Here is a 106,601-nt window from a genome sequence, read left to right as displayed (position 1 = left end):
AACTACGGTTTCTTCTGAACCAAATTATTCACCTTTCGGCTAATTATCAATACAACAAAAATAAACATTGTATCAATTGATGCTTTAGTGAAAAAATGAAAAAATAAAATGAAATCCAAGTGGGCGGCCACATGAGCTGAGAAATGTACTGACCTGTAAGGGCAGCTGCTGTCAGCACTGAAAGTAAAAAGAAAGAGGTACACCAGGCTATTCAAACGGAGGCTGGGACCTGCAACACTGGAGGGTTTAAGCAGACGGCACTAGAAATAAAAGGACTGTGTCCACTCAGATGAGGAAGAAGAAAAAATTCTTTAATCCCTGACGGGAAATTCAACTTTTTCACTTTGTTGTCACATACACAGACCTGAAATACAAACACATGCACTAACAGGACCATACATGCATTGAACAGAGATGTCAGAGGGGTTCCGGGCCTTGCTCCACCTGTATTTGGTCTGTACAGGGACTTGAGCCCACGACCCTCTGGTTCCTAAGCCAAATCCTCATGAACTGAGCTGCTGACACTCTTGTTTGCACTCGGCCCGACAGAACTTTGGGTACCCTCAGTTAGGTGGTCGGTATACAATAGAATGTTTGCATATCGAGAACATCTGTGTGTGGTCTTCCATCACAGACTTTTTCAGTAAATACAGAATTGTATTTCTCACACATTATTTTTTCGTACAAAAATATTCTGTCCCAAGGACGACTGTAGGCACCTCAGTGGAACAAATCAGTCATCTCCTGTATTCCATGACAGTGCAGCAGCAACTGGGCCTTTCAGCAAGTGATTACACAGATTTCTCCGTGCATGTGTTGTATGCTAATGGTTTTACATTATCTGACGCTGTGAGCTCTCCTCTTTTCAGCCTTCAGTGAGTAGATGTGTGGGGCAGTCAGATGACCATGAAAGGAGGGAAAGTCAGAAGCCGTCTGGTTGATAGACGAAAAAGGCAATGAATGGTCTCAAGGAAGTTGTAATGTGACTGAAGAGGAGGACAGAGTGTGAAGGTTGCTTTGTATCTGCTGGATGTGTGAATAAACACCTGTTTGAGAACAAGTTCCCAACATCAACCTCAAATATGTCCATACTGTGTTCACAGCTTGTTTCTGCTGCCCCCAAGTGGTGAAAAGAATAATCAGTTATTGTTGGTTAAAGCGGGTAAAAGCTTACGTGTTAGCATGCTAACATTTAGTAATGAGCACGAAAACACAAAAGCCAAGAGGAATGTCATGCCTGATTTATGGTGGGGCACTCAACACTTTAGAGTGTCGCACAATAAGAATTAAAGAGCAGAGTAAAACTGTAGCTATCAGTGTCTGGCACCTTTAGTGAAGCGTAGTCTGCACAAACAGCTGTTTGAATCATACAGCTATCCAGCTGTATTTGTGTTTTTAACTTGAACTGAATCTACATTTCTAGATCAGCTTCCAGTTTGTTTGTGAGCAGCAGATTCCTCTCACCTGCCATGGTGGGCTGGTAAATAACATCAATGAATCAATAAATGTGAACACTGATTTCCTCCTGTGGCAGGAGCTGCTACTGACAGACGAGTGCTTCTGTGGACAGAGACGCTGAATGCAGGTTGGAGTCGGTGTGGATTAAAAACTGCTGTCTCCATGGTGATGATAGTAACACTACCAATCCTTTTGCGCAACAAAATATGATGTTGTTTGTAACATAAAATTGTCCAGATGTGCAACGTGTTGAGGAGGGCTGCAGTGGTTTACCGGTTTTAAGGTTTACCATGATATGAAATTTGACAGTTATCATATCGTGTATCGTGTACAATATTGGGAAAAAATGCAGCGTTTAAATTGATTTTCAAAAGGAATACTTTTAACACATAAAATGTGTAAATGGTTCCAAGTTTCAATTATAATAAAACATTTGTTTCAACAAAAATAACCCTTCAGTTTCAACACGTTCTCACTCCGACCTCCTCTCATGATGTTAACATTTGGTCATGGACTTTTTACGTCCACATATGACGTGCAAGGCACCCCAGTGCATTGGTGACATTCTGGGACACTGTGTCAAGTCATGCCTGTCACATGCATTGTGTTTTTTCAAAATACACTTCTGTTTTCACAGGAAATTTAACATTTTCATACAGTCTCTTTCAAAATAAAAGCACTACGTCAGTACAACACTAGCCTCGCTCACCAGACCTTTCTCAAGAAAAGAAAGGTCTGGCTGGGCCGACTCTCACTGTGAGATTGGAGACTTCAGCGGGTGGCTCGTTCTGCCCAATGAGAGGCTGATCTCTGCAGCGAACTTCCGCCCACTCAGACTAGTACAACACTGCAAATTGAATTTTTTTTTTTCCTTCAACAACAAATGCAGATGGTTGGGTTTGGCTTTGGAATCTTACAGGATGCGAACACTGCTTTCTTGGGTGAAAGTTGGCGTTTGTTGGACGCATCTGCGCCAGTCGAAGTTTCACCACCTTAACTTTTGTCCTTGTCCCGCCACGTTTCCCCCTGATGCCACTGGGCGCCGATAAACTATAACTGCAACTGGCTATGTATCATAGCAACGTTAAAGGATGCCTTTTTTCGTTGGTTTCTGACGCAGCAAGTCACTGCCCAAGCACCAGACTTCGATGACTTTGGAGTGAGACCAGGCTCGCCATTTTTATTCTTTAAGGGTCTTAAGGACTGATAATAATATTTCTGTAATACTGTGAAACTGTGATATTTTCTGAGACGGTTATCATACTGTAAAAATCTCACTGTTTCACCCCCTGTGTTGAGCTACACTTCTTTTTGCTTTGTTCAGTAACACTCATCAAAAGTGTTGAGCGCCCAACCATAAATCAGGCTTTAGTTTTTCAGATATTGATATAGTCATAAACCAAAAAAGATTAAGAAGAATGGCCAAAAGATATGTTTGTGAGCCAGAGCAAATGGCATTTTCTGACCTTCAGTCATGACAATTGATGCAGATTGATTGTTGCCGCTTAAACTACACAAGATGTTACTTAAATATTTCCTGTAAAATGACCTTTCCTGGATTCCCGCATTTGTTGTACTGCTGTCTGTGGCAGGGAAAAAAACCTATCTGACTTGAAAAGTCAAATTTTGGCATTAAAGCATGGAGGCTTTCTCACACAACCTTTGGACAAGAGAGGAGCACGAGATGTTCCTGGCACAAAACCTTTAATGAATCAGTGTTACTTGTTTGTTATGCCAACTACTGTTCCAAATAAAGGATGAGAGGCACTGAAATAAAAGGCATAAGGAGCTGGGATAAGCACAAATACCTGAGTACTTTAAGTACTTTTTATATTTGTCCCCAAAGTGTCTTGCTCTCCTAGTAGTTTCATACCTGTCGGAGTTTGGTGGCTGAAACACAGAAAGCTTCAAATTACTTCAACCACTACGGTGCCTTTCAAATGGGTTTTCTATGGGGTTAAAGGGCAATGAAACTAAATTCCCTGTTATTAAGCTGTACCTCAAGACAATACGATCTCCACTAACATCATTACCTGGTGCCTGGAAAATGAGTTTTTCCACCTCTGTTATCTCCATCAGAGTTTGGAACACCTGGGGATTTTGCACTTCATTGAAAGTCATCTTTCCAGTCAGGAGACAATTTACAGGGGATAAGGTTCAATGGGTAATTTTGATTTGAGAGCTCAAGCAAGCCGATCCTCTAATGTGATGCTCCTAATGCTCTCTGTTTTGTTTCAGAGAGATCCTATTCCCAAATTTAGACCGCACCGTCCGGGGCCACAGATACATGAATAATAAAATAATGAGTATGATCAGGTTGCCAGGCAGTGGGCTTGACAAACAAAGCTTGACACTATAATAATCCTGCTCATGTCTGTGGCTTTAATATTGTATTTTCTCCCACTTTGCCTGTTCAAGACCAAAGATAAAAAAACATAAGACTCTACAGAGGGAGTACACACTAAGCTCCTCTATTTATTCATTTAGCAAAAATTCAATCAAAAATAATAATAATGAAGTTTGACAACCTGTTTTTCTAATGGTGCAGATCGAGTGTTTGGGGTTTACAGTTGGCCATCCGTTCCACTTGATCATTTGACATAATAGGAAAGTAAATTAAAAAAAATAAGAGAATTAACATAAAAGATAAACAAATATAGATTTATGTCACATTTTATTAATTAATTAAATGTATGAATAAATAAATATGAAATAAAAGAAATGCAAAAAATAAATGTGAAAATTTATTAGAAATAAAAAACATTAAAAAAGCAAAGTAAAACAATATTAATTTATGTCACATTTTATCAATTAATTAAATGTATAAATAAATAAATAAATAAATAAATAAATATGAAATAAAAGAAATGCAAAAAAAGTGAAAATTTATTAAAAATAAAGTGATTAAAAAAGCAAATTAAAACAATATCAATTTATGTCATATTCTATCAACTGATTAATGTCTACATTTTTTTTTATTATTATTATTGTTACATTTAATGGCATATTGATTTATTTATTGAGACATTTGTTGATTAATTTTGATTTTAGCAGCCTCTGTCCTTTATAGAATTTGACATCTTTGGACAACTCGACAAAAAAGTTTCTGAGCCATTGTCTACAATGCCTAAAAATAAAATTTAAAATAATTAATTGATTTAAAAAAAAAAACCCTAAAGAGCAGAGTAAGTAAATAGGGGAATTAATGCAAAAGGTAAATACATGAAGAAGCAAATTAAAACAGAAATATAAATTTATGTCTATATTTATTGCCTATAGTTATTATTTGAAATATTATTTTTGGTACATTTAGTGGCATATAAAATGTATTTATCAAGTCATTTATTTTTTTTGGCGGCTTCTGTCTTCCCAAGGGTTTGACATACGGTTAACAACCTGGTGCACCAAGAACATAAATAAACCAGTTAAATAAGTTAAATTAATTAAAATGAAAAAAAAAAAGATATAGGTTTGCAATAAGTAAAAAATGCATAAATGATTAAATAAATATTAAAACTGATTAGAAAATAAGGAAATAAAAGGTAAAACTAAATAGAAATGTAGGGAATTAACACAAAGCAAAATAAATAAAGAAACAAGTTAATATATCAATTAATACATTTTCTTTTAACGTGGCATAATAATTTAACATTCGAGTCATTTATTTATTTTGGCAGCTTCTGTCCTCCATACAGTTTGACAATCTGTTATTTATCTGATGGTGCAGATCTAGTGTTTTACTGGTCAGCCTTCTGTTTCACTGGATTACTCTCTGAGCTGATGTCCACAGTGCCTCACAAACAATAGACGTTCTTATCTATTCATTTTTAAGGTTATTTTGTAAGACAGATCATTTGTGGGTAGCTTCAGAGTGAGTCAGCAGGATATGAAGATCAGTGGTGGTGAAATGCCAGGCACAAATAGATTTTATTGTCTTAAATTGTTGCTTATGTAATTACTTCGTGTGCTTATCTTCCATCTGCTAACCTTTGTCCTCCAATTTAGTCACTCTGATGTGATTCCACTTTAAATGCTTTGAAAAGTGCCTCATAAATTATTATGACAGTCATGCCGGATTAAAGTGAAGTTAGATCAACCTGAAGCCTAGCAAGCATCAACCATGTGGAACATTTACAAACTTTTATACACAGCAGGCGTGCAGTAATCAAAGCATGGCTGCAGCCGGAGCTCATAAACATTGTGCTTGTGATAAATAATAGTCAAGTGATCAATTTTGATGACAAGAGGATCAAACAGGGCACACTTAAATTATCTATCACAAACTTGGGGAACTAATTAAATTATAAGAAAGATGATGAAGTGTCGTGCCAGTGACTGGCTCCACATTTTAAAAAGCCCATTTTTTCTGCCTCTGCCAGTTTCTCCTGTACAGAAATGAGAAAATGAGGAAATCCAACCTGATGTTTTTGTGCCCTACATTAACTTGTCACTTGTGTCACTCAGCTGTCACTTGTCACTCACTGGTGCTGTCATGAGACCATTTTCCATTTGTTGGCTGATTACGTTTGACCTCGTTTTGTATGTTAATTCAGCACACAGAGAGGTGAGCAGCGAGAAAAACAGCCCAAACAAACAGCTCATCCAGATGAGTATACAGAAAAGTAATTTGCCTGGCATGAATACGCAGATGCCATTTAGGACAGTGACGCACCTAATCCCCCCCCCCAGCCCTCCTCTTGGCATCTGTCCTGAAAAGTCGAACATCAGAGTGGCAGGACGCTGCTCCAGCTGTGGGACGTAACCTGGTCATACTGATCAGGACTGCTGCTGTCCTCTGATTGACAGGCATCATAAATTAAAATTTTATGCTCATATGAACATCAGTTTTTGTTTTGTATTTTATTTCATTACCAGTCTGCTCTCACCAAAAACATTCATAAAGGTCAACTGTCCATCCATCCATTTTCTGTAACCTCCTCCTCCATCCTCTTAAGGGTCGCAGGTGGCTGTAACCTATCCCAGCTGACCTTGGGCGAGAGGCGGCATACACCCTGGACAGGTTGCCAGACTGTCACACTGTGAAAGACAACGCTCACATTCACACCTACGGGGAATTTAGAGTTACTGATTAACTGAACCTGCTTGTCTTTGGACTGTGGGAGGAGGCTGGAGAAAACCCATGCTGACACAACCTGAACCAAGAGCCCTCTTTCTGTGAGGCGACAGTGCCAACCACTGCACCACCATGCTGCCCTGGGCATGGGTGTATTAAGAGAATGTAGGAGGCAGGACTCCTGTTCATGCCTCCATGTATAAAATAACCCAGATAATCAGAGCTGCTTCTGCATTATTGGGCCGATAGTGCGGGTGCATTAGAGACTTCCACTGGCTGAGCCAGCTATTGGCTCACTGGTCTGCTAATTTGAACGGGGATAAAATGATTTGCGACTCCTCTAGACTTTCCAGATGTTACTGGACTGACTGGATCAAACTCCAATAGTGAAAGGGGGTTGTAACGCTCAAAAAAAAAGTATCCACTGATTTACAGACATCTCTTTCCCAAGGAGAAAGTCTATTCTGGCCACATGACATCACTAGGTGAGCTGTAAGTCCACTGTTTTGCAGCTATGAAAACTGGCTTCAAAGTTCAAGGCACTTCCTGAGGGCCTGCATGGCTCTGGGTCAGCAACTAATTACAACCCATACTTACATTTATTGTAAGTCTAGTGGCTGTAGTAATTATTACAGGAGCAGGGGAGGAAGTGAGGTGACGTAGTCTAAAAAGTGACTAAGTCTGCCCAGTGTTGTTTAAAAGTCAAGGGTGGGTGGGAGACGATGGGTCAAACAAGTACAGGACTTTGACCGAGGAGAGAAGTGTTCATGCTCTGAAGTTAGCATTGACTTCTTTCATCAACAGCAACATCAACATCAACAACAACAACAACATCAACAACAACATCAACAACAAGTCATATGCTAGTACATGTAGCATAATGCAACATATTGTACGCTGTAATTACGTTAGTAACAAAACTACTTATTTAGCCTCTCTAACTCTGCCAGGACACCAATGTCCTCTCCCCCCTCCTCCTCTGTTAAATGGTATCTCCCAGGCGCACTACGTCATCAAACCATGTGATATTTGGTATTGCCAGATTCAGGAAGCTCTCGACTTTTCAAAAATAACATTGTTTTTCTTTTATTTCTTATGGATTTCACACCAGAGCAGCCTAAACACACAAAGTCCAAAATCACGATGAGTGGTGACAAGTCATGTCATGCCGTTTTTTGACAGGAAAAGTTAAAGGATTACTCGCAACCTTATGTGGAGCTGTTAGCGGGGACTTAGCTGGTTTATAAAAAGGTAAGAGTCTCACTCCTACCACTATTGTTGGCTGAGATATACCGTCTAGAAAGTGGGATCATAACTTTCACGTTTCATATGGCTTTATTTGGTGATATTTTATGGTGTTTCTGTGTCATAAACAACATCAGCTATCATAATCACACCTGATTTCAATAAGGTACAATGTTAGAAGCTGGCTGAGTGTTGTTTGATCACTGATAGTACTGCTTTGAAGCCGAGTGACCGACTTGTCATTTGGAGCTCCGCCTGGATCTTTTCATGGAAAAAACACTGTAGAATGGTCATACTTACTATTTGAAACAAATGTTCATTGATAGTGTGCCTACAGCCCCACAGTGTCATTTACCTGCTCAGATGAAGCCACAGACAGTTATTCATCCTGAAATTTTTTTTTATTTTATTTTAGGCAAAATCTTCAATTTTTTACTGACTTCAGAGGCCCATTACTCTGTCTCTGTGTCACCTAGAGTGTTTCTGACACTTTCACAAGAAACCTCAGGGAGGCTATCTGGCAAGACCTCATGCATGTATGTAGTCAGAGTGGTTCAGAAGCTACAGTCATTTTAATTTGGGTATGTCATTTTAGGCTTTTTCGCTACAAAATGGGGGTGGAGTACAGCCAAAGCATGATGTTTTGCTACTATCCTAACCCAACCAGGGGCCTGTATCACGAAGCGAGATCAACCTTTCCTGAGTTACCTAGACCTATCCTGGGTTGACTAATCCTAACAATGTCAATCAGGATAATTGGTATCACGACGCTGGATCAACTCGGTAACTCAACCCAGGGTTGCTTCATCAAGAACCGTGAACGCGCACGCAGTGAACCAATCACAATCATGAGAGAAGCACAGCATCACTGAGCGTCACTGAGCATCCTCACAGAGCGCCGTATGTGAGGAAAAAAAAAAGTATTTCTCGTGAGGATCAGAGATTAATTCTACTAAAATATGAGGAGGAGAAAAGCAACATTAGAGAAAAGGCCAACACCGTGGCAGCTGCAGGAGGAGGAAACATGCGTGGCAACGCATAACGGGATGAATAATGTTTAGTTTTAGTTTAGATTAGTTTATTTGCACATAATGTTAAAAACAGACAGTATAAAATTTACAAGATTAAAAAAAGAAAAGTGCTGGAGAGGTTAGAAGCCACTAAAAGCTTATCAAAGAAATTCCCCTGTCAAAATATCAATGAAATCACATAATAGAGAAGAAAAAAAAAACGAGTCAGGAAAGAAGAAATAGAGGAGGAGAGAGGGAAAAATCAAGACAAAACAAGGCAGCAAATAAAATGTGTAGGTTAAATTACTCATCACTGGTTCAAGTAGCTACAGTACCTGCACCTGTACATCTGACACTGATCACACCCTTGAATCCCATGAAATCAATGCTGCGCAGATGAATTGCGTGTATTACAATTACCGTCCAACATCACTGCGTCTGATAAATTGGTCTTCTTTGTCATAACGTTATATATGCTACAATAAAGCTTAAAGCTGACGCCACAGTTAAATCATATCAACACCAAACTGATAGTCTGAATAAAATCATCCTGATATTGAGCTGTGTTAGAAATTAACAGCTGCGCAGAAATATACCTAGTCTCCCTCTTCAAAAAACAAAAAGGAAAATCCCTCAAACACCATGAAGTGTAGACATGATAGGCTACTTTCCACATTTCCAGCAGCAAAGCTGTCAGTTAGGCCCATTATCTTTAACAGGGATCATTTCCTCCAACAAAACAAAATGTTGGCACTAATTAATGGTGCTATTAAGTGTCCGCAAATGATCAGTTTCTTTCTTATGAAGGGGTGGGATGAAATTTCAACTTCTTTCACTCCTTTTTGAACAATCTTTTCATTGTCTGTTGTTGTTGCTTTTCTTTTTTAATGTTCAAAATAAACTTTCAAATCAAAATCAATCAAATGAATTAAACTTCCCGTCATGACTGGGCTGCATTTCTGTCAGCGGAGTCATTTTTTTCCAAACAGCTGATTGGCCAGTGGGTGGTGCTTTTTATAGGATCAGATTCAACCCTGAACTTACCCTGCTCCGGAGCAGGATAGCCGTTCAGAGTAAGTTACCATGGTGATCTACCCCGATAAGAACTGAGCCGGCTTTGTGAGACCGAAAACCCAGGGTTAACCCTGAAGTTACCTCGCTAAGACATTAATCCTGCTTTGTGATACAGGCCCCTGGTCTCACTCCAAAGTCTTGGGCAGTGAATTCCGCATCAGACACCAAAGATGAAAGCCCTCCTTTCATGTTGGCATGATACGTGGCTGGCTACCTGATGGTGTCAGGGGGAAACGCGGCTGGACAACAGCGTAAGTTAAGGGAGTGAGGAGTCTCAGTAGGGTTGTTGTTTGCTTCCTGTATGAATGTTAAGCCAAACCCTGTTATTTGTTTCTAAATCTAACCATCTGCTTTGTTCCCTAAACCAAACAACGTGCATGTCTTGGCTAAATGTAACCATGTGCGTTTGGACAAAATTGTCAATTACGGTGTTGTACCAACATAGTACATTTATTTTGAAAGACACTGTATGTAAACTGTAAATTTTCTGTGAAAATGGAAGTCTATGTTGAAAGAACACAATGCAGGTAACAGGCTGAAGTCGGCACAGCATCCCAGAATGTCAACAGACACACCTATGCTACCATGCATGGTATATGTTGACGTGGAGAGTCCACGACCAAACGTCGACCCACCTAGTTTTGTTGCCTAAACCTAACTATGATGTTTTATAGTGTAACTGCAACCACAGGCTTTGGGAATCAATGGAAATGGAGCTATTCTGTTGTTTAGGCGTGCGATAGTGTTGTTTATTACCTTGTTATTTAATAAGCAAGTAGTGTCCAGTCTACTCAGATCAAAAGGACACTATGAGAGCTGTGAGAGTGAATCAAAACAGTGAAGCTGTGGTTGGACGGCAAAACATTGGGCTTAAACTCACTGTAAGACGAGAGGAGCTGCAGATCCAGGTGATAAATCTCTGTCAGTTAATTAAACCCTTATTTCTTTCTTCTAAAAACATATGTTACGACAGCTTTATGTAACTATTCTGTAATTTAATAGGGTGAAGGGTTAACATTTCATTTCACAGTGGCTTTGAAAAATAAAACCACCCTCAATGTTTGTTGCCTTTCAGTCAGCTGAGAGACTCTCAGCCTGAAGTGCTGCTTTACAGCTTGTTTTGATTCATTACAAACTGAGAACTGGACTCAGACCTTATTTACTGCTGTGGGAGCATCTGCCACTAACAAACAAAACCTTATTAGTGACACTGGTTCGGACACGATGAGGCTGCAGTCTCTGTCTTTACTGAACATACGCCAGGAATCGACAATATTTGGATTTTTCCAAACACAGTTATGCTGACCTTCTCGGGTACAGCGACGTTTTTTTTTGTTTGTTTTTTTTTTAAATGGGCAAACACAGTGGAAACATATTGTTTTAACCCTTCTCCTGTCCTCTGTGAAATACTGATAGACTTACAGTGTGTGGTTACATGTAGGCCTATTAGATGCAACACTGCAGCAGTGTTTACATCAGCCTGCAGAGATCACATCTCCCGGAGACACAATGCTACTTGTATTTTCACACATGTGCCGACTGAATCCACACGTTATCTGCAGGGACTTCGTATCAGGTAGAATTTAATAATGTATCACATAACCAACAGTGGCTTGTGCGGCTGCTTAGTGTTCCTGCAATGTGTACCGACAGCCCCCAAAAAACATACCCTGTGCTCCCTGAGTGCAGCCGAAAAAGGGAAAGTTAAAGCACCTGAGAGAGAGAGAGAGAGACACACACACACACACACACACACACCATTCAAATAATACAAACACCCCTTGAGTTTTCATGCTTTCCCACACACACACACACACACACACACACAGAACCCACTGTGACAATCTTTCGTTAGTTGTCTCCGAGTATGAGGTGACACAGCGAGCGCAGCACCTTTAACACACAGTAAATCTCTCCTCCGAGTTGTGCGTTATAATTGAAACGAAGGAGCCGACTGAGCGAGAGGATGCTGCTCGCTGATATAACATCTGCCACAAGCTGGAACGTGGGAGTCCCATTGCAGGTAGTCTTCAAAGGAGGAAAAATGTCAACACAAAAAAGCAGCCATTTAGAATAGCGTGAAGAAGAAAACCACAATCCCCCAAGGGCCTGCAGGCTATTGATTCAGGAGCCAGCCAGCGGAGGCATAAATGTTTCTGTTTGGCTGTGTGCAAACATTTTTTTTATCAGTAAAGAGCATATTGCAATATCGATGGCTGTTTATCCCCCACATTCTGGCACAAACAACATCAAGCCAAGGATTTCAAAACAACTTCATGTCTCCCAAAGATTCATGTTGGTTTCAAAAAACTGGATCAAATCACTCGTCTTGTCTGAGCTTGGTAGACTATTACAATATCAGTGTGACCTTTTCTATTTTCAGAATATTCTGTTGTGATAACGTCACCATCCTCCAGCTCGCAGAGAAGCCGATTTTTCACAGTTTGATTTTGAAGGTTTGTATCTCAGTTCTCCATCCCCGACTGCTAGCCTGGGGCGTCTGTAGTGTAACATGATTAGCACAGTATCACTGGGGATAACCATCTCTAGGAGCTGTAGAACTATAGCACAAAATTAGGCTATATGAGATATAATCAAACTGTTCAGTGAGCGTTGTGCACAATTTTCACAGTGAAATTCTGCTATAATTAACTTTCACACAACTCTTGTTTTTATTTCTCTGTCTTACTGGTCTAAAGAATCTGAGGTTCAGCACGGTAGCGATGGGCAGATCAGATTGTTTCACAGTAGGGCATTAACAGAAAAGTTGATTTGTTGATGTGTCGACGTCAGTGGCACAAGTCGACACCCCCTGGGAGGAGTCGACAAGTCGTGTGTTTTTTCCTCCTCTCTCTCTCTGTGTGTGCTTGTGTACGGAATGCAATCGTTGCCTCTGATTACGCTGATACTTTATCCTTGACGGCGTACTGTAAGTGGAGCAGACTCCGCGAGGAGTGTCTGCAGTCATTCGGGCTTTCGTAGTCGAGCACACTTCCGCGTTGTAGTTTCCTGTAAAAATGTCCGTGAAAAAACCCCAGGATGTGAAAAATACATGCTGAGCAGTCACTGGTGCACGAAGTGGAGTCCGCATGGTTGTAAAATCTGAGCTTTGCGCGCACAGGGCTTGCAGACGTCCGCTTTGAGTCCGCACGGACCTCAGCAGAGTCCGTTCCGCCTGAGTATGTTCAGGCCTTCAGACACACATCACGTGTGGAGATACTTCACTTTCCTCCGCTGTGTCAATGTGATGATGTCATCAAATGACTTGTCGACTCAACTTTATTGACAGATAAGTCGACCTGAAAAAAATCAAAGTCGTTAATGCCCTATTTCACAGTAATGGTTCCCTCAAGCTGATACGTGAGACTATTTCGAACTTTTCAAGTTTGACACTTTTGGTGTCACATTCTCTGTGACACTTTTAACAGCCCATTGTCTTTCCCAACTCATTAAATATCAGTGATGCTGGCGTTAAACACAGACGCAAACGGGTACCTTTTGCAGCGTAGGGGAGGCAGATGGATCCAGAAAAGCCCTGGACTTTCACCTGGGAGGCTGCTGTTTGCTTCCTGTGTGAATGTTAAACCATACCAGGATGTTTTTTTTCCAAACATAACCACGTGCTTTTGTTGCACAAGGAAATAAATGTAAATACAAGGTGTTTTACCAACATCGTAAGTTTATTTTGAAAAGCACTGATTACATCTAGGGCGGCACAGTGGATGCAGTGGTTAGCACTGTCGCCTCACAGTAAAAGGGTTCCTGGTTCGATCCCAGGTGAGGGAGCCCTTCTGTGCGGAGTTTGTACAGTGAACAAAAATATAAACGCAACACTTTTGTTTTTGCTCCCATTTTTCATGAGCTGAACTCAAAGATTTAAAACATTTTCTATACACACAAAAGACCATTTCTCACAAATATTGTTCACAAATCTGTCTAAATCTGTGTTAGTGAGCACTTCTCCTTTGCTGAGATAATCCATCCCACCTCACAGGTGTGGCATATCAAGATGCTGATTAGACAGCATGATTATTGCACAGGTGTGCCTTAGGCTGGCCACAATAAAAGGCCACTCTGAAATGTGCAGTTTTATCACACAGCACAATGCCACAGATGTCGCAAGTTTTGAGGGAGCGTGCAATTGGCATGCTGATTGCAGGAATGTCCACCAGAGCTGTTGCCCGTGAATTGAATGTTCATTTCTCTACCATAAGCCATCTCCAAAGGCGTTTCAGACAATTTGGCAGTACATCCAACCGGCCTCACAACCTCACACCAGCCCAGGACCTCCACATCTAGCATGTTCACCTCCAAGATCGTCTGAGACCAGCCACCCGGACAGCTGCTGCAACAATCGGTTTGCATAACCAACGAATTTCCGCACAAACTGTCAGAAACCGTCGTCGTAACCGACTTGAGTGGGCAAATGCTCACATTCGATGGTGTCTGGCACGTTGGAGAGGTGTTCTCTTCATGGATGAATCCCAGTTTTCATTGTTCAGGGCAGATGGCAGACAGCGTGTGTGGCGTCGTGTGGGTGAGCGGTTTGCTGATGTCAACGTTGTGGATCGAGTGGCCCATGGTGGCGGTGGGGTTATGGTATGGGCAGGCGTATGTTATGGACAGCGAACACAGGTGCATTTTATTGATGGCATTTTGAATGCACAGAGATACCGTGATGAGATCCTGAGGCCCATTGTTGTGCCATTCATCCACGACCATCACCTCATGTTGCAGCATGATAATGCACGGCCCCATGTTGCAAGGATCTGTACACAGTTCCTGGAAGCTGAAAACATCCCAGTTCTTGCATGGCCAGCATGCTCACCGGACATGTCACCCATTGAGCATGTTTGGGATGCTCTGGATCGCGTATATACGACAGCGTGTTCCAGTTCCTGCCAATATCCAGCAACTTCGCACAGCCATTGAAGAGGAGTGGACCAACATTCCACAGGCCACAATCAACAACCTGATCAATGCGAAGGAGATGTGTTGCACTGCATGAGGCAAATGGTGGTCACACCAGATACTGACTGGTTTTCTGACACCCCCCCCCAATAAAGCAAAACTGCACATTTCAGAGTGGCCTTTTATTGTGGCCAGCCTAAGGCACACCTGTGCAATATTCATGCTGTCTAATCAGCATCTTGATATGCCACACCTGTGAGGTGGGATGGATTATCTCGGCAAAGGAGAAGTGCTCACTAACACAGATTTAGACAGATTTGTGAACAATATTTGAGGGAAATGGTCTTTTGTGTGGATAGAAAATGTTTTAGATCTTTGAGTTCAGCTCATGAAAAATGGGAGCAAAAACAAAAGTGTTGCGTTTATATTTTTGTTCAGTATATGTTGTCATTGTGGGTTTCCTCCAGGTGCTCCAGCTTCCTCCCACAGTCCAAAGACATGCAGGTTAACTGGTGACTCTAAATTGTCCGTAGGTGTGAATGTGAGCGTGAATGGTTGTCTGTCTCTATGTGTCAGCCCTGTGATGTTATGGAAAATGAATGAATGAACAATCTATGTAACAACACAGCGTGCTGGAACATCAACAGCAGACACAGGAGGTTACCTACAGTAATGCGTCATATCTAGATGTGAAAGTCTACTGACAAAATGATGATATTCAAGTTTGGATGACAACGTGTTGGTCATATTACATGTACTCATCATGTGTAGTTTACATTAATAAAAATAATATGAATTTTATTGCATTGATTCAGGATCCAACTTTTTTGGAAGGAGGCAAAGGTAGCTCAATACAATGTTACAGACGAATGATCTGTCACTCTGAGGGGCAAGTAGATGTCCCGGTCACCTCCACAGTCCCATGCTGCATTCACGTGGTGTCGGAATAATCTGAAATGAGGTCCTGATTATTTCATGGCTCATCTGATCTGTTTTCTTTGCTCTCCCTTATCAACATGTTGTGATGAAATACTACAATGTGCAGCATCCATGTTGTTTTCACATAACGTAAAGCTCCTAAACACAACAAAGGCAGAAGAATGACCATCAGAGAAGGACATGAATGCACCATTGGCCTTTAAGTCTTACTTAAAGCTGCTACAAGGAACTTTTAACTGGATATGCAAAAGTCTCTTGTTTCTGCTGATGTCTGTGCGTGACCTTCAACAGCAAATGAGACCATCGGTGTGAAGATAAGCTATTTCTATATAGTGTATATCCATACCTTTAGGAAACTGTGTCCGGGTCCGCACCAGGTCACTTCCAGGACGAAGCGATTTACAGCACTCAGACGGCACGTCATCTTACTTAGCTGCTTACATTTATAGTGACTCTTATAAATAGTCGCTATTCCTCCTCCTAACGACCCGACGTCCGCGGGGAGTTAGCAGTCATCAGGTAAAAGTTCTGTGAAAGCACTGGACTCACCAACAGTCAGCCATGTCTCAGTCACACAGAGAAAATCCAATCCTCGGGAAGTCAGGAAATCCTTCAGGATAAATGCTTTGTTCGCTAGCGATCTAGCATTTACCAGCCCAATCCTGGCAGGAGCCAGCGGGTCCACAGCGTTAGCTGTCCGGGGAGCCACACGCAGAGGCTGCAGGTTGCGCAGATTCATGAGGGGATGAGGAGAGCAGGGGCCGCGGGGCTGGAACACCTCATCCGGGCCGACGACAGGTACCAGCCAGGCGTCGACAGGGTCCAGCGAGTGCCGAGAAATAAAGAGGCGAGGCACCGCTCCATACTCAGTCCAAGAAGCCATGGAAGTGCTCGCCAAACAGGCCTTCAGCCTTACCAGCCGACCGCTGTGTTTACCCCGGCGGCAGTGGCACTTACGCCGGAGAGGTGGAACTGGGGCGCGGCAGAGGTGAGCTGGGATCCCCAATAGGAGCGGGGACAAAGTTTTCCCGTCTTGTTTCATTCATCCCCAAAACAAACACATGCACGAGCCAGGTAAGCATTCATTCATCTTCTAACCGCTTCGTCCTCTTGAGGGTTGCGGGGGGGGCTGGAGCCTATCCCAGCTACATCGGGCGAGAGGCGGGGTACACCCTGCACAGGTCGCCAGACTATCGCAGGGCTGACACATAGAGACAAACAACCATTCGGACCTACGGACACCTAGTCCCCAATCTGCATGTCTTTGGACTGTGGGAGGAAGCCGGAGTGCCCGGAGAGAACCCACGCTGACACGGGGAGAACATGCAAACTCCGCACAGAAGGGCTCCCACACCCGGGATCGAACCGGGCTCCCACACCCGGGATCGAACCGAACCTCTTGCTGTGAGGCGAGAGTGCTAACCACCACACCACTGTGCCGCCCTCCAGGTAAGCACCTTTAGGACAATACACGCTAGAGCTCATGGGAAATGTAGGCTTCATTCCGGCAAAACACTACCGCTTTTGTCCACAAGGTCGCCAAAATCAACTCAAAATGAAAGTTCCTTGTAGGGGCTTTAAAGTTGGTCCATGCTTATTCATTTAGAGACGTTGCTGCACTATGTTACAAAACATTACAGATCCATGAGCACTCGGACATTTGACAGGCTGACCTGCTACATATCAGACGCTAAAACTAGTTGTTCAGAAAGTTGTGGCATTGCAGCTTCTTTAACAAACACAAACCTCTCTCCATTTTGTTTAAGGATAAATCTTTCAATGTCTTCACCTGAAGCAGAAGGGGAACATATTTTCTTTTACCTGATTTAATAAAGGCAACATAACATTTTTATTTTATTTGATAAAGAAAACAAACAACAACACAAAGTTATAGTTCCTGTTGTTTCCTTTTTTATTGAACACCCCCCAAAAAATACAGTGGTTGAAGTGAATTTGCTGAACAAAGTGCTACTGTTACACACAGAACAAATAACTTCCAAATTGGTTCCTTACTCTGGAGGAACATCAGACATAAAGATTAGCTTGGTGGCTATGATAAAAATCAGACCTGATCAAAGTGCAAGCAATCTGCCTTTTCATATCCTCCTGCAGTCTGTGGCTTCCTGTCACACAAGATCTGCACACGGTCTATCAACACATGAAAAAAAAGATGCGTACAACAAATGACTGCTGTGAGAATTACCAAAGGTCCAGAGCAGAGAGTGAACCAAAGAGATTAATTTAGCTTATCTATTCTGACAGAGCAGGCTCAGCGTGCAGACTTTAAATTAAATAAAGGGAACAATTATGAAACAGAATGCTTTTAATTTAGTCACCACAACATGTCGCTCACTTGTTGCTTCAGTGTAAGTGGGAATTTACTGGTAAAGCATATGTGAGTGTGTCACATCACCATATGGGGTCACGTCATACACAGGTGGGGTCACTGAAGATTTCCAAGGCTGTCTACATATGAGCAGTGGCAGAATGACTTTGTGACAACTTAAATCAGCGTTTCCCAATAGAGTTAACACTGATGCTGAATGTCTTGGCAACTTAATGTGACAATTTAAACTATACATTTTCTGTTTGTTCTCTTTTTGTTTCTCTCTAAAGTCATTACACGCCCCCTGTGGGGTTGTGTTGTCGTAGTTTTTGTGTCTTAAATTGTTTTGGGCCTTTGTGAGGTCATTTTGAGTCTCTCTGTAGTCATTTTTAATCTTTATTTGTAGTTGCTTTGTGTCTTTGTACTTATTTGGTGTCTCATGATTGGTTTGCCTCTTTTCACGTGTGTCTTTTTGCAGCTGTTTTGCATCTTATGTAGTTGTCTTGTTTCCCTTTGTGGTCATTTTGAGTGTCTTCCTGGTTGGTACGTGTTAATTTGAGTAAGGTTTTGCAGTCGAAGGCCACGAGGAACCCTGACACTTGGGCCACGGGTCTGTGCCCATAGGCCTGCTGAGTAATGATCCATTTTTAAAGGTGCTGAAAGAGCAGAGTTTCTGGCTGATTATATGGGTTAACATGAGGTCAGCATTAGGCCGAGGAAGAATCAGAGTGCCCTGAGTGTGTGTTTCCCCAACTCTCTTAAGCCCAAAGACAGGGCTGATCTGATTGGCCCAGAGGAGAAATGCACCAAGCTGCTCTCAATTCTTACTCAGGAGTCAGTCCCCACACCTTGTGCAACAGGTGATCTGAATCACCCTCCAATCAACTCAGGGAACTGTGAGGCCGTTTACACGTACACGGTGATTTTGATAAACGGAGACATCTTCCTTCGTTTGTGCCCTTCGTTTACACGCAAACGGAGATTTCTCCTCTGAAAACGAGTCTTTCTAAAAACTCCGGCCAGAGTGGAGATTTTGGAAAACTCCAGTTGCGCGTTTGCATGTAAACTGAGATAAACGGAGATAAACGGAGTTATAGGCAGCCGACGTCACAGTATGCGCCGTAACTTGTGCCTGTGTCAAAAGTGCGACCTATGTTGCTATGGTGACAATGTATACATGGAAGGCTTGAGCTTCTCGTTACACTGCCACCTACAGGTTTGGCGTGCTCTTGTGTATATATACACGGGTAAGTGTAAACGAAGATCTTTTTGAAAACGGAGACGGTGAAACGTCCGTTCATGAAAATAGCCGGCAACGTGTAAACGGCCTCTGTGGAATTGAGCTGAAATAAATTTGGAAAAAGGGAAATGACAGCAAGTGTCAAAGAATAATGAAATACTACTATAGTTTTTTGTGACAAATTAAATCTTAATTTTTCATGATTAACAAATTTAAAAAAAAAAATACTCAAAAGTGATTAAAATACATTTGATTGTTCACGGACAGAAAATGTATCTTTTTAAACCATTTAGCTTCATCTTAATATTCAGTTAATATTTTCAGTAATTTATAAGAACTTAATTAGGGTTAGGGTTAACTGATTTGTAAATCATTTACTTATTATTTATATATAAACATTTTCTAGTCACAGCTTCTGAAATGTTAGAATTCTTGTAACACTGTTAATTCACTATCGTTGGTTTGTGGTCTGATAGCTGGACAAAGCAAGTAATTTAAAGATGTCACTTCAGGCTGTGGAAACCTGATGGACATTTTCCTTATTTTCTGACAGAGTCAGAAAGTCAGCTCAGTAATAAAAGAAACATGCATCTAAAATACAATTTAAAAATAATAATAATAATGATGATAATTAGTTGCAGCCATAGATCCTTGATACCTCCGCCAGTACTTTCAGTTTGGTTTGTCCATTTCGCAGCAGTATTACAGAAAAAACTCCTTACCTGATTTTTGAACAAATCATTTTTTACTTAAATTAACATTGCTGCGCCCTCCTCGTTTGATGTATTTTTACACACAAAAAAAAGTTTAACGTTACTTCATGCTCCTGAAAACAAAATACAAAAGGCACGTTAATACTCACATTTACGCATAAATTTTGTTATGTATGAAACAAGATTCAAACAGGCCACTTGATTATTTACAAAAACATATACTACTACTATAGCAGAAGCCATTTATCGTCTACTTTTTTGTATCACGCATCACATGGGAAACTAGGCTGCTTTAAGTTTCAGAAACAGCAGTTCTAAATTGTCATTCATTATGTAAAACACCAAACTCAGACCAAGGGAAGCCACTCACATTAATCAGCACAGCTATGCCCGTCAGACATAAGAGCTTAATTACCTCTGCTCAGGAGAGGCGTCTGACAAAAAAAACTACTCAACAGATTTCAGTGAAATTTCCTGGGAGCTCAGGAGGCTGTGGCCCAAAATAGAATTTAAAGATATACTATGCAGGATTGTCAGATACTGATTGTAGACACATTTGCCAGCAAAAGTGAAAGTAAAAGCCAACCTCAGAGTGACTCTTGTTTGGCATTTCGCCTCACTATATTTGTTTTTTTTTTTTTTGTTTTTTTTTTGGCGCTGTGTCTCCTGGATGCCTGCAGCTTACAGTCTAGTACACGGTTATTGTTGATGATAGAGAGGGAATACTTTTGTTTGAGTTAATACATTATTTTTTAAGAAAATATCCTGTACAGTGTCTTTAATAGTTGTTGGTGTGAATAGTGCAGCCATGTGGCCATTTATGAAGCACAGCAGAAACTAAAATCTTTCCTTCCTTGGTCCAAAACACATTTTTCTGTCTCTTTTTAATATTTTAGAGCTCTTTACATTTTTATCCAAACCTTCTCAAATTTAGTACATAAAATATTTGGATATGTTTTTGGTCCTCTATACAGTTTTCCTGTAACTGTCAGATTCGTGTGGGCTGTGAGTGCTTATTCATCAATGCAACCAAATTTAGTGTAGTGTACAAGGAAACTGTAATGTGAGTAAAAGGTAATGTCCTACAAGGTGTCCATTATCAGGAATTATGTAGGACAGGGAAGCCACGGTTGCCTTCACACAGTCCATTAACTCCTGATTATGAACAAAAAGAACACTTTGTACATCTATTTCTAAACAGGTGCAAAGGGGAGGGATGAGTAGGACACAGTTTGCAGACAAACTGCCGTACAGTGTCTAACTTGCAAAAGAAATAGATTTATTGCAACTTTTCAGTTGAAGACCTTTATCGGGCAAACAGAGCAACAACTGACTGGCTGCTGAAGGTACGTTTCCAAAATTGTGCAACAAATTTAACACTTTTTCCAATCAAAAAATGACTTGGCTAACACCTGCAATAATCATCGCTTTCCCATAAGGTTTCTGATAAACTACTCCAGTAAATAAGATGAACCTTAGATACAGCTTGGCAACGGGAGACATTTCTATTTCGCTCAGCTCGTAAAACCCTTTGGCTCAGCTGCTAGCGACAAAGCTAACGTTTTGCTAGCAAGATTCAAACTCAATAACACTGCATATGGTTGACAAACAATATAAATTGTCAACAAGACTCGTAGTTTGATGATGGATTAATGTATAGCAATGAATTGTAAATGGAGGCTATGACCGCATTCCTGTTGCTATGGTTACTCATTTGAGGGTGCTTTCAGACCTAGAGTCGTATCCTTTGGTCTGAATCAGGGACTCATGTTGTTCCAAAGTTGTATAATTGCCTAGAGTTTGTTCGTGTTCTCACGGCAGCATTTACAAGAGGACCAGATCAAATGCCTTGTGTGAGAAAGCTGCTCTTGATTGGTCAGAATTTCCATGTGGGAAAAATCCAGGAAGTAAAGCAAACGTTGAAGAAGAGTACACTTGCAAGATAAATGTGACACTTTCTAATGTCACAATGGAGGGACAACTACGCAGGTTGATTTTAGCGCTGCTCATTGTGGACTATATTGCTGTCATTGTTCATTTTAGTCAAACCATACAGTTTGAAAACGAGGCGCGGCTCCAACTAGAAAACAATGTTTTGATGCATTGGATGTGCTGAATGTGCATATTAAGGCAGTACAGGAGGAGGTGCACATTAATAATCCTCCAGGACTGTAACATGCTCATGTTTAACCCAAACAATGTGTCATGTGACTGCAGTTGCTTCACATCCAGGTCGGAACACCTTCTCACCACAAACCAACCGCACCAGAGTTCCTTTGGAACCGGACTGAGACCACCTCTTCAAGAAGGTCTCGGTCTGGTTGTTTTGGTGCACACCCGAGTACAACTGCTGTGTTCACACCTGCCCAAATGAACCGCACTGAGGGGGCAAACAAACTTGAGTTTGACCGAACCGAACCAAACAGGGCAGGTGTGAAAGCAGCCTTAGATATGAGCTGATACTTATTATGTAGCTACTGCATTAATTTAGAACGGTGAATATGGTTTCAGTGGAACTACTCAGTGAACTATAGTGTTTTCCTTGTCCATTATCAGGAATTCATGGTCATCCTGCAGCCAATCAGAATCAAGTATACACCCACGCCATCATGTCATCATGTATATCTAGTAAGTGGCAGTGCAGCAAGATAACTTTAAACGTGCAATATGTAATTTTCTGCTGCTAGGGGTCTCAAACCAAAACGATAACAGAAGACGGAGTTGGATGACGTCACGAAGTAGCGTGGGTTCATGGGAGTTGTAGTCATAACAGATACAGATCTGACGTTCCTCACTCCGTGAAACCGAAACCGACCGTGGCAGTTTTTTTGGCAGAGTGAGCTACTTACTTTAGCTGAGCGGTTAGCAATCTGCTAGTTATTTGAGCAAACTGCTAGTTACTTAGCTTTACAGTTAGCGATGGCTTCTCCCTCTCTGCTGCTCTGTCTTGCTCAGTGCGTCTTATGTTTAGCTATTCCTCTGCCTCTTTTATAAATGCAGTTCATTTACCGGCATCAGCTCAGCATTATAGAAACCTATTGTTAGATGTTGTGGTTAGCCAGCCTCCACTCCACACCGCTCCGCAGCGGAAGCCACTGGCCGCAGTGTTTGCACTACACTTGTGGAAATGATTAATATTTCGATAACATCAGCCAGATGTTTGCTTACCTGTCTAGCAGAACACACACAAGGTCGGCGTCGAATTGTAGACCTAGATTTTCATGAAGCTCTCTCCATCTCGGACAGGCCACACCAATATTTATCGGGACAGGTTCGGTGTCAGAAGGTGCAGCAACCGTCAATGCATAATCATGATCCATGACGAGTTAGCTTAGCCTAGCAACAGTAATGTTCATTCTCTGATGTCTCATCTGGTCTGCTGCTTCTTCTTCTCCTTCATTTAATGGCTATGGTAACTGGAGTTACGTCGCCATTGACATGCAACCTAATGACACGGTCCGTAACTTTTATTAATAATTTCATATTTATCTGGGTTTGAAAAATTGTTGGAAACATTTCTGATAATCAAAGTACACAACTAAACAAAATATATAATATTGGCTTTTTTTATGTGGAAAAACTACATATTATAACTTTAAATAGCTATAACTCAGTGGTCATGAGTCAGAAATCCTTCTCTGTACAAAGCCAGGGTTAAGGTGTTTAAAAAAATCATCTGCAGTATTGTCTTTATTTATGTGTGTTTAACAGAGATCTACACGTTCTCCTAATTTAAATAACAAATTTCGAGGATTCTGCAGCCTCATTGAAGGCATTCATTCTCAGAGTGCTTTTAGTTTAATGATATGCAGCACATTTGCTTTTGGCTTTGAAGCTTCTATATTCTAATTTCTTCTTTTGTGTTGTCCACATACTGTCTGGCTATCAGAGGTGAAATCCTGGTGATCGGTATTAACGGAGGGAATCCTGTCAGGATTTTGGACATCATATCAAGTGGCAGGAACATCTGAAAAATAAAATACATCAGGGGAACAAAAAGTGTTTTCCTCTCTCCAGTGAGGACTCGAGAAAGACTCCGCATGGCTGTTAGCCAGCTTCAGTGTTGTATGCGTCTATAAGGCTTCATGCCTATACATGTTTCTGATCTATGCATGCTGCTATCACCAAAAAAAAAAGAAGAAAAAATCCAAAATGCCACTGGCACATTTAGACCTTTTACTGTACAGTATGTGCCCTATTAAGCTGCACTGAGCGAGCAGATAAATGGAAACATGTACAAGGTAATACAATCCAATCAGTATGAATAATACCCAAGAAATGTATACAACAATCACGTTGAATGTTGTTATTTGCTCCTCTAATATCTACGTAAATGATTTATGCCCTTCAGGATCGCTGGTTTTGTGCATGCATGGCTCACAGACACAGTTTACTGGGGCATCTAAATGCAACAGTCATCATTAACATTATTGATTACACCTGTTCTTTTCCACCACATGGATATCCACACTTAGCACGGCCTATTTTTCTTATTTTGACATCACATGTAGGTGTGCTGTCAAAGTCTTGTTTACCCATGCAGATGCCCATTTATCTTGGCCCAGCAAACTATCAAGCAGAAAAGATGAATGTAACCTTCTACGTGCAACACAATTATACATGCAGTGATTCTGGTTTTGTTCCAATTTATCACGAGTTAAAATAAAAGACCTCAGACTTTTTTTATGGATGATTTCTCTCCGATTTTGTGCACAAATCTGTGTTAGTCCGCACTTTTTTTTTTTTTTTTTTACAAAATAATCCATCCACCTGACACGTGCGGCCTATCGAGATGCTGATTAAACAACATCATTACTGCACAGGTGTGCCTTGTGCGGGTCACAGTAACAGACAGCTCTACGTGCAGTTTGATCACATAACACGACTAATTTGATACAGCAAATACATTTGGAAGGAAACGTTATGCCAAGCACGCCATGTCAAGTTCTGCCTGTTACATCCACTGTCTTCATTCAGAATACAAAATACACGGGGCGTTGGTGGCTTAGTGGTAGAGCAGGCGCCCCATGTACAAGGCTGTTGCCGCAGCAACCCGGGCTCGAATCCAGCCTGTGGCCCTTTGCTGCATGTCATCCCCCCTTCTCTCTTTCCCCCTTTCACACTTACCTGTCCTGTCCATTAAAGGCAAAATGCCCAAAAAAATATTTAAAAAAAAGAATACAAAATACACTTCCATTTTCACAGGAAATTTAACCTTTACAGACAGTCTCTTTCAAAATAAATGCACTACTTTGGTACAACACCTCGAATTAACGTTTCTTTTTCCTTCAACAACTAACGCACGAGGTTGGGTTTAGGAAAAAAAGAACAGGCTTACTGTATGTTCACACCAACAGCACCAGAGCTTCCAAAATGGCGGAAGTCATTCATTTACAATGAGAGCCCGGGGACTTAGGCGACCTGGTCGTCAGCCGCACATCTTGGGCGACCAAAGCGACCGGACTGGGTCCAGAGGGGAGTTAAAACTCGTTTAACTTTATGGTAATGAGCTCTGACGCGGTTCGGCGACAACCAATCGGAACACTGACGTGCTTCGATGAAGCAGGTCCCAGAGAACAAGCCATGCAACTTTGGTTCCTACAGCACACTTACTTGCATTCGCGCCCACTCAGTCCTTTTATAATGTGCCGCTGTTCGGTTACAGAGACCACAATAAAAAGAATGAGGCTTGGGACCGCGTCACGGAGGTAGTTGGTTGGTCTGGTGAGTGTTAAAGTGTGTAATGTTTGTAATAGAGGAGAGAATTGCAGGCTAATGTTGCAACGTAGCATGCAAGTCTTCCTTGCTTGGTTTGAATGGAATGACATACGTTTTCTGTTTTCATTGACCAAACATAACTTTGTGTTGGCCAACTATGAGCTTTTTGACTGGACAACAGCAAGCAGCAACTACGCTGCTTTCAAGCCAGTAGTCTGCTTTGCAGCTCCTTTAAATTGAAGAGCACGATCGAACGTTCAAAGCTGCCACAAATTTTTTTTGACAGTCGTGCTTCTTGGGTGTCTGCAAGAGACTTTGCCTCTTTCAAAGCTTCTGGTTTGAACGTACAGTTAGGGTTTGTAATCTTACGGGATGTGAAAACCGCTCTCTGGGGTGAAAGTCGGTGTTTGTTGGCCGGTTGCCATTAAACTATAATGGTGATTGGCTGCGCATCATACCAGTGATAAAAGACGGGGGTTTTTGTTGGTGTCTGATGCCGGCAGTCGCTCCCCAAGCACTGGATTTTGATGACTTCAGAGTGACACCGGGTTGAAGCAAATTCCAATTTCTATTTACATATTGAGGAAATGTTGCTATTTTATTCAGCAAAATGTTCACTGACAATGTATTTCAGTCGATTTGAACAAAAATAGGCAACTTGTAATACATTATCTACCCAAAGTGAAAACACAATATTTTTTATTACCTTTTTTAAAAACAGCTGATCAAAATCTCAATCTTTCCCGAACCTTAACCAAGTGCACTTGTTGCCTAACCTATGACAGCAGTCTGGATGCTAACCCAAAGTTGTGGTGTCAAGGTCCGGCACTTTGCACACCTGCCATCCTCCCAAACCACCTCATTCCAAAGCCTACACATACATAGATGTAGTGTTTTGTTATCTGAATGAAATATTGTCTTTACACAAAATCAATGGTTACAGTGGTTATGTTCTGGCAATGTAATTAAGAAAGCAGTTTAGTACCATACAGACGTAATTTTTACAAGACAGGGTTAGGCATGCTGACTGCAGCAACGTCCACTGGAGCTGAGCCCTCGAAGACGATGTTTATTTCACACCCATAAACTGTCACCGATGTTGTTTCCAGATTTGGCTGTACATCCAACCAGCCACACGACCATAGACCACGTATAATGACACCAGCTCAGGACATCCAGCATCCTCCCCTGAAAGATTCTCTAAGAACAGCAACCTGCACAGCTGATGCAACAGCTGGTTTGCGCAACCAAGAAATTCTGCACAAACCATCTAAAGGAAGTTCATCTGCGTGCTTGTGGTTCTCAGCAGGGTTTGACCTCACTGCAGTTTGTCACCATAAAAGACTTAAGTGTGCAAATGCTCACCTGCGATCACGTCTGACGATTTCTAGAAGCCTTCTCTTCACTGATGAATCCTATGTGACAATTAAAAAATGTCCTGTAGCTCTATATGTGAAAACCACAGTGTAGAATAAATATATTTTTTCAACATACAACTGCACTTTTTAGAGTCTCCTTTTTAATGTGGCCAGCACAAGTCACACCTGTGTGGTAATGAAGCTGTTTAATCAGCGTCTTGCTATGCAGCACCTGTCAGCTGGATGGATTATCTTGGCAAAGGAGAAGTGCTCACTAACATGGATTTTAATACATTTGTGCACAATGTTGAGAGAAATAAGTCGTCTGTGTGCACAGAATAAATACATAAAAAACCTTAGTGGACTGAAGGCTTTCTTGGAAAGTGGGCAGAGTTTTGGAAATTTTCTGTACTCCATCTTGACTCTCCAGTGCAAATAATAAATGCACCGGCATACAAACCAAACCGGAGTGGCTGCTAGCTGGAGTGATTAAATTGGCTTGTACCATCTCTGTTTGGCATTATGATGTGTTTGCGGAAAGAGGGAACATAATGTTTCCCACTGCAGAGTAGGAGAAACAAATTGAACACCACTCAAACATCATTTGTCAAAAAATCCAACAGTGTGAATATCTGTAAACAAAAATATTTTTTCTTGGGCTCATTTGCTCTTCTGCAGTCAGAATTCGCAACAGCCTGTTCACTGTTTTTGGGAGGAAAGGGGGTAAACAGAATAAAAAAGACACAGAAATCTGGATGCTTTGTGAAAATATTTTGACCTGTCAGGAACTCAAATTTCTGTCTGTTTTGTTTCTTCGTTAGTGAGGAACTGTAAAACCTTTTTCATAATGTTGGAGTGTTCTTTGTAGGCACTGTATGCACCTGTACGATGAAACACTGCAGCTCTGTAGCCCTGCCACTATCAGGTAATCATCAAAAGCAGTCAGACAAATTCAATCATTTTTGGGTGCTGAGTTCCTTCCCATCTTAATCACATTTCAGGTGAGTACAGAATAGGGAAAATCTGAGAAGAGCTCTCCCAGATTCCACTTCATGAATGCAGCATGAGATTGTGGAAACCCTCCATTGTCTGTCTGCCATGTGTCTTAATAGTAAAGGTCATGTAATCTTAATGTTATTAAATCACTTTACAGCTTTGTACTCATCTTTCTGACAAGACCAAAGAGCCAAAACAAAACCTGTCTTTTGACAGTATATAGCACGTGTGACAGCTGTGATGTCAGTTAATTGACCTTCACATAATAAATCGTAGGGTAGCACACAGAATATAACTGATGCTGGAGCAGCTACGTGTCCCGCCCTCCATATTTACATGTCAGTCTACGATCAGCCCCCTTAGCTCCTTGACCCAGACGCATAAGTCCCGACAAAATTGCTAAGTTAGCGATTAGCTAGCTATGAAGTATTTTGTTAAAAGAAAGGTGGTTAAGGTTAGGGTACAGGTAATGGGATGCCTACATCTTGTTACTTATGCTAATGTTAACTTAGCAATTTATTTTGACAAAATTAGAAACATTTAAACCCCCATGTATTGATGCAGAAAATGCACAACTAAAAATTCACCAGATTTCAGGATATTTGCCCTCCCAAACAACCTTTTCTTGTGTTTTTCCAGCACACTTCTGCATGACAAATGTGGCCTGCCAGATGTCAGTGCCCAGTGATTGGCTGTCAGCCCACTGCTATGGAACGCAGGACTTTGGGTGCTTGCTCAAAGAGGCACCTTATAGCTGAGCACCCTATAAAACGACACAGCTTGAGTTTATCAGCAGCTCTGAACATCAGCCTTGCCACAAAACACTGAGGAACTCTACCCCTTCTCATCCCTCTCCTTAAGGGCAGGGTGTTGGGTTTCGATGCCCGTCTTTCTCTTTTATTTATCCATGTGTCTTGTTCGCCAGTTTCAACCAGCTCTGTCATTGCAGTGCAGTGTGAGCAGATAGACAATGTTTGGCTTCCCCCTGTGCTGCCAGCATTCATCTGCACACACTGCACTGACCCAGAGCTGGTTGAAAATAAGCAACGTTTCGCCACCTATATCGTTATTTTCCAAACTTCTGTAGCTATTATATTTCACGAGGAGAGACCTTAAAGGGAAATTTCAGTTTATTTCAACCTGTCTCCTATCGTCCTAAATTTGTTTCAAGTGACTTGTGACATAGAAATAATAGTTAGCATGTTAGCCGTTAGCCTAGATACAGCCGGGGCGCATAGTAGCGTCAGACCTGTTAAAACGTAAGTGAACGGGCAACCTTCAAGTGCAAAGTTAGTCCACTAAACAAGCTTTTTCTCCACAAAGACTGCCTCATATCGTTAGGATAAATGTCAGAGAACATATAGAAAACGACATGTAAACGTGTTGTCTTACCTTACCGGTGTGCTGCCATGTTTGTTTACCCCTTTAGCTCTGCTTTCCAAAGCGCTGCCGAAATATCGCGAGAATAAGCAGCGATCTCATACCGTGCCTGAAATCTCGTGAGAACAAGCAGCAGCAGCTGGAAGGCAGAACCGGACAGTAGCCTGAAAAGTTCATTCATTTATTTTATGAAAGATTTATAGAATAATGGCTGACTTTTTGCCAGACTTCGACTCTGTGGAGGAGGAATTTGATTTTGCAGAGTTTGATGGCCGCCCTTATTTATTTGAGCCAGAATACATTGACGAAGAGCTTCGTGAAATTGAAGAATGGAGGAGGAGAGAGAGAGGCGCAACAGGTAGAGGACGAGAGAGGAGGAATGGCTGCTGCAAGGCTGCGTAGCTCTGGAGATTGGTGGTGTACCTGTGGATGCTGTGCCCCAGTGCCCACAGAAGAGGAATGCCTCTGTTGCAAGGAATGGGACCGGTTGCAGCCTTATTTTCAAGGTCTGGATGTGACCGAGGACGAGACACCTCCACCTGGAGTAGTATCCAGCTGGGCTTTATCTAGAGCTCGCCAGATATATTTTGGCTGCGCTTTGGAAAGCAGAGCTAGATGGTAAACAAACATGGCAACACACCGGTAAGGTAAGACAACACGTTTACATGTGGTTTTCTATATGTTCTCTGACATTTATCCTAACGATATGAGGCAGTCTTTGTGGAAAAAAAGCTTGTTTAGTGGACTAACTTTGCACTTGAAGGTTGCCCGTTCACTTACGTTTTAACGCTACTATACTATATTGCATATATAAACACAGAACATTATCTCAATGCACAGCCTGTTTTGCAAAAGTACACATCTTTCATTCAAGCTGCCACACTGTCCAACCTGTGGGATTACATTAAATGTAATCAGCTTGGTGTAAGTTATGATAATACTGGTTTTCATAGAATATAAAAAGCTCCGTCCCACAAACACCCCATTTTTCTTATCTCTTTCATAGTTAGTTATCTCTCTTTGGCCACTGATCATTTTGAAATTCTCTTGCAGAATAAAGCAGCTCTGTAGTGTCACACTTTTGTCAATGTATACTGTAGTTTTCCATATAGATTACATGACAAAGACCTAGGAAAGATTTAGTGTCAAAGTGTCTCCATTTTCAGTGGTTATAGAGCACCATTGCTTTTCTCCTCCACAATGATGTCGGTAACACCGTGAACCTGTGTGAGCTGCCTGCAGTCCAGTGAAGCCAGTAATTTCCTTGGACCAGGCAGGGTGGGGACGAGGTGCTCAGTCAGAGACACCGAGGCACGACTGCCAATATCTCTGAGGGTAGGACAGGAAATGACAGTGGCAATCATAAAAGAGAAAGATAGACAAGGTAGTTTTAAAAAAACTGAGCACAATATAAAATATATTTTCCCTCCTTACCCATAATGAATCTTTCGAGCAGTTAGGAGGCCCAGTCCTTCCACGTGGAATATCACAGCTTTTAGCACCTGTGGTAGTGGGTTGGTAAATAAAATCTCTACTGCCATCTTCTCTCCTACCACAGCCTTCCCGATCGGCTGTGAGACAGGACAACAAGGCAAGAAATCAGATTAGAATTCATGTTTTAATCTTCTGGCCAGTTTTATATCCTGATGATTTGTTTGGCTTACCTTTATGTCTAGTTGTGGTGTCCTGAGCCGGAAACTGAACTGAGTGGCCACGACCTGCTGTGTTTCTTTGACCCTGCCTGACAGTGTCAGCATCAGAGCGGCCTGGTCGACCAGTTGGTCCTTGTAGTCTTGGTACTCCAGAGTCCACTCCAAATTCTTTTCTGTAGATGGGAGATGTGGGTTAAGTATGTTAAAAGTTCATTTCCATCATTGTTACCTACCTCACTGCTTTTTAAACTTAATAGATTCGTATGAAGTAAAACTTTTTGATTAAACTGTTTGACAAAGTTTGATTTTTTCACTTTCTTGTGAAAAGAAGAAAGCAAATAATCATATCTCCAAAAATGCCGAACTGTTTCTCTGAGCAGGATAGAAACATTTTCTTTGTAACTAAGACACAAAGGATTCCGCAAGAAACTCAAATAGCTCGATAACTGAAAATCCTTGATGCAAATTACTTGCACTGAAGATTTGTTTGATCCATATAACCACATACAGCACAGTGTTTTGCATGGGTAATTATGGACTATGGACAGGAGATGTTAAGAAGACATCAGAGTTTAACATAACAGCATTGGCATATCCAAGGTCTGGCCCTGGGGCCAGTTGTGGCCTGTGGACTTCTTTTAAACAGCCCCTGGCTTGTCTTTAAATATATTCTATGTGGCCCACCACATAATATTGGTTAATCAATTAAGATAATTTGACATTTTTTCCGTTCATCTCACTGTGGACCTCAGGACTATCACACTGCTTGTAGATATGCACCCAATGGAACCTATGTAGGCTGAATAAATGTGTTTTCATAAACAGACGATGAACAAACAAACAAAGGGTTAACTAACAGCAGACATTTCCTGCTCGGTCAACACATTCTCACTCCGACATCGTCACATATCTACGTTGGGTCATGGACTTTCCACCTCCAGATACGACGTGCAAGGTACCCTGGGCGTGTTGGTTGTTGACGTTCGTGGACGCCATGTTAAGTTATGCCTGTCACATGCATTGTCTTCTTTCAAAATACACTTCCATTTTCACAGGAAATTTACTGTTTACATACAGTCTCTTTCAGAGAAATGCACCACGTCTGTACAACTCCGTGAATTGACATTTTTTTTCTAACGCCCCATCCACCCCACTAAGACTTTCGCGCCCTAACTTTCGTTCTTGTCCCGTTGCAATTCCCCTTACACTGCCAAACACTGTTAAGCTATAACAGAACAGGACGGCTTTGTTCGTCGGTGTCTGATTGGATTTTGACAACTTTGAATGAGGCTGGGTTGGCTTGGTAGCAGACATGACCACAGCAAAGAAATGTGAAGTTGAAAGCGAGGGACAGCGCTTTAAGAGGTGGTAGGAAGTTGAATACTTTTTCACTGAGAGACGAAAACAGTTGTGTATGTCTCATTTTTATGTAACTTTTTCCCCAAGTAATCCATATGATGCAAGAGGCAGGTGGCCCTCTGGTATTTTCACATTATCTAAGCAGGCCACCGTTAAAAAAAAGTGTGGTTCCCAACTGGTGGGTTGTGGGTCCATTCTTAATGGGCCGCAAGTGACTCTCAAACTTGTCAAGTTTGTAAAAAACACACTTTATTGTAAAGTAGAGTACATTTCTGGCACGGAGCTTTTATTTTGAAGTGGTTTTCTGCTGTAGAGTGAGTGAATAACAGACACTTACTTTACAGAGACAGCAAACTAGTGGACAACATGGCCAAACAAAAGTATAATGTTGAATATATTAAACTGTTGAATTAGTGACTAAGGAGAAATCTGGACCCTGTGGCTGGACCACTTTGGAACCACTGCTCTATAGTATCAGTGCTTGAGCATCTCAACAGCATTGTGTCTGTGTATCCAGTCCATGTATTGGAACCGACAAAAGGTAACATTAACATTAGCATTTAACGTAAATCAGTATGATCGCTAGTCGAGATGAAGACATTAAAAAATATATGTTAATCATGGCTAATTATGCTGTTTTCAACCAGCTCTCTGTCTTTGCAAAGTGGACAATAACTTTAAATGCAAATATACAACACCCAGCCTCCCTCCGGGCTGCCAGCGCCTGGAGCTTCCCACTTATCCACCTGTAAAAGTCTGCCATACCTCTGCTAGCAGATGAGCAGGAAGCTCCGGGCAGTACGAAGGGAAGCAAAACACTGTTCATCTGCAAAAACTGAGTTTCCCTTTAAAGAACGTAAATCAACACGCTAGCTGGTCAGGATTTCACAAACTGACAGCAGCATGTTATTTTCTGTGTTTATTTTCTTGAGCAAAATTTAGCCAACTTAGGGACATAACCACAGAATATAATATGCTGTAGTCACTTTATGAAAGCCTGAACTTCATTCATATTATTATAATGATAGTCACATACACACAGAAACACACACAGACCTACTCCCCTCACAGTGATGCATAAAATACCACCGAGAGCAAAATATCAGGTAGTGTAAGTAGCAATTAAAGCCTAATTATTGTATGCAAGATAAGCAATGAAAATGGTTATTTTCCTAAAAAGGAATCCAGTTAATTGTTTATTTAAAAGATCCGTCTTAGTTTCTCTGCCTTTTTCTTGTATGTGTACTACTGCTCTTTAACAAAGCAAAAGCATTTCTTAACTGATTACTCAATTTATTAATGGATTAATTGGTAGAATACTTGATTACTAGAATACTTGCTAGGTGCAGCCCTAGTTGTTAATATTCCTCTCAGTTTCCAGATATTTCCACCAAGGAAATACAATCACGGATGCACTTTTATCTTTTTTTTATTATGAGAAAACCCCTCTGTTGACACCTCCATTTTCCTTCTGCAGCCCACCCTGTCCAAGCAGCTCCACTCACCCTCGTTGGGCAGCAGGTCCAGGTCCGTCTTGTCCTTTCTGACAGTGGCTTTGTGGACACCGGTGTAGTACATGACTGCCACCTGGCTGTGCAGGACGAGCTTGCGTTCCTCTGAGCTGCTATTTCGCAAAATGATGGTCAGCTCTGCATCTTTCCCCATTGTAGGACCTTCACCTTCCATGGTCACTTCTATAGAGACATCCTCTGCTGTGGGAGAGGAGTAGGCCTCTGCTTTGGAGCCATAGCTACATGCTGTTTCCACAGCAATGCGCTCCTCCTCTGAGCCTGAGAATGACCAGAAGTGTTAATTTAATAGATAACGCAGCACAACTACCTTTTGCTTTGTGTCCCATATTCTGAATTCTTGCTGTCTCGAGCATTTCTGCATGTGCCTTTTGTTTGATGATACCTTCAGGGTGTTTGTAAAGGTGTGTGATATCGTTGCGTTCGTCAGAGCCGACAGCCTTCGTGCTGATGTAGTGGCCCACCGTCTTTTTCTCGCTGTAGATTTGACTGAAGGTCCCATCTATGTTCCTCTGCCAGTATATTTTATCACTGTTCACCTGAAAGTGTGCAGATGGGGAGCAAGAGAGGGAGTTAGAAAATAAATCCCTAACAGATGGGAAATGTCATGCATCGTTTGACGTATGGCATATGGCTCAGGATTAGTGCACCGTGCATGCATAATATGTCAAAACAACAACTGGAAAATCAGTTGTTCACTCTTATAGGTCAAGTATGCAAGGAAAAAATTGAATTTTAGAGTATTTTCCTACCACATCATCAATTTTAATCATTTTTTGCAAGTTCTGCAACTTTATGGAAGTGCAGTAAAGAATATTAAGAGTGCTCTTAAAGGGGCAGTTCACCCTAAAATAAAAAAAACCCCATACTTTTCTTCTTACCTGTAGTGCTATACGTCAATGTGGATTGTTTTGGTGTGAGTTGCTGAGAGATATCGGCCATAGAGATGTCTGCATTGAATATAATGGAACTAGATGGCACTCGGCTTGTGGTGCACAAATTGCCAAAATAAATACGTTTTAAAAACTCAACAGCAGTGTCTCTTTTCCAGAAAGATGGTGACTCAACATAATCCACAGACCTGTGATTGTAGGAACTATTTTCTTTCTTCTGAAAGACGCGTCAACGGAAGCATGCATTTACTCATGGACAAGTGGTTCGTGTTAGTGAGATGTAAGAGATGGCGTGAGCTGTAATGTTAGCTAGCTCAGTAGCTAGTAGTGAGTAGCTAGTAGTAGTGAGCTAACAGTAGATGCACACTTCCCTGCTCTGTGGTGTGGTGGGTGAGTGTAGTTTATGAGAAGGAAAACACTTCTTGCGTGAAACTGCTCACAACAAGGTCTGTGGATTATCTTGAGTAACCAGGTCATGATTTTTGGAGAGAGACATTGCTGTTGAGTTCTTCTAGACTGATAAATAGCGATACAGAAGGAGCAAAAATGACTTCTTTTAATTTAGGGTAAACTATTCCACATACCTCTGCGAACACAAACGGGGTGTCATGTTTGAGGTAGACCTGGCCATTTCGAACAGCAGCCAGGGAAGCAGGGCCACAGCGGAAGGTGCCCTGACTGGTCTCTTGAGGTGTGGCGTCGACAGCTTGCCAGCCTCCGTTGCCTGGGGGCAAGTCAGGACGAGCCATCCAGCAGTCGTTCCACACATGGAAATTCCTTCAGGGGAAGACTCGAAGGTCAGACTTAATAAACTAGAGCGGAGAACATGTCATGATCTGGCAGCATCACAACGATGGTGACAGGGCGTACCAGATAGAGTCAGAATTGAGGTGTTCTATAGGTTCCAGGTTCTCATCCAGGTAAACATCTGTCGTCAAGGAGACGTCTGTGTCATGAGCTGAGCTGTAATTGGTCACAGTTCGACTGGGAATGCCTAAACACCGTAAAACTGAAAAGAACAGAGCGATAAGGCGTCAGTGGTCACTATCTATGTGACATTTACCTGTCACACACCTATCAAAGCACACGTCTGAATGGAGAGGAACCAAACAATCAGCTGACCTGTGGTAAATACGCCAGCAAAGACCCAGCACTGGCCGTACTTAACGGGGTGTCCTGTGTTTTTATGGTATTCCTTCAGGATTTCCACACTTCCGCTCCAAACGTGTGGACTAGTTCCAGCTGAATAGTCTCCTGACCAGTCTCCCTGAACTACACCACGGTCATCAGGGGAGTTGATCTGAAGAAATAAGAAGTGTTGTTGTTGTGTCTTTTCCAATACAAATATAGGTAATCTCTCAATATATAACATGCTAACATGCTGATGTTAAAGATATAGGATCTTCCTAAACAACAACGTACAGACTCTGACAGAATAATCCCTTCCAGTCATCATGTATGACCCACTGTCAGTGTGTGACTGGAAGTGTGTATTTTCCTGCAGAGTCCTCTGCCATCAGCCTGTATTTTCTTATTTTCTGTGTGTGTGTGTGTGTGTGTGTGTGTGTGTGTGTGTACCGCCACAGCTCTCAGGCGAAGTTGAGGCTCTATAAAAAGGTAGTGACCAGGTGCCAGACTGTAAGCAGCAGGCATCCAAGAGACACAATATCAAAATTACACAAATACAGTGAGGCAAATCGCCAAACTTTCACTCAGTAATTGTTTGCACCAAAGTCATGTTTCATTACAAAGAAACAAACGCTCTGTGTATTAATTGACATGCAATCAAATGTTGTGATCTAGTTGATTATGAAACTACAAAGACAATGTACAAAGAAAAAATAATTTGCTTCTTAACTGCGTTCAGAGGCTGTTTGAAATTAGGGAGATCAAGTATGAATTTAGGGAAATTGGTGCGTTTGAAAAAACAAGGGCGAGGACAAACAAAAAGAAAAGATGTGTATCTGTCAAAGTGGTTAACGTCTGTAATGGTTGTGATAAGAGATCTGACATTCACTCTGCAGATTAAAAAATGTTTAAAAAAAAAGGTGGTAAAAAAAATATAAAAGTTATGATTATTGTTTTGGAATTTTGTTGTTGTTGTTATTTATTGTCTTTCTGCTGCTAATTCTGTTCTTGTTCTTTTTGTTTGTTTGTTTTTTGGTCTTAAACTTAGTAGGTAGGTAAAATAAGCTTAAGCTCGCACCTTTTCGGTCTATATTCTTTGTTTTCCTGTTGTTGTTTTTCTATTATTCTTTTTAATTTAATGCCTTGACGTTATTTATTCTTTATTATGTGCATTTCCTCTTGGAAAATTATTAACAAGGACAGAAATAAATTACCACCACTACCACCAAATTATTTGGTCTAATTCCAGTTTTAAAGGGACAGTGCACCCAAAAATGAAAATTCAGCCATTATCCACTCACCCATGTGTCGAGGGAGGCTCAGGTGAAGTTTTAGAGTCCTCACAACACTTGCGGCGATCCAAGGGGAGAGGAGGTAGCAACACAACTCCACCTAATGGAGGCTGACGGCGCCCCAGATTCAAACGTCCAAAAACACATAATTGAAACCACAGAATATCTCCATACTGCACCTGAGCCTCCCTCAGCGTGAGTGTGAGTAGATAATGGCTGAATTTTCATTTTTAGGTGCACTGTCCCTTTAAGTATTTCAATTACATGTAGAATGTCCATCAAACTGAGCCAAGTATTTCTAACATAAACAAAAAAACAGTAGAATTTATGTAGTTTAATCAAGTAAAACTGAGATGAATTGAATATGAGAATTTATGTGACCATAGCTCATCGAATTTACTCAATATATTTGAAGTATGTAGACTTAAACAGTAAGTACATATATTTTATTAAAGTAAAATGTTACATAAATGTTATTAAAGTAAAAAAAGTCAATTCTATGAGCTACAGTTACACACATCCTCACTCTATTCATCTCATGTTTATCTGAATTAACAGATAAATGATATTTTGGTTTATGTTAGAATTACTTAACTCAATTGGATGATTTTTATGTAATCAAAACACATAAACCTGACAAAACAGACCAAATGATTTCTTTGAGTGTACAAATCATGGCAATACTTCCTGTACTTGTCGAGACACCTTCTAGCTAAAAAACGCAAAGGTCAATTTCATGTTGTAACTACAGAGAGGATGAGGATTCATCCTCTGGTGAATGTCTGTGCAAAGTTTCTCTGCAGTATTTTATACAAGCATTGCAAAGGCCTTTCTGTCTAAATGTACCATTTTGCACTGGTTCTCAAAAAGGGCTGAAAATCCATCAGCTCTGGGCCCTGTGATGTTACTGGTGTCCTGCTGAACCACTGCTGTGCTGAGTGAAAGCTGTCACCACGGCCACAGCACTGGGCTGGGTTCATATTGTACTGGTCACTGCAGCACATTGAGAAGAGAAATACAGAGGTTGTAGAAAAATACTCAGTGCAGTCTCACCATGGCTGAGATGACTCGCACCACATTAACCGGGTCTCCCCAACCAGACGGAAGAGTTCCACTCTTTTCCAGGACGAACACACAGACAGCAAGGATCCCGTCATCAAACTGAAACCAGAACAGAGAAAACACAGGGAGGGTTGAGAGAGCCAGTCAGATTTTACAGCTAAGTCTATTCACCAAACACCGAAGCATCACTCACCTGTCCATAGTTCCATGTCCGCACTCCAATTTGATCCTGTGTGCCGTAGTAGATTCGTCCGATATCATTCATGACATATTCCTGCCTCTCATCTTCAGAATCCATGAACACTGAGTCATCTGACAGAGAACAACTTTTTATTTTATTTCACCACAATTTTATGAGATTTTTATAGGCAAATATCAGATTGTCGATGGTAAATGGACTCGCCCTCATATAGCGCCTTTCTGGTCGACCACTTTCACATTTACCTGTTCATACACTGGTGGCTGAAGCTAAGATACAAGGTGCCACCTGCTACTCACTTTTATAACCATTCAACACACTCACATATTGATGGAGCAATATGGGATTCTGTATCTTGCCCGAGGATACTTTAACATGCGGAGGAAAGGAAGGAGCAAAGACTTGAACTGCCGCCCATTTGATTAGTTATTACCTCCTGAGCCACAGCCGCCTGCAGTATATAATTAGCCTCACAGTGCTTACATCAGAACCAGTAAAACAAGACTCGACACAATACAAAGTCCTGCATTAAAGGGACCTAATGTCAGGTGGTAGAAAGTTAATACCTGAGGCTTCAGATCGGTCTAAATGTGTTCTGAATACTGTTTGTGTTGAAAAATGTTTCTACTTTTGAGACAAGCTCATGATTAATGTCTTTAAATATGGTCAACTGCTACAGGCATGCTATTGCAAGTGTTTACATAACATACACTGCTACATGTAGCTACATGCTAACATCAGGGAAACATGTAATCTTAGTCTTAGTTTTTTAGAATAATGAAAGTAGAAAGTGCTGCTGTGTTCTGTTACTGTCATCCTCGGGTTGCAAGTACACGGCTACATGTAGCTACATGCTAAAGTCAGGGAAACATGTTATATGTTAATATCTCCCTGATTTCGGATCATATTCCTGCTGGAGCATATCTGATTGTGTGCAGGAGCTTTTATTGGTGATCTTCACTTTAGAAAGTGTCACTATTCTTTGGTACAAACATTTCCCCGACTGCAATGATGGTGCAGAGATGCCGAGATATGGAAGACACAGAAACGCTGTACAGTCAAGGCAGACTAAGCCTCTTCAGGATGGGGCAAGCAGGAGCAAGCATTAAAACAGAGGGTGTCAGACAGAGGGTGTTCAAGCACAGACAGTTTGAGGAAAATCAATTTGTTTTTTTAGCACTAAAGCATGTAAACATGTTCTGATAAAAACATTCAGTTGAATGTTTGTCAGGCAAAACAAAGTGCCGTTTAAGCACGTCTCTGCCTCAAGCACACTTTCTCAGAAATGATGGTGAACGCTGCTGGGGCCTCGTCAAGAGGAAAACCTCATAAGATTGATAAGGGACTTATTAGTGATGCCGTCCTGATAGGTTGATTTTTTCTCAAAGGAGTAGTTAGACATTTTTGGAACACACACTGACGTGCCTCTCATGGGAGAGATGAGAAGATTACTGGGCCTCAGTCACCAACTATATTTTATCAAAACCCACTCATGCAGTTTCACAAAGTCTCTGACACACATCAGTGTTTTCTTAATTGATTTTTTTCTTAGGTAAGAACAGAATCTGTGCACACTCAACATCACATCTGAGCGTTGACATGCTTGTGCAAAATAAGTCTTCAATTCTACAGTTGTATAGTGTTATATGATTTAAATTTAAATAATATTTTCATCATTTATAATATTCTTTTTTAATTATGTTCATTATTTCACAAAGCATTCTGGTCTTTTAAAATAAATAAACACAACGCTTATACTTTAGCTCAGGTGGTTTATGTTAATTGGGAACTATGCCTAGTAATCAGTAACTGATCACGCTATTTGTAGGCCCACAATAAAAAAAAAATTGACTCAGACTTTTTATATTCATCACTTTGTTCACTGAACAAGTGATAGCATCCAATGCATATTTTTTTGTACGTTTTTTATGTCCACCACTGACGCTACTAAATATGACAGCTGGTTTGGTGTTCTGTTTGGGTTTCAGCTTTGCCTCTCTCTTGTGTTGCCTGTTTCCACTCCCTAGTGTCTGATGTTTGCTTTCAGTCTCTGGGCATTCTAGTACCCATACTACCTTACTATAGAGTATGCCAGAAAAATATTTAGTATGTCCCAATACATAGTATGTCAAATGCAGGATGCCAAAAATACCAGGCTGTTCTACTACATCCTGTCTTCGGCCTGCTCTGCTCTGCCATTCCCAGCCTACTTCAGACATCGTTTCGCTCCAGCCTTCAGCCCTGTCTTCAAACTAAAATAAACCGCCATTAACCATTTCGCAGTTTACTGGTTGTGTTTGCATTTGGGTCTGAAGCTGAACTGCCACAATATATTCACTCTCTGCAGAATTACGTGCAGAAGTGCTCATACCAGGCCCAAACAAAGCTATTGAACGTTTTATTTATGTTTGGAGTCCGGTGCTTCACCCTCTTCACACTTCTGTTCTTGACTTCATTCTCTCAGACCTTTATTTTCAGTTTTAGTATGTGCGCATGGCGCTGCAGTCTCACGCCCTGTTATGGTGACTGGCGGCGGGGCATTTACCTATGCTAATTAGGATCAACTGGCATGTGCTTTCAATTTACAAAGACAATGGAATTCATCAATATAAGAGCACAGGTGCAAACACTTCTGCGGTTTAAGGACATGGCGGGAATATGACAGACTTTTTTGAGGAGCTCTCTCAAGCACAAGTTTAAGAAAAAACGTAGGAAGACAGTGGTGAATGAGGCCCAGTGTCTGTCTCATGTCTTTCTGAATGTGACTGGTTAGCTTAGCTTAGCATAAAGACTGAAAACAGAAAACAGGGCTATGTAACTGTATTGTAGGACTTTTGTTATTTTAAGTCTCGTATTATATGAATCACAATGTGTTAACGAAGTTTTTTTCAATCCCGTGTTTACCTTCACACCAGGGGTTGAACAACATGTAGATGTCATTAGCAGGATCATGTGTGGAGACAGCCTGGCCGTGTGCAGTGTTTGTTTCCACTATGAGCTGATATCGGCCAATGACCGCCGTCGGGGCAGAACGCACTGACAGCTTAATCCTTTTGTCATCCTGTTTCACAACAGCAGCCTCCCAACCTTCATCCATTAAGTCCTCCACCAGTGGGATGATGACATGGGTTCCCTTTGACACTGTTGGCAGCGGCCCTGAGAAAATGAGAGGAGACACGTGAAGGAGCATGTGGAAACTGTGTTTGTACATCATGCCCACACAGAGGCACCAGACAATTCAGTCACACAGTCCTACACAACTGGCATACCTCAGTCTAAGCCACACCTGAATTCCTACCTGCTGGAGTATGTTTATAAAAACAGAGACCAAATAGAAAGAATACAGATTGTGCTGTCCTGAGAAGATATGCACACACACACACACACACACATTCAAACATGTCACGACAGCATTTGATCTCAGCGTGGCTGCACTATAAAAGGAATCTGGCAGCAGGTTGCTGTTCAGCCAGTAACTGCACTGCCTGTCAGGGACATACTGCTGTCTAATGTGACTGCAGGGCAACTGTATCCCGTATAAAAAGGACACCAAAATATTTAATGCCCAGTGTTTTCTGTGATAAAGTAACTTATAATTTCCAACATTACAGCTGTTGGGAAATGCTTTATTTGTAGCCACATTCGAGAGCTTTCACCCCGAAGTGTGTGTTTAAAACTACAGCCCTCCCTGCTTTTCATCCTCCATCCTCAGTAGGTGTGACCTTGTCTTTTTTTTGCAGTTTCACGTCCCAACAGAACTGAGTCACTAGGCTGCGATTACACCATGACACGTTTATTTGGACAGACTAACTGCAGGTTGTGCGTGACGATAACAAAGTGTACATGCACACTAATATTCCACTACTATTCTGAATATGACGATAATCTGACAATGATCAGTGTCATGTACACAGCATGTTCTGGATGTTTCATATAATTTCTTTTTCCGATGAAGATGTGGGACATGCCGACAGTATTCAGGTTTTAAAGAAGCTCAGCATGAGATCAATCAGAAGACCTTGCCTCATTCATTCACACTTTGCTCTCTATCTCACTCCCCCACTTCTTCCTATCAGCTGTTTATGGGAGTTCGCTCTGCCAGTTAACCAATCAATCAATGGTTTGTTTTGTTGTTGATTGCTACATATGATGTGCTGTTAAAAGGGTAGGTGTTAAAAGCTGTAGCCTCAGCCTACACCTTTTTTCAGACTGCAGAAGTTATGTTGAATACTTTATTGTAATGTTTTAATTATCTGCCATTTTCTCAGAAGCTGTGACTTTCTTTACCTGAATCTGCAGATTAATACATGATGTTCTTATTTCTATTCGCAGACCGATATAAATGCTAAATGTAAGCAAATGTTGCCATGATTTCTATCAGCCAATCTTGGTGCCACTGTGAAACTTAAAATCTGTTCTCCTTTCTCCTGCTGTCAGCTGTCATTTTAGGCAGAATCCTTGCCCCCTCCTCCACCCCACACACCTTCGGTCATCGTACCTAGAGTCCCAGTCCAGCTCTACAAAAGCCCACCCCTCTTCACATCCAGATCCCCAGCACCCTCTTCACCTCATCACCACCAGTATCTATGGAGGGCGCCCTATTCCACGGCTTCGCCACCCTTCTTAAATATGTGACACCATGATGGGGTCTAATCGGACAAAAACTATTCACATTTCTCATACTTATGTACACATGTAAGTAAATATTATGTTCACTCAGAATGAGTCTCTCCTGACTGACATAACATTCTCTGGACATGTATACAGCACATATGGAATATGCGTCTCAGTCAGGGTTTTTACTGCAGTTTGCAGCACACGGCCTCTCGCCTGTTCACAGTTTGCTCTGTGCATTGTCACCAAAAGTTTGCAGTGCTAGGGTGGAAAAGAAAAGTCTACATTTCTGCTCGGTAGGAGAAACTCACCTACTTTTAAACAGTTAGAAAGACTTGAATGTCAACAGGTTGTTGGATATACACAAATATCTCATCTCTTTCATCTGCTTATCTGAAGCCGGGTCACAGGAGCAGCAGGCCAAGCAAAGCACCCCAGATGTACCTCTCCCCAGCAATGCTTTCCACCTCCTCCTTGGGGATCCCAAGGTGTTGTCAGGCCAGATGAGATATGTAATCCCTCCACCGGTCCTGGTTCTACCCCCGCCTACAAGTGGGACATCACCGGAACACCTCTAACAGGAGGCGCCCAGGAGGATCCTGATCAGATACCCCAAACCACTACAACTGACCCCTTTCGACACAAAGGAGCAGCGGCTCTACTCCAAGCTCCCCCCGGATGTCCGAGCTCCTCACCCTATCTCCAAGGCTGAGCCCAGGCACCCCACAGAGGAAACTCATTTCAGCTACTTGTATCTGCAATCTCATTCTTTCAGTCTCTACCCAGAGCTCATGACCACAGGTGAGGGTCGGGACGTAGATGGACCCGTAACTCGAAAGGTTTGGCTACAGGCTCAGCTCCCTCTTCGCCATGATGCGTGGTGAAGAGGGAGCGCCCACATCACTGCAGATGCCGCACCAAACCAAGAACCCTACTTGATACTTGAACTCCCTTGGTTGAGGTAGTAACTCTCTCCTACCCCAGAGGGTACAATCCACCGGAGCACCATGGCCTCAGATTTGGAGGTGCTGACTCTCATCCTGACCCCTTCACACTCGGCTGCACACCACCCCAGTGCATGCTGGAGGTCACTGTGTGATGAAGCCAGCAGTTTGGGAACCTCAGAATTGCATCCAACGGCTCTACTTTTCCATATTTTGATGTGATAACGACATGTTAGGGCAGGTTAATCAGAGTATGCTCGGCTGCATGGAAACAGGAATATTAGTGGAATACTCGTTTTCATAGTGATGAAAACATAATAGTAAGAATATTGTCTTTTTCAGAATAAGGGCAAACTTAGAATATATTTGTACATATACTGTTGTCAATAGGAACCTGAAGCTGCTTCCAAAGAAACGAATGAAATAATTTCACCAGTCACTGCATCACACCAACCAAGCAGTTGAAGCCCACTTTTGTTGATGACTTTCTGTCCTTTCCTGTTGTGTCACATTCATGCTGAAATTCTACATGTGCACAAGCAAATATAAATAATAAGAGCCAGATCTCCATTAAATCTACACTGCATTTTCACTCTCCCCAGAGGGTGAACCCTTAGGCCTGCGTGGAACATTTCAGAATTTAGCTGGAGCCGGTCTGTTGACATGGCAGGGGTGCCAATGCAAGGGTGCCGAGGCAGGGGGCGCCAGCAAAACAGCGCAACATCATGCGGCAGCCCCCTGCGTTGTGTTCAGTCTGAATCCGTGCTTAAAGCAACAGTTTGACATTTTAGGAAATAAGCTTTTTCTGCTTGCTGTTTGTGCTAAATACATGACACAGCCAGGAAGTTTCTGCTCCTGGCGATGATCAGGCACATAACCCCCTGTAAAATGTCAACTTTCCACACAACATATCTCATAATCTATGAGGCAATACATCCATGCTCCAGAGGGGGATATATCCTTTAGTTTCTACCGTCATCAAGGTCCGTACCCCCTCGGGTACAACTTTACATTCTCAGTCTTGCAACAGGTAAGACTCAAAGAACAGCAAAATTGTCAGTGTTCAGTCTGTCCTACAATTTGCCTCTGTGAGGTGTTATGAAAATTGCAGCCCCTCTGAAACCACAAAATTAGAGCATTCACTTGTCTTTTACTTTCACTTGAATGTTAGAAACAACACTTGTATCGTTTCAGATTGGGCTGTGATTTGTTTCATGCCGTGAGGCTCATGTCTCAGAATACAGCGTTTGGCGTGAGTGGAGGGTACCACTGGCACGGTTAAAAAAACAGTTTGAACTGAGAAATGGTACTTTGCTGTTTTAAAATGGAATAGCCACCATTTGGAGAGTGATGGCATGATTTCTTTTTACACTAAAAACTGGCTCTATCTGCAGCTGGTATTGTCCTCCTGCTTACTGCGGCTGTGGCAGATGGCTTTTTTTAAATAACTGGATGATTATTCACGATTAATGCTGAATTTTTTGTTATTACGTCACATTGTGGACTTCATAGGTTGCAACGACATATTTTTTCTCTCTCAAGGAGTATAATTGGAAAAAAAACCCAAACAATTACTGCTATTATTAACTGCTCAATAAACCCTGCATGTTTCCTCAGTGTTAAGCTAAGCACTGGGTAAAATTTTCATTCCTGATATGGATGCGTAGCCTTTTCACAAAAGAGACATAGTAATTATTCTCTTCAAGCTTCACTTGTTATCACACACAGCTATAATTGTAGGATCTATACTGGTCTGTGTCCCCTCTGCCTTACAGTGCTCAACACAGTGAGAGGGAGCAGTGGCAGCGTCGATGGCGAATTGTCGGCAGTCTGGATTTTTAGTTACAGTGGGACTGAGGGCTCGGCATCCGTAAAACGCTCTCCCTGGAGCATAGCAACCAGAACTGTTTCCATAGCAATAGTAACCCAAAATCTCTCCCCCTCCCTCCTCCCCCCTCTCTCTCCTTCTCCCACCCTATCTATCTATAAATCTATTTATCTCACACACAAATGCAACAAAATCTATATCCCCCACACGCAAACAGCAACATTAACAGTTTAAAAACAGACATACAAAGCAAAGTTCTTGTTGGTACATCTTGTTTCCTCCCACAGCCCTCAACCCATCACCTTCCTCTCTTTCCTGTGTCTGCCTAGAAAGAGGGAAGTCTTAATTATCATGTGCAGCTTTGCACAGGGTTTCAGAGGGTCAGGCTGGATTGTGTCCATCCAGTTTCACACTTGGCCTCTTAAGATCAGAGGCCAGTCATGTGGGAAATTCATATAAATTGAATTAGTATTCATAAGCATGACTGTTGCCTTGGCTGTTGTTGGAGTCTGTTTTGTTGTCGTGAAAGTCTTCATAGTGTTACGTTTGTGTCTGATTAGAATCATAAAACATGATAACACTGTTTCTGTGAAGGACTCTGACGAACCTGTTTTCAGCTCAAGGTGAAGTTTGTCAGTTTCGGGGTTAAAAGGTCGAGAGAGTGTAATCCACATCTGGAAATTCTGCCCTCTGCGTATAATCAAGTCATCACTTTGGTAGAGGTCTGTGTGGTGCTCTGTGCGGTTCTCCCCTGATTTGCTTTTCATCAGGTCTATTGATCGCACTTTCAGGAGGAGCTCTGCGAAAAACAAAAACAAATATATGAGGGTAAAGTCTATCACATCTGCTGGCGCCTTCTCACTTTGATAAATCACAAAATTGTAAGCTCTCTGAGATGACATTACCATCGAGCTCGCTGGCACCGGTCTCAGGCTTTTCGCCATTTATCCCTTCGTCTTTATCCAGCTCATCAAGCCCTGTCATCAAAGTGTCTGTTACATCATCGTTACTTGGCTTGGGACTGCAGCACGGGCAGACCTTACGCAGCCACCTCCGACATGCATTTTCATTCTCATCATAGATGACCTCCGGCTCTTCCTTCTCTTCCTCTGCGTCATCCCCAAATCCCAGAGTGACAGCTGGAAACCGACCCACTGCAGATCTGTCTCTGATTGATGGTGTCTCTACAGGCATCCTGGAAAAAAAGGCAAAAACGATGAAGAAGTCAATGGCTTTTTTATTGATTGAGCACCAGTTTCCTAAAAGATAAGACTTCTTTAATAGGGTTTAACACCCCTGTCTTTACACTTAAGACTGCTGTGCACCTTTTCCATTGGCTCAGAAACCTGATTAAACTACTGCAGTAGAATAAAATTAAAGTTAATTCATTGTCCAATTACTTTGAAAAAGAGGAAATGGGCTTTTTTTATATGGTAGACCTGAGCTGAATTAATCTGAGATTGAAAGTGAGGCATCTCTCTCCATGTGTCCACTGAAATGAACATCACAAACCAAGCACATGTAATGTTAAAATGATAGTCTACACTTAATTAAGATCCCTGAGTGCCACATCGAGAGTGAGAAATGATTAGCTTGTGTATAATGTTTAAATCTTAAGTTATGGATTTATTACAGTGGCTCCTAACCTTGTAAGACGGCAGCCCTGTCATATGAACTCATGAAATAAAAAAATAAACAGCCTGCTCACTGCAGGGCTCCAATGTTCACTTATTTTTTACACCTAGGTGACGTTTCGAGCACCACTGCTCTTCATCAAACTGAAGCTGACAGCACCAGAACCCACTTGAAAAGGCTTTTTTCTATTTTTCTGTCTCTGCCAAGCTTTTTTTTTTGTCACTTCAGACACTCAGTTCATGTGATTGCATCATGCGTCTGTATGTGTATCTAGGACTGTCAACTTCAGTCTGAATGGGAGCAGTCATGCCCGGAACAGCACAAAAAGTCAATACTGTTAGTTTTTCTTTTCTTTTTTAAGATTTTTTTTGAAGGGATTCTTGCCTTTGTTTGGTCGGACAGCTGGAGTGTGAAGGGGGAGAGGGGGGTGGGGGTGATGACATACAGCAAAGCGCTGGGGGTTGGATTTAGGCGACCAAACGTTAGTCGACCAGAAAGGTCATTAGTTGGCAAGATTTCATTGGGGAAAAAAACAGACATGGAAACTCTATCTCGACCAATATGACTGAACTGATGTGGGACTTTAATTTGAAATGACAGACACAGGAAGTGTCCACGCTCAGCAGTCAGAGAGGATTCACGTCACAAACCAACCACAGCCGACAGATATCTTTCCCTTCTTCTGCAAATATTCAGTCTGATAAACACGGAAAAGTTGATCATGTTAGTGCAGGGCTACCCAGAGCTTTACATCTGTCCCACAGACGACGGGCCTACACACTTATAAACAGCTCCTGGAAGAAGATCAGCTCTGCACTCAGGATTTCAGGTTAATTGGCTATGATTTGATGCTTGTTAAGGTTGCTTAGCAACCTCGGACACAACCTGCTGCTGTGCTCTTGAAAGCTGGCACAACGCCTAGCGCCTGACCCCGTGTTTTCCAGGTGGTTGAAGATGCGGCATGTGTACCGCCCCTAATTTCCAGGGCTGGTACCTGTGGTTATTCCACAGGCTAGTTAATAACATGTCGGGCAGGAAATCCAAAGTGTGGGATCATTTTGAGAAGGTGAAGGACGAACCCAAGGTGATATGTAAACTCATCTTCATTGGTCGACTACAAACATGACGTATCATGTGAAACATGGAAGTAGCTACATGCCCATTAGCCCACAGCATCATTAACAGGCGGCTCGCTCAGTGTGTGACGTGCACTTGGAGATAAAATATAGGCCTATATTAATGAAGGTTCATTAGTACGGTTTGTATTTCTCTGTAATGTAGCACAGTGTTAACAATGTTACTGGTACTATTCTTTCTCACACCTTCAACTCAAACCAGAGCATGTGAGCAGAGCGTACCAGGTGAAAATTTCCACTCCTCGTTTGCAGACCTGTCACTTTGCGCCGCTCGTCCGCTCCGCTTGGTTCTGCGCATTCTTCACTCTGCTCCGGTCCACTCCATTGTAAATTTTATCCCACTCCACTCGCTCACCACCCCGCTCAAAAAAACTGCGTCGTACTACCCTAACCTGTAATCTTCTATTCACAAATAAAACATGAGCTTGGTAGATTCGATTCTGTCTTTCCCCATGCTACGTAATTTCTTTTCATTTAAAAAATACCACAACCCAACTCAACTAAGACATAAAGGTAATATTTTGTTTTAAAGCCGACAAAAACAGTGAGACCATAGGTTATTGATTTAAAATGTTTTATTTTTAAACCAAGAGAGACAAAACTGAGAAAACTGAGCAGAACTAGAGCTCCCAAAATTGTCATCAATCTTCTAAAAGACCTGAGCAGCCAGAATCACAGTTTACTCTATAGTTTTGAAAGAAAATAGCGTGGGTGTGCGCAGGTGCAAAGATGCATTCTGGGTGAGGCATGAGCGACCGGAGCAAAATTGGAGTGAGAGATAAGGCTTCGCTCCATCTTTAAAAAAATAGCCGCTCCTCGCTCAACACAAAATCCTTCCGCTCTGCTCCAGGTCCGCTCCGCTCACATGCTCTGACTCAAACCACCAAAATATATAATTTAATAATTAAATCAAGATCGTAAACACACGGGCGACCAGTCGACTAATTCTTAGTCAGGGGCAGCCCTAGTTGGAATTGAGCCTGTGGCCACTGCGGCAAGGACGCAGCCTTCATATACGGTAAGTTTGCATTAGAGAAGCTCGAAGTTTCAGCCACATACATCACCCAACTTTTAGTCATCAATTTTAATCATTTATTCAGTATTTGTAGCTGTACCTTAGCCATTATGTGGGATAAAAATCCATTCTCAGGCCAGTTGCATCAGCTCTTTACCCACACTGGTTACTTTTCCAATAAAGACAAGGCCATCCATTACTGTTTAATGTTTAAGGTTTACTGTGAGTCTTCAAAGATCACACACACAAGCCGAACTGGTCCTGGCAGCAGACTGACCTGTCATTCATTATATTCACTTTTATGCTGTTCACATTTCTCTCCTGTTGCAGGTCTTGTTGGTGGAGCCCTCCGGTCGTTACGCCTTCTGATCAATACTCCCTACTTCTGCCACCATTATTTCTCATTTTCTGAGCATGATGACATCACCTGAGTGCAGATGAAAATACAAACACCAATTGGAGCACAGACTGCAAAGGCATCCTACACCATTATTATTTTTTAGCTCGATTTATGGTCACAGAAAATATATATGATTAAAAATGTTTATTGATGCATTCAACCATTTATCTTCTACTTTTAGCTGTTTTAAATTCATTACTTTTAGCTATTTCACCATGTATTCATTTAGTCTTGGCAGCAAGTGGGTTTGAATCTGCCATTCTGTGTGGAGTCTGCGTGTATGTGTGTATCAGTGTAGGTTATCTCCGGCTTCCTCCCACAGTCCAAAGACATGCAGGTTAATTGGTGACTCTAAATTGCTCGTAGGTGTGAATGTGAGTGTGAATGGTTTCTGTCTGTGTGTGTCAGCCCTGTGATAGTCTGGCAGCCTCTCCAGGGTGAACCCTGCCTCTCGCTCAGTGACAGCTGAGATAGAAGTTATTTATTTATTAGTTTTAGATATCTATTTTAACCATGCATCCATTCAGCAGGCGTCTTTTGGGACCTGATTCAACCATCGACCCATTACCTTTCTCTAAATGAAGCTCAGCGTAAGTTCAGGAAGACTGTCTCGCAATTCTCTCCCTCTCACTCCCACCATTCAGCTGACTTTGGGCGTCCCCTCTCCCAGTTAACCAATCAATCTTTGCCACAATCTCCTTCAGCTATTCATGTTGCTGCTGCCAAACTTTAAATCTGTTCCTCTCTCTGCTCCTGTCAGCTGTCGTTTTAAGCAGCATCGTTGCACCCTCCTCCACCCCATTCACCTCCAGTCACCTTATCTCGAGCCCATGACTCATGAAAAGCCCACTCCTCTTCACATCCAGATCCTCAGCTCCTTCTCCATCTCGCTCCATCAGCGCTAGACTCAATAGGGGGGGATCCCTAACCTATGTTTTTACCACCCTCCTGGAATAGATGATATCACAATAGGAACAAAGGAACTGATCGTGTCTCATTACATAAAAAGCTTCTTCATGCATGAAGAATAACACACAATTTGATCCGCCAATATTGGTCCTAAACAGAGAGTAAATCATACAACTATCTTGACTTGTTCATTTTAGCTCTTCACATGCAGTTAATTATCCCTTGTGACATCGAGCAGGAAGCCTGCCTTCACTCTGTGATACCATCAGGACATATCTGGAGCTGATTCACTGATGCTGAATTAGAATCTGGTTTATTGAGTCAGTGAAAGCATCCAGGAGGTTTTCTGTGGAGGTGAGCACGTGCTCTGATTAACAACTGTGCTATGAAACAAATTTCTTGAAAGGATCAAAACCAAGATTAGAGTCACATCCCTCTGAGAATCAAAGTAAAAAATGCACATGAACTCTGGAAAACTCAAGCGGGACAGATGTTTCAAATCCATCTTATTTCCCTCTCATTTTCTCTCTCTGCTCACTTCGCCTCACCTTTGCTCAGCTCACTCTGAATCTAAGATGTTTCTAGGCAGGTCCAGCTTTCAAGAAATGCTCCACAACCACTGAAAAATGTTCCCACACACACACACGTAAGCTACGTTACTCGGCAACAGTGACTATAAGGTGACCAAACAGGCTCAGATGAAGCAATAGCGACACTGATGGCGAGTTCACTCCTTATTCATATTCTAAAGAAGTTGAGACAGTGAATACAGCAAATTACAGACGGACTTCAGCAAGTGAGGGAACACCTCCTCCTCCTCCTCCTCCTCCTCCCAGTTCAGGGTTGTGCGTCATATTAACTGCTGACAGATGAGGCTGAAAGCAGCTTAATGAGACTATACGCATAAAACAATCCATCATGACCTGATAACCAGGCTGTGTGCACTGGATGGGCGGTTCTTAACCTTTTTTGTAGAAAGGATCCCTAAATGAATACACAGTGAGCCTCATGTCGCAACATTCTCTTAAATTTGTCTTATATTTTCTTAACTCTCTCTTAAAACAATGTTTTTACTAATCACCGAGTCCATTTGTTTTGGAAAGGAAGAGACCTCTGTGGATAATTTGTCTCCAGGTAAAAACATCCTGAACATCAGGATGTAAAGTCATCAGAGAAAAAGGTGAGCACACACTTTTTATTGGCTTAAATCAGCAGGTCTAATGGTTTTGGAGAGGAAGAGACTTTCCTTCATCTGTAATCCTCACTGCTAGATGCCCCTACACCTAAAGCAAGGTTTATGCTTCTGCCCACCTATGACGCAGAGGGCTTTGTGGAGGTGTTGCGTCCCTCTGCAACCAACGCAGAGATGCGACATGCACCTCCAAAAAATTGTAACCACGCGTCGAGACAATGCAGACCTGACGCAGACCAGAAGAGCTATGATTGGTTCTTCAAACTACATCATTTCCGGCATTTCTCAAGGTTTCACTTCCTGCTGCAGGAGCACCACACCGCCATTTTCAAAAGTCTCCATTGTGATTTGAGTGTTTGAGCATTTGTTGTTCAATGTCGATCATTCCCAGCTCCAGCAACAGTCTTTCTCTCTTGGTCGCCATCTTCACTGTGACTAGAGCAAAGCTGGAAGATAAACAAACAATGAACGAGCAACGACCATAGACGTCACCGAGTCTAGGTAGGTATGTAAAAAAACACCGCGCCCCCAAGCACTTTGGCGGGGAATTGCATAGCGACATAGACCAACAGGACGCAGAACTATGATAGGCACACAGCAACTGCGTGCACGTTGCGTCGAGTGTACGCAGAAGCATAAAGAAACTTTTACACACTGTTCCTTTAAATTCTGACCTGATGATAGGGCTAGCTGAAATGTTGAAGGACTACCAAAGTGATCTCAGTTCTTCATGAGGTGGACATGAATATCTGTACATGTGAAAATATAGATGTGAACCTTGTGGTGCTGCTAGAGATAACATTAATTGATCACCAAAGTCAGTGAGTTTCATCCTCTGAGAATCACGTCTGTTCAAAATTTCCAGGCATTCCATCAAATAGTTTTTAAGATATGTCAATCTGGACCAAAACAGTGGAGCAATCAACCAACATTTCCATCCCATGCTGCCAGCCTGCACGTTCAACTAAACACAGCTCTGTTTTAGTATTCCTAACATATTTTCATTTGCAAATCCCCACAGTGATTACAACTTGGAAGACTCAGTAGGTTGTGAAAGTTCGCCGCAGGGTGGGCCCTCACAAACTGTTTATAAGTGAAAATGAAATCCACCACAGCACCTCCATCGCTGCCAAAACAATATAAGGACGGTAGTAGACGAGAAAGGCTGCGTGATCTGTCCTCCATATGGTTGAGATTACAGTCTGCTTGCAGGGTATATCTCAGATCCAAAACAGGTACACACCCACACAGAGCAACAAAACACTTTCACTGCATTCAGTTATCTGTTAATAAAATATACAGTAAAATGTTTGTGCTGCTCTGTACACTCTAACAGTGAGACGAGGAGGCAGAGGGCTCACCAAGCTGCACAGCAGTGACAGCGACATGTTGTGGGTAATAGGAAGCCTGATAGCTGAACCTGCCATGATATGAGATTCCCATCACTTCATCATCCGCTGTGTTACATTCCAACTACTCAGAGCTGACTCTCCCTCTGGACCGTGGCACAAATGTGCAACTGAATCATGCATACAGATCGAGAATATTTGGTCACATGTCCAATGCAGTGGGTCTAAGTTCATTCCCATGATGTCAGCAGATACAGCCAACCTGTTCATCATATCCATGTGCTATTCATCCAAGTTGCATATTTTCCTCCAGGAAGGTGCTGATCCAGTAAGCATCCTTTCAGCTACACTCATGACTCGTTGCCTCGGGGCCTCGGGGACGCTCATTTGGAGTTACAACGAGGGAAACAAAGAGACCTTCACTGATGACATCAGAATTCAAGCATTGCAGGATTCAATTTCACACACAAACGCTGACTGTATATCTGACCCTGAGCCAAGTAATGGAAATGTTTTCTCCCTTTCACATCAGTCTGATGATGTTGCCTTCATATACTGGTTTGCTACACTTGATTAGACATGAGATGTGGCTGCTGTTGGACAAGTCTGTGTTGCTGGGAGTCAATATATCACTTATTATTATGAGGGAGTGATACCTTTCAGTCAGATAGCGGCATGTAAAACAAATAAATAATACATTTCATAGCTGTCTTGTGCAGCTCTGAGCGAAGAATGTGAATCCACTCAGGCAACAGATTGCCATTAAAAACACACTCTTGTTAATCATGCATGAAATGGCACTCATTGAACTTTTAGACTATTATTTGCATAATCCTGGCATGACAGCAAAGCGGCAACACATCAATACTTTGTTAGGAACTGTATCCTTTTCCGAGAAATCAAGTGAATTACTTGAGCGTGAAATCCCAGAATAATCTGCTCAGGAGAAAAGTTTTAATGAGAGTATAGTTAACAGCATAAAGTCATGAAACAAAAGCCTGACTGTGTGAAACAGCTGGTTCAAACTCACTCAGTTCAACGGCAGAAGAAATGACACAACGCAGACTGGAGGAAGAAATCTTCTTTCTTCACTGTGTCTTTGTGTTTCACAGACTGCGAGTTCAGACCTCCGTTAAATACTTGTGAGCTGAGACAGTGAAGACACGCCTTTGTGCTGCACAGACAGCAGTCAAGTGTCTCCAAACACAACAAGTGAAACAATTTCGGCAGGGAGCCAAGCAACCTAATGAACACGCAATATGAGCAGTAATAGTAGTGGCATGATCATGCCTCGTCCTGAATTCATTCACTCATTCATTAAACTGTAGGCTTTATCACACTCCATTCAGAGAGAACAGCTCTTAAGGTAGCTCTCACAGGGAATCGGGGTCAGTAAATCTGTGGGTTTCTTTTGTCAATAGAGAGAGAACGAATAAAGGTGAGTCATAGTTAAAAATACAATCAGCTACATGTAAAGTAGAAGACTGCTAGTAAATATCTGTACACAGAAGGTAGGAAACACAACAGCTAACATTTTGAAACAAAAAACAAAAATCAGGGTTTTCAAAGTTTTGATGATCATGTTTTATGAAGCCAGCATATGGCTGAGGGCTTCACAGGAACACGTTCACACAATATGACTGTTCATGGCTCAAAATTAAATATGAATCACTTCAATGAAATCCCCCAAGCTGTGCCGGGGTGAGGCTACCCAGGCAGCTCACCATCAACAGGTCATTGATGTTGGCATTGAGCATGTTTTCAAAGTCCGCAGCTGAGATAATGGGAACCTGGTTAACCAGCTCCATCAGGAAGCGGCCCACACTGTTATCTGCTGTCACTTTGCCAGACAGCACATCATCGATATATGTTAGCATATCCTGAACCCTGGCTGCAGAGCCAGCCACCTGGGACAGATCAGAGGTTAGCCCCTTGGTGCGACTGAAAAGGACACATGTCCTCTGCAGATGGTCCACACCTTTCCTCTACTATGACATTTTTATGACATATTACACTATGACGTTTTTATGTCATGTTTTATGACATATGATGGACTCGAGGCTCATCCTACTCTCCAGTGTGCTATGTGTGAGCTCAGTCCTGCGTGTTCTTTAATGAAGCAATAGGAGAAGATATTCGGTCTCAGTTAATGTAGTTTATTAAGCAGTAAAGGAATAAAATTACAGAGCTCTGGGTCTCAACTTCACGTCCCTGACGAACAACAAAAGTGTGTCAGTTCACGAAGTCTGACCTCCTGTCCTTCCCCTGACCCAGTATATTTGAGCGTAACAGAGTGTCATTGCGCACGCGAGGCGTTGTCCTCTTCTCATTGGCAGTTCCACTTCCTCCTTCACCACACCACGCCCCTGCCTCATGTTAATCTGACTCCTTCCCGCTGGCGGTGGGGGCATGGCTCCTGTTTTGAAAGAAAAGAGAACAACACAACTCCCTACACGTGCTGTACCTTACTACCTGTACATCACTTTCTATTCTTTTTACCATGTATGAAACTAATTATCTAAGCATTGCGGTATGTGCTCCTCAGACTTCATGTCTCTTCATCTCCTGTACTTCTCCACTTCTGCAAAGCAAACACATTCAGATCAGCTGAAATCATCTCAGTATTCTCAATGTTCACACATCTAAAACTTATATAATGAAACACAACTTACAGTAAAACACATAAAATCATTCTATTCCCAACACATACTATACTATACTCTATTTGTCATAAAACACATTGTATATAGTATATATGTCATTATATATTATGTATTTCTCCTCCAAGAATCGCCATCTCAACGTGGTGGAGGGGTTTGCGTGTCCCTGTGATCCATGGAGCTGTGTTGTCCGGGATAATAGCCCCTGGTAGGGTCTCCGAAAGCAAAGTGGTCCTAGGAGAGGGGCCAAACTAAGAGCAGTTCAAGAAGACCACAATGATGACCACAATAAACAATGAATTTCCGTGAGCATCTGGTGGCCAGGCTCAGCCCGAATGAATAACATGGAGCTGCCACCCTGTGGGCCCACCACCATTAGAGGTGTCTGGGCTGGTCCAACTGGTACGAGGCCCCGGGGCAGACCCAGGAGGGATTATAAATCTCATCTGGCCTGGGAACACCTCGGGGTCAGCCAGGAGGAGCTGGAAACCGTGGCTGGGGAGAGGGACATCTGGAATGCTTTGTTCAGTCTGCTGCCCCCTCAACCCAGCTTCAAATAATTGGTTGAAAATGGATGGATGGATGGATGGATGGATGGATATTATATATTTTGTATGGTAACCTTTGTATTGTTTTTTCTTTTCTAAATTTTTCTACCTTATTTCTATTTTTTCTACTATGTTTTGATCTCTTATTATGACAATATTTATGTATTTTGTACTTTTATTGTGTCCTAATGGAAATGTATGCTGTCTGGATCTCATCCTCTGTCAAACATTAATTGCATCTCATTATCTTATGTATATCTATATTGAAATCAATTTTGTACAGCAGAATTATAGCTGCTATTGCCTTCATTGTTGACATTTTGTAGTGCACCTGTTGGATTCTTTACTAAACGCACACCTGACCACAGCTGTGAACAGAGCGAATCTGAGTATCCTGGTGTGCGTTGAAACTCTGATTTACTTTTTTGCTACTCTATAAATTTTCATGACATTTTTTTTGACCTATTGTACTATGAAATGTTTTAAACATTTCTTTGGCATACTATATGAGACCTTCGCAGCCTTGACAAAACTAGTATCCGGTGTAGCCGTGACCCGAACAAGATTCTCCCTCATTTAAACCCAGATTTGGAACCTCAGCGCGTTCCCATTAAATGCATTCAAGTATCACCGTTGTGCTTGGAAATAACATTTATTTTGTGCCAAGTCAGAGCACAAGGCCCCGCTCAGTGATCAGAAAAGCCACCGCTCTCACCAGCTCCACCACTCCTTCCAGTTACCGCCATTAGGCAGACACTACAGAGTCCCACTGGCCCGGAAAAAACATCTACAAATAATCCTTTATTCCCTCTGTAATAACCACCCTGAACAATCTAAAATAGACACTGAACTTTAATCTGCTTTTATCAGTTGCTCTTTTAACAGTCCTTTTAATATTGGTTTTAAATGTGTTTTGTATGTGAATCATGTGCATTGTTGAGCCTTGTCAAAGGAGAACTGGGGACAATTTAATACTCTATGAATAAAGAGCGGGGCAGGGGTGACGGTTTTTTGTAGACCAATAGAGGTTAACATCACCCTGGTCTCTCATCCTCAACGGAAAGCCAATTGTGTATTTTCATTGGATTTAGGCGATCACAGAAAATACTCTTTGTGGCAAATGTTTGATACTTCCACGTTTTGCAATCGCCAGAGGTAAAAAGTTAACCTTAAGCTATAAATGAACAACACCAGTGGTTCTCATCTGGTGGGTCGCAGTGCAAAAACACATCAAGTCTGTAAAAAACACACTTTATTTCTAAGCAAAGTGAATTTCCAGCAGCTGTAGAATGAGTGACTAATGGACAACTACTTGACAGAGACAGCAAACTGGCTTGATGACAAACACAAGTATGACGCTGGATATTTTAAACTTTGTGGACCTTCAGCTTATGTTAAGGAAAAATCCGGACGCCATGGCTGGACCATTTGGGAACCACCGAACTACACTACGGTCGCATGGTTTTAATGTCATTGCTACAACAAGGCTGTAAAGCCGTGTCCGGTGTGATGACGTTCTGTAGCCTCATTTAGCCACTTGGTAGCGAAGATCTTTTTTAAGACACTTAAAAACTTCACAGTTCACAAGAGGGATATTTATGATGTATTTTATGTTGTAGAATAAAACATGAAAGTCTTTTGAGCTTGTGTTAACCACAGATCCTAAAACCATTTAAAAATCCCACTGACTTTCAGACGAGGGACCACGAGTGCTAACATGTGAAACTCATCTCCTGGTTTTAGGACTTATTCCTGCAGAACTCTGTATGTGTATGTGTGCTTCAGTTTTATTCTATTCAGATGTTTCAGAGTCGTGGCATTGACCCAGCACGCACACAAACACACACACACACACACACTGCCAGTGCTGAAATAAACTACAAGGAATTCAGCCATGACTGATTTCATCACTAACACCTGTTTTCTCTTGCCGTGACAAGACAAAATGTCTTATCTACATGCATCAAAGTAACAGGTTGCACGTAGCAGGTTACTCACCCACTGAGTGGGAGGGTGCATTCCTTGTTCACGGCATTCTGTAATAGAGTGGGTTTCATCTACTTTAATGACATAAGTTGGATGTTATTCACACTAACTGGTTCAGTCAGTTTTCACTGAGTTTCTCAGTCATGTGTAACTCTGAACAAAAGCAGCCTTACTCTATTGCATAATCCACAGGAATAGTGAACAAGTGTAAAGTTGAGTATTACACAGGTACATTTCTGTGATGCCATCGGAAGCGGAAAAATCAGCAAGACAGGTGCGTCACCTTCTACCAGAGAGTTCACTGTGTTCACCTGTAAAATAATTTACTGTGATTATTTGGACTGATTGGTCTGTTTCAAGCCACAATACCAATGCGGCTCTAGGGATGGCAATTTTGGCGTGTTTGCTGGTTGGTCCATGACATTTTCTGCAGAGGTTCATAATGTCCAGAGGATGAAGCCTAATGACTCTGGTGATCTCTTGACTTTGCCTCTAACCAGCAGGTTAACATGTGTGTTTTTGGATTGTCATCAAATGGCATCGGACGCTATCAGGGTGTCGTTGCATTTTTACCAACTTGTAAACTCTTTTATTGACCAGTCTATTTACTGTACATTTTATTTCTTCTTCCTTAATAGATTCCTTTATTCCACTGAACTCTTTGGCATATTTTTATCTTTGATTTATATTTATTACACATCAGTATGAATGCAAGGCATGCTACAGACAGTGACCTTTCTGTCAGGGCGAATTGTAATAACATTGGTGACCCAGACTCTTTGCTTTAGTGCGATCATGAGGTTGCCATGAGACTTGATCCACATTTCAGTTTCCCCCTCAAGATGAACTGTGATCACTTTTCCTGATTTTTTTTTCTTTAACACTTTGGCATATGACTAAATACCTGCTAAACAAATTACATTCCCATCAGCCTCAGCTACACTTTGTGTTTGGTGCTAATCAACAAATGTTAACATGCTAAAACTGAAAACTAAGATGGTGAACAAGGAAAGTATCAGCTGTTACGCATGACTCCGCTCACAACTGGTTCACTTCATACCTCACCTGCAGAAATGAGCATGCTGCAATCGGAAAGGTAAGATGTCTCACCCATAATGTCACATGTGGTGTCCCCCAAGGTTCGGTGTTGGGTCCCACCCTGTTCACTTTCAACATGTCAGCCATATCATCAGTAGGCATGGTATCTCCTTCCACTGCTATGCCAATGACACACAGCTGTATCTCTGCACAAAACCCACTCCCTCTACACCCCTGCCACTATCTACACTGACTTCCTGCCTGGAGGAGATAGAGGTATGGATGAAGCTATATTTCTTACAGCTAAATAGTTCAAAGACAGAAGTTATCCAATTTGGCACACCGCACCAGGTCCAGTCATCCACCATCACCAGCATCACTTTCTCTGGCCAAAACACCCCTCTCTCCACATCCGTTATTAACCTGGGCGTTAAAATGGACCCTCACCTCACCTTTGAGACTCATATCAAACACCTGTGCAAGACACCTTTCTTTCACCTTCGGAACATCGCCAAACTCCGTCCCATGCTCACCCTTGCAGATGCAGAAAAGCTCATCCTACCCTTGTCTCCTCCAGGTTGGATTACTGTAATGCACTCCTCATCGGGATCCCTAGCTACAGCCTTCAGCGGCTCCAGTACATTCAGAACAGTGCTGCTAGGATCCTGATGAGGGTGCGCAAACATGACCACATCACCCCTATCCTTAAGTCACTTCACTGGCTCCCCATCTCACTCAGTGTCGAGTTCAAGGTTTCCCTCCTCACCCACTAGTGCATATACGGACATATTAGCATGCTGATGTCAGCATTTAGTTCAAAGTACTGCTGTGCCTGAGTGGCTTCAACCTCACAGGGCTGCTAGTGTGGTCATACACTCATGGAGCCATATTTTTACACCTGGCATACAGCACATTGCAGCTGTCACTGGTGGTTTCAGTATGATGCAATTGTAACTTTCCATTGCAGCTGTTTATTTCAGGAGCTAAAAGTTTAGTTCTGTTTCTTCTGTCAAGTTTAGAACTACAGTTTTTAGTTTTGGTGCTTAAATGTCCTTTAAATGCTGCAGTGACACAACTGCTCTCTCTGTGTTACCGCTCGCTTCTCCTGTTTGCTGAATCTGCCATGTAAGCTGCACCTGGCTTTTAAAGAGAGTGGGAGATGACAATCTGATTGGTTGAAATCATGTGGTGCCCAAAACACACCTGTGATTAATTAAGGGACTAATTACAACCCCTTTGCCCCTTGTGCCTTACTTTGTGCACAGATCATGAGCAGTTTGACTAGTTTAAGTGGAGCTGGATGTGTCCCAAATGCACCTGTGCCATGCACTTTAGACCTGCATTATGCTGTTCAAATAGGGTCGTTTAATTTGTTTTTTCTACAGGTGGCAAATCTGAATTTCCTACTCCATTAAATTAGTTGGAGTTGACTGAAGATGGAACTATTTTAATGATGTTTTTTCTTTTGTGTTCAAAAGGTGTGATATTTTTCAAATTCAGTTTCAGTTCACTTGTTTTGGCTTGTTTTGACACTCCCAAAAAACATTTCTCAGCTCGCCGAAGGGCTTCCTTAGCACCATGACATCAGAGGAAAAACAAACATCAACTTGATATGTCACAAAGTCACATCTGTCACTTTAAAAAGGGCAAACAAACGAACAAAGACAGCAACTGAAAACTGAATAGGGTGAGACACTCCTGGTGACCCAACCCTGACACACCTTTAACCACCTCATCAATAGGTTGGGGGGGGATTAAAGTGCATTCAGGAAAGCTTGATCATCAGATGTATATTTTTTTTAGACAACAAAAAAGAAAAGCAGAACTACCACATCCCAGTTGTATGCCTTCGCATACCGGTCAAGTTGCAGTTAAAGTTCACGTCTTTCCAGTATCATATGTAGCTATGACGTCTGACAATGCTTCAAATATGGATGCTGCTACTAAAAAGCCACATATTCTAAAATATAGATTCTTCTTATGCATCTACAGCCGGCAGCACAGATCCATACAATCAGCACAGTTTCAAGGAGGGCGCCCAAGATTAGTGTCAACAATTCAGTATCCGACCGAATGTCTCCCCTTTTGTTCCTGAGTTAGTGTTGAGTAATGACCAGAAAGGTGAGTTTGAATGCTAATATTTTTTGTTGACTCACTTCGTACGCACGAACAACTCCCGTCATACGCGCCTCAATCACTGATTTGATAAATGAACGTCCGCTGGTATGTCCTCGGCGTCATACCTGCCCACAGGAGCTCAATGCTGATTGGCTATTGGGGCATGAATTGGTCGCTTAAGTTCAGTTTCTTCAACACGAATAAGCTTAGGACATGATATCAGACTTCTTGCTTCATTCCTGCTGCTTAATTCGCGTATTTTACATAAATCGTGTCGTGTTCATCGCACCACCTGGCAGGAATTTGTCTCTAATTGCATCTTTACATTGTAATTCACTCATGTTAATTGTTTTATTCGTTCCCAGGATGACCACAACATCAAACATTTGATTCTCTGAGACATTTGTGTGAAATTTTGTCATAATTAGCATATAAATTTGAGTGATTTGAGTGTTTTGTGGGGTCAGAGTGACCTTTAACCACCAAAATCTAATCAGTTTCTCGTTGAGTCCAAATGGACATTTGTGCTAAATGTGAATAAATTCCCTCAAGGTGTTCTTGAGACATTGTGCTTACGATAATGAGACGAACAAGGTCACAGTTACCTTTGATCACAAAAATCAAACTGGTTCATTGTTGAGTCCAAGAGGATGTTTGTGCAAAATATGAAGAAATTCACTGAAGTATTGTTTTTAACAGAATGAGATGGATGTGAGGTCACAGTGACCTTGACCTTTGACCACCACTGTCTAATCAGTTTCTCATTGAGTTCAAGCGGACGTTTGTGCAAAATATTAAGAAATTCCTTCAAGGTGTTCTTGAGATATTGTGCATACGAGAATGAGACGAACAAGCTAACAGTGACCTTTGATCACAAAAACTGAATCAGTTCATTGTCGAGTCCAAGAGAAGGTTTGTACAACATTTAAAAAAAAACATCCTTGAAGGCATTCTTGAGATTTCACACTCATGAGAATAGGACAGACGGACAGACAGACAATCTGTTAACATGATGCCTCCGACCACGTCTGTCCACGATGTGGAGGCTTAAGAAAAACACACAAGAATTTTTTTGGAAGGCAGTGACACAATGTGTGCTGTTTTATTACTTGATCTGTGACTTACTGTGCAACAGTATAGTGTCATATATTAAATGCTTTACATAACCTTTTAAAAAAATGTGTATGAGAACTATGAGATGCTCTGATCATTAGTTATAAGCTCATTTTTCAAATTCAACCGTTTTAAGCAATAAGCCAGCATTGCTGCACGCCAATCCATAAACCGTCAGTCACTTAGTTCATTACCAGGGTTTCCGCATGCATTTGGGTGTGTTGTATTAAGGACATCCGTAAACACACACACACACACACACATGAAATGCAACATTGGTTATTACGCACTCACTCACTCACTCACTCACTCACAAATCTAGACATTTTGCTGAAGGTGTTAGAGGTTTCTGACATATGCTCTGAGGCATCAGGCCTTCGGGCCCTCAGGGACAGTGTGATTGACAGTTTCCCAAACAAGTGGAACAAACAGAGTCACGAGACGCTTGAAAAACACCCACTTGCTCTTTCACAAACAAACACGCCAGAGAATGAGACGGACAATTGAACGACGGGACGATGATGGCAGTGATTCCTGCCCTCCGTCACATCAGAGCAGCAGGTCTGTGACTGAGGGCAGCAGCTCGGCCAGCTCCGACTCGATGTTGGCCGTCTGAGTGACAGGGTTGCCACGGAGATCGAGGCGCTTCAGATTGGGGCAGGAGGCCAGCGGCTGAAGATCTGCCAATTTAGAGATTTCTGTGCATTTGGGTTAATGAAAAGCCTTCCTGTGTGCTCTAGTAACATTAGTAGTGATGAACAGATTTTCCAAGCACGGGTGTAAACGTAAGATCCATGTGTCAAATGTGACACTGTGATATGAATTAATTCTTCTATATAAAACACCTAGAGGCCTAAATTTACATCAGAAGGTATGCACTCAAAATGTAATTCAGCTGTCCTTACAAGAAAACAAAACTTGAAGGTGGCCTCAGTGTCACTTCCTGCGCACCACGTTAATTCTTCTCCAGTGTACCGGGGGAAGTGAAGCGTGAAAGAGAAAGAGCCTGCAGCGATGATGTGTTGTTAAGTGTCTCTTCCCTACTTAATGATGTTGTTTGCTCTGTGAAATTGCAGCACTGATTTTATTTACTCAACCGCTAAACAAAGTTTCAGGTGAAAACAAATTATTCATGCATTGAAGCTGAAGACTCGATATCGCTGCAATTTTCTGAACTCTGTAAACACCATCCGGGTGTGTAGTGCGTTTTTAACATCGCACTCTTCACACACCATCAGCTGCTCGCGCTCTTTAGCGGGGCTGTTTTGCAGCGTTGAGCAGTGCGCTGATTCACACATGTTTTGAGTCACTTGTACAGTGTGAGAGGAGTGTACAGATATAATATAAATTGATCTCTATGACACTGATGTTACAGGATTAACACGGATTTAGAACAGCATGTTCTCCGGGAGACGAATAAATGAATATGAATGATAGATTTAAGGATACTGTTATTCTTCAAGAGGACTTCTTCCAGTTTGGGAAGGTGATACACTCCTTCCAGATTTTCTATGGCGTTGTTATCAGCCTCCAAGACCTGCAAGCATGAAAAAGTTAAATCAAACATGTTGCAGAGAAAGAAGTAAACAATAAAAAAGGAACACTGCCCGTGTAGGACATATAATTGGATTTGAATTGGAGCTTTATCACCTCCAGGCACTGCAACATGGCGAACTGAGGAGGCAGCCGCTGAAGCTGATTGGAGGACAAATTGATATGGGTAACCAATAACAGCTGGTCCAGGTGGCATAAAGTGGTCAGGTTCTGTAAGAAAGAAATGGGAGATATTATTTTTCAAAGCTCCCCTGTGTGGCAGGCAGGCACACTCTTAGAAGTGAAGAGAACTAGAACTAGGTTTCTGTGGCTTGTACCCACAGGAAAACCCTTTTGGTTTCTGATAGAGCCTTTCCACCTCAAACCCTTTCAGAGGGTTCTACCTAGAGGCCAACTTAAAGGTGATACCTTGAACCATCAATCAAAACCCCTCATGGAGAGCTCTAAAGAGAACCCTTCTATGGCGCAATGGTTCCACCCAGAACCCTCTCTGGGGGTCCCATCTGGAACCCTTTCACCTTTTGAGGGTGCTAAAAAGAACCCAACCAGGGGGTTTATCGAGAATCCTTTTCTATTCCGAGGGTTTCATCTAGAATCCACCCACCCACCAACATCACCCAAAGATCTCCCTCAGGAGGTTAGCCTAGGGCCTAGGGAACCTCGTCCAACAGTGTTGGGCTTTATGAGGCTCCTAAAGGGCCGGGGCAGATGTGGTCCAGCCCAATCCAGAACAATCACGGTTCACAAAGTTTTTAGGGGTTAGAGAGCTCATTAAATCAGCTGTGCAGCCTTCACTATTTCAATGGTGTAGTAGGGCTGGGAACCAAAACTTGTTTCAAAATTAGAGCCGAAGACAAAATGCCAAGTACCAGGTACCCAAAAACAAAAAGAAAAATTCAGCAGACCATGTGGTATTATATGGCAGGAAATGAAGGTGAAATCATCATTGACTCATGGGGTTCTAGATACATCTACATTTAAAAATACCATTTAAAATGCATGCAACAATACTTAAAGAACTCTTTCTTCCACAAAAATGGTTCTTTGGATGGAAAGAGTTCTTAAGGGAACCCCTAGCCTTACAAAGAACCTTTGAAGAACCTTATCTTCATAAAAAAAAAAGGTTCTTTGGATGAAAATGATTCTTAATAGTTAATTCCATTACGGTTTTGCGCAAAATAAATGCAATATTTCTAAAGTTGCGACAAAGTACAATTGCGACTTGCAGGTGTTTCCATTAAAAGGTGTTTGGCGTATGAGCCGTAATTCTTGTAAAATCTCGTCCCGCGAGACTCCACTTTGTTTGCGGAAGTAAGATGGACATTCCAAATGTCTTGCGAGCTGGAACAATCATCTCGGTTGCCACTGCTGCTGTTGCAGTAGTCTACAACTGAAGATGAAGAGAGTGAGTGGTATTCCAAAGGCAAAGTCCTTATAAGTTTGAATAAGTGAACCCTGAACCGGTCATGTGACCCCCAGTGTCATGTCCGGGGATGTATATTTGCGAAAAAAGTGTTTCCATTACACTTTTGCGATATACTTAAATATTGACACGTCTGAAAGACCACCTCATGAGAGTGTAAAAACTTTTTTTCGATATTTGAGAGTTTTTTTCGAAATGTAGGTGTTTCCATTACCATTTTTTTATTGGGATATTTGGGTTTTGTGCATGTCTAGGGTTAATGGAAACGCACTTAATGAAACCCTTAGCCTTACAAAGAACTCTTGAAGACTTCTTTGTTCACAGAAATGGATCTTTAAATGAAAAGGTTTCTTGAGGGAACCTTTGGACTTTCCAAAAAACACTGAAGAACTCTTTATTTACAAAAAAAGGCTCTTTGGATGAAAAAGGTTCTTAATGGAATCCTTATTCTTACAAAGAAACATTGAAGAACTGTTCTTAATGACACCCTTAGTGTTACAAAGAACCCTCAAAGAACCCTATCTCCACAAAAGGGTTGTTTGACTGAAACATGATTTTAATGAAACCCTTCTTCTTAGAAGGAACACTTAAAGAATTCTTTCTTCACAAAAATGTTTTCTTTGGATGAAAGGGGTTCTTAATGGAACCTGTAATGGAAAATTACTGTATAACTGTATAACCCATCACTTTGCTCGAACAAATGCCTTTTGTAAGTTGCTCACTGATAGAACTCTCCCATGACTGTTTCCCATGTAATTTAAAAATGTTTACACAATCAAATACAATACAGGATTTGTTGTTGTATGTTTTTTTGTTTTTTCTGTTCAAGGCTAAGTTGACTTGTTGACCACAGAACCGGTCCTAGCTGGTTAACGTCCTTGCAGGTGCTCGTACCTTCTTAGTAAGTAAGTAAGTAAATTTTATTTCTATAGCACTTTACACAGATAAAATCACAAAGTGCTTTACAGCAAGAATAAAAAGCAATAAAATAGAGACAGAGACAACACAGAAAACACACAACGGCGCAGAAAACAGATAAAGTCACAGAGGCCCAAAAACATCAACTTCAGTAAAAAGCCTGTCTAAAAAGATAAGTTTTTAGTTCTCTCTTGAAACCATCAGTGGACTCTATGCTACGCAGAGTCAGAGGTAGTGCATTCTTATCAGTGTCCTCCCTAACTTGTCTATAAAGGAGTCCCAGCAAGGATACCTTTTGGCTACACTCCGTAGACTGCCTGCTCCTCTCTATGATTGTGTGACCCTTTGCACAAAGCATTGAAAGACTGAAAGACATCTCTGGCGTTTCAGAAATCGTTATTTCAGACTCTCACACACTCATAAAGTGCATATATTTTTGGAAACCACAAACCCTTAGTGTTACAAAGAACCCTATCTCCACAAGTTTTTTTTAATGAAAAGGGTTCTTGTTGAGACCCTTGAACTTACAAAGAACCCATGAGGAACCCTTTCTTTAAAAGAGTTTTTTCAGAAGCAAATGGTTTTGGGTAGAACATCAACCCTCCAGGAAGGACCTTTCTTGAACCCCTATTGCTAAGAGTGAAAGTAATTTCATTTCAAGCAAATGGAAGTTCTTTTTTCTGATTCCGAACCAACCTTGTCAGACATGCTGAAGACGCGCACTTCAGCGTACTCCATTTTCAGGATGGTGTTTTCAATCATAAACTTGCTGCACAGATCACTGTAATATGCAGAGCGCATAGAGTCCACTTCCTGAGGGAGAAAATGAGAACCTTCAGTCAGTGATCTGTTTCCTAGTCAGTGTCACAGACCATCTGTGGTTGGTACTCACTTTCAATGTTTGGAAATGAGCAAGAGTCTCCTTTTCATATCCCAGTGGGTCTAGCGCCCTCATCAGGAGGATAATGGTCAGTAAGCACCCTGCAAAGGCAGGCAGAGTTTTAATGACTACAATAAAACACCATGATCAGCAGGAGCAAACTTCAGTATTGTGTAATTATGTAAAGTGGGTGATTTGGTTGTGTAAAGAACAAGGAGCTGTGTGGATGTGATGCATTTAAAAGCACTTACACTTATTGAGCGGCTCCAGTTCTTGTAGCTGGTTGCATGATTGCAGCTCTGACTGTAACACTGAGGTCTTCTCTACTGAGAGTTCACTCCTGCACAGAAACAACACACTCAGTTCTTACTCCTTAAAAGACCTACACAGTGTGCTGCTAGTGAGCCAAGACCATACCTGAAAAGTTCCTGATCTGTGGCAGAGTCCCGGCACCAACTCTCAGTTCGACCTGTGGGAGTCAAAAGTTCACAGCATTATGTTGCTTTAGAAAACGAACATTTGTAGAACATGAACATGTGATTATGCACGATATGTGTCACCTGTGTAGAGAGCACAGTCTCTGTGAGTGTGTTTTTCAGTCCAGTGTACAGTCAGGTTGTGTTCATTTGTGATGTCGCTTATTGTTCCAGGAGGAAGATCACAGATCTGAGACAGTGTTAAGTTTAATAAAGCACAAAATGAAGATTATTTACTACACAAGTCAAAAGGAAGAGTCCCTGAACTGGTCACAGTCTGCTTTGTGTACTGGTGCCTTTGGTATTTGGGGGAAGAATGAAATGAGTTGTGTCTGTCATAGACATTATAATCATGTAAGTTGCCTTTATTAATTAGTCTATCTTTGTTTTCACTCAATTGGCTTGAGTTTTCTGGATTTTGAGTCTCAGTTTACTGTTTTTTTCTTTATGACCACTTGAGAAGTAGGGTAGCAGCACTTTTTTCCAACTCTGCCGTTTACCATGCTGGTAATCTGAATGAATTATAACCATTGTACGGTTGTGCGGTGCTTAGCATTGTCGCATCACAGCAGAAGGGTTCCTGATTCCAACCCAGTGTGGGGAGCCTTTTCACGCAGTGTTTGCATGTTCTCCCTGTGTCAGCGTGGGTTTTCCGGGTGTGAATGTGAGTGTGAATGGTTGTCTGTCTCTATGTGTCAGCCCTGTGACAGTCTGGTGACCTGTTCAGGGTGAACCCTGCCTCTCACCCAGTGTCAGCTGGGATAGGCTCCAGCCTCCCCGCGACCCCTGCCAGGATATCATTGTTTAGTTTGTGCTTTGCTTTTAATTTTGTAAAAGTTTTAAGGTAACCAGCTCTAAAAAAAACCCTACAGACTCTTAGCATGAGTGTGCATAGTAATTCAGTGGCTCATTTCCAAGACAATACAGCAGACTGGTAGAGCAGGGCAGCGTGACTCAAATACCATATCCTTGATGGAATAACAAAAACAGTAATTTAAAAAACTTGGCTTTTGGTAGTTAATTTAGATTTGCACAGATCAGTAAAACAATCCATGACTGGGTGAGCATTAAGCATTTTTAAATTTAGTTTGAGAGAGAAAAGAATTAAAATACAAATTTAAAGACACAATAATCAGGTTGTGACGAACATACGTGCAGCCCCTGAGTGAGTGACCACAAATGTAAAGTGTCAGGCCACAGCTGCATCTGCTCTCACCACGGAAGAAAATATTAACATGGGATTATGAATGAATATGACATGAATATGGCAGAAAGCTCCATAAAAGGCTAATAAATGGACCTTGAGTTCAAAATATAAACACCTACTAGTCCATGTTCATTATGGAAATTATCCTTAAATCAATTTGTCGAGCAACTTTAAATATTTTTGGAATTAAACTACCACATTTTGCTGGCTGCCCTCCACATGAAGCTTCCACACAAGCCTCACTGTACATCTGTGGTAAAAGTAACAATGACATTCCTTTCCAGTAGATTTATCAACGTCTTGTGATAAAACCATTTCTCTTTCTCGTGCACATACCACAGCATCTTTTCAGCATGTGACACGTAAAGAATGACGACAACAGAATGTTTAACTGGTATCCAGTTCAACCAGCAGTGACAGTTGATAATCGTGTCTGTGAAAAAAGGATACCCAGACAGGGCTGTGTTTAAAACGCGGGTGGACGCTCCTCCACTCCACTCTCTGGGGCTGACCGTCGAGAACCAGTAGCAGGCCGACAGACTGCGCCTGGAGGGGCGGAGACAGGAAGAGAGGTCGCTGAGTAAACACAGGGTACCATACAGACACTACAGTACAGTTTCTTACAAAATACTGAGTTCACTTTGTTTAACTCTTCACACAGTCTGCACAGAAGAGTCAGCACGGACTAAACTGTGAAGAACTTTTCATCACTTTAAACAAAAAATTCAATGACCTAATTTTTCAGATTTCTTGAATTATTTTCTCACTCAAACACAACCAGATCTGCATATTTAAGTCCATTTTGCACATTAATATTCAATTTAAAAAACTTGACATGACACAAAATCAGTGTAAATGAAACAACAATTTGCTTCATTCTGCAACATCTGAATAAAAACTACACTGTGAGGAAGGCGCATGTCAATACACGTTGGTGTATTTTTAATGTTTCTAAACCACTGAAATAAAGGCCTTTTATATTTTTTTAAACCATCTTGAGTGCCTGGACCTGGATCATTTAGGCCTTTTTTGGCAACAAGTCTTTCTCTCTTTTATTGAAGCATTCTCTTCCATGAGCACCGTTGGTTTGAGGGACACCAGCAGCGCTCCTGCTATCTTTTTAATCGATATGTCTATGGACAGAAAATGAATTGACAACTGTTTTTATCATCGAAAAATTGTTTAAGTCACTTTTTTTAAAATAAAAAAGCCCAAAATGTTGCTTTCATGCTCCTTAAATGTGAGAATTTGACTGAGCTTTGGATTTTTGGACAGTTGGTTCAATAAAAGACACCATTTGAAGGCGTCACGTTGGACTCTGAGAAATCACACAGAGGACACATTTCTGACATTTTACTGACAAAACCATAATCAAGATTATGGGCAGATTAACTGTTAAGGAAATAATCACTAGTTTAGTAAGCGCTGCTGTTGCCTGTATCTATAACCTTACTTCACATTAGGCCTGGGTGGTATCATGATATTACAGTATACTGGGGGTTTGAAAAACCAGAAGGTATGACTTTACTGAATCATACTGATACGGAAATAATGTATTGCAGCGATGTACTGCACAGCACACGCCACCAGAGGTCAGTCTCTACTGGTGGAACGTGCAAAGAAAGCTGACGACAGCGAGTGGTGGGGACAGCGTTACAGGACTAGTGAAAAAGAAAATGTCTCTGACCTTGTTTGGGAGTACTGCCACATTTAACTTTATCTTGAGACGACTCCTCCCGACTACAAAAATAGTTTATTAGCCACATGATTTTATTCGACTAATTATCTCTATTTAGCCAACTAATGTGTCAGTATCCGCTGCAGCAACATGCGTCATCAGTGCCTCCAGCAAGAGGAGCACCTATTCATTATTCTATGGGCCATAAGTATTTAAACCCAGTAAGACTTGACTAAGTCAGCTAATTACATGTTACAAGCACAGCCTTGCAGGCTAGACAATGACACACATGCTACAATGACTTCTATCATCAGCAGTTCAGTTGTTGTTTTTCCAAGAATACCATCATACACTGTATACCCCAGAGAAAAAACAGATACCACCCAAGCCTAATTTACATGTATGTTTAGTAAATACATAGTTTACATGTTATTTTTTTGTACTGCATCACTCAGAAGACTGATGTTAAGGAAAATAAGCCTTCTGAAACATATTGTTGCATTTCATTTCCAACAGCTTGTCTGCACAGGAGGGTCAGAGCATATTTTTATGTTTCAAGTCTATTTTCTGCCATTTTAAACCCTTAACTACAGTGACAGTCTGTCAGACTGGGTGCTGCCAAAACACGGTTGAACTACGCTCAACACTGCACCTAAGTGTATCCTGTGAAAACCAAGAGCCCTGAAGCTGCTGCTCTGCTAATGTGCTGCTCACGCTACGCTTCCTACGCATCCAGCCTCTGTAGTTGTAGTGAAGAGGTGTCTTTCTTGTTACTGTGATAAAATTAAGTTTTGTTGAACTCATTTTGGTCATTTTCCAACTTATACAACCCAAGTACACGTAAGAAAGTTAATACGTTTTCTTGTTGGGAGACATGTCATTTTTTTGGTACAAGAGTTGATACTGGATGTGTTTTGGTTGCATTTTGGATTTGAGCTGCATGTTGGTTAAAGTGGGAATAAACACCTTTATTGCTTTAATTTATCATTATGAGGTAAATGTTCATAGCACAATGTAATGGTTACAGAATAATAAAACCATTAGTGTTTAGACTGGTTCCCTACAAGCCTTTCTTTCACTATAGCCCCTTTCACACTGCCAGATTTTCGGCAAATGTTGAGCCGTTTTGGAGGCAAGCTGCGAGCTTTTAGACACACAGAGCTGGATTGGCGAGTTGATCTGAGGTGCCCAATTTTTCCGCCTCGTAGGGTAGACATATTTAACAGAAACGAGGCGGCCTTCTGCAATGGGAGGGGCTGTTGATGACTTGTGGGAGGAGCTGTTGATGACGCAGCACGTGCGAGCCACTGGCGGTGGATAAACAGGAAACAGCTGATAGCAGGAATTAGCGAGCAGCTAGTAGCAAGAGGGAAACACAAACCTGACAGACACTGTAAAGACGAGCAACTGGGGAGACAAGGAATTGCGCGCCCTCCTTGTCCTCGCAAACAAAGAGGCCATTAACCGTCAGATGACGGGGACGGTGAAGGACGGGCCGACTTATGTGAGAATCGCTGAAGGACTGACCAGCCGCGGCTTCCCTCCCACGTCACTGTTTACGTCACACGCTGAGCTACACATTTTGTTACTTGCTCACGCCCCCCATTGCCCCGAAAAATAAACAAAAACAAAAGTAGGCAGGCGGCATTTTGCTGCACTCCCCGATTTTGTTTTTATACTGCCAATGCTGAAAAAAGACTGATTGGGCTTTCCTGCAAATTTGCACAATTCCTGTTTAAAAGGGCTTATGCAACTCTGTCTGTCACTAGGTACAATCCCCCAGGAAAACTAAGGTTCAATTTACTGCACAAAGGAAATGCATCAACCATTGCGCAATCCAAAAAATGTGGACGCAGTATAGAGCAATGTGTGTAACTATTTTTTAAAAATGTCTCAATGAGAAAGTTTTATTTTATGAAAGTAACTGAAGATACTCACATTAACAGGCCGTGAGAAAGCAACGGCCACTCTCTCCTCATTCCGGCTGACATACACACAGCTGATCATCTCTTCACGTTCCGCTGTTAAAAGACAGAAAACTCTTTATGCAACTCGTGTTTCATGAATGACTGAGTACAGCAGATATTTGCAAGCACAAGAAAACTGCTTTGTGCTTTCAAACACATTTGTACACACAGACAGAATTACAGATGGACGTACCTCTGCCTAGCAACCAACGATAGTAGAACCAAGCACTCTGATCATTGGGGTCAGTGAAGAAAGCATTCTGTACAAGTTCATATTCTGAAAACAAAAAAGAAGGTTTAATTAGATGCTAAATTACACAGCAGATAGAACAAGCATTTACAGGCATCATGAAGCCTCAGACTGCCCCCTGTCTGCTTTGATCAGGTATTGCTGCCTGCACACAACCTGTCCTTTCATTTGCTGAGTTTACCTTTGAGGAGCTGCTCTTCACAGACGCGATGGGAGTGGGTTTGCGGAGATGGTGGAGGGGAGGTCTGGGGAGGCTCGCGGCACGGTGACGGGGGCTCAGGAGACTCGGGGTGGAGCAGCGGCAGCAGGGTGCTACGGTAATGCCAGCTGGAGTAGTTGGAGAAGTTGGAGCCAATAAGACGATCAGTAAACGCCAACTCCTGATCCACAGGAACACCAGACATCTTCACAACCATGCGGCGATAATCCCAGCAGTGGACTGGTTGAGATGGGAGAATGTGGCGTAAGACATGGACGGAAATAGTGCTGTGAGAAAATGACCCAGATTTCTAAAGTACTGAAGTTTCAACAGCCTCCTTCATTTCTGCTGCTTCCTTTTTCGGCTCCATTACTCACAGTTGCGGTCGTCCAGACTGAGGCAGCGATCGCACAGGCTCAGCTCTCTGGCCCAGTCCGGTCGAGGCAAGCGGAATGAGACCCACCCTCGGTGGTGCCAGCTGCCGTAGGACTTTGGATTCACTTTCAGGCAAGACTCCAGAAATGCCAGCTCAGACTCATAAATCTTTTGCACTTCATCCTCCTCCCTGGAGCAGACATGGAGAAACAGAAACATCACTTTCCCGTCATATCTCTCATGATTTTCAAAAAGGGGCTGCGCTGACAACACGCAGGTGACAAGATAACAGATAATGATCTCACCTCACAGTCTCCAGGTGCATTAGGATCTCTCTTCTGTAGTTCCACAGGGTTGCAAAGTCAGGATTGGATGATAGGAGCTGCTGGGTCAGCAGGAGAGCCTCGTCATCCCAGATCCCCTCCTTCCTCTGCCATGCAGGTTCAAGAGAGGGAGGCAGATACACAGACCCAGAGACAGAAATGAGAAATTGACACAAGGACAAAACAAACCTGAAACTGATAAACAGGTTCAGCTTAGTCACTTAAAATATCCAATAAGCACTAAGCAAGACATCTGGTTTTAATGCTGTACTTTAACCATCACATATAAACTGCCATTTGACAAATAAGGCTGGTGTTATTCTTTGTTTCTTTGTCCTTCTCTAAATACTTTCCAACTTTCCTATCCAATATGTGGCTCTCAGCCCTGAGCCCATTTGTTCCTACCCAAGACACAAACCTTTCAACAGTGATCAAAGGTATACGATTTACAATTTTACAAGCACTCAGTGATTTTCTATAACCTACAAAAGGAGGAAAATTAGTGCATTTGTTGGGAACTATTTTCAACTCTTAATGCACCAAACTAAAATGTTTGATCATGGTAATGAAGACACATGCCACATAGTGCACGGTTAGATGCTAAGCTCTATCGGGCTGCAGCTAACCCCATAATACTTAGTTTATTAACAGGGTCAATTCATTTTCAGTTTTAGTTTTCTTTAATGGGATTTCCCACTGGGCTCTGTTTCAGGCCCAGTTCTCTTCACTCTGTATAAACTACCACTCGGCAATAATATCAGAAATCACAAAGATTTACAGTAACACTTTACTTGAAGGTGTCTGCATAGGAGTGACATGACACTGTCATGAACCATCATGAACATTATGTACATGTCATGCTGTCATTAAGTGTCATTCGGCTTTTATAATGACAAGTTGACTTTGTTTGGGATGTCCTTATTATGACAACTTGACATTAACCAGGATGACATTACCAGTCTTTGTCATAACAACTTGACATTAACAAGAAATGCACCTCTTTTTGGGTTTATGACAAGTTGACATAATGATTGATTGATACAAAGACATCTTCTGGTAATGTCATCCTGGTTAATGTCAAGTTGTCATAATAAGGACATCCCAAACAATGTCAACTTGACATTACAAAAACCGAATGACACTTAATGACAGCGGTCATAAACGTTTATGACATGTACATAATGTTCATGACAGGTTCACAACAGTGTCATGTCATGGTTATGAAAGTGTCATGTCACTCTTATGTAGATACCTTCAAGTAAAGTGTTACCCAATTTACATAATTACGCAGACGATACGCAGCGATATATCACCATGAATTCAAATGACTAGAGGTCTGTCAATAACCTGGTCTCGCTCACCAGACCTTTCTCAAGAAAAGAAAGGTCTGGCTGGGCCGACTCTCACTTTAAGATTGGAGAAAAAAAACGCCCCGGCTGCTTGTATTTCTTTCATCCAATCACAATCGTTCTGGGCGGTGCCACAGCAACGGTGCGCTTGCAAAAATATTGCCGGGGGGAAACAGGTTTTGGTGTAACACGCCCACAAAAATATCACCTACAGGATGTGAACCATGGCAGAAAAATGGCTACATCCCCGCAAGATCAAACACCGCAAAAGTTAGTAAAGGACATGCTGAAAACTGCTACACAACCAGAGGTGGTAGGGCGGGACTTCAGTGGGTGGCTCGTTCCGCCCAATGAGAGGCTGATCTATGCAGCGAACTTCCGCCCACTCAGACTATCAATAGCCTGATTGCATGTGTGTCTTGCATGTGTTAAGGCAAGGAAAAAATAACAAGATTCTTGTTTTTGATGTCATTCTTGTCTTGTCAAAAGCAGCAATCAAAACTGTCTAACCACCTAAAATTATTTGCACTGAACATGTAAAAACCCTTAAAACCCTCAACTTTGAACATCACATTAGACACGTGACTTAAGTGTCCCTTTATCACTTGAGGAATGTTGCCAGAGTCCGACCATCTCTCTCCCATGCAGATATAAATACGTTGATATATGCTTTTTGTCTCTAGCCGACTAAACTATTGTAACACTCCTATGTCTGGTGTGTTTAACAAAGCCATTGGTAAGATACAGCTTGTACAGAATGCAGCAGACAGACAGCCAACATTACTCCAATCTTAAATCATTACATTGGTTACCTGTCTGTCACAGAATTAATTTTTAAATTCTTTTATCGGTGTTTGAATCACTAAATGGCCTTGCCCCATCTTATCTGTCTGACTTGGTCAGGATGCCTGTACCTGCTAGGCCCCTGAGATCCTCCGTCTCAAACCTAGGGACTCCTTCTCCCTACCTTTAAGTTCTAACCTCTGGAACGGTTTGCCTGAAGGTCTTTGGGGCTGCTGAGCGTCATCTTAAGGTGCGTCTTTTTACCATTGCTTTACTCCTGAAATTTAATTTAACTGATATTTGTTTTATCTTGTCTCAGCCTGCAGTTTGAACTGAATCTTACTTTATCTTTTATTTCAGGAATGTTTTGTCTTTAACGTTCAGCACTTTGTATTGCATTTTATGCATGAATTGTACTACTTATTATATATATACAGTTATTATCAAAATATATGTTTTAATATGCTTTAAATGTGTATTTCTAAAAGACCTTAGAAAATATGGCATCTCGTGCAGCCACATATATCTTCAGTTTCTTCTCGCGCTCCTTTCTTCTCTCCTCCTCCTGCTGGGCTGTAGATTTAATCTTCACTCGACCATGCTGTCACAACAACAAAAATGGATAGCACAGTACAGCTCACTCTGCTGGTAAAAGGTTATTAGGAATATTTGATTGCTTCGTGTGCAATATTAACACTGTACCAAAGCAATGGATATACCAGCATTTGAAAGCAAAGTAAGTAAATGATGAATCTCTTACCATCCTTTGTGTTTGCTCAGGAGACCTCCCAATAAATCTGTTTGTGATGGAAAATGAGAAGTGATATTCAGAGTCAGGCCTGAGTAATATGGCAGACAGTGAGCTGACAGGCTGGCATGAAATCAGAATCCAGTTCATGCCAAGTAGGGACAATAAAAATGTGACAAATACAATAAAAACATCTACAGTGTTATGTGCTAAATATGATCCAGGTGACGTGTAAACGTTCACAGCATTGAGGATGAAGAGACTGTGTGTTAGGTACAGAGACATGAGTCACATACATGAACGTTAATGTAACATACAAACACAGATGAGGGCGTTTATGTAATGGAAGTTATGACAAGTCTAAATCGTGAGCTCAGCCGCTCCCTTATCGTTAGCATACATACATTTATCCGTCATTAATGTTAAACCCTGAACACACACAGCCCTGAGTCTGCAGTTAGCTTGCTAATTAGCTCCGTCCCCAGTAAACAACACTGGGCTGGGTTCATTCAAACCAGAACAGAATGACAGCAACCTGCGACACATTATATATTTACATTTACAAGTATTCAATGAACGCGACGTGGTCTAGCTCATAAAACACCCACCTGTTCTTTTGACTCGGCTTGCTGTGTGTTTTTCAGAATGCAGTTTGATTTGTCATGTCACTACCAGGATCTCTAACGACTACAATTCCTCACTTCCGTCTCATGAAACTGACGTCACGGAGAGAGTCGGGTCCTGATCGCGGCGCTTTGTCGCCCTCTAGTGGAGAAAACAGAAAACTGCAGCTTAGAAACATTCAACTGACCAGTTTGAAAGCACCTGGACATTTATATGTGATATTAGTTCGTGGGTGGAGTGTTAAATCCAGATTATTATTATTGTTATTATTATTATTATTATTATTATTATTATTATAATTACTAATACTACTACTACTACTACTACTACTATTATTAGTAGTAGTAGTATTATTGATATCCTGTTATATACATTTTCTTTTATTATTGCCTACATTGTTTGGCAGAATTTAGTTTATTTGGACTACTTTCATTGTACATTGTACATCTTTTGTTTTTCTCCTTTGCAAACTATATAATATTTGCTTGTGGGCAGAGGTTTTGAATCCTGCTTAGTATTTCATTCTCCATCCAATGACAATAAGATAATAATAATAGCCTAATGATAACAATAATAATGATAATAATAATAATAATAACAATTGCCTGTTATATTTAAGTTTTTTTTTTGTTTGTTTGTTTGTTTTTTTTTACTATTTTTGCCTGCATTCTCTAGAAGAATTTAGTATCTTTGGACAACTACTATTGTATATTGCATATCTTTTTATTTTTGTTTTATTTATTATTTCCCCCTAAAATATATTTCTGCATAATTCTTCCTATATCTTTTATTTTAAACAGTTGCACTGAACATATTATATATTTAAATATATTTTTTATTTTTTGTTTGTTTGTTTGGTTTTTGCTGTTTGTTTTTTTCATGTTTATTTATTTATTTATTTTTTTGTCTATGCACAAAAGCTCCAAATCAAATTCCTTTTTATTTTAAAATCTACTTGGCAATAAACCAGATTCTGATTCTGATGATATGTTGTATTATAGCGGTACATTATATTTTGTTATACTGGATTACATTACATTCTCAGCATTATTATTATTACTTTCTTACAATGCACCCTATACTTTGTTATACCGCACACTATACTGTACCATACTAACCTATGTCATACTATCTACTGTCTTACACATCATTTTCTTCCTATATTACATTTCTGTTTTGCTATAGGAATACAGACAACACTAAGTGCCAATACTTGATCAGAGCATGTAATATTCTGGTGTCTCTGAATGCACCTTTTTTGTATCTTTAATGCTGTACCTGATTATGTACCTTGAAATGAGAGGAAGAACAGTTCTTTAGCCTGAACTTAGAAATGGATGATTTGTTGGAGGAAGAAATCAGTGACATGAACAGATGCTTTCTGGGGCACAGTAAGTCTTCTGTTGATAGAGTTGATATGCTTAACTGTAGGGCATATCCTGTTTCTGACAGATGACAGATACAGCAGTGCAACATTCCCTGTCAGGAGTTTAAGTATTAAAATCAGCTGCAGTGTCCAGGCTCCAATTACTTTTCAAATAAAAAGCCTTTTAATTAAGAGCCGCCTGAATCACATCTTTTACTGTCCAGTTTACGATGTATGATAAGCCAATGCTGACACAATGCAAAATGTATTCGCAAAATGATAACAGTGTTTCATTCATGATAATTAAAACATTCTTTGCTGCAACAAAAGTAAAAGAAGCAGGCCACGTCTAAAAAAAAGCTGCATGACATACTCAACTGATATTTTTAATTTCAAAATATAAATAAATAAATAAATAAATAAGAGAATAAATACTGCATGCTGAGCCTGACTGCGTCCCTCATTTGTTTTATTAATTCAACAGGAAATTCCAAGTACACTCTGACGTTAAATTGCAAAGATGTAATCTTTTGTTTTCAAAATAGAGGAGGAAAAAGAATTACATTATATGCTGAATTTTATCATCTCAGTGGAGAAATTCTGTCGCTTCCACATGAATACAAATCCAGTAAGATGGATTGCCTGCCCTTCACCTTAAATTACTTTGTTGGGCAAATGAAATAAAACAGCAAAACAGTCTCAGTTCCAGTCAGAGTCAGACACCTCCGTCCATCACAGCTGTCGAACGCATCAAATAACACACTGGGTACATTATAAAGATAATATATTGTGATACACTAATCATTTTTAGGTCATTTTGTGTCTCATTTTTGTTTGTTTTGCCTATTTTAAAGTCAGTTTGTGTCTCTTTGTAGTCATTGTGACATTTTGTAGGTGGATGCCAGGGGTGCCCCAACACTTTGGGCCCCGGGGCATGTACCCAGTGAGCCTGTTCAGTAATCCATCCATGGCTGTATCATATTATAGTTACATGATAATGACACTTCCCTGATGTTTGGTGAAAACTCTGCCATGCTAAAATGCATTTTTTTTAATCACATCAGCCCACTGAGACGATTCATTCTGGAATACTCTGCTCTGTCAAAGTCCAAGTCATCATGTGGCAGCACAGATCTGTATCTGAGAGTCATCTGGTTCTCTAAACTGTGGACATCCAAACTACTTCATCAAATGGATTTTTCCCCTCTGACAGAGACTGAGCGATAGATGGTGCTGGACTCTGTGCTTTCACAAAACACAATTGGACTGTGATGCTCAGTGCTACTGTGAATGCCAGAAATGATGCACCTAATCACACATAAAGTCTGGGAGCAAGAAGGTTACACTGCTCCGAAAAATGAGGATATCATTATCATGTCCTCATCCAGCTTTTCAATTTCCTGCCTAATTTCTGAGTCTACTTTTTCCTTCCCATCTTTCCTCCTCTGACCAAAACCCTCAACTCCGATTTTGGTCATGTCACCCACTTGTTTATCATAAAAAACAGTTAAAATGACAAAATATTGATATTATGATGGAATAAACTAATTAACCACCCCCCCATCACAGAGTAAAACTCACTCAGTGATTTGTGCCTGTCACACTTCCCCTGATCTCAGCTTGCAGCTCGAGGAGTTTTTAACTGAAGCCTGTCATCACCTCGGCTGTCTCCTCTGTGTTCCTCCTCAGCCGCTGCTTCATCGCATGTTTGAGCTGCCGCCTCCCCGACCTTTCAACAATTCTCAGGTAGACGTCGCTCATCTCGGGGCAGAACAGCTCTTCCCTGCTACCATTTCTTCCATCTTCCCAAAAAGCTTGTGTCCGTTTTCTGAGCTCATCTGCAAGTTTGTCTCCGTGTGTGAACAAAACCATGGTGTGTTTCCAGACGCTGGCTTCAAAGAGGTTCCTGCATGTCAACCTGCTGAGCCTCTCTAAACTTCAGGTCCAAGTGAACAACCACCAGGACAAAATGAAGCGACAGACCTCAGACTGCGTCTTTGTCCATCTGCCAGCCAGGATGTCGATCACTGTGACCAGTCTGCCAGCAACTTCCCCTTCCTCCACCTGACAGTTCTTACCCTGACAGGTAGCGAACACGCTCCACTCTTGACATGTGTGGCCCTTTCCCATCAGGACACCACTTACTAGTGCTCACTGGCTGCTATTAAAGGTGGGTGACTGTGGATATTCTCAGGAAGCCCACTTCAGTAAGCATAATAAATTGTTTGAAACGTTCATTTGCAACTCACGGCATCCCAGAGTGCATTGTGACTGACAGTGGCACTGTTTTTTTCAAAAGACTTCAAAATATACCTCAAAGGAAAAAGGCATTGCACACTGTGGTGTCACGACATGCTGGCCTCAGGCAAATGGTGAGTTGAAAGACAGAACAGGACACTGTAAGGCCATACGTGCAGTTCATTCTGAAGGTAAAGACGGGCGCACTGTGGCCAACCATGGCACCGCTCACTGTGTCTGCTGTGGCAGCTCAACTTAGGACCCAAATGCAAACACAACCAGGAAACAGGGAATGGTTAAAGGCAGTTTATTGTAGTTTAAAGAAGCGGGGCTGAAGGCTAAAGGCAGAGCAGTCTAAATCCGGAGGCAGAAGATGAGAACGAGGCTGGACGTGGCGGGTTATGGTTGAGGCTGGCGTGGTGAAACTGAGCCACAGAACAAAGTATGAATTGATGCAGAAGAGACTGAACGATCCGGCAGAGTCTGGATGTCTGAGCCGGGGTTTTATACTGCAGTGACTTGATTGTAGATGAGGTTTAGGTGTGAAGGTTCAGCACACTCAGGAGGATTGGCAGGAGGAGGGAACCAGGAGGCCATGCCCAGCAAACACAGAGACAAAGAATTCATCCCAGTATGCCTCCTCGACTCTTCTGTCCTCCATCCTCAACCACTTGACCCAGAAATCGATTGACACCCGCCATCTTGAAGGACATCTCAATTCATTTAATGTGCTCGGAGGATTCGAGAAGAGAGGCTTTCAGAGGAGAGGGAAGCGAGGATACATGAGTGCAGCCTTTGTGGAAGTCTTTTATCGACCGACACACCCACTGGAGTTTCATACCAGAGGGAAGACACATCAGAGATCAAACTCAAGTGTATCACTCCCAAGTTTTATATTTCATTTGTTCTCTAATTTGCCAATGACAAAAGGACCCCAAACATTCTTCATTTATTAGAAAGATTTCCCTCATCAACTTTTTTTATCGATACAATTAAACGTAGGGAGGAGTCTGTCTCTCAGCAAGAAACACTTTTACATCAGTGATCGTCACGTGAGGCTGATCATTCCTGAGAGTCTGGTTGATGAGTACAGAATTTTAATTTTGTTTAATAAAGACCATAGAGCTAAGACGCTAGGAAGAGATGCTGAAATCCAAACAGTGTCACTGGCCACAGTCGGTGTAATAGTGGCCGCTATTTAACCGCCAAATCAGAACTAGACCTCCTGAACTGTCAGGTGCAACCTACGGTCATCCATAGAGCCACAGATCTGACTACGTGTGTGTGTGCTGATTAGCTCAGACTGGCTGATAATGTTGGCCTGCCAAGTTTTCTGCTGGTCACAAGTAGACATGACACATCTGACACTGAAATGGGATAATTAGGCTACTCATTAACCGAACACACTGTGGCATTAGAGATGCCCATCCATCAGCTCTGACAGTCCCAACAAAAGCTGAACATTATGAGCCTCATCAGATTGTTGTGTTTTCTTTAACTCTGCCCACCACTGGTATCTGTTCACCCCTGGAGTGAAGAAACTGCTCTCACAATGCCAGACTGATTTACTTGTGACGCTAATGCTGGATGACTGAACCATACCTCTGAGGGCTTTTCTTTTGGCCTTGACTTGACTTTGCCTCAGTAATGCTCCTTCTTCCACTCCTCTTCTTCTCTCTTCAGCAGTCAGAAATTTCTTCTCATCAAGGACAAAACAGTCCCAAACATTTCCAGCCGCAGTCTCAGTACAGCTCTGTGATTTAAACACCATTATCTGCATTCTTGTTATCAACAACATGACATCTGTTTCCATATTGTTCTACTGGAAACCACAAGACCTCTCCCCTCCCATGTGCTCCTCTATGGTGTGTATCTCCTCTGGTGAAAACTGCACTGCTGTGTCTCCACATGTCTTCTTAAAGAAGCTCCATGTGTGTTGTCACTGCACATAAGTTTTCGGCATTAAAGGATGCATCTGCGTCTATCACCGGCAGGAACACGAGGCCCAGGGAGGCACGGAAACATGCTGCGCATCACTTCGTCTTTGAACGCGTCAGGAGTGTCAAACACAAGGAAGCCTTTCCACCAACCTGGTGTGTCAACAAGAGTTATTTCAGTTTTACCCACAAAACCCCACCGGGCCACCGAGTGTGCCGTTTCCCTTTCCATCTTCTTGCTTTTTTATTCCCGAGATGATTCCTTTCTGAGGTTTTTCCCAAGAGAATCATCTGGAGTTTTGGGATGGTTTCCATCTCTTCTGTCAGACGAAACAAAGTTTGATTAGTCGTGGAGTTTTTAGTGATAATGCATGTGTTTGTAAAGTACTGAGCATACGACTAGATAAATGAGACTTGGATTACACTGCGTGAGTTGTGTGAGTGTTTGTAAGAGGATGTTTCGATATAGTTTTGCTGTTTTTTAACACGATCCCTTGTGTTTACATTCATGAAGAATTTCTGCTTTTTTGGATTCTCCGTTCACCATGGAGGCATAGCCAGAAAAACATAGTTTTCTTCATGAATTCAATGTAACTCGCTGTGAGTAACTGATATACATTTGGACATTTTAGGGATGAAATATTGTTAAACGTCTGTTCATCCACCTTGTCGTAACTGCCATTGTTGTGCCTGTAGAATGAAAGTTTGTGACTCGTCTGCCATGTTGATAACAACAATCAGGCACCGCCCTGCCACCAGAGCAAAGATTTTTGTTTTACAGTTTAAAAGTACACTAAAATATGTTTCGGAAAACATCTGAGGTGAGAAGTCAACCCAGGTCTCACTCCGAAGTTGTCAAAATCCAGTGCTTGGGGCCGTGACTTGCGGCGTCAGCCACAGACAAAAAAATGCTGTCCTCTAACATCGGCATGATACGTGGCCGGTGGCCATTATAGTTTCACTAACAAAGAGCACACCAACAACATAAAGATTCTGAATCATTTATTGCATATGATGGATTATGGGATGAAGGGATGAGAGTCGAAAGGATGAAGGGATGAGAGATGAAGGGTTGAGGGATATGGGATGAAGGGATGAGGGATGAAGGGTTGAGGGATGTGGATGAAGGGTTGAGGGACGAAAGGATGAAGGGATGAGGGATGAAGGGTTGAGGGATATGGGATGAAGGGATGAGGGATGAAGGGTTGAGGGATGTGGGATGAAGGGATGAAGGGTTGAGGGTCGAAAGGATGAAGGGATGAGGGATGAAGGATTGAGGGATAAAGGATGAAGGGTTGAGAGTCAAATTGATGAGGGATGAAGGGTTGAGGGTCAAAAGAATGAAGGGTCGAAAGGATGAAGGGATGAGGGATGAAGGGTTGAGGGTCAAACAGATGAGGGATGAAGGGTTGAGGGTCAAAAGAATGAAGGGTCGAAAGGATGAAGGGATGAGGGATGAAGGGTTGAGGGTCAAACAGATGAGGGATGAAGGGTTGAGGGATGTGGGATGAAGGGTTGAGGGTCGAAAGGATGAAGGGATGAGGGATGAAGGGTTGAGGGATGAAGACTTGAGATTTGAATTGATGAGGGATGAAGGAATGAGGGGTGGAGGGTTGAGGGATGAGGGATGAAGGGTTGAGAGTCGAATTGATGAGGTCATTATAGTTTCACTAACAAAGACCACACCAACAAGATAAAGATTTTGAATCATTTATTGCATATGATGGATTATGGGATGAAGGGTTGAGGGTCGAATGGATGAGGGATGAGGGATGAAGGGTTGAGGGTCGAAAGGATGAAGGGATGAGGGATGTGGGATGAAGGGATGAGGGATGAAGGGTTGAGGGATGTAGGATGAAGGGATGAGGGATGAAGGGTTGAGGGATGTGGGATGAAGGGATGAGGGATGAAGGGATGAGGGATGAAAGGATGAAGGGATGAGGGATGAAGGGTTGAGGGATGAGGGATGAAGGGTTGAGGGTCGAACAGATGAGGCCATTATAGTTTCACTAACAAAGACCACACCAAAAAGATAAAGATTTTGAATCATTTATTGCATATGATGGATTATGAGATGAAGGGTTGAGGGATGAGGGATGAAGGGTAGCTGGCGAGCACTGTGATAAACATGTTGAGTCAGAGGCAGGAACACAGGAGGGATCCCGGGAGTGAGACTGAGTGGGGGAGTTGTCTCTTCGTGAGCTCGGCTTCGGATAGAGCCCCAGCTGGTTCCTGTATGCAGAAAGGAGCAGAGAAAAAGATGTAAGAGGCAAGATGGGATTGGGTGGGTGAGAAATGTGTCGAAGGGAAAGAGAATGCATCAAGTGTGCTTAAATACTGTTGGGTGGAAATGGGATGTGTTCGAGGCGTGGTCTTTGTTCCCGAACCTAGTTATAAAACTACATTTGACGGCATCCGGCAGCATCAGAGGGAAATGCAGTGGGACAAGAATGAAAATAAGGCAGTGAAGGTCTGAGTGGTGCAGGCGGAAGTGGTGATGGATGTGTCCATCAAACACTGACTTTCACCCAGAAGAGCAGTGTTTGTGTCCTGTAAGATTATAAAGCCAAATCCTTTTCTTTTTTCCAAAACCCAACCACATGTGTTTGTTGTTAATTGTTGTAAATTTCCTGTGAAAATGGAAATGTATTTTGAAAGAAGGCAGAACTTGACACGGTGTCCCAGAACGTCAACAACCAACGCACCTGTGGTACCTTACACGTCGTATCTGGATGTGGAAAGTCCATGACCAAACGTCGATATGTGACGAGGTTGGAGTGAGAATGTGTTGGAGAAGGTGGCAATGCAGTAACAGAATCTTGATTCATATTTGATCAGCGCTGCCTAGTTTGAGTGCTGTTTATATGCAGTGATTGACATGGTTAGAGACGCCTTGGCTCTGATTCATTGTTTTCTGTAGCAAATGCCAATAGAAGCACAAGGAGCTGGAGGAAGAACCAGATTTTTATCACAGATTCTCCGTCTCATGTAGGTCTGTGAAGATGTAGTAAAAGTTTCAGCAAATATGACAAAAAGTTATTTTATAAAAGTTACCAACTGGAGCTTTAAACACTCTTCCTGAGGAAATCCCCACAGGTGAGCAGCACCATGGTGTATCTCCAGATCTGCTCCCCCCCAGAGCTTCATGTGCTCCTCCACGGTCTTCCTCTGCTTCACAGAGAAAGCTGAGTCTATGGGAATAACAAGGAGAAAAACATTTAGTTTGGATCACACTTGGATCCGCTGAGTTTAAATCATCTGTGGGATCTCAGTGTGGGAGAGGGAGGTGCTCCCTCCTGGATCATCGACCACGACGGCTCCCTGTCTCGCCTCAGACCGAGCTGCTCTGGTTCAGCCACACCCACAACTTTCCTTTCTTAGCATGTTGTTGCCGGAAGAGCCCATCTCCCACCAACCTGGATGAGTCTGACCCCTGACAGGGTGAAGCTCTGAAGGAAAACTTCTGAATCAGATGTGAGGAAGTAGAGGGTGACAGTTTTACCAAAATGTCATGTTTCCAATAACTTTGTGAAGCAGCTTTCTTGACTTGATGTTAATGTACTTTGTTCTGATCAAACTGGTTTAGAAACTTTTATTAAAGTGCATCAGCAGATTTCCTCACACTGAGCAGGAGAACACAAAGCAATGATGAGAAAATCACCAAAACTATAATGACAAGGTTATCACAGCAGGTGCTCCTGCTGCTTTAGATAACTGACAGAAGAGGAGTGCTTTGGTAAACTTGTGCTTGTGTTGTTCCTCAGGGACTTTGTGGCACAGTTATTTTTGACTTTGTGTTTTTTTTTCATCCCTCTCATTTGAGAGACGGAGTCTGAAGAATAACACAAAGGTGAAACAAAACATTTTTAGAATGACCCAAAACCAAAACAAATTATTTTGAGGGAGAATGAAAAGAAGAGCTACATGTAAAAATATCAACACAATCAGCTGAGAATGACTCATCATGTTCCTTTGTCAGTTGTGCTGTGATTAGTGATATAAAAAATAACTAATACGGAAAATGCTAGTGACGAGACAAAACAGAAAGACCTGTATTACGTAATGCAGTCCAACACAATGACCAAACGCAACATTTATGTTGTTGTGGCTCTTAACTGTTAGCGTTAGGGTTCTACTGTATGTTCAGAGGCTGTCATTTGTAGTGGTGTCATACTGAACTGTATTATAATGAAAGGAGTTTATTATATTTTGTCCTCTTTGTTTGTGTATAGGTAGATATATACAGAGCGTATATGTAAGACTACAAACACCTAATTACAACACCACTGCAGCCTCAGATCTCACTATAGAGCCAAGTCACAAAGTCAACAACAATTCAAAATTTTGCATTTCACAAAAGCTGAATTTGTACATTGGAGGGCATATCAATGTTAGCAGGTTTCTAATGACTCAGTGGATGTGTCCAAAATCATTCACTATTCCCTACTCACTACTCACTATATAGGGAATTGCCTGTATAGAGGACTAGCTATATAGTGAGCTCATTAAAACACTTTCGGACACTACTCCGTCGCATAGTTAAGTACGTCATTACTGTCATTACTGTCATTTGTGTGATAAATACATAATACTGAGCATATTTTCCCACATGAACAAATACAAAAATAAATACACTTTCAGTTATTTTAAATCAAGACTGAACACCTTTTCTCCTTGCCGTTGCCTATTATTAAATCATATTAGAGGCTTTTGATTAATTCCTCGCACTGCACCGTAAGCTTTATTCTATATAACTTTTTAATTGTACTTGTATCTCCGTTTATAATAACGATTTTCCTCTGTAAATCCACCCCCAACTGCTGTTTTATCACCTTCATAAATGTCTTGCGCTCGCCATAAAAAACAAACTGCCAAACAAACTGCCAAAACCGGTATACTTAATTTCTTTCCTGTCCTTTTCGGTCCTTTTACAAACAAGAAAACGTGGAAATGCCAGCAAATGGCACCGTAGTTTTGTTCCTTCTTACAATTATCAAAATAATTTTAATAAGAAGAAAACACATTACCAGAGAGAGAAGGCTGAGACCTGCTGCTCTTGCTAGACTAGCAAGACGTCGTAGACTCGTAAGTGAAAAGATTATGCTAGGCCTGTACATTTAGGCTATATTTAAAATAGATACACAAACCATCATTTCTGAATTGTCAATGTAAACTTTCAGTGTCAGACCAGTGGTCAAATGACGCCCCCTCCTGGGGAAAATTAAACATGACAATTTTGTTTTTCACATCACATACAGCAGTGGTGTCTGCCGTCTGCTACTGGCACCACCGCAATGCATCATGGTACATATTGCTTGGTTAGTGACCATCGGTTGTACACTACTTTTCGCGCTGCACTGTGGGATACTATGAGTTCACTATATAGGGTATATTACACTAAACATTCGGACAGCACTACAAAATGGCGAACACACTATTTAGTGCAATATTTATTGAGTAGGGAGTGATTTCGGACACAGCCAGTGTTTACCCAACTGTTGGGGTGGAGATTCAACCCTCAAGGAAGGTGACTAATTGATGATTCAATGGTAATCAATGTTTAAAGTATCTCTATTGTCCCTCACAGGCAGTGGCAGTGTGCGGCCCTAGCACATTTGGTGTCCCGCTCACCAAAAGCTACATTTTACAAGATTACATTGAACACATCATGAGAATGTTATAATTTACCTTCACCCAATAATCATTTTTACGGAATAGAGTTTGACAAGTCAGCCAATGACTGCTTAGACGTAACATAGCATAAGACATAACTAGCTCTGCTCCGACTGATTTAAAACACTCATGTCATCATTTCACACCGATTTTTTAGTTTTTTTTTTTTTTATTTTCTTTGTCTCCACATCCACTCCTCTCAGTGGTGTAGTGGTAGTTGAGTGGGCACCAGAGACCTTTTGTTGTTTTTACATGATAATGATACAGGAGTCCATGTGGCATTGGATGGCTCGCCAATTTCCCTCAGAGAGCAGGTAAAGTGTGACGAGCTGCAGGGTGCCTTTGCTACATAGTTATGTTGTTGCTGGCCTTTTTCAGTGATCTGATTGGTCAGCGGTCAGGATGTTGACAGGCTGTGATCCGACACTCTGAAGTTAAACTGCTCTGGGGCAGGTTAGCTGTTCAACATCAGTAACCATGGTGATTTATCCCAGTAAAAAGAGAACCAGCTTCATAGTACTGAAAACCCAGAGTTAACCCTCAAGTTACCTTGCTAAACCCTGCTTCACAGTACAGGCCTCAGGTCTACATGTTGAACTGAGTCATTGCAGCTAAGAAAGTGGAAGCTTTGAGTTACTGCATCTCAAAGAGGGTGAAACTATGCAGCTACACTTGACTTCATCTTGATTAACTCACCAAGATTGTTTTTTTATTTTTACTTTTCTTCTCTTTTCACAGCCTCGAAAGTATCAACTGAACACGCCCGAGGGCTCTGCAGAGGTCACTGAATAAAGTCAGTCCTCAGGGAAAAAAAACATTTAAAGAAGACAAGTATACAGGCACAGTTTCTAGCCTGTCCGCACAGTCTGACTGTACACAGTGAGACAACAAAGCAAAAAGTGCCAGATAACTCTATGGCAGCCTAACAATGTGGTCTAACAGTTTTGTTTTTGCTTTCAGAATCTTTATGGAAAGTCTTTTTTTGGACCAAGTTTGAAGGTGAGATAGAAAAAGTAATAGCTGTATTAATGAACAGAGAGCTGAGCCAAGAGCAAGTCCAGTCAAAGTAACCTTTGCTCCTGTATTTCTTTGCAGCAGAGTTCAAGCTCACGTCAACACTACCATTTCTAAAGCGAGTCAGTTTTTCATAAGATTGAACCGAGCAAGTTTCTTTAGTGATGTTTTTGCAGAGGGCAGCAGATTTTCCTTCAGCATGTCTTGTTACGCTGAAGGACTGCTGTATTAATTTTAATCTCTGTCCTAACCACAGTCCTGTCACCTCTCTGTGCCAGAGCATATCTTTGGGAACTGAGACAAAAATTTCTCCTTAAACCCTTAAGACATTTTCCTACATGATTTTGGCAGAGTGACTGTGTCTGCAGTGCATGCATAATTTAGATGACACTGGATGATCTTGTGTTCGTTCTTTGTTGCCCGTACTTTTTGAGTTATACTGCCCATTATAATGGTCCCTCTAGTGAAGTCCTCACAGATAGAGAAATGTGCTCACTGACACATCCAGGATTTACAGCATTATGAGATTTGTTTTTGTCTCACATTTGCTGCTCACCACAATGTAAACCCTCCAAACCCTCCAAGCAATAAAAACTCAAAATAAAATGCTTGGTAGCTCTTTGGAATGAATTAAATCAAAACCAAAGATACATTGCATATGGTATGTATTTATTTTACAGTAATTTAATTTATTTGAAAGACATAAAATATAGTATATTCAAAGATGAGTCATGCAGTGCATCATACCGTTATAATTATCCTGACAGATACATAATGGTTATGGGTCTCTGTAACAAATGGCATCATTTAAATCCAGAGCCTAAATTAGCATCCGGTGGATTGAGAAATTATTCATCTTCCTTTAAGTCTTTCAATAGACTATTATGTGCATGCAGAATATGTGCAGAGTTGATATTTGATGTCTTGCCTCTGACTTCATTACTCCCCAAAAAGGATGCTCCAAGATCAGCACAGACTGCAGTGACTGGGGAGTGACTGTGGGAGAGTTATGAGACAAGGGGCTCCTGGGCAAAGACATAGCCTATACAAGACCCCTTCTACATAGGAGCATGACCCCCAGACTGAAAGATACACAAAAAGACTACAAACAAATTGCAAGCCATTTTCCTTTTGTTTTTGTTGTGATTTTGTGTCTCTGTACTTGGTTGTGATTTTGTTTTGTGTCATTTTGTAGTCGCTTTACATCTCTTAAGCAGCTAGAGAAAAGTTCAACTGAGTATATCATAAGCATCAGACAACAAAACAAAGCAAACAAGAATAATTACAGTCATGAAAAGGAGGAACTTACAATTAAAAACAAGATAAGAAAAAGAAAACAACAAATACGCTGGCACTGTAAACATATTGGAAAATATCATGGCGGCTAATCTAAAAATGTAATACATTCACATACAATAGATCTTCATCTAAAAAGAATCAACTTGTAAAAGTGGCTTGTGTGATTTTAAAATTATTTATCCATGCTGAATATTCAGGCCTTGCTTTTATCAGAAAATATAATGAAGCTTGTCTTTTTAGGGTAAATTTGTTCAGCTGAAACCATTTAAAAAAATTGCACCTATTCTGTGTCAGCATTTTGTAATATTGGTAATTGTGTGACGCTTTTGTAAAGGTTTGTATCATCTGCAAACAGAGTGATCTTTACAAACCACAGACAGACCACTGACATAAATAAATTTTTAAAAAAAACAAAAACGAGCAGTGGGCCAAGAACGGAGCCTTGCAGAACCCCTCGAAGAAGCCTGGGCTGTGTTGACGTGTGACATCAAAAACTACAAATTGTTCTTGAACCAGGGCAGGAATTTCACAAGGGCCACGAGGGCCATGGCTCTCATGGCCTCCCAATTTGGCCCTGTGCCCTTGAAAAAAATATCTGCCCTAAGGCCACAGTGGCCTTGATGCCCCGCCCGCACTGCCCCAGGTGATTTTGCGGTTTTCTCCTCTGCCTCTTTCCTGTCAACACAGCTTTGACACATGCGTCTATTGAGAAAAAAAACCCCACCCCTCACAGCACGCACACACAGACACACAAACTCAACAGCAGAGAGGCCACAGTGCAGATGAAGGGAATATAACTTCAAGATTACTCTAGTTAATGACAACTACGCTTGTAACTGTGAGTAGCCTAAGTGCAATAAAACCTCTGCCAGCCAAGCCAATACTCTGTCAATACATGTGATCAGCATGTAGAAAGCCATATTTCAATCCGCTCTGTCCGCAGTCTCTCATTCACCGCTATTATGATTTATGATCGCGGTCGTCACAAGCACATCGCGCTCGCGGTGCTAACAGCACTCTGTTAAAGACAAACTAAATGAAAGCTGTCTGTATGTAGGCTAACACTTTATCTGAAGATGCACCTGAGGCAGCGACCTGCAGACAGTGAGTGTCCTCAGTAGAGGAGGGACAGAGAGCAGGATGAATGACTGATACTGATGTCTGTCTTCATGCTGAGATAACGTGGCTTTCTTCACTCTGTATTGTGATGTCAGGAGGAATATTTATATTCCAGTGAGATATTATTGGGTTTTAAATAGTGACTTTGTTGTTGTAAACATGACTGTTGCTGCCATGGGCTGGATAAAACTATATCCTGTGTAAGTGACCTATAAGGAAAGCATCAGGAGGTGAGGTATGTGCATGTGTGTGTGCATGTGTGGAGGAGAGGAGAGAGGGAGATGCTGGTAGAGAGATAGTGTGTTATTAGATACTGTTAATGTCACTTATTATGCTTCTGTGCAGTGATAGCTCTTTTTAGTCTGTTTCTGCATCATGTTGAGGAGGGCCATGCCTGTATATATATATGCATGCAAAAAAAAAAAAAAGTGGATCGGTTGCTCGCTGCTAAAAATGTGGCCCATCGACATTATCTGGTTTTGAAATGCGGCCCAGTTGAAATAGTAATTGAATAGCCCTGCTGTAGTTTGTTTGTTTGTTTGTTAGCTGTCTAACAACACATCAAAAATAATTGTAAGCCAGTCTTGTTCAGTGAATCAGTGTATCATGTACACTCAAAAAATATTTAGGCCTAATATTTAAGATTGTTTGCTTATAAATACATTAACCTGGTTGTTCTATATTTAAAACACATTGGGTTTATTAGTGCTATTAAATAAATCACATTATTACTTATTATACTCATTATTGTTACTTGAGCTTGTTTTATTTATTCATTTCACAGATAGTTATACATCCTTAGTCCTTAAATTAAAGGGGCAATAAGCGAAATTCATCATTTCTAGATTAAAGGAATTAAAAAAAATGCTATGTGAAGAACTAGAGGTGTAATTTCATCTGGAGTATAGCATGACCTCACACAGCCTCTCTCTATGTTGATCTCCAGCCCATTGTTTACAAGCCGGTCCGGCTGCGCGTTCATGTACGTTCATGTGAATCCCCCGGCGTTTCAGTTGTGTTAGGTGTGTAGCCTGGCAGCCCAGCTAATTTGCAATTAGCATTGTAAAATGTAGCCCGGCGGGCAGTCTGGCAGCTGTGTTTAGCTATTCTCCTGCCTACTTCAATGATGATGGTACCTGTAATAAATGTAATATATTTGCTGAGATGGAGGCGAGGCTCAGTGACTAGAAGAGCTGGTAGAAGCGCTCCATAGCTGCAAGCTACTCCAGTAGCCGTAGTAGCTCTATTGCTAACTGTGGGAGCTAAAGCTAACATTCCTCTCTTCTCCGCGAGCCGGAAGCCCGCCAGGCTCATGGGCTCACGGTGAAGAGTTGGAACGTTAGCATAACAGCCGACTAGTGCTAAGGCTAATGTCCCCACACCAGAGCTAATGCTAACAGGAAAGCAGGGAAATAGCTAAACACAGCAGAGAACGAGAGTGAGTGAAAGACATTGCTAACTGCTAAACTAAGTTGGCTGTTTAGGTTTTATTTCCTCGCCCCTGTGCTGAGTGAATCTGCCTACAGTGAAAGCGGGAGCTAACCAGTGCTTCCTCCTCAGACTCCACTTCACTCAGCTACTAACACACCCAGTTAGCCTCCGTATGGATCCAGCCGGAGCACCAAGCCCTGGTTTGTTATTCAGGTTAATGTGGGAAGAAGCAGCAGGTATATCGGGCAGCTGAGTGAAGCGGAGCCTGCGGAAGAAACACCAGGACCGTCTGGATGTGATAGTCCGTGGAGGTGCTGCGGCACTCGGCAGAGGCAGAGGGAGGAGTGGCTCATGCCACACTTTGTTTTTCTCTACAGGCAGTGCACAACAGCGAACCTAGTGGTGAACGATTTCGCTTATTGTCCCTTTAAATTCATTATGAACGTGGACTTAAAATCATTGTTTTACTGTATGGCCTTGCTGCCCTGGCTTTTGGCCTTTGTGCCCTCAAAAAATTGACAACACAATTGCCCCTAAAATGACGAAATTCCAGGCCTGTCTTGAACTACCTCACAGGTTTCACTCCATCTGGTATTTCCTATGTGCTTCAGGTGAGCGTGATCCTTTATGTGCCAGGATATAACTGTTTATCCAACAGATTTTTCATCTCCATCCAGGACAGGTCCCACTGCACCTCTGTCGCATCCTGCTTGGTCGCAGGGAGCGCCACGACTGGTAGCTCCTCTTTAGAAAATGGCCAACAGCTGCGGGTACACAATGTCTTGTACCTGCATACAAATACAATAATCTGTGAAGCACCTGCTCAATCGTCTGTTTGAGTTGTGATTTATGTTGGGATATAATCAGTCTAATGACATGCATATTTAGAAAGTGAGAGGTAAATTGGGCAGAAGATTTTATCCATACCATGACTGACCTGTAGCGATGAACCAGCCATACAGGTACGGGAATGAGGAGCAGAAGTAAAATTCCACATGAGACAATGATCCATAACCTGGAGCCTGATGAAGAGAACAAACCCTTAAAGAATTACTTACCAGAAAGTATAGCCTTTGTGTTAGCACTGCTGTTAAAAAAACATTTAAGAACAGTGACTAGCAGCAGCAACTGCCAAACAAAAATCATTGAATAAAATTAAATTATACTAGTTCAGATAAAGTACAAAAACAATTAATTGGCTCATTTGTACAAAAACAATAAATTAACATTTTCATTCAAAGTTGGGAGAGAGTTACTGCCCCAAGCAAGGGAGCTCAAGTATCTCAGGGTCTTGTTCATGAGTGAGGGTAGAATGGAGCGTGAGATGGATTGGCAGTTCGGCGCAGCATCTGCAGCAATGTGAGCACTGTGCTGGACTGTTGTGGTGAAGAGAGAGCTGAGCCGGAAGGCAAAGCTTTTGATTTACTGGCCCATCTACGTCCCAACCCTCACCTATGGTCACGAGCTCTGGATAGAAACTGAAAGAATGAGATCCCGGATACAAGCGGCCAAAATGAGTTTCCTCCCTGGGGTTGCTGGGCTCAGCCTTAGAGATAGGGGGAGGAGCTCAGACATCTGGAGGGAGCTCGGAGTAGATAGGATGTTCCTTCACGTCGAAAGAGGTCAGTTGAGGTGGTTTGGGCATCTGATCAGGATACCCCCCATTGGAGGTGCCTCCTGTTAGAGGTGTTCCAGGCACGTCCCACTGGTGGGAGGCCCCGGGGCAGACCCAGAACACACTGGAGGGATTACATATCTCGTCTGGCCTGGGAACACCTTGGGGTCCCCCACGAGGAGCTGGAAAGTGTTGCTGGGGAGAATGACGTCTGGAATACTTTGCTCAGCCTGCTGCCCCGCGACCCAGCCTCAGATAAGCGGTTGAAAATGGGTGGATGGATTTCATTAAAGGTTTTGCAGAGAAACACTGTTATTTTACAGATATTTCTCAAATAATTAAGATTAAACACGTTCAATAAAGTGATGGCACTAAAAGTTCTGTAGAGAAACACTATCATTTTACAATTGTTTTCTTAATTACACCCATCTGAAAACTTCAGTAATGTGATGGCACTGAAGAGCCAGCAGAAAGACACTATTTTTCCTGAATTATTATAATCAAACACCTTCAATAAATTTAAAAACATTAAAATGTGTGGCAGCAGCGGGCGCCAAAAAGAAATTGTGAAACTTGAATAAAATAACTCAGTTCATGTAACGTGCAAAAACAATACATTTACAAAAAAAACCCATTAAAGGCTTTGCAGATGCTAGCAATAGTTATCATCCAAAGCTAGTGAATAAATGTTTAGCAAACATGAAATAATATTACCACTGGTAGAGTCTGCTGTCCCATCTGTAGATGTGAAGTTGCCTAAAAGACAACAATTGTCATCATTTACTGTTCCACTCTGACTCATAATACATATTATCATCAAATGCAATAAATCCATATGGCTGACCTCGATCAGGCCTCACTGATAACCAGCTCTCTGGACTCTCCATCGTTCTGTCCTTGGATGCACACTTGTACAAGCCTTCATCTTCCCGCGTCACATTCTCAATAGTCATCCTCTTCACTCTGTCTGAGCTGGAGGAACTGTAAGAGACGATTTCTGCTCCGTTTTTAAAGAAAGTTATTTTACTGTGATTGCCTGTCGAGTACTGACAATACAAGATCACTGTATCGCCCTCGAGTACAGGGGAGGCAGGAGTCTTCAAGATGATGGTACCATCTGTGGGACAAAGACAGAAGGCATGGTTAACAGCTTCACTATAACTCCTCAATCCTTATTATTGGGTTTGTTTTAAACAGAGACACTCACACAACACATTTAAACCACTGGCGTTTTGCTTCCTTTTGTGATTTCTTTCCGTTGTTCAGTGTCTTTAGAGCAATTACAAGATAGTTTTAATTTGTGTTCATTTTGGCGGCCCCTGTGGACAAAAGTGGTAGTGTTTCCGGCCCTGGGTGCATTTGTTTTGAAAGCGAGTGAAAGAAAGATGCAACTGTTTGCAGGATGTGTATCGATGAGGCAATTGTGGCTATGCAAGAATAATAACTGTAATGTGACACTGATGGTGTGTCTCAAATCACATACTTCTGTTAGTACACTTCTATATAGTATACTATGTGCACTATGTACTCATTGGCGTTGTGTGCAAATTTAGACAGAGTAGTGTTGTCTCAAACCAAACACGGAAATGAAGGCCGCAACTTAGCTAGTTAGCACATTAGCATTAGCATTCGCGCTATCGTTTGCAGTACCAAATCATTACAGACTGCTAAATTAACCCAATAAACATACTGCTGGCTTATACCCGACAACAGTATAGTGGTGCAAAAAACACGTGTTTGTACAATGCAGTGACGTTTGCGGTCTCACAGTCCTCGGCCACCATTTCCAGTTTGAAAAGTGGTCCCTCCCCTTCTGCTACGCAGCCAAGATGGTGATCATTGAGGGCGAGAAGTGTCCATAGTTCCACACTCAACTTCTTGACTGTTTTGAGTGCACCATGTGGGTACTCATAGTGCACTGCATTTTTCCATACTTCTCAGTGTGAACGCACTTATGCACTCAAAATATTAAGTGTAAGTACAGAAGTACGCAGCATGAGTGACCAACCAGGGTTGACTCACTTTTTTGTTATTCAGTCAATTTATTTTTCTCTTGATCCTGTCCAATTATAAGCCATAACCACAAAATATAACATCAAAAACAGTTTCAGTTCTCTTAAGACAAACCTCCTCCTGCTTCTTTGTAACTCACTAACAAACTGCTGACTTCCAAACTTCACCTGGGAAAGTGTAAACATCCATCCTCAATTCTGCGTGCTGTAAATCGTTATGATTTGACAAGGAATCTAATCCGAGGACAAGCATTAAAAATAACTACATTGAAATAGCAAATCATCTTGATTATGGTCTGGTTTGCTTATGTAGGTCATATTTAGGCATCCGTATCAAACTGAGACTGTTTCATAACCAGTTAAAACTCCTTGTAGCTGCTTTAACATCACCGTTACACAAGACTCACAGCTTACTGTGATGTTGACTGCATTGCTGCGGCCCTCGGCTCCCTCGCACCAGTACAGTCCACTGTTCCCGCTGGCGGCAGTGAACACACACGTATCTGCACTGACAGCACCTCCTAGTAGTGAACACCAGTCAGTGTAGAGGACTCTGTTCCTCACTCCATGGCCTGGCGGGAACCTCCTTAGCATCCAGCGTGAGGAGTTACTCTGAGATACAGGGCACTGCACAGTGAAACGCTCCCTTCTGAAGATCAGTCTGGTGCTGGGGGTCAGAGTCAGGAGTGAGGAAGGAGGAAGCTCTGAAGGACAGAGATGGACAGAGGGAGGAGAAGAAGAGAAAGTTTTACCTGTGTGTCTGATTACCCTAAATGCACTAACAGTTCTGTATATCTGGCTGCAGACTAACAGGCCACACAGGACCATGATCAATACATCTACAAAGGATCTAACGCCCCCAGAGGTGCTCTACTGGACTGAGATCTGGTGACTGTGGAGGCCATTGGAGTACAGTGAACTCATTGTCATGTTTGAGATGATGTGAGCTTTGTGACATGGTGCGTTATCCTGCTGGAAGTAGCCATCAGAAGATGGGTACACTGTGGTCATAAAGGGATGGACACGCTCAGCAACAATACTCAGGTAGGCTGTGGTGTTTAAACCATGCTCAGTTGGTACTAAGAAAATCTCCCCCACACCATTACACCAGCAGCAGCAGCAGCCTGAAGCGTTGATACAAGGCAGGATTGATCCATGCTTCCATCTGAATGTGGTTTTTCCAATCTTCTATTGTCCAGTTTTGGTGAGAAAACCCGTGTGAATTGTAGCCTCAGTTTCCTGTTGTTAGCTGACAGGAGTGGCACCTGGTGTGGTCTTCTGCTGCTGTAGCCCATCTGCTTCAAGGTTGGACAAGGTGTTGTTGCTTCAGAGATGCTCTTCTGCACACCTTGGTTGGAACCAGTGCTTATTTGACTTCCTGTTGCCTTTCTATCATCTTGAACCAGTCTGGCCATTCTCCTCTGACCTCTGGCATCAACAAGGCATTTTGGCTCACTGGATATTTTCTCTTTTTGGGACCATCCTCTGTAAACCCTAGAGATGGTTGTGCTGAAAATCCCAGTAAATACTCAGACCAGCCCGTCTGGCACCAACAACCATGCCACGTTCAAAGTAACTTAAATCACCTTTCATCCCCATTCTGATGCTCAGTTTGAACTTCAGCAGGTCGTCTTCACCATGTCTACATGGCTAAATGCACTGAGTTGCTGACATGTGATTGGCTGATTAGCTAGTTGCGTTAACAAGTAGTTGAACAGGTGTACCTAATAACGTGGCCAGTGAGTCCTGGACTAAACAATGTCTCCACCCTTGTGTGTGGTTGTGTGCAGGTAGAAGAAACCTGACGCCTCATTGCAGAGGTTGTAGCTGTTGCTCACCTGACACACTGAGTGTGGCTGGCTGGCTGAGGAGCACCTCAGAGGTGGTGTTGCTCTCCCACTGCTCGACTTGGCACCAGTAGCTGCCAGCGTCCTCCCTTGTTACTGCAGTGATGGAGTACCTGTCACCTGAGACCAGGTGCCTGGGGTTCAGGGTCGGATCAGGAGCAGCAGCAGTGTGTGGGTTGTGTTTTAACCAATGGTAGCTCCACACAAAACTGGAGTTTGACTCCACTGAGCACTGCAACACCACGCACTCACCGAGGTAGATGTTTGACCCCGGAGGCCACACAGATACACTAACCTTCAGAGTCTCTGCAGGGAGACAGAAACTCCATTACGGTCTTTTCTTTTTCATGCCACATATACTGCTGTGTGTGTGTGTGTGTGTGTGTAAGACTGGTGCACACTCTTTCTGTATGTGATAATTGTCTTTTACAGTACCTTTAGATGCAGCAACTTGGAGAACAAATGCAGCTACACCTGAAATACAGAGACATTATTCCACACAAGCACATTTAAAACACACACACACACACACACACACATCTCCTTATGTCCTCATATACTACCACAGCTTGTTCCTGCCACAGCGGTGGCATTTTGGGTACAGTATGTTTAGTCTGCAGTCTGCTCTGCCAATCAGGAGCAAAACGCATTAACACGAACGCCACAGGCGGCTCAGATGGTTTGTTCCCTCTTGGTGTCACATCAGATAGGCAGTTATGGTCCACTGCGGTTTATATAACCAAGACCATATAAGTAAAATTTAAAAGAAGTTCATCTCTACAGGCGGATTTAATACATCTAACACCAGCAAACTTGTGTCTGTAAGACACAACAACAATCTGTAATTCTGCAGAGACGTTGCTATGAAGACACAAGCCATCCGAGGCACATTCCTCACATAACACGCACACACACACACAGTCACAGCGCTGCCACACTGGGCTTCCCATTCCTTAATGAGACTGTTTAGACGGTATTCATCCCCATGGGAACAGAAGGAAATGTACACACATTTGCTGTACTTTCCTGTTAAGACACCCGTACCACACACACTCACACACACACACACACACACACACACACACACACACACACACACACACAGAGTAAAATACCTACGATGGTCACACAGAACATAACTCATGGCTGAAGGATGGAATAGCCAACACAACGATTTTGCGGCCCTGTCCAAATCATTTTCATTAGCCCCATTCAGATTCTGGCTGGTGCACATCATTTTAATTAAGCACTGTCTGAAAGTCCCAGCTGCAGGCTAACAGCCCTGTAAAATTTATAACCCTGCATAACCTACTGATATACTGATATCTGCATCAAATAAGAGATTATAGCTCTGGCTCTACGTCAGCACTGCTCTGACAGCTGTCTGCAGACGCTTCCTTCTGTTTCGTCCAACAGTAGAAGATTTTTATTTTATGGAAACACAAAGATTTTTTTATTCTTGTGCAACGTTTGCACATCTCTCTGAATATATTTTTGCACATTCTTGGCTATAGCACTCTCTTTTTAAACAGTTGCATTCCACATATTTTTAAATAGCATATTTATGTTTATTTGAATTGGGTTTTTTTTATAAACTTTTTATTGTAAATACAAAAAAAATACAGACGGTCAAAGGGGAGTTATGAAATCTTTCAAAATTCATATATATTATTCTGCTAAAAATATTAGCAAACATGACCAACACTCTCTCAGATTGTAAAACTACAGTGCTAAACCTGAAATTGTGATGTCATAGGGTATAAAATCTGGAGCTGTTCCATATACAATGAACATAGAAAGATGTTGTAGATGACACTGACATCCCTTTCGCACCAAATTAGCTCTGTTTCTTGAATCAATTCTGTTCAGGATTATTGGAACCTTGGTGCTACCCAGCGAACCAGCCCATGTTCCCACCAGTTTTGAATTAGAACCATTGTAATCAAGACATGAGAGAGATGAGACATCAACAGAAGGTGTTGCACAATGCACAACAGAAGTAGCAAAGCGTCAGGTTACATTAATTACCTGCAAACTTTTGTTCTGTTATTACAGATATTTGTTTTGACCCCCTCAAAAATAAGCATGAACTAACTGATTAATGAGACCACCGTGTGCTGTTTTTCGTTTTAGGATTTCTTACTTGACTTCTCCGTCCTCTCTTTCTGATCTGCAAATGCTCTGAATGGCTCAAAATCAGGTGCAGGAACCAGAACATGTTGCATGTTGGCGGAAAGGTGTATGAGAGCACACAGAGGGACGATCTGAGTATATGGGAACATTTTCTACTTCAGAGCTGAGAACACTACAACAAAATAAAGCTCATTTGGGCGTAAAACAAGAAAACGCGCCCCAGTCATTGTCCGTGGAGCAGCTGCAGACTTTATACTTGATGACACAGTTTGTTACTTGCTTCTCTGGTTTCTGGCTCAGAGAGAGAGTAGCTTGTGTTCTCAAATGTTGACTGAGCTTTGCTAGACCAGTGGTTCCCAACTGGTTGGTTGTGGCCCAAAAATGGGTTGCAGGTCCATTCTGAATGGACCGCAGGTGACTCACGAACATGTTAAGTTTGTAAAAAAAAACCACACAAGTATGATGCTGAATATATCAAACTGTGCGGACCTTGAACTAATGACTAAGGAGAAATCTGGACCCTGTGGCTGGATGAGTTGGCAGCTATCCTGGGAAATAACACTGGAATTCTTAAAAAATGTGGTGTGTGTCCTTTAAAATTACAAGTGTTTCCCATTTTTGTTTGTTGTGAAATAAATATCCTCAGGGGCCTCAAAGTGGGACCCCACCCACCTGACAACAAGAACAACAAAACATGTCTCTGGATAGAAAATAAAAATATCACTAACTGCGGTGTGTATGAGGATTTGAAATATATTTACTGTTGAAATAAAATGTAATAGAATACAGATTACTAGTTACCTGTTGAAAATGTAATCCATAATTAAACTATTTTAATTACTTCATCAAAGTAATGTAACTTATTACACTTTATTACTTTTGTATTATTTTTCTAACAAATGTTTTAAACTGGTCACTGAAGCTGAACTGAATTCCTGAGATCCCTATCTCGTAATTACGTGTTTTTTTATTTAGTGAATGCAATCCACTTCTGTAAAAATATATAAAGCAACAATGAATGTTTTACTCTACAAATAAACTTTTACTGAAAGTATGTGATCAAATTTAAACCCCTTTTGTTATCACCAATATTCTGATTCGTAACTGTAATTTAATTGCAGATCTGTTGTCGGTTACTGCGACATTTGTCATTTAATTACTAATTACACCTCAACACTGAATACATACACATACACATGATGATGAACAGGGATGTAAAGGTGCAAATCGAATGAAGAAATATAAAATAGATTAACAAAAAAGATGGGGTAGATGATTAGGTGGCAAATGTTTGTAAGGAACTTGAAGTAATCTGTAAAAGCTGAAAATAGCAGAGCTGCCATTCACTGAAACTCTCACCTTTTTCACTTAAGAGAAGACATAACATCTCTAAGCCACTGGGAAATAAATGGTGCATAGAGGTAAAATACACTGTCTCGCCAAAAGAGAGGTCAAGGCTAATATGTCTGACTGTGAAGAATTAAACTGGGAGGAATCGACAGAGACTCCAAATATCGCTATAAAGGGGCAAATCTTAATATTAGTTCCCAAATGCTTAGTCAAGGTCATAAAATAATCACTCCTGGGACAAAAGAAAAACATGGCTGAGGTTAAAAGAGGAAATGTGACATCTCTTACATTCATCTACAACATCTGACACTGAATTTTTTTCCATTCTATATTTCATTTGTCGTGTCTCTGCACCAAATCATGTCAATCAATGTTTGGCATTAAAGTGGGTTCTGACTGAGTCTTCCCAGTAAAGGCCAGTCTGAATGCAGCTATTCACTGGTTTAAAAAGAGGCAGGTGTCAGTCAGGTTTAATCTGTGATACTCACCCAGCAGTGAGGAGATGACGAAGATGTTCATTTTGCCAAATGCCCAAAATCAAATGTGCAGCTCCTCTTTGATTTCTTAAAAAAAAGAGAGAAATGACAATAAATGTGATTTTAAGATTTCTAACACTTAAAATGACGTATGTTTCAGACGTCCATTGTTAGTTGGTAGCCAGAGCCTTTTTTATTTTCGTAGCTATGAGCCCGAGAATAATAGTCTCTCTCAGGAGGAGTTTTGACTGGCTGTCACAGTAAACCACAGACAGAGATGGTCATCTTGGTGGAGACATTTCCTTCCTCTGTCAAGCAGTTAACAGGCGGAGCCGTCAGATGGCAGAATCCAGGCTGAGTAGTAAAGATCCCAAACCACAATACAACCAATTTACTATCAACAAGCAGTTTTACAGACTCCCTGTAAAATCTCTGCCTCTTTGATGTAATCGTAATCAGCATTCATCATGTGTTGCACATGTAAAAGTATCTTTTTCGCACAATTTTATTATTTTCCTTTCATCTCAAATTATGCTGCTGATGTTATGCACATCCTGCAAATGCTGAAATCAGTTTCTCCTCTCCACAGTTTTATTTGTATATCTGTTTTATTGAGGTCGTTGGTTGTTTTCTGTTATACCTTGTTTGCTCTATTTATATCCTACTTTTCTTTCCAGTACTCGCTGACGTTGATGCTTATTTCTCTCTTTGGGGAGCTTTTCATTGTATTCAGTTTAATCCAATCAGTTAGAATCAGATAAAGTTTTGGTAAATTAAATGAGGGGAATAATAACCCCCAGTCAATTATTTTTTATTTCAGCCATGCTATCGGCCCGTCTCTATGGATCCCAATGCCTGCCTGTCTGTCCACCACTTTGAGTCAGACTAAATTATCTCATCTACTATTGAATGGATTGCCATGAAATTTCATACAGGCGTTCATAGTTCCCAGAGGATGAATCCTAATGACTTTGGTGATCCTCTGACTTTTCTTCTAACGCCATCAGTTTTCACTCATACTGTATAATATTTTCCCTGGATGGATTGGAACCAAGCGGCAACTTCAGGGGCTGAAAAATGAAGCCAACGTGGAAGTGCCAAAAACTGCAGTTCCTCTAATGGCCACCTGAGGCTGGATCCAAAACAGAGTCATCCCCCAGAGACCCCCATGTCAAGATAGCCAATTGACAGCTGAAATAAACACATTTACAGTCTGGTGCAAAAATTGGTTTCGGTCTCTATAACTAATTTCCTTGTTCATGACAACTTTATATGTTGTGGAAGTTCAACTTAGGACCCAAATGCAAACCGTTTGAGGCAGTTTATTGTAGTTTGAATATGTGGAGTTGAAGGCTGGTATAAAATGATGGCTGAGGTGGGCAAGGAATGGCAAAGCAGAGCAGGCAGATTAGCTGGAGGCAAAGCAGTCTAAATCCCGAGGCAGGAGATGAGAACAAGGCTGGACGTGGTGGGTTATGATTTAGGCTGGGGTGGTGAATCTGAGACACAGAACAAAGTGTGAATTGATGTCCAAAAAGTATAAAAATAAGTCCAAAAACTAGAAGTTGGCCTTGATGCCTGCACTGCAGAAGAGACTGAACAATCTGGCAGAGTCTGGATGTCTGAGCTGGGGTTTTATTCTGCAGTGACTTGATTGTAGATAAGGTTCAGGTGTGCAGGTTCAGCAGCTGCTGACACTCAGAAGGATTGCCAGGAGGAAGGGACCAGAGGGCCACGCCCAGCAAACACACAGACACTGTGCGCTCCAATACCTATTCTACCATTTAGTATGTTCCCACATATAGTATGTCAAATGCAGTGTGCCAGTATACCAGGATGTTCTACTACATCCAGTCCAGTTTTGCAATGTGCAAGCCAGCATGCTTTTCTGGCTGTTCTGACCCACAATCCTCTGCACAGCTGACGATTCTTTGACTGAGCCGCAGATGACAGCTTGACAGCTGAGTGACAGCTGTCAGAAGCCCCAGTGATGGATGACAAAGCATTCAAGTAACTGATGACCAGTCAAATTGTAATTATAGGAATATTAATTGTTTAGGTAAAAAACAACAACAGTTCTTTTGTGATATTTCACCAAGTTTGTTCGTTTTACCCTTCCTGTGTGCCAGTCAGCTGAAATTATGTTTGAACACAGACTGAATCCGATATGTTTTAAAAACGCTGGGCAGTTGGGGCAAGAAAACAAAGTCTTTATAAAGGTTCCTTGAAAAGTCATGGAAAAGATTGGAAATTTGGTCCATGACCACCTTAGAACTCTTCACCTATCATGTCTACAATTCAGTGCTGAAATGGCTCCCTGGATCTTGTATTTAAATATGCATCCCAACATCAGATGTTCTGTGAGCCAACGTTTGCACACTATACAGTTTTTTCAACTGTAGTCTATGTGCTAAACTAAGATAGTGAACATGGTAAACATCTAGCTACACCTGCTTAGAGTCCATCTTTTTTGTCTGCTAGCCTACAGCATACCATGGGGGAAATCTGTGTACTTTTTGGTTTCATGACACCAGCCCCTACTTTGCATTAATTCAATGGACAACACATTCTCACTCCGACCTTGTCACACATTGACTTTTGGTCATGGACTTTCTACATCCAGATACGATGTGCAAGGTACCCTGTGTGCGTTGGTTGTTGACGTTCTTGGACAGCGTGTCAAGTTCTGCCTGTTGCATGCATTGTCTTCTTTCAAAATACACTTCTGTTTTCACAGGAAAGTTAAGGTTTGCATACAGTCTCTTTCAAAATAAAAGCACTACGTCGATATAACACTGCAAATTGGTGTTTTTTTTTCCTTCAACAACAAACACACATGGTTGGGTTTAGAAAAAAGAACAGAGTTTGGCTTTGGAATTTTGCAGGACGCAACACTGCTCTCCTGGGTGAAAGTTGGAGTCCAGCCACCACAACCACACCCACCCAGTTGGACTTTCGTTTAATTTCTGATGCTGCAAGTCACTGCCAAAGCGCTGGATTTTGACGACTTCGGAGTGAGACTGGGCCCCGGCGGAATACCAAAATCAGGTTTAGGATAGTTTTACCTACAGAAAGTACAGAAAGGGAAGACCAAATGTGAGTTTGACTTGTTAGCATTGTGACTGTGAGCTCAAATCACAGTACAGCTCATAGACAGTGTAATGAAGATATTTATACCGGCCTACAGTGTTTGGTCCTCACAGCTGCTAGCATGACTGTGAAGTCCTGTTTTACCTTTTTTTTCATGAAGAAACTCCAGGAAGACTGCAAGAAAACAATTATTGCTTATTATAATT

The 106,601-nt window shown here is 41.8% G+C and overlaps 2 protein-coding genes and 1 pseudogene across 3 annotated transcripts; all 3 read right to left on the bottom strand.

Annotated features, from left to right (window-relative positions):
• Positions 1 to 30,234: 30,234 nt before the first annotated feature.
• LOC125895248 (protein-glutamine gamma-glutamyltransferase K-like) lies at positions 30,235 to 54,729 on the bottom strand. Of its 2 annotated transcripts, XM_049586917.1 has the most exons (15): positions 54,609 to 54,686; positions 50,006 to 50,155; positions 46,848 to 47,137; positions 46,550 to 46,741; positions 41,461 to 41,712; positions 38,551 to 38,669; positions 38,349 to 38,456; positions 35,998 to 36,175; positions 35,746 to 35,884; positions 35,460 to 35,652; positions 34,368 to 34,521; positions 33,959 to 34,243; positions 31,107 to 31,267; positions 30,877 to 31,013; positions 30,235 to 30,771 (listed from the first exon to the last, which is right to left on the bottom strand). In XM_049586917.1, the coding sequence occupies exons 2-15, from the start codon at positions 50,014 to 50,016 to the stop codon at positions 30,612 to 30,614; spliced, it is 2,379 nt and encodes a 792-aa protein (XP_049442874.1). In that variant the 5' UTR covers positions 50,017 to 50,155; positions 54,609 to 54,686; the 3' UTR covers positions 30,235 to 30,611. The 2 variants fall into 2 exon arrangements, with proteins under 2 accessions (XP_049442874.1, XP_049442875.1); XM_049586918.1 differs by lacking the exon at positions 50,006 to 50,155 and having other exon boundaries at positions 54,609 to 54,729.
• Positions 54,730 to 62,974: 8,245 nt separating this feature from the next.
• Positions 62,975 to 77,874, bottom strand: rabggta (Rab geranylgeranyltransferase subunit alpha). The gene is made up of 17 exons (XM_049586919.1): positions 77,780 to 77,874; positions 77,184 to 77,220; positions 76,914 to 77,024; positions 74,274 to 74,398; positions 73,971 to 74,158; positions 73,576 to 73,833; positions 73,338 to 73,421; positions 73,116 to 73,198; positions 69,950 to 70,045; positions 68,377 to 68,482; positions 68,234 to 68,285; positions 68,068 to 68,156; positions 67,829 to 67,917; positions 67,633 to 67,749; positions 64,692 to 64,805; positions 64,491 to 64,578; positions 62,975 to 63,739 (listed from the first exon to the last, which is right to left on the bottom strand). The coding sequence occupies exons 2-17, from the start codon at positions 77,184 to 77,186 to the stop codon at positions 63,591 to 63,593; spliced, it is 1,752 nt and encodes a 583-aa protein (XP_049442876.1). The 5' UTR covers positions 77,187 to 77,220; positions 77,780 to 77,874; the 3' UTR covers positions 62,975 to 63,590.
• Positions 77,875 to 80,320: 2,446 nt separating this feature from the next.
• On the bottom strand, positions 80,321 to 88,636 carry LOC125895366 (uncharacterized; annotated as a pseudogene).
• Positions 88,637 to 106,601: the final 17,965 nt, after the last annotated feature.

The sequence above is a fragment of the Epinephelus fuscoguttatus genome, linkage group LG10, assembly GCF_011397635.1.
Source record: "Epinephelus fuscoguttatus linkage group LG10, E.fuscoguttatus.final_Chr_v1".
Lineage (NCBI taxonomy): Eukaryota > Metazoa > Chordata > Actinopteri > Perciformes > Serranidae > Epinephelus > Epinephelus fuscoguttatus.
The sequence above is the reverse complement of the archived record's forward strand: the minus strand, read 5'-3'. Positions and strand labels throughout refer to the sequence as shown.

What these genes read in the sequence shown, in the direction of transcription:
- LOC125895248 (XM_049586917.1), bottom strand. An exon ending in CGGTGCCAGCGAGCTCGATG is followed by an intron (nt 46,742 to 46,847) that starts GTAATGTCATCT and finishes TGTTTTTCGCAG; the next exon opens with AGCTCCTCCTGAAAGTGCGA. An exon ending in CTCAATTCTGACTCTATCTG is followed by an intron (nt 35,653 to 35,745) that starts GTACGCCCTGTC and finishes CTTCCCCTGAAG; the next exon opens with GAATTTCCATGTGTGGAACG.
- rabggta (XM_049586919.1), bottom strand. An exon ending in ATGCACCTGGAGACTGTGAG is followed by an intron (nt 74,159 to 74,273) that starts GTGAGATCATTA and finishes TGTCTGCTCCAG; the next exon opens with GGAGGAGGATGAAGTGCAAA. An exon ending in CTTTCTCACGGCCTGTTAAT is followed by an intron (nt 70,046 to 73,115) that starts GTGAGTATCTTC and finishes CCGCCCCTCCAG; the next exon opens with GCGCAGTCTGTCGGCCTGCT.